The sequence below is a fragment of the Dermacentor andersoni genome, chromosome 3, assembly GCF_023375885.2.
Source record: "Dermacentor andersoni chromosome 3, qqDerAnde1_hic_scaffold, whole genome shotgun sequence".
Classification (NCBI taxonomy): domain Eukaryota; kingdom Metazoa; phylum Arthropoda; class Arachnida; order Ixodida; family Ixodidae; genus Dermacentor; species Dermacentor andersoni.
The window spans coordinates 34,870,630-35,013,902 of record NC_092816.1 but is presented as its reverse complement, the minus strand read 5'-3'; the positions used below and the strand labels follow the sequence as shown (position 1 = coordinate 35,013,902).

General features: G+C 44.5%; 7 protein-coding genes across 12 annotated transcripts in view; 4 read left to right on the top strand and 3 right to left on the bottom strand.

Annotated features, from left to right (window-relative positions):
• LOC126517936 (type-1 angiotensin II receptor-associated protein-like) overlaps positions 1 to 1,862 on the top strand; it is an 11,773-nt gene extending 9,911 nt beyond the window's left edge. Inside the window, exon 6 of the mRNA XM_050167762.3 lies at positions 1 to 1,862. This exon is cut by the window's left edge and continues 1,643 nt beyond it. The gene's annotated coding sequence lies outside the window, so the exon portion shown is untranslated.
• A 3,884-nt stretch (positions 1,863 to 5,746) lies between these two features.
• Pex5 (peroxisomal biogenesis factor 5) lies at positions 5,747 to 32,271 on the bottom strand. 3 transcript variants are annotated; one of them, XM_050167613.3, is made up of 16 exons: positions 32,100 to 32,271; positions 31,656 to 31,906; positions 31,482 to 31,523; positions 31,016 to 31,033; positions 30,604 to 30,727; positions 28,918 to 29,122; positions 26,658 to 26,754; positions 25,368 to 25,481; positions 21,662 to 21,786; positions 18,875 to 18,935; positions 18,622 to 18,765; positions 17,949 to 18,019; positions 15,449 to 15,646; positions 12,360 to 12,525; positions 9,438 to 9,595; positions 5,747 to 6,271 (listed from the first exon to the last, which is right to left on the bottom strand). In XM_050167613.3, exons 2-16 carry the CDS (start codon positions 31,749 to 31,751, stop codon positions 6,061 to 6,063), a joined length of 1,830 nt encoding a protein of 609 aa, XP_050023570.2. In that variant the 5' UTR covers positions 31,752 to 31,906; positions 32,100 to 32,271; the 3' UTR covers positions 5,747 to 6,060. The 3 variants fall into 3 exon arrangements, with proteins under 3 accessions (XP_050023570.2, XP_050023562.2, XP_050023575.2); XM_050167605.3 differs by having other exon boundaries at positions 25,368 to 25,490; positions 32,100 to 32,270; XM_050167618.3 differs by lacking the exon at positions 25,368 to 25,481 and having other exon boundaries at positions 32,100 to 32,270.
• Positions 32,272 to 32,427: 156 nt separating this feature from the next.
• Positions 32,428 to 40,466, top strand: PrBP (Prenyl-binding protein). The gene is made up of 6 exons (XM_050167787.3): positions 32,428 to 32,596; positions 32,827 to 32,889; positions 32,974 to 32,999; positions 33,145 to 33,270; positions 35,580 to 35,685; positions 36,152 to 40,466. The coding sequence occupies exons 1-6, from the start codon at positions 32,556 to 32,558 to the stop codon at positions 36,231 to 36,233; spliced, it is 444 nt and encodes a 147-aa protein (XP_050023744.1). The 5' UTR covers positions 32,428 to 32,555; the 3' UTR covers positions 36,234 to 40,466.
• Positions 40,467 to 46,637: 6,171 nt separating this feature from the next.
• Positions 46,638 to 54,878, bottom strand: ND-SGDH (NADH dehydrogenase (ubiquinone) SGDH subunit). Its single transcript, XM_050167756.3, has 4 exons — positions 54,759 to 54,878; positions 52,425 to 52,624; positions 49,321 to 49,427; positions 46,638 to 46,917 (listed from the first exon to the last, which is right to left on the bottom strand). Exons 1-4 carry the CDS (start codon positions 54,844 to 54,846, stop codon positions 46,776 to 46,778), a joined length of 537 nt encoding a protein of 178 aa, XP_050023713.2. The 5' UTR covers positions 54,847 to 54,878; the 3' UTR covers positions 46,638 to 46,775.
• A 215-nt stretch (positions 54,879 to 55,093) lies between these two features.
• LOC126517877 (sperm-associated antigen 7) lies at positions 55,094 to 61,106 on the top strand. The gene is made up of 7 exons (XM_050167693.3): positions 55,094 to 55,201; positions 55,283 to 55,350; positions 55,711 to 55,799; positions 56,078 to 56,162; positions 56,325 to 56,414; positions 56,992 to 57,148; positions 59,635 to 61,106. The coding sequence occupies exons 1-7, from the start codon at positions 55,120 to 55,122 to the stop codon at positions 59,748 to 59,750; spliced, it is 687 nt and encodes a 228-aa protein (XP_050023650.2). The 5' UTR covers positions 55,094 to 55,119; the 3' UTR covers positions 59,751 to 61,106.
• A 2,404-nt stretch (positions 61,107 to 63,510) lies between these two features.
• On the top strand, positions 63,511 to 93,201 carry LOC126520730 (protein brambleberry-like). Of its 2 annotated transcripts, XM_055064797.2 has the most exons (12): positions 63,511 to 63,878; positions 65,006 to 65,134; positions 67,106 to 67,267; positions 68,334 to 68,580; positions 70,972 to 71,088; positions 72,308 to 72,487; positions 74,223 to 74,429; positions 75,458 to 75,578; positions 77,541 to 77,635; positions 78,225 to 78,460; positions 86,268 to 86,353; positions 90,871 to 93,201. In XM_055064797.2, exons 1-12 carry the CDS (start codon positions 63,639 to 63,641, stop codon positions 90,995 to 90,997), a joined length of 1,947 nt encoding a protein of 648 aa, XP_054920772.2. In that variant the 5' UTR covers positions 63,511 to 63,638; the 3' UTR covers positions 90,998 to 93,201. The 2 variants fall into 2 exon arrangements, with proteins under 2 accessions (XP_054920772.2, XP_054920771.2); XM_055064796.2 differs by lacking the exon at positions 90,871 to 93,201 and having other exon boundaries at positions 86,268 to 87,165.
• A 1,579-nt stretch (positions 93,202 to 94,780) lies between these two features.
• On the bottom strand, positions 94,781 to 139,528 carry LOC126520732 (uncharacterized). Of its 3 annotated transcripts, none has more exons than XM_055064801.2 (10): positions 138,888 to 139,528; positions 129,916 to 130,088; positions 128,912 to 129,058; positions 127,709 to 127,871; positions 106,437 to 106,642; positions 104,206 to 104,401; positions 100,349 to 100,467; positions 98,123 to 98,355; positions 96,904 to 97,025; positions 94,781 to 95,322 (listed from the first exon to the last, which is right to left on the bottom strand). In XM_055064801.2, the coding sequence occupies exons 1-10, from the start codon at positions 139,039 to 139,041 to the stop codon at positions 95,216 to 95,218; spliced, it is 1,620 nt and encodes a 539-aa protein (XP_054920776.2). In that variant the 5' UTR covers positions 139,042 to 139,528; the 3' UTR covers positions 94,781 to 95,215. The 3 variants fall into 3 exon arrangements, with proteins under 3 accessions (XP_054920776.2, XP_050025471.3, XP_054920782.2); XM_050169514.3 differs by having other exon boundaries at positions 128,918 to 129,058; XM_055064807.2 differs by having other exon boundaries at positions 95,234 to 96,517.
• Positions 139,529 to 143,273: the final 3,745 nt, after the last annotated feature.

Sequence of the window (143,273 nt, the reverse complement as noted above, 5' to 3'; positions counted from 1 at the left end):
ATACAACTTGTTGTGCGTTCCCATAGTCCCTTTAGTTCACTAAAGCCACTTGCATCCTCTATTCCTAAAACTGTCTATTGTGGCAGCCAACTCCGAGCTGTAGAGAGCATCTCGTGATATTCACATCCATGGCACTTTTCTTAATGTACTACCGATGTGGCAATTTTAGACTTGTAATTTTTTGCATTGCGCAAAGGTCCTGGATCTCAAAACTACACAGAGTACTGACAAGCCTCAAAGTGTCTTAAATAATTTACAGTAATAGCTTTTCTTCGTAACAGTTCCTGTTTTGTCTCCCAGGAGGTGTATGTCATGTGGGAGCTGAACATCATTAAGGTTTGGCACTCACTCTGACTAGCTGTCATCTGCTATGCCAATACTTCTAACGACCAGAAAAGGAGGAAGGCCGTTTTCGTGAACAAGAAGAAGGACAGGGCAGAGAAAAAGATGAAGTATCAATCTCTACGACTGTTAGAGATGGCAGAATAAAATGAATATTATTCTACATTGGACCACACAACGAGTAGCAGCACAGCAGATGACCGAATGAGCCAAAGTGACTGCCAAAGCATGATGATGTTCTGTGCCAACGTGACCACCTTCTGCGTCATGGAACATACACACACATGACACATACAGCTCCTGGGAAATGGTACCAAAACTGGTTCATTGGTGCCAAAAAACGTGCTCTCACCAATAATAAAATAAAAATAAATAAGACGTTTTGGGCCCCGTACGGGTCCCTCGATCACAATGAAGATGTAAGCATGGGTGTGCGGCTATTTATAACGTCTTTTCTTTATTTTTATTTTATTCTTGGCAAGTGCACGTTTTTTGGCACCAATATGTTTCCCCGCCAGACAAGTTTTCGTCGAACACTTGACCAAAACTGGTTCATAGGAAACCTATTATAGTAAGTTACTTTAAACAGTCCGAGGTTTCCCAGTACCTTTGGTTTTGAAGTCGAGGGCCTTTATTTAACGCAAGAAATAAAAAGTCAAGAATGTCATGTCGGCATGGCTTTAAAAGTGAGCAGGGACTAATTTGTCTATGTGCAGCTTAATGCTTTACAATTCCAAAGCCGTTTAGTGCAGCTACGCATGCCTCAATGTCATAAGACATTTGGTGGATTGTTGACTGGTTCTTTATTTTATAGTTGCCAATTTTTAGTTTTAGGTCCTCTGCAATGAGCTTCAGCACTATTATTTGTCCGTGTGAATGAACTTGTCACCGAATTAGCAAATGCCCATTGCATTCTGAACACTGTCACTGTTTGGTGCAAGTATTTTTACACCATTCCTACTGTATTCTTGTTCTTGATACTAGTGAAAGTTGCTTGAAACCAAGGTACTTACTTTTGATGTGTCCATCTTTGTGTGTATTTCCACGATATTTTGAAGCACTTGTTCCGTATAGCTTCTTCACAGCAACTTTTCACACTTGTCTGGAGCAGAAAACATTTTGAATTGTCTTTGCTTCGTTGGTATGGTTGTTGAAAGAGGCAACAGAACATGCGGCTGAATGTGGTTTAAAGTGTGCTGCCACAGTTCGCTCCAAAGCACTGCAACAAATACATGAAATAGCTAGTTATTTAACTTCTTGGGATGTCTTCACATCCATGAGGCAGATGCTCCGGTCTAGTGCAATTGTAACAGTTATTCGAAAGATCATCCATTTATTTTAAGCACATTTTATTGTAGAGTCACTCTAAAAGAGATTTCCAGGGAGATGTTCATTTTCTATAATTTAACTTTCTTTTCTTTTGTTGTTTGTCACTTATTCTTTCCTCACACTTTTAAGGTGCTCGTGATGTGAACATTCCTTATTGTCTTTGCCTTTATGATAAACCTGTTATCTTCTCATAGGCTCTGTCATTCTTGGTGAGCACGACCACATTTGTGAATCGTCACTTACAGCGCATACATATACAAGGGTCAAAAAAGGACGACGAAGACAGCGCTTGTCTTCGTCGTCCTTTTTTGTCCCTCGTCTATGTATGCGCTGTAAGTGACGATTGATACCATGGAATACCAACTAGCCCGCACCCAAACCTTGCTTCACATTTGTGAGACAAGCTTGGCGATTTCATTAACATAAACATGCTGTGCCAGTTCGGATGTTGTTTGCTTGTGCGAGTAATGTGTGTGTGAGTGTGCTTTGGAACATGAAATGCACAGGTATATTCCAGAAAAGGCCGAGATTAGTTGTACTTGGAAAGTCTGCTTTCACTGTGAGCGGTTATCCAAATCGGTGGACATTATCTTGCATGTGGTTAAATAAAATTATGAGAAAGAAAACTAGCAGTTACTGACAATTTCACTTTTTAAGCACTTTAAATTGTTCACCTGCCATCACTGTGATCTGTGCAGAAGTGTACGAGCTATATTTATGGGATGGCTTACATTTGCAACTTTATGCAACAGTCAGGCTCCACTATTGTTTACTGCAACTGGTTCAGTCAGCACACGCTTGTGCAGTTTCCTGGGCATTCGTGTAGCTTTATAAGAGAGCATATTGCATGAAACTGTTCATTTATTCTAGCTGGTGATGCATGGTATTTGCTAGATTCGTGCACCTGTACCAACCGTAGAAATTTGTCATCTTAAAGGGACACTGACATCAAAGTCAAGCTAAAGAGACAGACTACACTCCTCTCTGCTCCATTTGCATTTCTACACCATCAGGTCATTGTGAAAAGTGCCATTCAAGACAGTACATTGCTTCTTAAGTTTAAAGAGAAACGTGCAGGGTGTGTAACGTCGCTCATGGCCTCCGAGGTTGTTGGCTCTCTATACTCGGAACTCCCGAGTCTTTGACCTTTGGCAAACTCTGAGGTCACACACTGCTTCCTCGTTGAGCTGGACATTGGCATCTAGAGGGTAATGCACACACAAACACTGCAGACAGAACACTGCGCAATGCAATGCAGGTGGCAAAGTAGCCGTTTTTCTTTCTCTATATCGCATGTTCGCGCAATTATTTCCATTCACAGACAGCTGTTGATGATCCAGTACAACTCTTGATCCTTCATTCTAAAGTTGATGGGACGACTTTTTTGCTCACATTTAATTTCCTTATAAGAACTGTGTGCTTGAAATAGCATGATTCTAACGCACTTTATCACGTTACTGTCATTTAATTTTCACTTTTAGTTTCTCAGTTTTCAGTGCCTGGCAGCAACTCATTCACACTGAAATGTATAGGATGTGGTTTCCAGCCTTGCACAAAGTTGGAGTAGCCAACCTTTAGAAGTGCTTACCCAGAAGAAAGTTTAATATTACGGCTGCCTTAGTTCTTCAATTACTTGCTGCAGCTGCCAAGTTAATTGCAAACATTGCATGGCAAGAATATGTCTTATGGTAAGCAAGCATCCATACAACTTTAGACAATTTTGCTCTCTGCAACCTACGGGCAAAACATTACCTTCTGTATGCACACTGAGAACATACATTTGTCATCCTCGTCACTTCAGTTTTTTTTATTATTTTTTTTTTTGCCTGGAGTATTCTGTTATTATATGGTTATAACATTGAGGGCATTACACTGTACCAGCATGTTGGCCGTTTTGTCTGTTGCACTCGCCTGTGTACATTTCGGGAAAGCATGCTGTCCCACCCTGCCTACCAATTGCAGGTCATTTCTGCTGAAGCAACTGTCTCATCATCATCATCATCAGCCTATTTTATGTCCACTGCAGGATGAAGGCCTCACCCTACAATCTCCGATTATGTACCCCTGTCCTGCACCATTTGTCCTAGCACATATTTAGTTGGAAGTTTGGGATATGTAGCCACTTAAGCAAGTCCGGAAAAAAAGCCAAGAATTGCCCAATAAACCTTTTATTCTCTTATTAAGTGATCTTTTTTCCCGCTTGCGAAATTTCTACATTGCAAATGTATTGCAAGCATAACTCAAATCGACAAATTCTGAGCAGCTGCTCTATAAGGAATTTGCTGAAATTTGAGTTATTGCGGAAAGGTTGATTGCAGCTTCCTGGCGATGGCGTTAGTGAAACTTTATTACACAAGCGTCAAAAGTAAATTGCTCAAGACTCGAACATGTAGCACACGGTAGAAACCACATTTGCCTGGCATTATGCTAATTACCTCTGCTATATGCAACATTGTACTTTTCATACAGTGGGTAGAAGCTGTGCCGTTTCCTTGTAGACCTCATTTTAATCTTGCTCTCATTTGCTGCACTATGCCATATGGCACAACTCCCTGAAAAAAGTGTTGATAAATTCTTTCTGTCCACTTCAGTTTTGTCCTGAAAGTGGGTGCATGTAAAAATCGAACACAGTTGGACTTCTTAAGTGGTAAAATTCGCAATTTACTTTGTTGTATCAACGTAAAGTTTTATTGAAAACTGACCTTTTATGCAAATAAGTAGTTGCCAATGGATTCTTTTTACGTGGAAGGGGCGGCAAGATTTTCCGAATTATTGGGCAAACGAAGAAACTTTAAAACATTTTTTTATTTTGTTAACCAAAGTTGGTGACCAAAGATAGTTTCATGCTGTGTCAACAATATCTTTAAATCAACAGTACAAAGCGAGGCCTGCAATGCTTTCGCACCTACTGTGCCCCAGCGGCTGATAGTGTCACCCACAGGGGAGCCGCAATAATAATCAACAGAGAATGCCACAGTGCGATTCATTGCTGCAATGTGCAACCACGCTGACAGACGGGAGGGAATGCCATGTCTACCTCTCACCTCACTGCGTCTCCAAACACTTGAGATCGCACGAGTTCCAGCACTGAACGAGTGGGAAAACAGCACACATGAAGCCACGGCCATCTCGGCTCACCTGACGTTTGCACTCGCCAAACAAGATGGGCCACGTATGCCGACAGTCCTGTGCAAACACAGCCGGGCTAGAAGAAACACACTCACCTGCCCCCCCAGACACCCCCCACCACTAGCGCATGCATGATTGATCACATTACCGCACCTTGGCCCCTGCCCCCTTTCCCCCATACTCGCATGGGAAGAAGACAGCACATCAAGCCACCATACTTCTCGGCACACCCTCACACGCACAGCATACGACCCACAATAGAATCTTGTCACACTTAGACTTTATACGGAAGTCTTGATGCCATGCTCCTCTGCTTCAGCATCCGCTCTCTTACACATAGCACACTGCATGTACATAACTCAACCATTTGACCATCTACGGTCCATGCCAGTTTCCAATTTTTGCCTCGGTGTTCCTTTGCAGTGGCTGTGGAATTCCATTGTATTGAAATCGTGTGTGAACACGCCTCCTGATACTGAAGTTCAATATACACATTCTATAGACAAGAAGTTATAAAAAGGTAAATACATTGTTACATCAAGAATTTCATTATAGTATACAGGTTTGACTGTTGCCAAATAAAGCAGCAGTGTGCTTGGTCATTTTTCATGCCTCTTCTGTTAGTTCAACCCATCGGATGTCAATGAATTCGGCCAGTCCTTCAAGGTCAAAAGAGAAGTTGACTGTACCCTTTTGTTTTCGAAGCCTGCAGCTGCATTTTCCCTCAATGATGATCACAGAAAGAAAAGGAGCCGCAATAATAATCAATAGAGAATGCCACAGTGCGATTCATTGCTGCAATGGGCACCCACGCAGGCCAGGCACATACCATACAAGTGGTCACACATGGGTGTAAGTATATCTCCGCAGCACTTGTGGCTTTACGCTATGCTAAAACAAAAAAATTCACAGCTATGATTGCGTCATGCGTTCCAAATTCCCAATGTAATCATCAGAACCATTTTTATTATCCAGATCAGTCAAAAGTCGCGATTGCATTGTATCACTACCTTGTTAGATTCGTGTACGTATGGGCCATGTCATTATGACCGATTCCATTCCAAGCTTTGAAGATGTGGAGAACTTGCCGAGTCCCGGAACCGCACAGTGGAAAGAATGCAATCGTGACAACATCGGAAGCTAAACCAACAGCTGGAATTTGTTATGCTTGATTGGTCACGAAGATGATTTCGAGTTCAGGCACGACTCCAGAAGTTCACTGTGGTAACAGCACTCGCACAGCACTTCGTCAGGGCGCAGTCAAGAGTCCACACCGAACTCTCTGTTGAGGTATGGCAAGTCTCTTCTGTCGGCCACCTTGTAGAGGTCGGGCCGATTGAGAAGGGTGAGCACCATGCGCAGGGTTGACCAGATGTTCTCCGAGACTGCGCTGTTCACAGACTGCATACCTGCTGGGCCCCTTCCGGCAGACTGCATGTTTAGTGCTGTCAAGAAGTGTTCTGCAGCTTCCCTGCAAAACACAAGCACACAATCTAGTAATTAAGGGCTCAAAGTAAGTTTCTGCCAAAATTCGCACACTGGTAAAAATACAGTATAGTCAAAGCCACTTATAACGATACCAGCTTTAATAATATATCGGTTATAACAATGAAAAGCTGCTGCACCGTCAACTTTTGTATGTTTTCTATGGGAAAATAACTCACTACAATGTCCCCATGCCGCATTATCAGTTATAGCGATGAAGTCTGGCTGCTGGGTGTCCGTGCCGAAAGGAAATGGAATGCGAAATCCTTGAAAAGCAAAATGCGAGCAGCTGTATGATCGCCTGCCACCCCAACCGCCGCCGCGTGCTTCTCTCCATGAGAGATGCGCACCGGCCTCGCACGTATCTTTCCCGTCACCCTTCCACCCCTCCAAACATGAATGGGCTGCGCCCATAGCTCTGCGCCGCACCACCCTCCAAAACATGAATGGACCGCGCCAACTGTGCTGACAGAGTGCTCGCTCGGCCCGCTCAGCCCTCGCAGTTGGGTTTATTCTCTGGCTCTCATTCTGCGCATTTCTGCTAACAGATTAAGTCCCTCGTGCTTGTCTTGGTTCGTCGCGTCTAAGTCGTTCCTCCTGGCCATGTTGTTTCGCAGCTTTGTTTGGCTTGCTGCCAAACCGAAAGATTGCTCATCTGCCCGCTGATCATCGGCAATGCACGACGTTGCCAGTGAAAAGGCGCACTGCTATAAATTTGGGAACGAAGTGCTTCTAACCGATGAGGCGATCGTCTGGAACATGCTCGCATCAGATAGTGGCAGCCACGACGGCAGCGCTGACACTGTAGGGCAGGCTGCCTCAACATTGTCCCCGCGGGAGGTCCTGTAGATGATTCAGTCTCTTGTGGGCTTGTTTTCACGAGGGACCTTCCACTTCACTACGTGGAGCACCTGTACGCCTTGTAGAAGGATGTCGGCAAGCTTCGCGTAAAGCAAGCAAGGCTGACGGACATGCGGTTCTCTCGTGCAAGCCAGTGGGAAGTACATGGCGAGATGCTTGTGGCGATCTCACTTCAACGTTTCTTCTGTGTTTCTCAAGCTGAGATGTTGTCGAGGCAACGTTCCTGCATTTTTTAATAAAGGCGCCTTTTGGGGCCACCAAAGCAATGCCTCGGCGGAGCTCGTATGTCACTTGCCACCCGTGACCCTTTTTCGCAGTTGTTATAGCAGTGCCATTTTTGAACGCCAACAGCTGCGGCTTGTTAACAACACGCGATCGGAGCGCACAGGAAGCAGAGTTAAACAGTTACACGGGTCAGCAAAATCAGAAAACGGATGGAGGAAGGTGGTGGGGAGAACTGACATCCCCGCCATTATAGTTCTTTTGGAACAGCTGTGCCATCCCCTATTTTGATTATTTTTTTTTCGTGCAACCCAGTTATAACAATTATCGGTTATAACAACGAAATTTTCGTGGCACTTGAATATCATTATAAGTGGGTTCGACTGTATAAATAAAGCGAAGAAAGCGATAGGAACATGAACTTCTAACAAAACACAGCTTGACTTAGCTATGGAGCATCGACTGCATTTTTTCCATGAGTGGGTTTCATTTAGCCCTGACAGATTGCCAAAGGGCAAAACATGAGAACCGCGATCCCTAGTATACCGTATTTACTCGAATCTAGGCCCCCTAAAGCCGACCCCCTAAAGTCCGAAGCCAACAAAAATATATGTATATATTACCTCGAATGGAGGCCGAACAAAAAAAAGCGAGGACAGCGTTGACAAAATGCAAACAGCATTCATTGAATATGAACGTGCAGAGCTCATTCAACATAGTTGTCGCTGCTAGACTCGTCGCTGTGTTCCTTGTCACTGTCACCTTCAAACAGTGCGCCTGCTTTGGTACCGTCAAGCACATTAGATATGCTGCACTTTTTAAAGGTACGCACGATCAGAGTACCTGGGATGTCATCCCACGCTGCAGCTACCCAGCCCGCCAGCTGTGATAGCGATGCACGTTTGACGCAGCCCGTTGCCCTAGCTTTCGCTTGGAGCACATCTGTTGTCACTGGAAGGGCAGCTGCTCTCTGCGTCCGAACAAAGTCGGCCAAAACTGTCTCCACTTCGTGGTGACGGCCTTTCTTCGGTCCACTAAATGCCATCCTCATTGCGGCACACGCAAAAAGCTGCTGTCGTCGTCCCCTCCAACGACGGACGTTTTTCTCGTTGACGCCGAAGTCCCGCCCGGCTTGAAGGTTCGAAGATGCCTCTGCGGCTATCACAACTTTTCGCTTGAAAGCAGCACTGTAGTGGCATCTCCTGCTTGGTGCCATTGCGATAACAGCACGCCGCACACCGATACGGCCGACACGACACAGGTCAAAATGACGACCTCGCTTGTGTACGGTTGGCTACTGGCACGGCTAGTAGCGGTTGCGATACTGACTTTTCTAGATGGCGCTAGCTATGCACCATATTTAGCAGTTTCAATGAAAAACTGGTGCGTTTTTTAAAATCCTCAAATCTAAGCCAACCCTAGAGTTTGAAATACGATTATTTGAAAAAAACTATCGGCCTAGATTAAAAAAAATACGGTACTTATTTAGCGATGTGTTTGGATGCGAACTAATAGTGAAAAAATGACAGGAACAAATAAGAGCATCAATAACATTCTTTTCCTGTGTTTGTGTCCTAAACACCACTAAAAGCATGAATCAACTAGCCCAGCAACAAGCAGTGATCACTGGTACAGTTTTTTGGGCTCAGTGAAGTAATTTACAATACAATATATAGCTGTATCTAACCCACCTGCAATACTTTGCTGGCTGGTGTGCCCCCATATCACAGTTGCATCCCCTTTTCATATGAATTTTCTGCTTTTGACGAGTTTCTTCTACAACAACCAGTGCAATAAAATCTGCAAGAATGTGTCTCTATCTTATTCTTGTTAACAATTCGGCAGCCTACATTTTTACAATGTAAACAGGCAGAACTTGTAAAAAGATCTTTGTTCATCAATATGTTCACTATTTCACACTTTTCACTCGGCCTGGAGTGGTATTTGCTCCGAATGCAAAGAGGCGGCGGCAAGCAAGCATTTCACATGCTGCAAGACACCAAATGATGACACCGCAGTCACATAATACCTGGCTGTGCGATGCAGCACAATATTGAGCAGGCATGTACCTGTATGATCCTAAGTTGATACAGCTGATGCCGAGGTTGAATCTAGATCGAATAAAACCAGGCGAAAGCTGCAGTGCCTGGCGGTAAGCGTCAACAGCCTCCTCAGACCTGCTGCCATTGGCAAGAGTGGCACCAAGCTTGTTCCACAACAGGCTGTCCTGCAAGCACAAATCAACAAGGTTAAGCTAGCAGTTTGAGAATTGCTTCGTTTAGTTCACTAGGCACCCTCGGTTTGCTAGTGTTGCGTTGTAAGGATGGTGAAGTGTTTCCAAAAGTGTTAAAATATCCAACCCCTTTTTGGGTGGACTTGTGCCCGAAAAGACGCGCAGCACACCTAAATTCATAAATCAAGATCATCCATTATTTATACATATATTACTGTACATTCCAGAGTAATTGGTGGTGTTCGCTTACATATAAGAGTGTACAACGCTATTTGCACTATGAACGTAATGTAATACCACAATATTCGTTCACTATAGGATCGGCAACAACATTTAAAAAATTTACGATACAGTAGAGACATTTTGCACTTAGCAATAACAAGATAACAGTGATGCTAATCTGCTCAAAACCAGTCACTGCCATAAACCAAATAATGTACATGTGACACTATCATAACAAATTGATGACTACATCTCGCATTCATGAAAACATAATTACTTGAAGTCTTATGGAGAAGCTATAGCTCAGGGCCAAATCTGGATTCAAGCGCAGAAATGCTCTCATAGGAAACTACTGAACTAGCTAAAAAATAGCTTGTTGTGCATGAGGAAGAAAATTAAATTATACATTATGGCAAATCGGTTTTGCAGAAGCCTAAAGGTGGAGGAAGAGTCATGAAAGGGAAAATTGTCATCTACCTGATTGTCAGACCCCCTGACTCATGCTAAATATAAGAATACACAGTTAAACCTCAATATAACGAACTTCAATATAATGAAATTCTCGATATAACAAAGTATTTAACTTTTCATAACTTCTTGTCTATAGAACAGTATTTAGAACCTCAATATAACGAAGTGTGTTTGTATGCGATCTCAGTATAACAAAATTTTACTGCCGCCGTAAAGGAATGCCGAGACAATAAATGGAAACTTCTGCGAACGCAAATGATCAAATGGTAAAATGATTCAACTACAAATGGCTGCTTGCAAACGCTCCTCACAAATCGCGCCACACGACAAAGTGACCACCACAGTAGAGCCACATCATGTTCCGTATAAAGTCCAAGTGCAATAAGATACTATCGGGCCTCGCGCACTGTGCGCTTTAGGTGCGAGTGAAAGTGTGCGAGGGTGAGACAAGAAAGATTGTGGCTTGATGAGCGCCACCTTCCCACACGAGCGAAGTCAAAGAGGGAAAGGGACGCGAGCTTGCGGTAATGTTATTAAGCGCGTGCGAGGAGGTGGGGTGCAAGTCGGCATGCGTCTCAATTTCTGGAGCATCTCCGCTGTGGCTGATCATGGCTGTAAGTGCGGCTGATCGCAAACACAGCCACACACCCTGCTTTAGAAGTAATCTGCTGCGTGCACAAAGAGTGGGCGTGCCGAGAGGGCATGGCACTTTGTCAGTTGTCTCCCATGAATTTAGTATTGGAGGTTGCATAATCCTTCGGTACGGTGACCCATTGGAGTGAGAGGCAGACGAAGCATTCGCTCCCCGCTACCAGCTCTTTTCCTGATAATGTCGTCCCAGTGCGGGCGATGCTATCAGCCGAGAGGGCGGAGTGCACGCGAAAGCGTGGCTGGCTTCGCTTAATTCGTAATGCCAATGTAAGGATATCGTCGACGTGTGTGGCATGAAACCGTACTATTCACCGCCGACTCCTTAATTTATCAAAACGAACTGTTTTCTCATTCAAATTTGCTTTTTTTCGATTGCCCGATAATTTGGAAAATTCTGCAGCCCCATTCCGTTTAAGAAACATTGATGATTATTTCCTTAAAATGTCGAATTTCAATACAACGAAATTTCGATACAACGAAGCAAATTGCCGATTTTACCGACTTCATTATATCGAGGTTTAACTGTACAAGAAAGTCAAAGCCGTTGAAAATGAAGCACTATTTTAAGAGGGCTCGGCACTTTAGAGATACCTATAAGCCAACATTATATGTACAAGTTTTACAGCGTGACATATTGCTTGTTTATCGCAGAACAGAGCTGTGCTGACTGCCACTTACTTTTGTTGGTCAACACTCGGTGCTATGTAAACCGGTTTACGATCATTGTCATCAGCCTATTTTATGCCCATTACAGGACAAAGGCCTCTCCCAGCAACCTCTAATTACCAGTGTCTTACTCTAGCCGATTTCAATTTATGCCTGTAAGTTTCCTAATTTCATCAAACCACCCAATTCTCTGCTGCTTTATATACACTCACAAATATATCCAGCAAAACACTGATGGACTCAGCAAAAAGCGTGAAATCATGGTGGGCTATGCAAAGAAAGCCTCACTTTAATAATTGTGACCCAGTGACACAATGAGACATCTTATGCACTGTCTGGAACTACCCAGACTGAAATACACCAGCATTCTTGAACTGCAAAGTTCAGTCATAACTACGAATGACTGGATTCCGCAAAAAGGGACCTTGTCCACCAAGAGCCTTCTACTATGACAGGCTGTTCTCTACCATCAATGAGCAATGCATTCGATTAGGTCGACGCTGTCCACCGAAAATTTCAGGGGTCTTGCCTTTTCTTTCGTCAACTAAACATTTTGTCATCCCTCTCTCACTAAAGAGAATATACAGACAGGTAACAACATACGTCGTTTACTCAATATATTCTAAGCGCACGTGATTAACACAGCAGATGCAAACATTGTGCTTTCCCGAGAAGAGGGCTGAAGCGCACAAGCATGAAATAAAGCATGCCCATAGCATCCCCATGACATGCTTGGAGAACTACTTGCATTTGGCCGCACAGTAAGTGCTGCTCGGAAGCAGTCGGCTGCTTTGTCGTACTCGCCAACCAGGTTGAACAGCACACCCAAGGCACACTGGACATCTGGGTCAGGGTCATTGGGGGACATCCTGGCTGCCTCAATGAACAGATCTCGTGTCTTGCTATGCTGTTCACTGCAACACCAACAAAATATATATATGCAAAGAAAAGTGACAAACAACAGTGGCTCTACAAGGGAGACCTTAGCCTAGAGTTGCACTTGTGTTCGTTGAGGTGCACCTTCCTGTTTTTTTTTTTTTTTTTTTTAAATGCCAGCTTAGTGATGCCATAACTTGGAGTCACACATAAGGCTCCACTTCCCAGCGGTTGGTCACGACTTACGGGGCATGGTTACAATCATGTCAAGTGCAGGATGAAGGCCTCTCCCAGCAATCTCCAATTACCCGTCTTCCACCAGCTGACCCCCATCTCATGCCTGCAAATTTCCTAATTTCATTGCACCACCTAACTATCTGTCGTCCTCGACTGTGCTTTACTTCTCTTGGCACCTACTCTCAAACTCTATTAGACCACTGGTTCGTTGTTCATCATGCGGAAAAAAAGAAGAGGGCATGGAGCAGTGGTAGCACCCGGCTAAAGTTGTCCATCCTCCAACAACAACATGCTTAAAAATGACTGGGAATGTAATGCTACTGCAGTGGACCAGCGGCTCCCATACATTGTGGTGTAACTGGGCAGCCATTATAGAAATACAGGAGGCTATGGTTGTGTTTACAAGTCAACTCTCCTAGTCAAAACATTGGCTTCTGTCTGAGGTTTCCCTCGTTTAGTCATTGTTAGTCACCATTGACCGGTGTCACTACTGCCACCGGTCAGCATCGACACCAGTCAGCAGACGATAAAGCTTGTCACTGGAAGGTGACAAAGACATCTGTAGTGCGACCTAGGACAGAAAGCCAAATACCTCAGGGAACAGCGCAATGCAAACGTTAGCATTCATTTGTCTGGAATAAAGGCCATTCAGAATTCCATAAGATGTGCATATTTCTGCCAGCAGCCTGCTGTCAACATGGAGTGATGGCCACATCGCCCTAACAGTCAGTGCGCTGAGCTATCCCAAGCAGACTGGCAGAGTGCAGACAGCGGTCTTTGAGACCGCTTCATTGCACTACTTGATCTTGAAGGTCATAATGTCAGTGCAGTGATATTGTTCATCACCAGATGGCACCACCTTCTTATGCTTCATAAGATTTCATTTTAGTCCTGCCATAGCCGATGGCTAGTCATGAGTTATATAAAGAAATCCAGTCAATAGCTACATATTGTGTTTATTCTCACATCACAGAAAACACAGAAACTGGCGCAAATATTTCTGCAAGTTGACAGGCACATGGTATCTTAAGCAAAACTTCGAGTTGCCTGTGGTGTTACAGGAATTATATTTGACTCAAGTGTTAACAAGAGCATTGCCTGACAACTGAACTGGGGTGAGATTACGCCAGCACCTTGCTTTCCAAACATTTGCCTACTCTCTCGTAATTCACCGGGCAACACGCTTTCATCTGCAAATGTCAGCGAGGCAGGAGCATGGCACCTTGCGAATCACGAGAGGGCAAGTGAACGTTCGAAAAGCGGGATGCTTCGCAATCTCGTCCGTGGTTTATTTACCATATTCGATGAGTGTTGCAAGGCTTGTTTAATTTTCTCAAGACTAAACTTGGCATTTTCCTCGTTTCAAACGCAAGTTTCACAGCTATTGAGACACACAAGAAGCAAGTGAGTAATGTGGCGAATCGAGCGTGTTGGTACATATTTGAACAAGTGGCAGCACAACCAAAGACACGGACGGAGACATGATGACAACAACAAGCACTCGTCATTATAGTCCTGTCCGTGTCTTTTTTTGCACTGCCGCCTTTTCAAGTAAGTGAGCCATGATCACTGCAGGATAGACAGCAACGGACATTATAAAACCCAACAAAAAAATAATCTTGTCTGCATTCTCAAAATAATTTCTTTGCCTTTGTGTTTCTTAGATGAAACATGTGAATGATTAATCAATTTCTCAAATACCCTTTCACTGCACCCGCGGTCAGTCTCATCCAAGTTACGAATTTAGAAATGTAAGAACAGAGCATACACTTGTTAGTGACGGCGTGTCACCTGATATTGCTGGCTACGAAGGCTCCAACAAGCTTTCTTCTTTCACTTTTGTTTTCGCACAACCTACACGTAATGAACTTTGGTTTAACTTCACAGGTGTTTCATTTAGGCATATCAAATTAGAGTGCATATCAATTAAATCTTGCCCACTGCTGTACTGCTTCAGCAAACTTTAGTGGCCAAGTCCAGCATCCTTCCTGTCTGTCCGCTTTCATCCACAAAGCTTTTTAACACTGGAAATAATGGTTCATTACTCATGGTGCATTCGACTGGTCATGTTTAAGTGCTCCAGAGTGCTCTGACGGTGCACGTTACACTCAGCTGATCAAAACCGAGCGCACTGAGCACATTTGACCAATTCTTTCAGAGTGCTGTACTACAGCTCAAGAGATCTCAACTTTGACCCGGAAGCGCAGCCAAGATTTGGCACAGTTCTGGCGATGTGGCGGCTGCAGCGGCAAGTCTGCGCTGTTAGCCTGTCGATGCTTGTTTATAACAAAGGAAGCGCTGACGTGTTTCTACCTCTGGCCTCCGGTATGTGGTGTTCAAATCCACATCTCAGCAACATCTTTTTATGAGCGACAAAAGCTGATCTCAAAGACCATGCTTTTGCTAACTGTAAGCACTGGAATTGATTGCGGAGCCAGACACATGTGATAGAAGCCGTATTTTGGACATCACCTATTGCTATGGCAAGCAGCTTGGCTGTGCTTGGGCATGCAGTCTATGGCTCCAATCTACAGTGGGCTCAGCTTCGTTGCAATCAGAGTCGAAGCACGGTAAGAAATGGCTGAATGTACCACCAGTAAACCAACTAGCCCACCTTTCTTCAAATAAACTTTGGCACCTGCTACAGTTTGTTGCAAATGAGTTTTATGGCTGTAAAGCTCTGTTTACATTTCACTCCAATACACTGAGCAAGTGGCTACATACGTGGTCATTATGGTAAACGCAGGGTGAGACGCCTTCCGATACGTTATGTTGGTTGACGACCGCAGAGCCTCGTATCGGGGATTGCACTTGAGCCATTCCAGCAGGGATTCACATGCCTGCATCTGCAGGGCCTCATTGGTGTAGCTCACAGCTAAGGCCATGTGAGCAGTCAGGTTCTGTGGGCTCAGCTGCAGGCATCTGCAGAGGGAATCAAGCACTGCTGAAGCGATGAAGGCTAGTGAGACTGATATTAGAAAGGCAGCAGCCAGAGAGACAAACTCTAGAGTCAGTGACAACCTCAGACTGCAGAGGCAAGTACAGCCACCATGTTATATTTCACAGAGATGTGACCACAAAATAAATGCTGACAAGTTTTCTTTTAGGAGTGACCTCTACAGATATCTTTTTTTCTTATATCATTTGCCTATCTACGGGAGAATAAATGATCTTTTGCCTGACTTCTTATTACTACTGAAAGTAATAATGGTTTTTGCTGCTCTATGGTTTGTGATTGCTGTTGAGTATTCACAGCATGTAGCCCCTGCTGTAATGCCAGAAAGGTGAAGCAGGTACCGTATAGTGCGGAATATAGGTCGAGGTTTTTTCCAAAAAATGTTACTGAAAGGTCACCCCTCGACTTATATACCGGCCCTTGGCACAACATGAATAGTCGTCTGGCAACATGTAGGAGCGCAGACCTTTCGGCATCCGCATCGTTATCGCCCCCTTGGTGTCCGACGCCGAAAGAGGCTTTCCTGCAAGATGTTGTCGTTCGCGTTAATGAAAAGGGCTATATGGACGAGGCCCTCATGCTCAATTGGATTAAGACCGTCTATAATCGGCAACCCGGCGCACTCCTGCGGTGTCCGAGCATGCTCGTCTTGGATGCCTTTCGCGGGCACTTGACCGCAGGTGTGAAGCATGCACTCCGCGACGGGAGGACGGAACTCGCCGTCATTCCGGGAGGCATGACCTCAACACTTCAGCCACTGGATGTCGTGCTCAACAAGCCCTTTAAAGACCGTGTCCGTGAACAATATAATCAGTGGATGGCCGGCGCCAACCCGACGACCCCAACCGGCCGGCTGCGCAGGCCGCCTCTCGCCACTGTGGCCACATGGGTGTCGCAGGCTTGGCGCTCGCTGCCCGACAATATGGCGATGCAGGCATTCAAGAAGTGTTGCATTAGCAACTCCTGGGACGGCACCGAGGATGACATGTTGTGGGACACAGCCAGCGAAAAGCAGTCGTCTTCGGACGAGAGTTCAGACAGCTCAGACGAATGAGCAGGTGACGAGTCTGGCGGCACCACTAAATAAAACAAAGTTTTGTGCCTTATAATTTTTATTTATTTATTTTATTTATTTATAGAATACTGTCAATCCCCCATGGGGATTTTTACAGGGGTGAGCAACAAGTCACGTCAATTAACACTACTAAAGCATTCAATAAATGAGTACATAATGATTGGAGACTATTCAAGAATAGCAGTAGTACATTCATACATAATGATACACACAACAAAACCAATGTACATCAACCAGCAGGAAAAATTTGCCTCAATATAAAAATTTGCCTCAATATAAAAAAATTTGCCTCAATATAAGGGGGTCGACCTATATTCCGCCTCGACCTATATTCCGCATTATACGGTAGCTAATAAATAAATAAGTAGACGCAGTCTAACCCCATCATAACTAGTATGTCTCGCCCAACATGAACACCCCGCCTATATTAAATATATGCTATAAGCGTACACGCCGATTTCGGCAAAAAACAAAACAAAATTGGGATCATGCCTATTCGAAGAAATGAGAGCTTTTGATGGGCCAGCAAGGGTCCCCTGTTAGCTTTGATGGCCCATTGTTGGCTTGCCATTCTGGTATGCATCCGTGTGGTCTGTTTAATCACACAGGATCGGTGCATTCAGCTTAATGGCTATGAGACAGCCAAGCCAAGTGGCTGGACCAAATAAGCATACATGTCCATAATGTGCAATTTCAATTTACTCTTGCTGAGTATGTGGCATTTTCACTACCAGAATACATACAAGCTGCAAGTGAACAGATATCCACTTGTGTAAACGATATTGTTTGGATTTTCGAATTCAAAAGCATCAAACACAACCCTTGGCTTCACCCTTCAGTGGACTTGAAGAAGGCTCGATCAACTGAATCTCATTTCAATCTTAAATGGACGTTTCAGCCCCAACACAGAAGCCTTTTTTACAATCTGATGGGTTGGTCATATGCCTTGCGAACATTGATGAAGTCAAAAGTTTAGTGAAATCTCATCTGTGGAAATAATCAGAAAAAATCATTAATATAGTGAAAAAATCTCTCATGTATAGGTCGAAACGGCAAGTTAAATCATTTCTTCATCTTGGTCTGCGTCTGTATTGTTAGTTTGCTTTCCTTTTTGAAGAAGGCATGTGATTGTGATAATTGCAATCACAATGAATAAAGCCTCGTAACCAGCATACAGAGTAAAATAAGCTTACTTTCTCAGGGCTGCAATAGCTGCTGTGTCCTGCTCATTTTCAGCTTGCGTTGTCCCCAAGTATTGCCATGCCTGCACCAACAAAGAGCCACAAGAAAGGCGAAGGTGTCAGTAAACTTATACAATGATCCCTCGTCAAGTGTCACATTGTAGAAAGACTACGCGATTGCAGCAAATGAGTGGCTTGCCATCACCACAATTACGTTAAATTGCTACATTTATCAAACAAAAATACTTTTAAAGTAAGCTTTCTTTTTAAACTAAACTAAAATTTCTATGTTGCCCAGAACTTGCCCACAACTTTCCAAAGTATTCTACCCTGTGCGTCATCGTAATGGCACAACTAACGGTAACCATCCACTACGGCACCCAAAGTGGAAAAACCTACTTTATTATTTTATATTTACATAAAATAGATGCCAAGTTTAAAAAAGTTCTGTAAAAGCTCCAGTTACAAATACTAGCACATTTTAAAGCAATTGTAGTACCTATATTTCGTCCATTTTGGGTGCCCAAACAGGTGCAGTTTATTCTTCAATTCAGTCAAGATAGGGCCAGGTGAAAGCATTTCTGCATTTCATGAGCATATGAATTGGGAAGACCAAACTTGAAGCTTTCGCTAGCTCGAATGGCACTCGCACATACTTCAAGCCAAGCAGTGCAAATTTATTTACCTCAACGTGCTGTGGGTTTTTCTGGACAGCTGCTTCAAAGAGCAGAACTGCACTGGGAATGTCGTTTTCTTGAAGCTTCTTAAGGCCTTCTTCAAAGGGATTCTCAACGTTTTCCAATGGATTCACGTCAGCGAACTTGTACTCCTAATTTAGAAAACATCAAAACATAATGGCTCCATTAGAATGAGAGATTCCTCAAAGCTGCAAGGCTGGGTATCAAATAGAAGCAGTTCAGTACTGATTGTAAACTTACACGATATGGCTCGGGAAGACTTTCGTACTCCGAGAGCCATGGATGAGAATTAGGCACCTCCCTGTAGGAGTTACAGTAAATAAAAATGTTTAGGAATTACAAAAAGACATGGCCATAAATATCATGCTTCAAATTAAAGAAATAAGCATATAAAAGTGACTAGAAAGATACCAGGTGGGTCAGGAAATATTTTAAGCGATTATGAAACACAGCACAGCATACATCATTCCTCATTGCAGATGTCAAACTCTATGTCATTATCACTAAAGAACTGATTATGCATCTGAATTCAATCGTTTTATTGGCACATTTAAAAGTGCATGTTGCAAAAGCAAAACTGAAGCCAGCCTGTACATAAGGAATGTACGTATTCTAGAAATCCTGTGCCTTGCAACGATGTCAAGAAACACGGACTTGGCTCAAAACTGCTATTCCAGTTAACAATTTTCCACATTGTATCAGAGTTGTTTGGCTGCATGCAGAAGGCATCTTACATGGTGTACGATTTAAGCACAGCAACCCAGCACAATCAATGTTATAATGAAGGACGCATTGGACACAAAAATGCCTTCATCGCATCCCGTATGCGTTATAAGTGTACAGCCTAAAATATTCACGCTATCGTATATATGTGAAAGAAATGCCATTGACAGGCCAGTTTCGATGGCCAATTTGCAGCCTGCCATATCGATGCATGGCGTGTGAGCAATGCTAAATTACAAATGAAGCCTTTGGACAAACTTTAACACACAAGCATGTAATTGGAATGATTACGCAAGATAGGTATGTTGCCTTACTGAGTGCGAGCCAGTCAAGCCAAGCCACTGCCCAAGAAACCACCCACCTCCAGAATGTGCCATTTGAAGATGATCTTGTTGCACATTTCACATTTTCTGCAGCTGTACTACCATATTTACTGGACTATAGTCCACACATGGTGTATAGTATCCAGGGGCCAATCTCGGCCTAACGTGAAAAGTCTTCTTTAGATAGTTTGCAACAGCTTCGAAGTCTGCAAAGACAGACTTACTAAAAATAGTTTCTTTAGTTTGTCTGCAACCAGTATACAGTAGGTAAGCATATGTTTTATTTTCAACCAGTAAAAGTTTGGGTCCTTTATTAGACTGCACGTGGGAGTCTATTTCAAAACCTGTAGAAATCACTCTCGTCGGGCCTAACAGAACAAAACAGGCCAAGCATGTTGAATTTGGCAAATGGTGTTACGATCCTAACTGTCCTTGTGTCTTGCGCATATATGAAACTCCGTATAAATGCGTCGTGCATTTTGTAACTATGTTTTGCGCATGTGCTCACAAATCCAAATGCTGAAAAGCAGCCACATGAAGTATATGACGAGCTGCCAGTATGAGCTAGAAATACTGCTAAAGTACCGCAATGGTTATTGCAGCGCTGGTTTTGCAATGTGATTTAAGGCAGGCAAAAATTTCAGGAGCAGTCTGGCCTCGTTTTCTTCAAGCACACTTCAGGTCTTGAAAAATATTACGTATGGCCTGCACCCATCGATAGCTCATACCCCGTGAAATTTCAACTTTTAAACTAGGGTAGTCCACGGACTATAGACCGGAAAATACAGTAAATATTTTGAGCTGCATGAGAACAAAAATCTTTCGTGTAACCGATACTGTCTAAGATCTGTATTTTCAATCTTGTGATAGCAGTAGAATAATCACTGAAATAAAGCTTGGCCCACAAGATTTTAGATTTTCTTATATGTATATGGTACTGCTTCGAATCCATGTTGATTTTATTGAGGCTCAGCTATAATCTATAAATGTTAACCCACATACAGAAAGAAATATGGCTATGATGGTTGTATTTTCTGGGTTCATGATTAGACAGTTTTAGTTTAATGTTAGCGTAATAGTGGGGTTAAGGGAAATAGCGTTACCGTTTCACAAACAAACTTTTGCAGAAAAGCGTAGTTTAAGTGTGCGATGCTATTCCATTACACTTTGAATTTCACATACATAGTGCGCCTAAGTGATTATATCTATTCGCCAAGCTTTGTGTGTGCATCCAAAAAGTGTGAAAAACAGCGCAATGGAAAGCCAGGAGTGCCTTGTATTGTACCTTCTACGTCTGCTGATCAGCAGAGAAATCAGTACAAGCAGTAAATGCTGTCAACCACAGCCTCTGAAATCTTCCTATCTCAGAGGCCATATGCCGTTGCGCCTATCTCCCGACTTTACCGATAGGTGCCTCTGTCATCTCGAAAGTTTCTCTCATTAGGCCTCGATGCGTTTGAAACAAGAAGCGATGTCATAATACTCCGTCGTCAAAGCGGCTTGAGACTAAGCAAAAGCCATGTACACAGTCACCTGCTACGGACGAAGTGACTACTACAAAAGCAATGCCAAATTCAGTTGGAAGCAGGCGGCTGGGACTGCCGTCATGTCTTACGTAAACAACATAAACCACGCAAAGACGGCAATGTTAAATCTGAGAAAGAGCGTGCGTACGCTAAATGATATGAGTTGTTTAGCATTCTGCGCATGTGCATTTCAAACCAGCTATTCCACTAAGCCGGCTATTGCGCTAAGCTAAAGCTGTCTATTATTGTACAAATAGACTACACCGTCTCAACATGTTTTCTTTTTCCTTTTTTTTATGCACACCGCTTCCCAAGCTTCCTGCAGCCCTCGTCTCGGATATAGTACAATAACAATATTTTGCAACAACAAGTTTCGTCTGTACGACAAGCAGTACCCTCATGCTTTCACAATGTTACAAAGAAAAAAAGGGAACACTAGACTGGCAATTTCCAACCTCGTCACTTGGTCCCACTCTTTCTGCAAGTTTTCCCAGAAGTCGGTGTCGTTTCCCTTTTCTTTGTCCTCTGCTGCAAATGCTTTCGCCCACTCAGTTGCCATTGCTTCAGGGGAAGTAGGGTCCTAGCAAAAAAATAATTGCACTTGTAATGCACTAGATACCATAGACAATTCAAAGGCACAAAATTGTTTTCATTTCTTAAATCTTGGCAACACCTTCAAAAGGAAAACAATATGACAATTCTGCGTAATTCGCTTTACGCTCAACTGTACAGCTCCCGATGCTTACGTCTAAATATCAGTGTGCTAGGGTAAAAGAAATCGATGTTTAGGGAAAAATAATGGGTTTCAGGCAATGTGCTTCCCAACTGCAAAAGTATTAGAGCACAGAACATGCAGAAGAAGATGAATATATTTTGTCATGATGATGCATCCTCCAGAGAAAAAAGTTTGGTGTCCTCGTGTAACCATTACACGGCACCTCTGAATTCAGTTCAGTGGCAAATACACCGAAAAATTCTATGCTCTGAAAATTTTAGCAGTCGGCTGTACATTTTTCAAGCTTTTACATACAATAGCTGCATATTGTGCTAAATTTTTTCTGTTTAAGCTTATAAACTACAGTGAAATATTGCTTTCTTTGCATCGCAGCACGCAGCATCTGAGCTCCGAAAAGTGCGCTGGGGGCCATACAGGCCAGAGCAATGTGAAAGAGAAAGCCTGAGGCCGTATCTTATAACATTTCATTTTCCTCCCTTATTACCATCCACCATGCTTAATGGCAGATCCTGGTGATGACAGCCACACTGCTTCATTCGAGCCAATCGTGAAAAGTGAATATATGAAAAATGAAATGGATTGTTTGAAAATAGAACCCGTAATTAGCATTCCAGTGCATCAAATGTCCTCGCTTTCTGCTTTGACACTTTCTTTAATGCAAGGACAACTTAGCATGCACAAGCAGGAGATGTTGTGAATTGTACATCTCCAATAATGATTTCCTTTAATATTTAAACCCCCTGTACAGCTTACTTTGGGGGTTATTGGTATCAACCTATACAGTTGACATTCTGGATGTTGACAGAGGAACTTAATTTGGACAAATCTCAAGGTACCTTGAGAAGCTGTTTGCTTAAATGAAAGTTTATTTTAGTGAAACGTCAGCACCTGGGTTTGATACCAATGTGGGGATGTTGCAATGGTTCATTTGTAACAGAATGCACAAATAGGCTACTTGGTTTACTTGCATCTTGAAACTGTAAGAGCGCGCAAAAACGAGAACGAAGAGAGAACACAGGTCGAGACGCTTACCCACAATTCAAAAATTTTATTGAAAGGAAACAATCATATGCATGCAAAAAACACCTTCGAAAGCTTGAACATGATCTTTTAGATGCATTTGCAACCTCCTACTCCGTTTTTTGCTTGCACATATTTGTTTCCTTTCAATAAAATTTTTCAGTTGTAAGTAAGCGCCTCGTTCTGTTTTTTCTCTTTGTTCTTGTCCTTGTGCACTTTCAGTTTCAGAACAGGTCATTCCACAGTGCTCAATCAAGTGATTTTTGAACAAATATAACTTGCATTTGGTTGTGGCACACGGTACAAAAACAGCTCTTTTTCTCTTCAAACCCTTGCATACTGAACAAGATAAGCAGGGTGTCAATAAGCATGTTTATTTGTCTAAGCATTCCTTCTTTTTGGCACTGTGATATTTTCATTACCCAAGTGAATGAAATGCAAATTATTCACTTTGGTTGCATACTAAATCTTTAAAAAAGCATCATGCGGCCAAAGAGAAACTAAAGCAATGTGAAACCTGAACATAGTGGAGCATACCTCCTTTAGTTGTCACTATTTCAACTCACAGCAAATGATGGATTAATAGCAAGCTTTAGCTCGAGGCCAATCTCTATTTGCCTTTCCATATATGTGTGAAATGCAAGAATGTTCTCGTTAAAAACACCCACTGGACCAATTTGAATGAAATTTGTTGCATTTGAAAGAAAATGTTATGTACTAGCGACTGTCAAGCGCAGATATTTTACTTGGTACCCTTAATGTTTTTACAATAAACTGTTGAAAACCGCCAAACTGCAAGAAGTTCGAAGTACCAAGTTTACCATGCCATAACTCCACACCGAATGCACATATGTATTGCACGTCTGTGAAAGGCACCTATTAGAGCATCCCAAACAAACACAAAACAAAAAAAACGTATGGCATAATAATTTACAATTTATGTAACATTGCTTACAAGAATTTTGTAAAAGTCCTATACACAAAGTATTGGTACATTTCGTAGCAATGAACAGTAAATGAATCTTTTTGTCTACATGAGAAACAGTTTAGAAACTGAGGTATATATGTCTTTAGGGCCCAAATACAGAACCGTGAACTTGGTGCTTCTTTTTTTCTCTTCTTGTCTTCATACAACTCCATATTGATAGTTTCAGCAAGACATTTGAAATTCCAAGTAAGCAATTTCCTTCCAGAAGTCATTAGAACATCACTTTCTTTCTTTTGAACACAACAAATTTAATTAACTCGGTTCAGTAGCTGCTAAGTGAAAGCACTTTTTCATTTTTCATGAACCAGAGTTTAAGCTTCCTCTAAAAAGACAAACCAACTCTGTTTAAACTGACGAAATATTTTTTCAGAATTTCATTTTCCTTAATTTCGCTGTAATACGTTGACATTGCCAAAATAAATGTCATAGTTTTATTTCTTTATTTTCTTGCGGAAACCCCTGAGCCAATGCGCCAGTGTGATGGCACAAATTTGAAGTAGTATTTTTTCGTATTTTGGCAGTTGTGCTTTAGCAAGAGTTCCTGGAATTTTATAAGTTAATGTTTGGCTCTTTTGTAATACAATATAGTCCATCTTTGCCAACAAAGATTTAGCTAGGCTCAAGCAGGTGCCATCAAAATGTGTGACGTCACAGCAAGTTGGTACAGGAACTTCCAGGGGAGCATCACCACCCGCATTTAGTTTCTGCACCTTCTTCGGCTTCCGAAGCCACTTGGCGTGGTAAGAGTGGATTTCTTGGTACTGCGGAAGTGCAATTAACTATTACAACTCAAGTTATTCCCTTTAGCTCTATTTAAGAGGAAGCTTCAGCTCGAGACCAACTCCAATTTCCTTATTTAGATAGGCGTGAAGTGCAGATAAGTTTTCTTTAAACAGCCCACTAAACCAATTTGAACAAAATCTATTGCAATTAAGAGGGAGGGTGAGCTGTATTGTACTGACTGTAGCAAGCAAAATTTTTATGCAGGGCCTAAACTTCTTTTTAACAAAAATTGCCAAAGAGCGGTAAATTCTGTAAAGAACAAAGCACAAGCTAATAAACAAGTCCTGTCAACTCTGTTCACCTCTGATGTCTCATTAGGCACAGTTTACAGACATGTGATATCATTCTCATTGCTGAGTTATATAGAGTTGCCAACTTGATGCTTTAGTTGCTGATGTTTTTTCTTGCAATTTTCAAAGACTTTTGGAAGAAAATTGATCTCCTAGATAAAAGGCCTGCTGCCTGTAGACAGTAGATTCTGACTTTCCCTTTTAAATGCAACAAACCACGTAAATTCAATGCAGTGGACATCGAGCAAAACAACTTCTCCGCTCCCATGCATTTAGATGGGAGCTCCGAAGACAAAGCTTCCTCTTAAGGTCCCAGTGCTTCAGCATGGCTCTGCGTCAATTACCTTCGGCCACGACTCCTGCTGCTGCAGCCGACCGTATTGTCGAGCAAAGTCTTCAGCCCAGCTCGCAGCCCGATCCCCTAAGTCTGCGTGGTCGTCTCTTAGCCTCTTCACAAACTGCATAAACTAGCGCGTGGAGCAAGCGCCAGGGACAGCTCCATATACATGACTGCAGAAAAGCTTAGCTCCTTATTTACTATTCCTTACTGAACCAAACTATTAATGGAGCCAGAAACCTTAGTCTTAAATAGTTAGAAAGTGGAAAGAGAGATAGAGTGCGGCTTCTATGAGGACAATGTCTTTGAGCCACCCCTGGGTTCAAATCAATGAAAAATTTGGTGTCTCTTAGAGCATGCTAATCTCATGCAGTAGTGTTTCTCAAAACTTTAGCGATCATGTACCCCGTGGCTGGCTTATAGGTCACTGACACACTTTCTTGCACTTAGGAGTGTCTACTCCTTTTTAAATACAAAGCATGCAGAGAAAACAGACATCACGTTAAAGCCACAATAACTACACTAAGTTTCACTCATAGCAAGCAACGCTACGAAGACTTGAAAAGATTGTTCTCACTGCTCACATAAATTCATGACCCAAAAACTATGCATCACGTGTCAAAGAATGATACTATAGGTACACCTCACGTAATTCAGCGTAACATTTATTTCACATTCTGTGTCGCAAAATGCAACATAGTTGTCATATGAAAGGCATTGCAAATGTGAACCTGTTTTCCATCTAACAAGTGGAGCAGTAGGGAGCGGCCACACAGCAACACTTGCGCTCATCACAAAAAAGCGTTATACTACATTGAATACTTCAAGCACAAGTGCGCACAAATAAATTACAATTTGACGTGACCTTACGTCAACAAGCTGTAGCTGTAAAATAAGAACTACAGCAGGTACTCCATACAAGGTGTGGAAGATCAAAAACAACTGCACTGCAAAGCACACAGAGTGAGACCTCTATGAACACTTCAATTGCATAGCTTCCACAGGACTGCCTGCTAACTATAAAACGAAGTATAAAAGGATACTATTTTACCATCTCCTAAGATTAGAGTATGTCCTCAGCATTCTTGACTATATAACGCAGAAGGCAGGGCAGAGTGCGCTGGCTTTAAACTAATGTTTTGTTGTTTATTCTTGCAGCATTTTCACATAAAATACCAAAAAGCAAAACAAGATAAGCATAAGCAAAATGATCCCATAATTGCATCAATAAAAGGAGAGAAATGTACCAAATAAGAAAGAAGGGTAACAAATAATAGGGAGAAAGAAAGTGCAGTACCTCTGTTTCCATCAATGCATCATCGTTGACACTCTTCAGGAGATCGTCAGCCACCTGAGCCATGCTTTGACTGCCTTCTGTTGCTGGACCTTGTGCACTGCACACATTTTGCGCCAATCAGTTGTGTCTCGCTGGGTGAGCAGTCTTAAAACCTCACAGAGCCTGCCACAATTCACAGAGGAACCACACCGATGACTGAAGAATCTTGTGCTACTTCTTGGAAAATGTTTAGAGTGTGTACCACTCATTTCCAGAGTACAGCCCAGTAGTACACATCCTCGGGCGACTCTTTGTACATTATAATATTAATGACCTTCAACCCTTTTCAAAGTTAAGTTGGAAGCGATTACATAAAATATTCGACTTGGATATTAATTCTAATGCACGTGGAACTATACAGAAGTGGTTTAAGCATATTGTTGCTGTTAGCTATAGTGAAAATTGACACCAATTAGCTTTAGACCACTGTGTTGTCACAGATGATATAAGGCCTAAAGGAAAAGTGTTTTTAATACCACAAATTGAGATGCAAATCCAGGATACAGCATCAACATGTCAACCCACCATTAGGGGTGTGCGAATAACGTTCAAAAATTTCAAATAATGTTGCAAACTGTTTATTTGGACCTCACGGGGACTGCGGAAATGTCCGAATAAAGAGGTGTCCGAAAAAGCAGATCAAGAAAAAAAAAGAGAAATCCTTTATTTCCATGCACTTATTCGGGCTCGGCAGTAGGCTTGAAGAAATTGTGAATGTGCCGTTGCATGCTGTTCCGTTTACGCGCAATCAGATAAACCTGAATCTCGGAGAGGGTCGTACGATCACGATAGGCAGCTGAAAGCACAGTCACTGCTTGTGCACGCTCCGCATGCGACGGCAGCGTAGCACATGGTGTGTCATCTTCCGACTGGAGTCATCGTCCGGCGGTGCAGCAGAAACCTGACGAATGTTCTCGCCGTCATCGAGTTCTGCGCATGTCAGTACAGCAATGTGAGCACCTGTGAAACTGTCAAATGAGATGGTGTCCGGAACTACTGCACAGGTCTCGGCAAGACACTTTCGGCGTCAGTAGGGTGCACATCGGAAGGCGACAAATCCTCGTGCCTCATGCGCAAGAGAAGGCAGAGAGTTTCTTCCCCGCCTTCCTCCCTCACACGCGCGATACTGAGCCACGATCGTAGGCTAACCCTCGCAAGTCAATTGTCAGCCTGTGTCGACACAGCAAAAGTATGTTTTATACACCCAACTTTGAAAAAATTGCCTCTAATTTCATTTGCTGTAGCCGATAGTCCGTTGTAGCGTGGTCCTTTAAGAGCGAACTTCGTTGCATCAGTAAAATAGGTAGAACAAACAAAGGTTGAAATATGGCCAGTTATATCCGAAAGTCTGCTGTACACGGGTCCATTGTAACGAGCGTAGGCTGTAAATATATAAGTGATTGGTAATATAAAATAGTAGAACTCGAGGAACCCTCCCTCTTCTCCTGTGTATCTCATCTACGTGTGTGTCTTTTCGTGCTACAAGTATGTTGCCTTACCAACTCACCTAACCATCGATCGTGCTGTTTATATATTAATTTGATACTAAAGTCAGTCTCTAAATGCCTGTATCACGATTTCACAACACAGGCCTAAATTTTCTGATGTTCTGCAGCAAAGAGATAGGTATGAAGACGATCACAAACATGTAAACAAGACTGTTGCATATTTTTTTCGGCTGCGCTCGTGTACAGTAGCTGCAGCAGTCACGGGAACAGAGAGAGCCAGTAGATCATGACATCATGAGGCATCCACCTCCTGGGTACCAATATCGAAACTGGTTCAAAGGTACAACTATTATAGTGGATTATTTCAGGCGCTCTGATGTTTGCCGCTATCTCTGCATGTCCGATAGTTTTGGGTCTCGACTTGCCCCCAGAAAATTGAGACGTTGAAAATCCCAAGTCTAGACTACTTTAAAGATTGAAAAGTATAATCCTGGTTATACAAGCATACTAAGTTGGGTGGATAGGTAGAGAAACATTCCAAGAAAAACGGTGCCAGTAACAGGACCAATGAAAGACAAAACAACACAGGCTCTGACCACCAACTACAGGTTTATTCATAAGAACGACTTGTATATGTACATGGTGGAAAGGCATTAAAAGATAACTAATGTCACATCTGTGTGACGACAAAGAAAAGAAAATAAAGAATGAAAGAAGGGCTGACCAGCAACGGTGGTCAAGTGCAGTTCTACTCAAACATTCCTACAACTCACCTCGCACGCTGTTCGCCTTCCAAAAGGTACTCTTCAGCCCACTTGATGGGGGCTTCCTGTGGCAGCATGGCCGCAGAAGTGCCTGCAAACTCCCGGGACCAAACGGCTGCGACTAGGCCGGGCTCTTCCTTCACCTCTGGCATGGAGGGAACAAATTCGTCGGCCCAAGCCTTGGAGACACCTGCATCAGCGATGCCCGGTCGCACTGGAACAAACAAGACAAAGAGTTTAAACATGTCTTCCGACACATTCCACTCATTTCTCGAGTAGCCTCATCCAAGCAGAAACGTTTTCGAACTTACATTTTCCACAAGTGCTCATGATAATACTCAATAAACTTTCATTTGGCAATTTCCTCATTCCTCTTACCTACAATATATGTACGGCAAAAGTTGCTATGCTCTTTGCCAATGTGTAATAGAGGCTCCAAATGTAAGCTGCAAGCTCAGAGCTTATCTTTCTTACGCAGAAATGGAAGAATGGAAGTAGATACAGATGTACAAATTCTTGTGGTTTCACGAAACAAATTCCTATGATTTTGCTCCTATAAATTTCCACAAGCAGCTTGGATAGTTGACGTAGTACCCTGTTAATTGCTTATTACAATGTGTAGTTATGCCTCTATGTTAAGAACTGTACTAGTTGGCTTCGACCAGAAGTACAGGCTCGCACTACAATTCTTTTCTACTTTATTTCAATTTTTTTTTTACTTACTGTGTCTGGTAAAAGCATGCAAGTCAGCTTTTTCCTGTTTGTTTGTGCACAGATCTGTTACTACCCACAGGCTAAAGATATAGACATTACTGTATGTATAATGAGTAAAGTAAAAAAAAACAATAAAGGCAATTATGAATCCTAAGCCACTTTAGGCTCTGCATATAAAATCGTATACCCTACCACACACACACAAAAAAAAAGCAAGCTGCCCATTGCTGACTGGCTTTAACTTCTTTTTGTGATGAGCTGTACACGCCAATATAATGGCTCAGAATCGCAAGTATAAGTAAAAATAACAATGTTTAAAACAAGTTCATGTTGTGTACATCTTTGGATACTTCTGATCAGATCTGTGCTGCAATATAGGTGAAATGTTTCATTTTGTTAGAAAAATTCATTCCGTACAATGCCTGGGTGGCTTGGTGTCATTGCCAGTTCGTAGTCATATTTTGATTCAGGTTCGATTCTTTCAATGTAATGACAGCAATAATTGACATTAGGCAAATTTATTAAAGGACTCAGTGTTTTTTGAATACTACACTGCACAATTGAAATGTCCAATCTTATTCCTGCACCTGGTATATTCCTAGTAATCGAGACAGAGGGTCCACATTTGTTGATGCACAAAGGCTCACTAAAAATTTTTAATCTTCAAGACGAATTAAATAGATACCTAAAGGGGCCATGCTGGCACCAATGGCATCATAAATGGTAAGCAGAGTGTTAGCCACATAGCCTAGGAGTCCTGGGCTTGATTCCTGGCTAAACCAGCAGTGAAGAACTTTTTCTGCTTTGTTACATTATGACAACTGACAATGGTATTGGCGTGGCTATACAAGGTCAGTGGAATTCAATACGCCAATGAGGCTCTACACTAAATACGTCACTTTGTGTAGCCTCGTTTTATGAAGGCATGCTGGTTGACGTCATCGACAAGCTTTTCGGGCTTGAAATCATAAACATGGTTACCTGACACTGGTGGCTGGTACATCTTCTCAATATCGTGCATTTCTCGGAGTAGGCCAGCCATGTGGAAAGTCTGTGGGGCCATCCTTTCTGGTCCATGCCTCTCGGCCAGAAATTCATCAACAAGCTGTTTTGGGCAAAAAGGTGTAGTCATAACAAAGGATCACTGTAGTCCTATTAGGTCTGATGTACATCTTAACCACAAACTGCAGCAGTGAACAAGCCTTTCAGTATTTTTTGTGTTCTAGAAGCTTTCGCAAACGGCTGAACATCTCTGCCATCCTCCTGTACACCAAGCACACTGAATGGCAAGTTAACAGTCACTATTCATTTCTGTCAGGCACATATCAAAGCATTAGCTTGCTATTTAAGCTAGCAACACAAATTTGCTTTCAAATATTTTTGTCATACTCACCCCTGCAGAAGTTCCGGCCTGAAAGTAAAATGGAAAGGCGCTGTTATTGGGGGTACCAATTCATTGCTAAATAGCACGTAGATAGGATTACATATTTCTGAACTTATGTATTGAGGCCTTGGTAAACAAGCAACGAGCTGTTCATGGATATTCAAAAAGTTACATCGGTATATCAAAAAGTCAAGCGTACGGACGATGATTGCATGAAACATACAATCTGTCACACAGTGAAATCATTGCACTAGCATTTACTCTAAAAGCAAGACAACTGGACAAAAGCAAACGGGGAAGACAACGCAAGGCCGTCAGCCCATCAAAAAAAAAAAAAACGTAAATGGTACATTTGTATACAATCTCGAGCTCAACAGAATGAACCACAGAAAGTCTGATTTTTTCAGATCCATTGGACGAGGAGAGTTCCATAAGGATGTCCTAAACACAATTATAAAACTAAGTTTGATCTTACTGCTCCGAGCTGTCCATGGTGTCTTTGCCTCAGAAGCCCTTCCTGTAAAAAAAAATATATGTTATAATAATAAATAAATAATAAAACCAAAAAGAAACGCACGGATGTGAGATTTACTGTAGATGATGCTAGCCAAGACTTTAAACAGAAAACTGGACTCGGGGGGAAACTTACTTGCTGTCGCGCTGCGTCCTGGATCGCATGACTTGAAAGTTTGACGAGAGGATTTGGCGCGCCGCACTCGGCTTCTACTAGGTTTCGGAGAGACATATTGCGTACAGTACACGAATGACTGAGGTACTGCTGGGCGAAATTGAGTTTCAATTTTGTAAGGTGCTAAAATATTAGCCTGTTGGTCGATGAGCCATGTCACGAGCACCACCTTTGTTCGAAAACGACGTCTTCATCTTCACTTATAAACCAAGCTGCGGAAGAAAGAAAAAAATAAGAAACAGATAAGTTCGTGAAGACAGAAAGCTTATCTGGCAGCAGCTAGAGTTGCTCAAATACATTAATCACTCAGTTACAAAGACCCGCATATGTAGAAGGAAATCGGCCAACAAAAGATCAGCAGCTGCGAGCGACGTTGTGCACAATCGTGATCAAACGACTACCAACCGTGTCGAGTCGGGTCAACGTGTCCGAATTTAGACGTTTATTTGTAAACAACGACGCTCTCCTTTTTGCTAGACTCGTGCGATCGAATCCAATAATTTTTTTATGGTGCATTTACTTCTTCAGCAAGCCTCAGCTGATTCGCTTCGCATGGTGGACTGCTTATAACCTCGAACCAGAGACTTGTGTCTTTATTTAAAATGATAGACTTATGTACAAACGTAACGTGCTTAAAACCTGTTGACTGTATACAAAACCTAAAATACTTGCGCAAAGTATACGTTATGTGACAAAAAAGTTGTATACAACGTTTACAATCACTGCGTTCGTAGCTAAGGTTGTAAACATCGGCCGAAGCACGGCAGAAGTTTCTCTGGCGCCGGTGGTGCTGTGAGGTTTTCGCTCGTCCGTGGCGTTGATTGTGAAGTGATTGGTTTCTGTGCGAAACGGTGCTCTTAAATGCCTTCGAAAGGCGAAGATATACTAAATGGATTTAAGCTGTATCCTTCTTTTTCACATCCTGCAGCGCATGTTAGGTGCACGCACGCAGCGTGCGTATGATTATGATTTCATTGATTGTTTCCATTTATGTGGCCTTGCAGTGCTTCTCTGGGCATAATGCCTTGATCATTGCTTTTTCTACTCGGATACTACTACTACTACTACTACTACTGCGTATCGCTCGTGCATTGTAGTTGTTTCATTTTCCTTAACCATTCCGCTTCCTTAGGAATTGGATGAATTTGAGAGATGCTGACACCGGCAAAATGCTTTGGCAAGGGACCGACGATCTGTAAGCGCACGCGCTAGAAACAGTTTACTTAGGTCTCAATGTATTTTTAGTGCGTTATTATAAAAACTTCTCTTTTGGTTACAGGTCTAAACCGGACGTTGAACACGAAGGTAAAACCACACTAATTCGATCCGTTCTCATTTATTTGTTTTTTTCCCCATTGCTAATGTCCTAGGTTTGGGACGCTCGGCGGTCAGATTACGATCTTTTTTGTGTGATAACCTTTTGTACTCTTTTCTTTCCCTATTTCTGCAGCTAGAGTTCCTAAGAAGATATTAAAATGCCGTGCCGTGTCCCGAGAGATCAATTTCTCCTCTGTCGAGTCGATGGAAAAATTTCGACTCGAGCAAAAGGTTCTTTTCAAAGGGCGGTGCCTGGAAGGTAGGCCGATGTCCATACTCTATTACATGTTTTTCACATTTTTTCGCAAGTTATGTTCCGGCACGATTTGTGCACTTCGTTGCTGAATCACAAATGCACATGAGTGGCTTATTTATGACTTAAGCATGACACTTCTGGCTGGTCAACTGACCTTCGTTTGAAAAATCGTGTTCTCGCCACGAGGTTTTAAAAATACACGGAGCACAGAAGTAATTCAACATCCGGCCGATTTGCATGTACTAGGCGCTATGGTGTTTAACAAAATATTACGTTTTCGAAGCCATTCATTGGGATTGCCTTATTGCTCTGTGTTTGCTTAGTGTTTCCACACGCCATGCAAAACTTAGATTTCACTTTTGTAGCCATAACGGTTTCCTTATACCGAGCAGATACAGGGACAAGGATTTGCAAGAAAGATCTATTTCTATTGTACGGGAAAACGTCCAAAAATTAAACAGTTAGGGTTGAGCAGTTCTGTATGTAAGCAATGGCTGTTGTGCAAAATGGTGCAGAACGATAAAAGTACTGAAAGGACAGTAAAATGAAGGCATGTGGCACCTTCTTTTCGAATAATACAAACAGCGTTTTCTGTAAGGGGTGACTGAAAGACCGTTGGTGTAGCAAAAAAAAAGGACATTTAGAAAATTGAAATGATGTAACATATTTCAATATAACACTTTCATTTCATTGACATTAACATTTCATTTCACGAAACACTTTTGCTATTACAATTAATATTACAATACATTCATTATTTAGTTTTGTTATTAACGTAGTATTCATGTGTCTGTATTGTTTAATCTCATTTTTTGTATGCCCTTTGAAGTCTTCTGTATCAGCTAAAAATCAAGAAATAGAATAGTTGAGCTGTGATTACATAACTTCATCTAAAAGAAAGATAACCACCCAAAACCATGAATCAATGCTCATTAGAAGCTAGTAGCACTGAGCTTTGCCTTTCACCAACCAGTTTCTGTTCACTAAATTTGACATGCTCTCACTCCTAAGAAGTTCACACGGTGTCACTCAACAAAAATCTGCTGTTTAAGGATGATGTCAACAGTTTTCTTGCTCAATTTCTTACTGTAGTTGGATGCCAGCGACAGCAGAATAAGCATCAATAATCTCCCACCTCACATAACTGGTCTTGCCTTCACGCAGGAGGGTAACATAAGGTCACCATAGCAACAGTTCACAGTGACTAGCCATAAAAACAATTAAGGCTCTCCAAAACCACAGCAAATGAATGACTACTGCTCATAACAATGACACAAAGGTTTCAGTGGGTGGGGGGAAATGGTATCATACGTTTCTTTTGTGTCTGGCTGCTTTGAAGGAGGGCATACAATGAGCAAATGTCTTTACTCTTACTATCCGAGAGGTCGCGGAGACAAAGTTCAAAAGAAGAGTTGTGGCATGTTCACCATATAGGAGGCTCCTGCTGCCTAAATAATGATGCAGCTCACACATAAATTATTCCCATGACAACAGTCCATACCAGCAGCTTTCAACATTGTTCTTTGCCCAGCCTATTTGCCATAAACCTCTTAGATAAGTTTTTCTTTAGAAGCTAAGTAGTGGCAGCCCTTGAAGCACTGCCCTCAGCCCTATTCTTCCTTGAATGTTCAGATATGTGGATATGGTCAGATATGGAATTCGATCAAGTGAATCCAAAGTTTTTAATAGCTAGCACCTGTCACATTAGACTTTCACCTCTTTACCCATTTGAGAGCTGTTGCTAGCAAATGTTTTTTGGATGGCGGTTATGTTACTGTGCCATAGAGGCACTGTTAGATTAACACTCCAAGAAGATTTCCACCAGTGAGATAAGACAGCGTCAGCATTGCTGTAGTAATTTCGTTTTCTTTGTCAAGTTTATGTATAAAAATAAAAGCATACAAGTTTTGTGCTCTGTTCGATTTTCTTAGGGCTCAGTACTCGACACACTTTACAAAACCAAGTTGAAATATGACCGGACTGAAAAAATATGAATATGACTCCATATTTCTTTTATACATTCTGTATACTGAGCACATTTTTAATAGTTATCTAATACTGTTATAGTAGTGACTGTTATAGTTAGAAGCTTCTGAACTGGCTCTTGGAACTCCTTTAGGATCATGGCCTCTTGTCTGAAGCCTGTGCGTGTTTAGAGTGCACTTAGCCGAAATTTTGTAAGAGTTGGTGCGCAAAGATGTCAGTAAGTCATTCTGTATGACAGATATTTGTATGAAAGATGACAGACATATTTTAATAAGTTCACAGAATCAATCCGTTTTTATTAATAACTTTGTGCATTCCTATTGCAGAGTGGTTTTTTGAGTTTGGCTTCGTCATCCCCAATTCCACCAATACGTGGCAGTCATTAATAGAGGCAGCGCCCGAATCTCAGATGATGCCTGCCAACGTATTGAAGTAAGTACCACGTCTAGTATGTGTCATCACAATGTTATGAATGTGCTAGTAATTGTTGAAGCATAAAAAGTAAGAGCTCATTCCCTCATTCCCAGCATTCATATACAGGATGTTGAGTGAGATGTCCTTGTATAACACTTCTCTCAAACCACTCCTGATAATCATAGCAGTAATAATCAGTGATAATTATTGCAAATATATTTTCATAGATATTATTTCCCAGAGCAAATATTATGTAGTGCTTTGCAAGAACATTTCACACGTGAGGCTGATCGATAGGGGAGAGGGCTCTGTGTTGTAGTGGACAAAAAATACAATCTTATGACAGGTGATCATAAGACAGCTGTTACCATATTTTAAAAAATGTAATGAGTGGACTGCTTTCAATGTTCACTTACATTATTGATCTTCTATGTGCCATGATATTGATTTTACTCCCTTTATTGCACTCTTATGCTTTTTGCAGTGGGAATGTTGTAATAGAGACGAAGTTTTTCGATGACAACCTTCTTGTGAGCACGTCAAAGGTCCGCCTGTATTACATCTGAGCCCCAGGCGTGATGTTTGGCATGGCACTTGGGAATCCTGCAGCGACACCTTCATCACCGCTGCCTCTCCCTGAGCTCACATCTGCGGCGTCTCGAACAAACAATAGTTTCTCTATTGCTTGCATTTTTATTCCCAGATTGCCAAACAGCTTCCGCTTTTTACGCATTCTTTCTTTTGATTTTTTTTTCCCCTCCACCCTTTATCATTTTTTCTGACCATTTCTGGAACCACTGATGAAAGTCATTTTTTATCCTAAGCTTTGTTGCATTGGCGTTCACTTTGCTACATTTTTTTTTTTCCCCATCATTTGTACATAGTATTTTGTTGATGAGCCACGAGTTGTGTGGCTGATGAGTATTTAAGATCTTGTCTGTTTCGTTTCGTCGGTTCTTGTTGTGCGAGTGTTGTTTGTTGTTGATTGTGCTGAAAGCCCATGCCAGTGCAGAGTGAGAGGTAGTAACGAGCAGCTGCAACGGGCATGTTATGTTCACCTTGTGCTATTCCAATTTATGTAGCTGCCGTTATGGAAACTTGTAGTGTCCACTTTATTTTGGGTTCCTCCACACCCTCATGTTGTGGTTTCGCAGCTGCACTAGTCCAGACAAGAGTGTAAACAAGGAAGGATGATCGTGATGCAAAAAAATGTTGCCTCCTGAAGCTTTCTCGCACATTTGTGATGCTTATTGTTCTGCTGCTTGTTTCTGCAATGCAGGAAGTAAAATGCAAGGGGTATCGTGTGGTCCTCTGGCTTCGGGGAGCAACCAGTGCAGAGTGCATTTCATGTGAAGTTTTACCAGTTCAACCTTCAAATTTTTAATATGTTCTTTCTAACCCTGTAACTCCCAGCATCATTGAAAAAGTGCACAAAAAAATGCCTAAAGTTTATTGTTTTTTATGTTCTGCCAATTCTTTTTTTTATTTTTATACCTAAGGTTCAAAAGATACCATACACATACTTCAAAAAAAAAAAAAAAGCTTTGCCATCAGCACTTGTGATGCTTCAAATACATTAATCTGAACAGATGATAAGAAAATCTATTATGTGAAGCGCCTGATATATTTCACAAGTACTGGGACTCGAGTGCAGACCCGAAACAATTTTTATACAGCTAGGTTCGTCATTGGCAAGCAAAACAAAGGACCAAGGTGAAAAGCTGCAGCCTGGTTCAGTAGTACTTGCAGTGGTATTGCTACAAACTGCTAGGAAAAGTACACTTCAGGCTTGGGAGTTCAAAAGTTTCAAAACACTTCAGTGAGTATGCTGGGTCCAAAACAGTGGTTGGCACACCGGTGTTGATGCTTTTTACCTGTAAATGTGTGGTTAGGTGTCTTTCCTTCGAAGCCTCATTGCCTGAGACATGGTGCCTCATGCGTCGTTGAAATTCTGGATTATGCATGCTGCTCAAGCATTTTCCCTCATTCTGTGTGTGTGTGGCACTTGAAATAGACCTGTATGCACTCGGCATGTTGTTTGAAGGACGCTGAAGTTGAAAGAAGATTGGTAAAGTGCATTGTATAGGGTAACAAATCAGTCCATCTTTATGGAAGCAGAGGCTCAGCAAGCTCTAAAGGATGCAAAAATTATATGACATGTGGCAACATCTCCTTCCGGTTCCTGAAACCTTAGCTGTCCTCATCTTGTGGCTGCTCATACCAGTGAATATTGCATAAATTAAGGAAAGGAAAGCTTTTCTGATGCTCCTCCTTCCTCATTATATATATATATATATATATATTAATGGCTTCGATATGTGCAAATTCCACGGCATCCTTGATGTCGTCTATGGTTTGGATGTGAAATGCGAAGTGAAATTTGACCTTCTGCATTCTGCACTGCTAAATTACTTTTATTTATTCTTTCTTTCTTCTCCCTCACGAGGAAAATGCAGTTACCGTATAGGCTCATGTAAGGGCCGTACGTCCAACTTGGCAGCCCAACATTTTGAGAAAAAAAAATTCAGTGGAGAAGCAATTGCATTCGGTAACCTGACGCCGCGCGTGCACATCTGCGAATTTTTGCTTGCTGCATACTTCCGCATGCCACCACTAGATGGCTAGAGCTGTGCGTTGACCTCTGATGCAATTGGGTACACCTGGGCATCCGGGGTGTGCACAAGCCAAGGCTGTGCCGGCACCATTTTGACGAAAAGGTTCGGTCCCATCTGAGGGCTACACCTCACCAAAATTGTGAGAAAAAAAAGTGTGGCCCTTACGCAAGTCTATACAGTAGTTATGAAAAAAACTGCCACACTATTTTAAAGTGGGTCGGTGTTTTCCTTCAGCGTCCCTTTAACACTTGCCGCTCAATTCATCACTGAGCATTGTCATCACTGTTTGAGGAGTGCATCAAAGCCATAGAGAGAATGTTTTGGAAAGGGCCCTGCCTGTTGCAAACAACATGTGAAGTTTTGTCAACCAGTTTTGAAAAGGCTTCAATTCTGTGATAACCTAAGTTTACCATGCTGATCCAGCGGCTAACAAACAGTGCCAGCTCCACGCATCGCTTGCCACATTCACGAAATAATTAAAGCTGCGTGTATAACTGGTCATTGAAAGCAAGAGGCATCATGTACATAGATATTGATCTTTGTGTTGAGTCCACTGTGTGTTCTGTAGCAATTGTAACACAGGCTGTCACTACTTTTAACGTGGTATCCGTAACCATGTTACGTCTCTCCAGAAAAAAAAAATGTATTTTCATGTTTGCAAGCAGATTGTGGTATGTACTGGGATCCACCATCTACTTAGAAGAGCACATTCCAGTTAGGCTGCACTTAGGCTTGTCTGTTTGTACTGCTCTCAATGTGTCACGAGCCTCACAGCTTTCTTTTTTGCACCATGTGCTGTCCATAGGGTTTGTTATAGCTACATAGAGGGAAAACGCGCTGATGTGCCATTGTATGCATGGGAATGCTGGAATGCAGAGGCCTCAGATTGCCGCCTTTCTCGGAAAGCCAAGACACTTTAAAGACATGTAGCTAGCACTGTTCCATAGACTCAATGGCTCCTTCTTTGCTAAACCAGCATGTAATATGTTCATTTTTCCTTATATACATAAAAAAAAGCATTCTTTGTTCTAATTAAATCATGGGAACTCGTGCTGATTGGAGCCAATGTATTGAATGCGAACAGTACGAGCGGCTGCTAAATTTGTGTAATAATTAAAATCTGTTCGTGTTTCCTAATGAATAACGAGAAGTGCATTATGGTAAAACAGACACCGTCGATTATTTGAAAAAAAGTGTTATTTCTGTAGAAATGACCTTGCTTTAAAGCCAAGCCACATTCAAGATGAGTCTCGCACACCCACTTCCGAACATTTCCATGGTGGCACAGTGGAAACTCGCACAAATGGTAGTGGCCAGATTTTCACTGGCCAGACACCTCGACATGACTCATTGAGGTCAGCGTAACAGTCTTTTCTGTGTTTGATGGCCCCAGCTGTTGTGAGAATATACATAGTTGCTTCTTTCTTTCCCCCCCCCCCCCTTTTATGAGTTATCGTGATACAAATTTCTAGTGTATTTTTGTCACAGCATTATGTCTGCTTTTAATGCTGTGTAGTGACCGCAGCCAAAGATTCCTTTCATGGAACCACCCATTTATGCAGGCACCTCATGGCACAATTTCTCGGCCATGATGATGGCATGGTTTGCTCATGGCATGAAATAGGCACACAGATGCCATGGCGAGACGTGTTCTGTTCAGTTGCCACGTGATGTTTGATCTGTAGATTCCAGTCATAAACCATGTTTCAAACAGGCTGGCTACATCTATATTAGTAAGACTAAATTTGTTCTTTCCATTCAAAAAGTTAAATAAGAGTTAACCAGCTGTCAAGCAACAGCAGTTTGCTGCTGCTTCTTTTTTTCCCTCCGTTTTCTTTAACTTTGATAAAGCTTGCAAGCATTTAGGTGCCAGGTTTTTGTAGGAAATTTCACTATGGAACGCTCTTAAAGAATTTTGGCTGCTGCTTAATGTCTGGCCAGTTTGTTTTACGTGGGCTATATTAGCTGGTATTGAAAAAAAGTAATAATGTCATCAGACAAGCTCCAACCGCTACAAAGAAAATATACAGTGGGAACATTCATGACTGTGCAGGAAAAGTCATCCCATTGGTATATTTGGGGCGAACATCTGGTTTTTGTTGCAGGTTTATATACAAGGCTTGAAAGTGTGGACCGTGACAATTGGTGCACAAAAGAGAGCAATAAATTTGGTTTTCAACAATACTGCCTTGATTTGTTTCACTGCCACACTGTATGTGGGAAGAATTTCTGATATGGTCAGGCAATAAATATAGCACAGCTTTTATGGTCAAAACTGCACAACAAATACTGACATGACGAAGTCAATCTAAAATTTGGTTGGTCATGCTTTATTTGAATAAGTATTCTGTAGCTAAAGCAAAAAATGCAAATGCGAGACAGTTTATATCTCTTGGTATTAAAAATGTTGACTACAGTAGACACATTAATTCATCTCCGGTTAATTCAATCCCAGCCAGTGCCCATGCATTTGTATGGGTGCTTTTGCTATTTCGATGCTAAAATTAGCCTTCGCCGGATACACATGCGCCTGGTCCCTGTGGTGACCCCAATAGCGACCCCTTTAGTGGCAGCAATCTGTCTTGGCAGAAGTTGGGGACAGTGTGTGCATTGAGCATACACTGTCAGGTATGAAAGTGCTGTGCCAATTGCGCCATCTTGTGCCAAATCATCGAGCTGCGCCAACCTGCACCGATACACTAATTTCAAAATAAGTTATCAAATTCAGCAAAATGTGCTTGTTCAGTGGCAACCACACAGCCATATAGACATGCATTGGTTAGCACTTAGCCTTGCAATCCAAGCCTAAGCAGTCTGTTTCAGTGTTGGGGTTTTTGGAGTGTGGGTGTATTTGGTGGCACAATTGTAAGTAGGCTACAATAAAATGAAAACTGTTTTGTGCTATAGAACGTACTACGCATGTTTTATAACAGTACTGCATGTTTGCATATATGCGGACCAGCTAAAGATGACTTGAGCTGGTGCACACTTCATGGGGGCCATCGGGAAGAGAAGCCACACTGAATGAATGAGGTCATACAGCCTGCTCAGCGTGTAGCTCATCAGTTTCGTTATACATTTCAGCACTCGATTTTGCATCATATTGGTACATCTGAGTCAATTAATCGGCCAACACAGTGCACATAAAATTATAAATCTATTTCGCACATGTACAATGTGCGGTTACCGGGTTGATAGTGCGGCACGCCTACAAACGACCTGCCTGCTTTCATGAAACTTCTTTGTCACAAACATTCAATGGCAACCACAATCTTCACTTGGACTACACGATTTTCTGCAGGGCCACGTCACACAAGATCAGGCTTTTGCCGCCACAGAAGGGAAGCTAAGTTTCATATTTAGTCAACCTTAGCAGCCAAATGGTGTTCCTTATTAAAAGTACTGCGAAAATGCAAGCCTCCTAAATTGCATTCGTGGCAACGATGCTCACGATGCATCCTACACTGACCGAGTGCAAAAATTTTAATATACCATCGTTCGGCGCATGAAATATCGGTTGCCGTTTTACACTGGCTTTATGGCGCCTGTGGCTCAACCGCCAATAAGCCCAAATAACCGATCTTATTCAAAATATTGGTCGACAACACAGACTGGAAAGCCAGTGAACATTTTTATCCATTTATTGTTTTCAAAAATACCTCGGAGCTATTTCTCCACAAGCGATTTGGAATACTGCCAAATGTGCATTGACCAGTTCGTCACTCCATATTTGTTCTGCTACCCTAACTGCAGGTCACCAAAAATTACAAATTACCAAAGGGCAACACTCGAACAGCGTTCACTGTACTTTGATCGGTGTTGGTTCATGGTGACTACTGTGAATATTTCTCGTTCGTTGTGCACTAATACATTTAATTAGCTAAATTTATAAATTTACCTAATTGAGGAGATGGCAATTAAATAGTTTTGTAAGATGGTGACAATTAAATGACCAATAACAGCATTTAAAACCACATAAGAGTTGTGAATACTTTTTTTTTTAACGAGAAATAAAGCACGTGAAATAAATAGGTAAAAATAAAGCGTTCTGACCATGACAATGTTTCTGCGCACCAAATATTATATCAATCCTTAGGGAAACTGTAAAATAGGGGCACTAGGAATAAGCGGGCGCGCTTTTTTCTTGACGTGTCGGCAGTTTTTGGCGCATGTCTTCGGTCCCTACCAAACGTGAAGTAGCGTGATCTTGCAGCTGTTCGGAAAGCGAACAGTTACAAGACAGCGCCCCAGGTTTGCATGTTCATGATATACACAGTGCACCGATGGCGACGTTTACGTCTGAGACCACTTATATTGTCACGAGCATTTTAAAAGAAATTTTGCAGGCATTGTTTTTTTTTTTTTTTCAGAAAACAGGACCACACATGACCTAAGTCTCTTTATATGCTGTTATCGGTCATTTCTCGACGTATTAAATAATAGTTGCTTATTCACATCGAAACAATTGGCTGCGGCTTAGCTCAGCTAATCCTGGATATGCAAAGTGAAAGCTTGGTTTAGCCCGGTTAAGTCTTGGTTTCACTTGGTTAACCTTTGATTTAGCTGTAATTATTATACTTAGGTATACAATCATCTTAAGAGGAAGCTTTAGCTCAGGCCCAACTTTGATGCGGCCTATTCAAATACATGTAAAATGCAAAAACGCTTTTCTGAGATAACCCTTTGACCGATTTTAATTAAACTTGTTGCATTTGAGATAGAAAGTTAAATTATAGTGACTGTTGGAACTGGAATTTCGATTTAGGGCCTGAATTTTGTTCAATGAATTTAAAAGAATTTGCAAGTTCGAAAAAGATAGACACACGAAGTTATAAATTAATAACTTCGCAGCAAGAACAGATATCGCAGTTCTGTAAACAGCATCTATTAGACCACTGAAAGTGGACAATGCGATATGTATAACTTTATATCATATGTGAATTTGTTACGTTGTGTACAGGGATTCTGCAAAAGCTGTATTTCCATATTACTGAACTTTTCTTAGATTCACGTGTAACATATCAATTTTGTCCACTTTAGATGTACTATCAGACGCAATACACAGAGTTGTGATATGATTTTTCCTTACTGAGTTAGAGTTGTAAACTTGATAGTATCGCATATTTAAAATTTTTCGATTTTTGCCAATCTTTAATCAAAAATCGACTACCTAAATCGATAATTCGAAACGAACAGTCACTAGATTAAGTTTTTCTTTTAAATGCAACAAACCTCGTCATATTTGGTGCAGTGGTTGCCGAGAAAAACGAATTCTCCTTGTATACATGTATTTACATAGGAGCACCTGAGCTAAAGCCACAGAACACCTATATCTAAAGCTTCCTCTTAAGCCAGGTACGACGGTTGTGCCTATGTTGTGCCTCGATCAGTGGCTAGACATGACTGGGATCAGGCTTGGGTAGACACGCATCGTTCGACGGTGCGACGCCTGTTGTGCCGCAGGGAAAGCGCAAGTGCTAGTCGTGCAAAGAGACGGCGCAAACATGCGCAGCGTCGAAACACAAACGGACAGGACGCCAACACGGTCACTATATTTCGGCGGACGCCTGTTGCATTCCGGATCCTCTCCAGTGAAGCAGCTCGCCGGGCGATATCCGCTGGGTGCTCGGACACCGCTTGGCGACGACGGCTCAAAGCCCCCCGCTCCCGCAAAACGCTCAGAGAAGACAGCTCAGACTCGCTCACATACATGGCCAAGCTCGCACCATAGAATACAGAACCACTCGCACTAACTACATAGAGAAAGAAATTTCTTTCTCTATGCTAACTAGGCGAGCTTGGCCATGGCGCCTGACCATCAGGCGGCGACCCAGCTGCGGAGAGCGCATGCGCCAAATCGGCGGCGAAGCTCGGCCCGGCGAGTCACGGGATGCGTTACGAAGGCTACGGCGCAGCTGCGGCTGCGGTCAAATGATGGTCAAATTGCTGCAGGCGACGGCGAAACTTGGCTCGGCGCGGTTAGTCAAGCTTTAGCTTTTAAAAAACTCGACTAGCATTAACATAAGCCTAGCTATCAACATAGAGCGGGCGCTGCTCGCAGAAAACCTTCGTTTATTTCTTTCTTGGCCACAGCTAGTACAGGCACATGCGGTACGTAATTCAATGGTGGTTTCTGAGAAACCCGTAAGAGTTTTCATTGTAGCTTCATGCTACAGTCGGTTGGATGACAATTTATCCCCGTCATGAATTTTATACTCACCATCTTTTTTCATATGCCTGTATTTCACTCATATTGACCTTTACCAAGCTGCTCCAAAACGGACAATTCATGCGTTAAACCTGCTCAAATGTGTCAAATACATGGCTCCCAAACTTCATTCACCGCTTCTATCCCTGATACGGCATCTCTCGTCGAAAACGCCTATTTTTGGCCCGCCCTTGGAAGATTTTCAGTCAATAACCGTAGCTCGCAATATCTGATTAGGCATTTACCAGATTCTGGCACGCGCCTTCTTTAAAAAGGAATGTGGGCCGAAAACTGCCTGCTTGCTTGGTGCACCGGACACAAAACCAAAACTGCCTTCGCCACGTTTGCATGCTTTGCCAAATAACTCAGATATATTGCGGTGAAGCGAACTTTATTATAAACGAACCGTGTGGCAAAACTGATGGGAAACCGGCCGCCAGTGCCATTTTTCTTGCTAAAAAATTCGGTGCGCGTTAGATTTCTACATTGTTCGGGTGCTTTGATGCAATTTCTATGCTAGTTAACTAGTTTGCACACATAGAAAGTGGGCACACGTTTTGTTCGGAGGCGTGTTAGAATCGAGTAACTACAGCCAAATGAATTGGTTAATTTGACGCTTTTCCCGCATCTTAATTCGATCCATCGGATAATTCGACCTATTTCGTCGGTTCCGTCAGGGCAAGCACATTAGTAATTAAGTGTTCTTCACATGCCACGTATCAATACAGCAAGTCGCCACTAGACCTATCGGAGGCACCATGCTTCTTTTTTGTTTTTTTAAGCGCAAAAGCACTGGATTTCACCTGTCTGTGTGAAGCCTCTTCATACGTGTGTTTTGGTGGCCCAGCCTCTTCTTTCACACATACCAAATGCGTATGTGTGAAATAAATATGGAAAATGAATCGGGATTGTTGTTGGAAATGTCAAAAGAAGAGATTCATCGTGCGAAGCGCAGTAAACGAGCCCGGTGACAGAGGCAGCGAGAGTTGACTGAGGAAGATGATGTGACCAAGCGATTGTGACTGCAGCAACAAAGACAACAATTGCATTGAAATATGCCAGCGAAACTTTTTAATTTCTTGTTGCAGTTTACCAGCTTAAAGAAACGAACCTTATAAACACCACTCCGCCTTCTTGGATTAGATTTAACAGACCAAAATGCACGACCTTTGGGTGCCCCTACAGTTGGGCATAGCGAAGGGAAAGTTAGCGCTGCCATCCACGATTTTCTTTTAGGATCAATGAGATTTAAACTCTTAATACAAAACTTAAAGCCTCATTTTCTTTCATCCAAATTCAATTTGAGCTGTCTTATTTTTTATGGTAATGGTAGAATTTTGATTTTCATAAAATCAATCAAGCTCTATGCTCTCAATCTTCCAATTTTAACTTGCCTATTATAAAATTCTGACCTTTTATTTTGCACTTTGACCTACCCGATTCTTGGCCAATCCCCCCAAGTAGGTGTGTACCAGTATATCAGAAGTATTACATCCATCAACAAACCGAAGAACAACAGAAGTAATCAGAGAATGACAGATTGCACAAGCGTGCCACGCGCGCTGCCGAAACGGATGAATAGCGACAAGCCCAACTAGTTGCAGACGTTGCATACCAGCATCGTTGAACGACAATTTGTGCTGCTTTCACTTACATAACAAGAACATTCCGCACGTATTGCGCAAAAATATTGCACCGGAGGGCAATATATTATCAGTTAATACCAGTCAGCAGGTTTTATTAGCATACGATTGCTGAAATCACCAGTAGCAAAGTGCCTCTGTGTACATTTTGATGTGTGTTGCCAATTGCCTATCCACACTAATATGATGATGGTGCTACCACCTGTAGCTCAATCTTGCAGCAAATACAGACGCTTCACAAAGGCACATAGTCATTACATCTTGCACAAGTTCACCATGCAATTTCGATCTACACCTCTGTGTTGAAATTTGCAACATAAGGGGCTTTCTTACAATCTTAGAAGCAAGAACCATCATTCACCACGTGCACACCAGATGGCGCCACAGCATAGCACAGCAGCAAACAGAGAGGCTTTGCCAAGGTGCGTAGTACCTGCGCCTTGCTAACAAGTGCTTCACTGTGCACCTGTGGCAAGCAAGAGTACGTACATCAGCGACACTGTGTGAAAATGAAACCTGAACTTGCTATTGCAAGTTCTTTGAATTGCAATTTTATGTGAAGTTCTAGTTTTATTTTTCTTTCTCTACTGTACAAGCCATGTTTTTCTCTCGGGGAGCACAATTGACAAAAAATGTTGGCAACTAAATCGTCTTGCAGTAGAAGTCCTGCTCCTGAGTTTGCTTCTGGTACCTCTTGGTGTACTTGCTGTCGTATGGCACATAGTACCATGCCTGGAAATCACCACGCTCCTTCATCAACCTCTCGACTTTCAACTCAATTTCTCTGCAGAAAGGAGAGACGTCCAACATTATTACTGCATCCCTAACCTGGTGCTAAAAGGTGGGCTGAAAGAGACTGCTTTTTTGGACTGTATGGAAGGAAATTAAAGAAGAATAAAATATTTACATGACCTATGTTTCAAACTGATAATTGCAGAGTACAAGCATATCTAAACAGAATAAAATGTGACTGCTAGGAAGAAAAAAATGCTTCAAATGTCAAGTATACACAGTGTATAAATTAACCCTTTCCATACTGCAGGAAATGAAAAATAATTTTGTCATGTTTCCCAGAAATGTGGCATGCAGGTAAGCCATACTATCAGTGAAAGCATTCAAGCACCTGAATATAGAAAGAAAAGCAACAGAAGGCCATCTACTGTCAAAAACAGCAACTACAAGTAAGTTGACAGATGTAACCATCATTTGTTCACAATGAAGGTACTTCTGCTTATGACTGTACTGGCTATGCTTGTTTGTGGTACAGAAAAGTTAAGTTTGAAGTCGTACTGACAGAACAATTATCTTCTTTTTTTAAGTTCAAGTTTGAACAGTCAAACAGCCCGAAAAAGTACTGGCCAGCATCAGAGCACACTAAATAATTTACTAAAATACTTCTTTCTTTGAACCAGTTACTGTCTTGGTAATCGCGAAGTGGGTGCTTCATGTCATTGTACACTGACTCACAGCATTCCTGTAACAGCTGCAGCTGGATGCCACAAGCATGCAAGTGCATCCAGAAGAAATGCATGCAGCACTCTTATATTTTCTGGGCAGCATCATCATACCTAGTCTTATCACTATCCAACTTCGTCAAATCTTCATTTGTGTCATGATGCCATGATAATTGCGATGACACCAGGTCATGCATTTCGAGACCGACTTTGCTTCCCAGCTTACACTTCCTAAGCTTAATCCCTTTATGTGCTAGTTAAGCAATTATTAACAAGGAAGCATTAGAAAATGACAAAATGACTTGACCTCTTAAATTTTCATGTTTTCCTGCACAATGCAGATGGAAAAAAAAGGGAGAGAAAGCGGTGAGTCAATATTGCTGCCACTAAAGTAAAAAAATTAGGAAGGAAACATTGGTCTTTGCTTCTTTTTGGTAAAATAACCTCTCCCTCATTCAAGGAATTAAATAACAGTACTCTATCACTCTAATCCAATTTTTTTTCCTCATGCACCCTTAAAGGGAGACTAAAGAACAACACTAAATTAGCTTAGTCTGGTGATGTATTTCATCAAGATTGAACTTGAAAGTTATTTGGCTGTAAAGGTTACTAGTGGAGAAATCAAGAGCCAACATTTCCCTTATGGATCTCTGCACCTCAGCTACATAGCATTCGAACATTAGTATGGTGTCACAGACTTCAAACTATTTTTGCATGCTCGGGTTGTTACTGTTAAGAAAATGTTCTCCGAACTTGCAAGGCTCAATCATTAGTTCCTACAGAATGCAATGTAGAAGACCTCCTTTACCGATAAAATGCCGCAATTAGTCCCAAACAGTTGCTGCCCAAATCTGACGTCATCACAAGGAGCTAGTGTGGGAAGCCCGCCTTTCATTTTTGCATCTTTCCTGGCATACTGAAACTTCACTCTTGGCAAGATTGACTTTTCTGGCATTGAGGAAGTTTAATTTAATAATCCCCATTTCGCCATTTCTCCCCATCACAGCAAAGCTGCTAGGGGCAGTTCTGCAACAGTTTTCGTGTGGAAGTGGAGGTCTGCATGCGATAGCATGGTCAATATCAAACATAAATGCAATGCAATCTACGTCATAGCGCTGAATTTTCTCTGACACGTAATGACAAAACGTAATTACAAAATAAAAGTTACCTTGCATATATTTCACTGGAACAGACAGCAACTTAGGCATATGTGCGGTGTTTTTAATGAGTAATACATAACTTTTGTTTCCCACGTCGCATTATGCTGACTCCACGTTGGAGGTCAGCTTGGAATTTGTATGGCTGTGACAGTGAAAGCTGACAGCATGTTGCTGCAGTGCAGCCTAAATGGAAGCCGTCACAAAGAACAGCCAACCACAAGTGCACTGGAAATTAGCCAGCAACTGCCGCTGCATTCGAGCAAGGCCTTGAGCAAGCAAACAGACCACTCGCATTTCCGAAGGATGTGAGAACTCGCTTATTCAGCTTCGCTGCCTTTGATGTATCAGTTGTCAGATTGGCATACATCTGTGAAGGACTTTTTTGCTTTTTCTCTCTCTAACAGCACTTTCTTCACACCAAGCCTGAGTCAAATGCACGAATGGGGTCACTCCAAGCAAATCAGCGCTAATATGTAACAGACACATGCACCCGCATGCGACATGTGTAAAGCCACAGTTATAATGAAAAACTGAACAAACAAAGCCTGCCGAAAGACACAACTGCTAATTTACCTCAGCTGAACCTTCTCATACTCTTGTTGCAGTATGTCCATCTTCTTCTCGTACTTCATCTGAGGATTATCCATAAACCATTTAGCAAGGAACTGCTTGATAGGGTGCTGTTCAATAAGATGAAAACAAGAAAGCACAAATTAGCAGTGCAATGCTAACAAAGGTGATCACAGGAAAGAAAATATCAACATGTTGTTTCACTTGTGGTACAGACAACAGCTTGGAACAAAGGCAATGTTAATATACATTCACTATCAGTGCGAGTAAGATGCAGACGCTATTTTCAACAAACTTTGGCAACTCTGCTTTGTTCATTTATCAATTCGTCAGCACTTCGGCTTTGAGCTTGTTTCCATTGGTGTCTTACTAGCCTTCTTCGGCATTTCGTTTTCTTTTTGTTGTGCTTGGAATGACAAAAACGTGCGGAAAAAAAAAAAGGAAGAAATCGGTAGATCCCACGCACATGCGGAAATTGGAGATAAGCAAAGCTTTCCTTGATGTCTACTAAAACGTTGTCACTTCACTTCTTATTCACTTCTGTCTACTCTGTCACTTCTGTCAATGCACGCTCTGGTCTTATTCTGTTCGTTTTACTTATTTCTCCACACTCGTCTGCTTGTGATACCAACTTCTTCACTTTTTGCCTCTTGTTCTGCTTGTCTATTTGGGCACTAACCCAGTGCAACATGCCCAGTTACCCATACCCAGTGTGCCCAGTATACACAGTGCCCAAGCTGTCATATAATCGGCAACAAGCAACACAGTAGCAGTCAGATCCGCAAAGTGGGGAGCAGATGCAGTAAAGGCTTTGCTTTAAATCAAGGCAAACACTGAAAGAGATGAAGAAATTATAAAGTAAGAACTTTGCGTATTGGCCCTTACGTAGGAGCTTTGTCCACAATATTTTATAGATAAGACTCCTGTGTGAGGGTCTAAATGTCAAGTTTTTAATAAGTTCTTCCATCTCGGTCTATGTATGTTTTGTTTTGCTTCACTATTCTTCCCAACCAGACGAGATTTTGTCAGATTCTCGATTTCATTATAAAAATGTTGCTGCTACTAGTCGTGCTGCAGAGAGTGAACATCTATGAACATACAGAAGACACTTTTTCAATATTTAGAAAACATTTCTACCATGCATAAACACACTGTTAGATTTCGAGGACGATCCCAATTGCTGTCCCCCAGATTTTTGGACCTTGCCGTTGGGTGCGGGAGTTGGCCGAGGTTGAGGAGGACTTTGAGATGAAAACTGGAGGTTTATTTACATTATTTACAGTGAGAGTACTAAGACATTAACAGTCATAAAATCATTACGGGCCGGCAGCAACTCGGACGCTGCGGCCCGTGGCAAGAACCTCGAAAGAGATGAATGAAGGAATGCTCCCTTGCTGCTCCCGGTGTCTCGAAGTCATGTCAAGTTCAGCCAATCAGCGAGCCCGCTCAGGTGGCGTCATTTCTGGCCAATCGGTGAGCCCGCTCAGGTGGCGTCATTTTCGGCCAATGGTAGGCGCCCGTGCGATTGTGTCACACCCGGCGCAAAGGGTCGCTCCTTGGGCCCCAATTGTCCGAGGGCTTACTTCTCTCTGCGGTATTGCCTTCCTGGCTTGCAACTGCCTTCACAAAGGCGGGTGGGGGGATTGCTGCCAGGACTTCATGGTGCATTACAGCCGCCTTGCCTTGGGACCCACGTTACCTGAAACCGTGCCAGGCTCCCGCTACACTTTCGGGAAGAGTCAAGCAGTGAATAGCTCCACCTGCGGCGCACGAGGTGGGGGACGTCAACTTGTTTGGATGTGCGGTGCCTTGGGAACATGGTAGATGTGCTTCTGCGCTCCTTAATTAGGTGTGATGCGATTCGATGTGGTCTGGTGAACTCGAAGTAGGCTCAGGAAAAGGTCCCGTATCTAACAACACACAACCAGACACACACGTGCATGCGCACGTTATAATAAAAAGAAGGAAAGGAAATTAAGGTGGTGCAACGACCAAAACAATAGAGCGAGATACCATAGACATCAAACACTAAGAGGTAGGAAGACTGCGGTACGTGTTAGAAAGGAAAACTGTCGGTATGGCTATTATACTAGTTGAGATTAAAAAAAAAAAAAGGAGGAAGTTCAATTGGGAAAGTCATGTAATGTATGGGACCGGTAACCAGTGTTCTATAAAAATAACAGAATGGGTGCAAAGAGAAAGGAAACACAGTCGATGCATATAGCACAATGGTATTAGGAAATTTGCAGGTCATGTAGCTGGAAATCACTGGAAGAGGCCTTCATGCTGCCATGGACTGGGAAAAACTTCCAGGGACACTAAAAAGAGAAAGGCGCAACAACAAAATACGAGTGGTGACAATGCCTTGAAGTTCCCACACCAGCTGGCTGTGACCTCACAGATTTTAACAGCATCTGCTAGAGCCTAGTCAATTCTTTTTATCTGTAAAGGAGGACTACATTGTGCTCTTAAGGAGCCAAGGACTGAACCTGGAGAATTTTGAGAAATCTCATTGTGCCTCAATGGCCCATATACAAGAAGATAATTTGTAATCCATGGTGTCACAGTAGTGTAGTGGCACTGGAGTTTCGTAGGAAACTCTAAAGAAAGAAATGGAAATGTCGCCTTTCTTTTTCTAGTAATTAACATATTGGGGTGAAATTAACAAAAAAGGGTTTTTAACACATTCACTGCAACGTGGGTCTCCGTTAAGTCATTGCAGTTATTTCACCTGTGCAAGGCTTTCTAACAGTGCGCAAGCTATCCTAGAAATCAACGGAAAGAAAAAGATACTTGTTTCTGATCTGGTAGTGCCATCTTACTGCATACTGAGGATGTTTCAAAGGAGAACAACTCCCTGGTGACTCACAGGGCTCAGAGGGAGGTCCCAACACACAAGAGCAACGTGACAAGTGACCAACCAGTGGATCACACCACACGGGAATCGAAATTACAAAAAATGATGCTACAGCAAGCAGGTTAAAGAATACTTTATCTCAACTGTTTTAGTGTTTCGTTTTAGTGTTCCTTTAATTATGATGATGAAAGAAAAAATATAACTTCCTTTTGCTCTGGTTCAATGTAAGAAATCTCATTAAATCACTCACGTCATAGTACTCCCAGTACTCTGGTTCATAGCCTTCTGGTATTTCTGCAAGTTTCGGCGGCCCAATGAAGACGTTGATGTACGTGACAAGGAGACCCAAGGGAATAGCACCCAGGAGGATATAGAAGTGCACATTATCCTTGAACTGGTTCCAAGCAAACCTTGAAGGTGTAATCACCATGTGATTGGAGGACTGCCTCACTAGAAACACAGAGCAAACATGGCAATGTTCAACTCGGGCAATGCACCTGTGACACACAAAGCAATGCAACTATGCTAAGGTTACTCTTATAGCACACACTGTGCATGTCATGCACCCAGAAACATAATTTTTGGGAACACTGACACATATTTTTGAAGTTGTAGAAACACCACCGCAAGCATACATAAAAGGATGACACTTAGCAAATATGAAGGATGGAAAGCACCTATGATACTGTAGATAAGGCGGACGAGGCAGAGACGAGAACCGAGAATCGGCGTTAAACATTAATTTTTTATTATGCCTTTGCTACCTTGCTTGTGCATATGTTCTGTACCATCCCACTTTTAATTTTAAGCCACTACGTACTCCACCACCCCTCTCCCCTAATGCCAGTTAGTAGATCAAATGCTATTAAAGGAACTATGAATATTATGCTTTGTGCCGGCTGCACTTGTAGGTTTGTCATCTTTGTCCAAGTCTCAAAGGAACCAACTTCTGCATTCTCACTGATCACATCCGGGTCACCGCTGCAGCTACGATGGGGTGAGGCAGTGACGAGAACAGACAATCAGTAGTAAATATCTCTCTCTTTACTGAACCTTGGCTATTTTGCCGTGCATGCCATTCTGCACCACCCCACTTCTTTCTCTTCATCTTCGGTTACTGCCTAGCAGTGACCACTAAAATACTTTAATTTGATACTAAAGGTTGTCTCTATATGCCAAACCCAGCATTACTGACTTTATCAAGATGCCATGACGCACAGCAGAAGGGCTGACGAAGGGTAGCTCAAAGGCAAAGTATGACGACATTGCAAATGAGTGTGTGCCAGGCATTACTTCTGGCAGCTGCAGCAATCACTGAGACGGAGAAAGACAGTGTATTGTCGTGGTGCACTCAGCCTCTGGGTGCTGCAAACCGGAAATAGTGTGTAGAAACAAGTATTATAGCAAATTATTCAGAGCAATCTGGTGCATGTAGAATGTCTCATTTCTAGGGTTTACAGTGTTTGGATCTATGTTCAACACAAAAAATTACAAGTAGAAAACATCGCGTCAGAAGTCCTTCCAGAGAGCATATGAATACTGCACTTTCTGCTCAATTTCAATTTAGCTTTTGTAACTTCAATTTCGGCGACGTCATCTGCCCAATTTTTATGTTTAGTGATGCAGAGTCTCCACCCCGACATGGGAAGGAGCTTTGCCGTCCTCGTGAGTTATTCGTCGGCATAGCCCTTTCAGGATACAGCCAGATCTGTAGCTCATGTCCTCAGAGAAGCACCAGTTATCTACTGCCGACTAAAGATAAATTTTACGTCGTTGCGAACGCAGAGGTTGCCATAATGCGTCTCAAGTACAAGTTATGAAAGTGGATATTAATTTCTAATGGATCATTTGTCATTACGTTACCACTTCAAGGAGCACGCAAGTGCATCTATAGAATGCGCAGTTTCGCTTTTACACAAATGAGCAGCCTCGTTGCCGAGCAAGAAGCCTCCGTCAATGCTGTTACGGAGTATGTGCCCCCGACCGCGAGCTTTACAGCGTCATCAGTTGTACACCTCAGTCACACAGGGCATTTTCGATCGCGATCGAACACAATCGGAACCGAATTTCTTGGTCCCGACTGGGCCGTTACGCAAACTGCAGAAGGTGAATTTGATCTCGATAGCGCTCCATCGCGATGTGTGACTTCAGTATTGAGCTAACTGCAGTGTCCCGGGTAATGACACTCGCGTAGACTACGGAAAATAAGAAAGAAAATCAGTATTAACTTCGCGGATACAAGTGAAAGGTCAGACAAAAGACGCTTCCGAAAGTTTGAGCAGTGCGGCTGCCAAGCGAGGCGATATTGAAAGCCTGCAAGCTCGGCAGCCGCCTAAATACGGCCTTTTTTGTCATCACGCCTTTCATTCTTTTCGAAAAGTGCTGCGCCTCAGACACATCGCAATATACTGAGCACTACGGCTAGCGCGAAGCGCCAAAGCCATTCATATTCTCAGCCGTGCATCATCACGCGCAGCGAAAGTTACCGGCACTGCAACATTCAGCGACGTGGCAACCTTCCGGCATGCTCGAATCACTGCAAGTTACTGAAGACATTTTCACACGTTTGCAAAAGCATAATTGCCTGAGCATAGCTGTCCTGGTTGCGGTGGCCTTCTTGCTAAAATCGGGGCAACGCTTCTCACAGCTCGTAAAACGCTCAACACTGCCATTTTTTCCAATTTTTCCCGAAGGGCGAACAGAACGCACAGAGTTACTTGCTTACTTAACTTTTGCCGACAAATTCAGAAAAACTATTAAACGCTACTTCAAGCCAGAACCACGCTAAATAATTTGCAGAAATTATTAAAGCAAACAAAATTTTTTTTTGTTCGAGCAATGTTTGTGTGAACGTGTAGGACTGTGTAAGACATTACGCTTTCGTTTTCTTCGATTTTACGTTTATGTGACTTCAGACGGCGTTGTTGTGCGAAAGAGAAATAATAATGGCGGATCTTCTGGGTTCGATTTTAAACTCTATGGACAAACCACCAACTGTTGGTGACAAACAGAAGAAACTACTACAAAGTAAGTAGCCGGGCAGCAACCGTGACATAGTCAGCGCAACTGTTTACGCGTTTTTATAGAAGCATTGCCCTTGTCACGCAGAGCAACGTGACGAACACCAGAAGCGCGAAGCGGAGGAGAAAGAGAAGTTGAGAAAGTTCAGAGATCAGGTGAGTCGTTGTGTGATGCAAACTGTGTGTCACCTCTACTGACGGTGGCGTCAGAATGAAACCCCCTTAATCATATGTTTTTTTTTCTTTTTTTCTTTTTAAGTTCACCGTGAATGTTGATGGCTGGCTTATTGCGCTGCGGCGCAGTGCCTGTGCCATCTCCTGGCGCAAGGAGTTTTTTTGTTTGAACTCATCTAGTTCTGTATTGTTTTCATCTGTTGACCGTGTAATCAGTACAATTTGTTCCTGTCGTTCCACTTGTGCCAACTGATCATTTGCGTGTGTCTGTGTGACTAATAAGAAGTAGGCCATCTTTATCACCGTAACGCTAGCTGCTGTTTCCGTCGTTATCTCTTTCAGGTTGAGGACAAAATCAACAAGTTTATCCAAGACCCCGAAAAGGAAAAATACAAGTTCGCGCCCATGGCAAAGGTCCACCGCACGATTATGTAAGTACAGCACGTGCGGGCGATAAGCAAACGCGAGGGAAAACGAGAAAAGAGAGAAAGAAAGAGATGGTGTTGTACAAACTCAGAATCTAAGTGTTTTCTTGGGCTTGCCACTAATTGGTCAGAAAATTCTTTGTTTAAGATTATCAATAAAATTAAAACGTGTTTGCTTTCGTTCTTGCAGACAGAAAAAAGAAAAAGTTTGAGAGCTATAACCTCAGTCATGCATAATTATTAACAGCAAACACCATGTGTTACATTTCTTATCCTTTTTTCAGCCATGATGTTGCAGACATTGCTGGCCTCACTGCTTTTTCCTTTGGTGAGGAGGAAGTAGATCGCTATGTCATGATCTTCAAAAAGGTAATAAATACAAAGTAATGTATGGAGCTTAACATGCTGAAATCTACACCTGGGCTGTCGATTAACTTCAATGTGCATGATAAAATAGGTGACATACCATGTGATGACAGTTGATCAATTCTCTTCATAACTATTGTTTATTTCTTCACCTGCCTCTTGAAGGAGTTTGCACCATCAGATGATGAACTGGCTGCCTACCGGAAAGGAGAGGAGTGGGATCCTGAGAAAGCCAAGGCTGCTGCTCGAGAAAGGGTAAAGTTTTTTTATCGCTTATTCATAAACATGCTGTTGCTGCCTTTTCCTGTATTTATAATTTATTACTGAAGAACTCCTCTTGAAGAGCAAACAAAACAAACCAACTTAGTGGTGTTAAAAAGTTTTACCAAGAAACAGCAGTATTGCTCTAACAGTGCAAAAAGCAGCAAAGGTGATGCAAGATTGATGTGTTGAGATGACAAGCCTTGCCCAACTTTCACTGCATAAATTGAGCCCTAGCTCTTTATATGTGATGGTAATTGCGCATTATCTTTCATTGAGATTACTTGTTCGACACGGTGCCTTTGCTAGCTGCATGTAGGAAGCAAGGGTGAGTGACGGATGAGCACTTCTCTTGAAAGTATTGTGTAAGTTGCGCACATAAGCATTTAACCAGTAGTCGAGGCCTAAGAATTGCAATTGCAGGGAGAGGTGCACGATCATTGTTATATTTCTGCTGCATTGACATGCTCAACTATGCAAATTACTTGTTGAGGTCTTTCCATGACATCATAGAATGAAGGGAGCAAGAAAGCATTTGCTCTGTTAGTACAATCTTGCTGCTTGCTTGCAGGAACTTGCTGCTGCAGCACTGGCGGAACAGGCAAAGCAGTCGAGCCAAGATAGTGCACCACAGACCGACTACCACGAGAAATACGAGAAACTGCTGGGTCGGGAAAGTGGGAAGGATGCAGCCAAGATCACCACACCCAACAAACAGTTTGGCTTTGGTACTGCACTTCAACAGATAGTTATTGCTTTGTACTGTGTCTGTGCGGTGTTGTGTCAGAGAAACAAAAAAATCAAGTTAAGAGCTCTTGCCTTTCACAGAACAAACGTAGAGCTCGTTGCCAGTAGTACACTCCATTTAAAGCTGGGAAGTGCAGATGCTCTCCTCACTAGTCGTGGGGCAAATCACAAGACTGCAGCTGCTAATTCCAGGCTGTGTAGCAAAGCTTGGGATTTTGTTTCGGGAAGTCTCTTTTCCAAAAGATTGTTATTTCATGGCCGTCTTTATTGCTTTCCTCTATTATTATTCTTGGGGCTCCATGTTGGAGTTGTTTTCAGCCTTCTCATAATCTGTCTCTCTTTTAGAAAAGTGTTGCTGACAGTATTACTAAAGGGACACTAAATAGAAAATTTAAAGGGCCCTGAAACACTTTTTGAACGTAAAAGAAAATGTTGCCAATCTGTAGACAAGGCTCCTGTGAACATGTGAGCCAAATTTTATTGGACTGCATGCACCAGGAAATTTACAATTTCTTATCAAAAACAATCAAAAATTGCTTGATCTCTCCTTTGCAATGTTGTCAGAAGCTACGTTGCAAGCAGCCAACCAACCGGTATTGGCAGATTTCGTGATCGCATGAACATTCTCAGTGATACTAATATTGCTCATTTTGAGTTGAATAAATGAAAAATATATATTTCGGTGGTCTAAAAAAAAGTATTTCATTTTGGCACTTCCGTTCTACACAGGACAGTTGTGCATTGCATGTTGATGCTCCCTTTAAGTTCCCACGCCATCTTGCCGTGACTTTATTGAATTTGATGGTATCTGCTCAGGGTTAGTTTCTCTTTTTAATTGATGAAGATGGACTACATTGTGCTTTATTAAGAGAGCCAAAGACTGAAGCAAGCAAACTTCAAGAACTTTTACTATGCCACAATGACACAAATCCAAGAAAATACTTTGAAATCCTTGACATCTCACTGTTGTATTGGCACTGGAATTTGGTGCAAAAATTTTCTTAAATGAAAGTTTAGCCTTTGCGTTCTTTCCTAGTAAGCAACCTCTTGTCGTGAAATTAACAAAAGCAAAGTTTTGAAAGATACATTATCACTTGTGTTTTGTTATTTGCTGTTTCTCTTTAGTGTCTATTTAATATTTTGGGTGTATCACAGTATCCAGGCACGCTATGCATGTTCTTTTCATGATGGAGGGTTGTGAAATATTCAGCTAGTGTAAGCAGTTGCTAAAGTAAAAAAAGCCTGAAATGGGAAGAAAATATTGTATCTGCTCAAGTGTTTTTTGTGTTCTAACACTTGGTATGACTGTAGGTTGTTTGAATGTTTGTAGGGATTTTAATTTTAATGCGATAAGCATTCCTTGCCTACTTCAAGCATTTTGAGCCTCTCTATCCATCTATCTAACCTCTTACACCGACATAGTGGCCAAAGTTGTCTACCACTTTGGGTCACTGGATTTGTGCTCGTGGTTTGCATCATTGTCATTACAGCTTTGTCATCCGACTCTTCATGTCGTCATGTTCATGCCATTGTTATAATACAGTCATTCCTTGTCACAGCATTGCCAGGATGTCGTCATGATCATTTCATTGTCGTCACTCCAGCTTAGTCATCCAGCTCATCACGCCATCGTTCTCACGCCATCATCGCTATACAGGCTTCATGATGCAGTCTTCATCATGCCATTGTCCATGCCAGTCATGCCATTGTTGTCATTGTGTCGTCTTCATGCATTCATTTTTCATACCGTTGTTGCGATGCCATAGTAGTCGTTCCACTACAGTGATTATGCCACTGTCGTCCTCCTGTTGTTGTCACACCGTCGTCATCATAGCGTTATCACCGTGATACCATTGTCTATACTGTTACTATCATACCATCATTGTCACCACTGTCATGCTGTCACTATCCTTTGTTTCACTGACGTCAATCCTTTTTCACCGTTCTAGCATGATCAAGCTGTCCGTCATTTAATCATGATTATGCTGCCGTTGTTGCCCAATCATTGTCATTGCGTCATTGTCAGACAGTCGGAATGCACCTTTTGTCATACTCTCATCATGCCGTCATGGTTGTGCCATCGTCATATGCTCATCATCATCCCATTGCCCGCAAGTCGATGTCAAGCTGTCGTCATTTTACAATTGTCATCTCATTGTCATCATGCCGTCGTCATACCGCCTTTCTCGTTCCATCAACGTCATTCCTTCTTCGTCACCCCCCCATGCTCATGGGTAACCTTGACAAGAAAATACCATAGCAAAGTGGAAAGATACTGGAGTATGTCGCATATAGCCGAAGCAATGAAAGTGCCAGAATGACCACTACAGATGTCAAATAAACATGACTTCAGAAATATGGTATGTCATTACATAGCTTGTATGCCATTTGCACTCCCATTGACAGTCATCCTGAGATGAGCACTGCCATAATTTTTTGTTCACGTCTTGTTTGTCTCTTGTTTCAGTACCCAGTCAGAACAAAAAGGACGTCCGGACGATCGAACAAGCGCTTGCCGACATTCGTGCCAAGAAGAAGCAGAAAACCGATGGCCCTAGTTCAGAAAAATCAGAGCATGACTGACATTCTGTAAACAAAAACAAAACAATGCATGCTTGTAAATCTAGGCTAGATAAGTTTGAACATCCCTGCTTTCATTGCACTGCTGAGCTCCCATGGCACACTACGTGTCCATCTAAAGGCTGTGTTTCGCACTTGTCATTACTGCGAAGAGGTGGATTGTTAAGTTTGTTCATCACATTTTCGTTTTAATAGCTGGAATTAAATGAGCTGCGTGCTGTTTGTAGTGTAGTACAGTGTTATAAAAGTGCTCAAGACTACATTGACCCCTAATTAATATATGGAAAATTAGGGCTGCACCCGCATTTTTTTTTTTTTTTCTGGCTGCAAAAGCGGTTTACCTTTTTCAGCCACTTGCATACATTTTGCAGAAAATATTTAATTTCAGATTGGTAGCCTAACACTTCAGGCTTCAGTCAGTTGCATACATGTTGCAGAACATGTCTTATTTCAGATTGTTGGCTGCATACACGCAGATCTTCTCGTTATTCGTACCGTGTTATGTTGTGCTAGTCCTGCCTCATAGTTTGGTAACTGTACGAGCTTAAATAAGGGTAAAGAAACGCAGGAAAAGTGGATGTCAAGCGTACCCGCTGGATGTACAAAGACTTATTGCCTATGACTATGAGCTTAGTTTTTACTGCATGGTCAGTTTATGAGGACCTTGTATGGGTACCGTCACCATCTGTGCGTGTGCCATCACCGTAAATTGAAATGCAAACCAAGTGGAAATCAGCTAAAACCATGCCTTTATACACTACATTTCGACGATGGCATTCATGGGATTCATTGCATCTAGCTTTGGGACTAAGCACAAAATGAAGCTGAGTGTTGAGATTTTGGCTTGTTGGTTGTTCATGGCATAAAGCAAGACAGCAGCACTGTGTCATTGTGCCTCAGCTTTGTCATATTCGTGCACTGTTTTCGCATATGGTTGGGGCTACACTGTAGTATAGAGACTGATCACTCATTCATTACGCATCGCATTCGGGAATATAATCATGTGCAAGTGGCATTCCAATTTCAAGTTTTAGTTTTTGCACATGATACGTACAGCACACTGTAAAAGTAATGCTGCTTTTACAAGCTCTACTTTTGACACACTGATAAAAACAACGCTAATTTGTTGAAATTTTTTTTAGACCTCTGTGTAGTCTGTGATGATGGAGTTCACCAAGAACTGTAAATATTCATGATCAACTGGGACATTTTCATTGGTGTTTACTTGCTTCTGTAATTTCGGCAAGCATTGCAAGTGTAGACTAAATTGTGTGATGTGCTTTTTATGGCACATTTTCTCGAAGCCAGTTGCGTAAAAATGCTTCCAAAAATGTCAATAAAATTATTTCTTTTGTTTGACTTTCCCTTTTTGCCATGCTGATTGGCCGTTCACGGTGGCATCGTTTCATGGACAATGAGACATGAGATAAAAACATTGGACCCAGAGAACTGTTTCAGAAGGTGGTCCAAGACAACAATGTGCCGTGGCCAGCTCAAGTTGCAAGTGTAGATCATGGAACATGTCATTTACTCCAATGTCACGACATTTCTAATATCCGTCAGCTACTTTCATCCCGACCAGCATGGATTCCGGAAAGGCCACTCGTGTGAAACACAATTAGCATGACATTCACTACAATCTTGACTGCAATATCCCAACCGTTGCACTGTTCCTAGACTACGAGAAAGCATTTGACAAAGTGCCCCATTTCTACCTTTTACTCAAGCTCTCTTTTAAACCTTCATTCGCATGTCCTTGGCTAGATTTGAAACTTTTCAACCGACCGCATGCAATTTGTTTCCACTAATGGCTTTTCGTCTTCGTACTTATGTTCCTTCAGGAGTACCCCAAGGCACAGTTCTTGGCCCTTTGCACTTTCTAATATAGCCTTCCATAATAACATCTACAATCCATCTCTTCGCTGATGACTGCATAATCTACCGCCCTGTAACTAACGCTGACGATTCTTCTGTCCTCCAAAATGACCTGAATAACATACAGAAATGGTGCACTACATGGCTAATGCTCCTGAATACTGCAATAACTACGAATTTCTTTTCACCGCCGCTGAATTTATACTCTACCTATTTATAAAATACCACCATTATTTCCACTAACTCCGTTAGATACCTTGGCGTTTACATCACTATTATTTATCATGGGCTTACCACATTAACCACATAATAAATTCATCTAATCGAACAATTGGGTACCTTTGCCGTAACCTGCGCATGACACCTTCTTCCTTAAAATTACTAACTTACAAAACACCTAAACATGAAAACGCTAGCGCAGTCTTTGATCCACATCAGTCTAACCATATTTCAGCTCTCGAATCAGTTCAGAATCGTAAACTACTGGGCGATACTGTAGTATATCTGCTCTAAAGATTTAGTTACAACTGCCTTCTCTCGCTTCCCGTCGCCATATTTCACGCCTCTGCTTTAATCACAAGTTTTTCCATTCACCCCGAGACAGCCAGCTCATCCAACCAGTACGTCGAACACCACGCACAGGCCATCCTAACTGCGTCATCCCGCATCGTGCCCGCACTACTACGTTACAGGTCATTTTTTGTGCACACAGCTCACGACTGGAATGACCTTCCCGGCAGCCGAGCTCTTATCTCTGATCCCGCTGATTTCAAGAATGCCATTGAAGAAGCTATGTACTCTTCATAATACTATGCAACAATCATTGTTATCCCCATTCTTGCGACGACCCGTCAGTAAAGTCCCGCCTGGGGACCCTTGAGGTTCAAATAAAAATAAAATAAAGTTGAAAATACTCTTCGAAAACTTCTTGGCTAAGAAGTAGCGTAAGTGTGCGTAAGGAAAGACCAGCTCGTAGAATAAAGACCATTTAGGGCGGTGCTAACTGGTGGCATGACGAAGACGAGCTTGTGTAGTGCTCGAGCTGTGTCGTGGCGTGCATGCAAAGCTTGTGCATGTCTACGTGAAGACGAGTGTTTTTAGTGGAAAAATTTGAAAGCGAGAAAGTTTATATTCAGTGGTGTACTGTAACTACCACAAACTCATCCACGTTGACATGTGTTGCGTGACCAACTCCTGCTGCGAGTTGTATAAAACACTGATCATGTCGTCGCACAAAATACAGTTACGCGCATATTTCGCTTAAAAAAAACCTTGCAAAATATTTTGCGCTAAGTGCGCCATATGACACTGCACACAGCAAAAGGCGCAAATGAAGGTGAATTCGAACCTTTTTTTTTCTTGACAAACCAGACAAGTAACAGTGCCAAGTGCTACACTGAACAATCTGTATTATAAAACGCGACCTTTTTGTGAAATTTTCCATGCTGTAAGCAAAAGCATGGCCTTCGAGCTTGGACTTTGTTACTCGGAGGCTGGTGCGGGGGGGGGGGGGGAGGGCGCTAGGCGTATTTTTGCTTGCAACTACATCTTACCGCACAATCAAGAATTATTTGGCAACAATTTTTTCAGGCAACTTAAGTTTTGCGATGCAAAATGCGGATGAAGCAAAAGCGGGCCATGGAAGCGTGCGCTCCTAAGGGCGCCCCGAAACAAGAACCATGCACGAGCTTACAATTTAGATTCCTAAAATGTCCTTAAAAGTGCACACCTAGTTTAAAGCACTAGCTTTCAATTTTAATTCGAGCGTAAGTGAATTGACGAAGAACAAGTTGGATAAAATTTATTTTTAAATGTTTTTTTATGAAGCACATATCATCATCAAGAAGTCAACCAATCACATGCTTCCGGGACCTTTAAAAGCTTTAAAAGCTGCTTGAAGTTTTGTTCTCATTAGAATGCTTGCTGGTACTTGACAGGAAACCCCTCGCGTAGGCACTGACACGTTAAGACCTGCTAAGCGGCGTTGCATTACCAACAAGGCCCAATTCGTACACCATGCGCCCTTCTGCGGTATTGTTTTTTTTAACGGTCTTGGCTCCTGCCAACTGCTTCTTTGGTTGGTTTGCGACCAAGCCTGTTCCTGTGACTAACTCAGAAGCCGACGCGAAGGACTTTACCAAGGACGGGACGGTCGCCGTTGTTCCTTTTGAAATGAAAACGGCTGATGAAGAATTTCTTAAGGAAGGAAAAAAGTATGGCCTTCAACTGTCGACATTGGACGTATGCCACCACAAGGTGAGTCACGTTTACAATATGTCTTTAAGTCTTAGTTTTCCATTCCGTATGACCTTTAGAGCAGTATTGAAATGTGGTGCTTTTAAATTTTGTGTCCTTATCAAAGTCATTCAGTCACGGTTAGCGGTAACCAGTCGGATTCCTCCGAAGCAGCCAGTGAAAGATAAATTCTGATCGGGATACTCTATGCTACCCTCTTGCGACTGTCTAGTTCGCTTGCATTTTCTTCACGGCGGATAAAAGTGGCGCGACGAAGAGATCAGGAAATTTCGCTGTGAGCAGCCAGCACTGAATCACCGTGCCAACAGCAGCGTCGAAATGAAGGTGAGCATGTGAAGGGAATAGTTTTCACAACCCCAAGTTGCTATTTCGTGTCGGCAAATTAACCGCTCATTTCGAGGCACATTTGTCCAGCTTCTCACTTGACTGGGCACTGGTGTGCTAAAATTTAGGAGCGCATGCGCTCCTCACAACATGTATGGCCATGGATAGAGCTTGGTTGGCACAAGTATGGTCCTATCGCCACGATCACGTGGTCGTTGGCATGATCGCGTATCTGGTTATAATGTAGTATTGACAGTAGTTTATTTGTGGACAGGGGCTCAGGAAAATATGAACAATAACGCATGCGTGTGTTTAAGACTGGACATTCAGAAACTTAACAGCACTTTGAAAAGCTGATTGTGGGAAATTTCAGTGAGCAAATGGAGGAAATTGGTGGGAAGACTGATGCCAATAGGTTTTTTTTGCATGTTTTTTCCATTGTGTGTGCGTGTGTGTGTTGTTGCTATGCTATGCTGTGCTCTCCACGCTTGGTGACCTGATCTAAAGAGGAAAGCCTAATAATCATTGTTATATTTACCCAATGTACTAGTGCCAGGAACTGACTAATGCAAACAAGCGTTATATATGTTCGTATATCACTTCGCTAATCAACACATATTATGTCCAGCACATTAACATGTACTAAGTTCTGTCTGCTTCTAGTCTGATAGGTCTGTTTGTATTGGACAAAAAAAGCTAAGGCTGATACTAAATTGCACTGTACTTATAAAAAGGTGTATTGAACAAGCAAGGATAATTGTTATTGGATCGGTACGCACTTGTTTCAATCTTGTTCATTACAGGTGCTGCTTGGTTTGACATCATCATGCTCGCAGCTCAACGAGGAGGACCTTGGGAAGCTGAGTGTAAAGCTGCTGAACTGTCAGTCAGCTGTTGAAGGGCGGCCTACGTTTCCTTGTACGGACGAAATGGTAAGAGTATTTCCTTTGGCATAATCAAATGCATTAAATAACATTGCTGTATTAGCATATAATTTTCAAGTTACAAGTATAGCTGGTTGTCTATGAATTAGCCAACTGTCCGGTGTTAGAGAATATGAAGATTCCTTGCAGCAATGAAACCTATAATGACAGAGCCACACTTTGTCAGTGTCAGGCAAATTGAAACTGGAAATTTCGTAGCTTGTGCTTTGAATCCTCCCTTGACAGGTTAAATGGAGCTGACTGCTTTTGTTGTATTGTCTACTTCCTAGCTGACAAGAGGTTTTTGAAAACAATGCATTATGGGCCTTGGTGAGTTGCGGCTATTTTTCCGTATCATGTATGTCTCTTTTTAACCTTTTTCATGGGCCTATCCTGGAGATGGTGAAGCGTAAAACCGTTCTCGTGGGCACATGCAATTAAAAAAAATGTGGGTCGATTCCAAGGATAAAAAGTAAGCAGTCTCGTACTCTTCCTACTCCCTTCATGCGAGGAGTGACTTGATAGTGCCATGTGCTGTGACTCCACCACATTCTCGCCCACGACTCGCGCAGTTGTCTTTCATCGACTACAACTAGAGGTTGAATCGCCTTCCTTTTTTTTTTATCCTTGTTTCTCTCACGATGGTCCAATTTTACAAAATATAGGCTTGTGATAGCATTTGATCTGTCGCAAAACATTGTTTTGACATTGCACCCATTCTCCTTAACTTTAATATGTTTTGTATCAGTCTGACGGTACTATTCGAATTTGTCTAACTTGCACATCCGAAAGAATCCGCTGTTCCCTAGGAAAACTTCCAATTGAGAAAGTTTATTGATGTAATCCTGTTGGATTATGAAACGATAGACCTGGTACACTGATAAAACAAATAGCCGGTATTGGTCTATGAGTGTATTGGTGTAGGTGCTGTGTACCAAAGCGATCTATTCAACAAAGGTGCATTAATTGTTCATTTTACTTTGCTGACTGTTTTCTGCTGCTGTTTTGCAAGATAGCTCACTCACAAGATGGCACTCGTATAATGGATTGTGGCCTATATATAGCGCCATCTATATTACCCCTACATATGTGCTGGCAGCCAGCTTTGTTCTCTATGAAATGATGCAGTGAAACAACAAACTGTACCTAAATATCCTCAGTGCAAGAAATATACAGCTTAGAATGCATAATTCCTTTATTAAAGTGAAGCCTTCCGTGCCTTCATTTCTCAATGTTTTGGTGCGTCTGCTCAGCTGGCTTTTTGCTGAGCAATAGAAGTTTATATCATGATCGCTACTTTATTGCATCTATTGGGACCTATAAGGCATTTTATTTGTCTTGTAGAACATTGTATTGCCCTGTATCGCAAGCTACAGAACTGGCAGAAATCTGAGACCTGTACGTCTTGCTGTTGGACCTATAATTCTTGTATATTTACAATAGAAATTTCTGTTGGAATTTTCCCTAGAGTGGCACTACCAAAGCACTATTCAACTGCTGAAGGCATAATCTAGAATTTATTCAATGCTCTTCCGTAGTATTTGTTGTGTGTGTAATTTAATAATTATAGCGTGCTCCACCGGTCCATGTCATCTTTTCACTTTTGCTTCTTTTGTAAAAATAACATAGATCTGACCTCCCACATTTAGCCTCCTTTCCCTCTTTTCTAGGCTTGTGATAGTTGTGAAAATGAGGGCGAGAACAGTAGCTCAGTTCTACGCTGCAGTTCAAGATAGCATAGCAATTTCTATGAAATAGGGCAGGGACAGCTGTGGTAATCGTGCTGTGTTCACTTGAGCTTTACGGTAGGTTCAACTCTTCGAACATGACAGCTGTTACATTTCATTCTTTGGGTACCCATCTTGCAAAAGCGACTGTTGAGGCACACCATCTATGCGCTTGCTTAGTTCTATAATGTGTTAAAACTGCTATATGCAGTCAACAAAAGTGGATTTGCAGGAGCAATGCATTCTTTTTCAGTCTTTACGGCAATGCACACAAGGCATGGATCAGCACACTTGGAACACCTACCACCTGATCAGCAACCGTGCCAGGGCAGTCTGCTACAGCACCCGGCAGCAGCAGTTTTACGCCAAGACTGAAATGACTGTCAACAAGTTGGTTTGGACCACTGACCAACAGGTATGAACTCTCGTTTCGTTAGATGGATGCTGCCATGCTGACGACTCTGGGCTGCAAGTGAAGACATTTGTAAAGCTGTTTGCACATGCTTCTGCAAAACTGTGACACCCTGGTGCAGGTTCAAACGATTTAATTTACTGTGTAAATGTGTCCAGGGTGAGTTTTTACATTGTCATAATAACTGACTGTAATGATAATAAGAGATCAGGTAACGACTAACATTGTAATCGGTAGTCCTCAACCCAAGGTTGCAGTGATTGACATTACATTGAGTGATTACTCAGGCAAGAATGTGTTTTTGGTAGTGATGCCTTGTTATTTTGATAATGCTGCATTTGCAAAAAAACGTTTGGTAGGGGTACACAAAATATTTGAATATCTTGAGTATGAATATGATACTCGTATAATAATTTAAAATATTCACAGTTTGAAGTTTCTGTTCCTGTCAGAATATAGGTGACAACAATATTTGTGGATGGAGACAACATGGATGGAGACTAATGCAATAGGGGAGCTGCAGAGTTGCTAACTTCTGCTCCATAATTCCCTTTCGTGCAATAAAAATATGGCTCCCCTTTAGGCAGCTTACAAATTTGTTGTCTAAATTCAAGTGAAGAATAGTTTTATTTGGACCTTCTCAACACATTTGGATCCCTTTAAACTGATCTGCACTGCTGTAGCATATTGCACTTTCCTTCAACAACTAAAGCACTCCAAGTGCATTTCGGTGTATGCTGCTCCAAGTGTTTCATTGTCATTGTAATGGTCTGCTGGATGCAATCGCATCTCAATTGTAATTTATAAGTTCGTCAGCTGACCAAATGTCAAGGTGTATCAAATGATGTAGGCCTTGTACTAAACAGACGCCACACGATTTCTACATTTCACTTTGCTTAGAAAATACGTAATATTCAATATTTCATTTAATATTTGAAGCTCGCTTTTCTCAAATGTTCAATTTGTTCGGGAAATTTCTTTATTCGAACGCACCAAGAGGGTGGTCACAGTGAGCAGAATGAAGGGACCTACTGCTTTTTTTTTTCTCTGCACTTTTGTTCTTCAAAAGGTGAAAGCAATGGATCAGCTGGAGCAGGAGCAGAAGAAAGTGAGTGCACTGACGAGTCAGACGCTGGAGACCATGTCCTCGGGCCAGAAAGCTCTGATGCAGCAACAGGAGAAGCTGAAGAGCTCGCAGCAGAGTGTGCAGCACTTTGTGGCAGAAAACCTGAAGGAACTGATGCTTGAGAAAGCTCTCATTGCTGCTGGCCAAAGGGAGCTTGCCCAGATGACCAACACCATTCGCAAGAAGCTCGGTGAGACAGCTTTTAACGTGACAGGGTTAAGGGCTCCGTGTCGCAGAAAATCCGATGTCGGCATCCCGCGTCGACCGTCGTTTCAGCAAAAATCGGTGTACCAAGCAATCCCACCCACACGTACCCAACCACGTAGGCTGTCCATGTAGCACAAGGAAGTTACTGAACTAATACAATTTCTCAAAGCAAAATACATCTGAAAAATCGTAAAGTACGACTTATGCACAACCTACAGACATGATAGCATCGGATTGTAATTTGAATATGCGGGAAAATGTAATTCTGTTGCACAGAAACTCAAACCCCTTACCAGCGTTTGTACCATTCATAGACCGGGCACAATGTTCGTGATTTGTGTGCGCCGGATCTTCGAGGCCACGGAGCAGCATGCCCAGTTCCTTGCAAAACCTCCGGATGGTACTCGCCTCCACCGCATTGCGGCCCACGGAAAAGGCTGCATTTCTACGAGAAAGCTCTCCTTCGTGCATAGTGTTTGGTGCCATCGTTTCCCGGTAAAAATTACGGTTACATGAGCTGCAGTTGGCGGGGAGCGTGAGAAACGCTCGGGGAACTTAGTATGCTGTTGCGTTCCACTCTTAAAGGCAAAGCTTAAGTGTCCTGCAAAATTTCATTCTAACACTATTGTCATAGCACTGTGGTTCCTATCCATGAGTTCTATGTATACTTCATACCCAGTGTTGAACCAAAACGTTCTGTTTTGGTTCAGCAAAAATGGTTCATTTCTGGTTCAACTCTGGAGCAAAAAAAATTAGTTTGAACCAGTTCGTTTTGAAAACTTATGACTAATTACAGGAAAACAGCACAAATTTATTCTAGACTTGATGGTGCTCCTGAGCTGCATGGAAAGACAAATAATGCTTGCTGTTCTTCATGCCTCAAGCACTTGGAAAAAAAATGAAGTCATTGTGTAACTGCATGTCAGAAGGACTGTTTTAAAAAGCAATTTGTTTCCCTTAATGAATTTCATTTCTATCACTACCACTTCAGTTGTAACAGTGTGACCAAATGTAACTGCTTAGCTAGGAAGCACATATTCATATTGTCCATTATGTAGACCTCCCACTCCTGAAGAACTATTTGACGTTCATTCATTTCAAAGACTTACTAGTGTATTATACCACTAACAATCCTGGCTCCCAGAGGTCCTCATTGAAAACTATAAGTGCTGCCTACATGTATGCCTACATGTATATTTGCAAATTAGGCAGCCTTGTTGAGTGCAAGCAGTGCAAGTGCACAAGTGCAAGCAGTGCATAGATGAAATATTCTAGAGAAGATAGCCAACCTAAAATGGAAACTATTTCGCTTTTTGCTTTTGTTTCCAAATGAAAAATTCTTATGTTCCAGTTCATGCAAAGTAATGTTTTAGTTCAGTTTTGGTTTGACATCTTGCTACATGTGTTCGAGCTTAAAGGGACACTAAAGTGAAAAATGATTTCTTCTGCATCAGTAAATTACTATTCTACAACATCAAAAACACCCCTCTTACAACAATGAGCTGTTTGGTAAGCCAGAAAAAGTGCAAGAACGAAATACGGGTGGCGATGCCTACTTAAGTTCCGTCACCTGGGGGCTGTGATGTCTTGGATTTTGATGGCATCTTCTAGGGTCTACTAATTATATATAGCGGTACACATTGACTACATTGTGTTCTAAAGAAACTAGATATTAAACATGGCAAGTTTCGGGAACCTTTATTCAGCCAACGCGGCCCAAATGCGAAAACATCCTTTGGAATCCCTGACATCTCGCTGACGTACCGGCGCCGTGGTTTCGGCGCGAAATTCAAATACTGATACTTGGACCTTCATTTTCTCATCTAATAATCAAACTCTTTTTTTAAATGACTGCCTGCAGGGTTCTCAAACAATGCTTCATTAGTCTAAACTGATTTATTGTTTCGCTTTAGTGTCCCTTTAACTCCGCATCACACTGCATTTATCAACTACAAGCAAAACAAACATCGCTCAGTTATTTTTGGTCTGAACAACTACTGCAGAACGTCAAGTGTAACAGAAATGAACTTTTAAAACTTAATGTCTCTCTCACCTTGCTCAAAACATTCTTGTCTGAACCTGTTTCACAAGATATCGCCATAATCCTGCACTACACTCGTCGAGGATTCGTGCTGCCACCTTTCATGTCCCCTATTCTCTACCACTATCATAAAGCTAGCATTTTACTCTGTAACATTCCTTCCTGCATTCATATTTCCCTCAAGCAATCTACTATTGTCCTGTGCTTAATTTTATGTAGTTAAAATATTATATTTTAACTTTTCAACTTCAGATACAAAATAAAGCCTACAGCAGATGCTTCTTTACTTTTCATATTTCTGACATGCCTTTCTTACATTGAATTTTGAAATAGATGTTGCTAGCACTATGATGCTCTCCAATGAACAGCAGCGGCAAGTGAATCATCGAGAACTGCTGAAAGACTTATCAGCTGTCCAGAATTATGCGAAGTTCTTGCAAGAAAGACTAGGTATGTATTACTTTACTACCGCTAGTATATTTTTGTGAGCCGAATTCAGTGATGCATGCAACAACCTAACCTTATGAAATTGCTTCGTTTTCATGGATTGAGATCTTCATTTGGTGTTACTTGCTCTGTCATGGTACAGCATGTCCTGTAAAAGATGTCAACAAGTATTGCCAGCACAATAGTGTGCATTGAAAGGGGCCATGCCTGTTTATTTAAATTTTCTGTGGTGGCCCCATGGATATGACATTGTGCAATTGAGCACAAGGTCATGGGAACTATTTCCAGCTGTGGCATTCGCATTTCATGGGGTGCCAAATGCAAATATGCTCAGTTATTCTGCCTGTTATTCTGCAGACCTGCACTGCAAGATTTTAACGCGACAGCATTAAGGAGCTCGTGTCGCAGAAAAGCCGGTGTCGTCGGCGTCAGCGGCGTTGGCCGTGAGCGACAAATCCCAGAAGGCACTTCATAAATAAAAAACATCTTGCAAGATGGGCTGGTGGGAATCGAACCAAGGTCTCCAGAGTGTGAGACGGAGACACTACCACTCAGCCACGAGTTCGTTCCTTCAAAACAGGACAAAATCGCCTCTAGTGAATGCGGTGTTGCCTTAGAAACGTGCCGTAGAAAGTTGTACTGCAGTGTATATCGGTAATTATGACCACGTAACTTACAGAAGTCGCAGTTTCACGAGTAGCGAAGTACGTTTTCGCTACATTTCTTCGGCGCTCTGCGCACACGCAGAGCCATCTTGCGGCAAACACAGAAGACCCCCTCCTCGCAACGTACGGCGCTGCCCCGACACGTGGCGCGCCAGTCGCCCCATGATCGCGTCTGCCTTTATGGCGCGTTGGGGCCTGGCTATCTGTGCCGATCGTGACGTTTGGCTGGCGTAGCGCGTTTGAGTAGGCGGTGCGAACGGGGTGCGATAACGCTATCGCGTTCCACTCTTGAAGGGAAAGCTTAAGCGTTCTCCAATTTTTCGTTAGCCTGTGCGTTTTGCTTTGTAATGTTAAGCCGCATGAATCAATCTTTTTTTTTTTTTCTTCTGAATGGAGGGCTTGAAGAAGAGCAGCTTCAGACTCCTAATGCTAGCATGTTTGTGCAGCTCGCTTCAGCAATTTGTGGAACATATTGTTGCCTTTTTGCCAGTGCAATACATTTACATTCTGCCGGTATTGTACCAGCGTCATGTAGCCAGCTTTTTTGTGCATTTCAGAACAAACAGCTCAAGTGGTGCTTAGTCGACAAGAAACTGCCGCTGTGCGCTTTGAGGAGACTCTGAGCAATCTTGGCAAGATCAACGCCAGCATTGGTTATGTCCAGGAAGTGATAGACACGATGCGAAAAGATGTCGACAGCAAGTTTGGTTGGTTGGTGCGGCTCCTGCACAGCACAGGTTGGCATTTTCATTTCCTTCCCATTGTTCTTTACTTTTGGATACGGGTTGAGTCTAGGTGCTCTGACAATAAAACATGAGTTTGTTGTACTTACATTTGGACCACACTGGAGGACCACATATCTTTGAAATTGAGAGCCTTCCACGACAGTGTCCCTCATAATCCACTGGGTGGTTTTGGGACATTAAACCCAAAAGTTCAATCGTAGATAAGTTCACATATTTTTTTTTTTTTTTTTTTTTTTTTTTTTTTTTTTTTTTTTTAGCAATAAAGCAGTTAAATGCATTTGCTCAGCCGGTCTTGTATTGACCAGTTTGATGCGATTCTCCTGAAGTTTTCTGTTGATGTTGGTGGAGATGCTTTGGACTGTGCAGACCTGAAATCTGATAACCTTGAACAAACAGATGTCTAGCAATGCAGTGCGTTCGCTTTTTAACAGGCAGATGAGCATTATCGGCAAGATTATGTGCTGGGAGCAGTGTGGCTCGTCCCACGTTGCATCTAAATTTCGAAGAAATGTGCTGCCTGACCAGTGCTGTTTTCTATATAAAATAAAGTTTTCAATATAGCTACTTGGCAAACATTATTTTTCGGTAGGGCAAGCGGTCAAGAACAGCAGTAGAAGTGTAAATGTAGTCTTCTGCTCTTTCTTCCAGTACTTATGCCTACTTCTTTACAAACGTTAAGCTTGTCTATAGTTTTAGCACGTTAGCATTCATTGTAAATGCCCACTTTAGTAGAGTAGTTTGCTGGGCCAGTTGGTGCATGGTGAACGTATAATGGTTTCCAGCAAGTACGGACGTGAGCACAAGAAGTAGAAACAGACAGGACAACGCTGGACTTAGAACTGTTGTAAGTCCAGCGTTGTCCTGTCTGTTTCTAATTCTTGTGCTCGTGTCTGTACTTGCTGGAAACCATTATACGTAACTGCCCACACTGCAAATTTCGTGCTTTATTAATGCAAAGCTTTCTTTGTAGTGTCCAACCTATCTGAATGGTGTGGTCAGTGGTATGGGTTGAATTGTGGAGAACTTTTCAGCAGGAACATTATACAAGTATTGAAGGGATGCCACATGACCTGTCTTTTCATCCTTGTATAATTTTCACGCTGAAAAGTTAAACATGAATACATTCGAGCTCGCTCAGTTTACCCTATTTCTAACGCAGAGAGTGATTACCCTTACAAGATATTGTAAATTATTGGCAGAATGTCGTTACTGTAACTGGCTTGTGGTGTCTGTGTGTTTACCTCAACGAGGCGTTATATGTGCATACAACTTGTATTATGTGTATACATGTGTATGTGTTATTTTCAGTTGCATTCGGTAGTAAAGCGTGCTTGTATCCTCACATTTATCAGATTTAGTGCTGCACTCCGTGTGAGGTGACCAGGTTGTCGTCAAGCTGCCTAGTCTTTCTTGCAACTTTTTGTCACAAAATAAATGACACTTCTGTTCAATAAGGGTGTGGGCTTTGAGGAGGTGGAGGGGGGGGGGTCAGGAGGGGAAGCTGTAGCACTGAGAGAAGCAAGGAGAGGTACTGGCTGCACGTGCCAGTTGGTTTGCATATGCAATGACGTAATCGGCCCATGGGTAGTGGAGGGGAGACATCGAAGTTGATGGGATGCAGCAACGCTCAGTTGGCTACAGTGGTGCAGTGTGTGGAAAGGTTCTGCTTACACCACTCCTATTGTTTGTGGGATCTGCGCGATGTTTCATTTTTCCTTCTCTATAGGTGACCAGCTGAGTGCCATCTACTGCTGCGTCCTGCATTGTGGCTACCTTCTGGTGGCCATGTTCGTCGCTGCGTTCCTCCAGTTCCCGATGGCGTCGCGAGTGTTCCTACTCTTCAGCGTGCCTGTCAACGCGGTTGCCAGCATTCGGGAAAGTTGTGGCCTAGGCTTCGGGCCTCTCACTGTCTTGCTGGCCATCTTCCTCGCAGGTGCGTGCATTGCACCGTGCTCTTCTGTTTTGTTTATGTGCCGACACCTTGTGAACTTTGGCTGGACCAGTATGGCTAATAACATCCCCAATTAAGAGACACCAAGCTGAGTTAGCTGCCTGCCATTGTGGCTCAGTCACTGTGGCAATTGGGCTGCCGAGTATGAGCTTGGACCTGCAGCTGTGGCGATCACATGCCAATGGGGGTGGAACGAAATATTTCTTGAGCATAGTGCTTTGCAAGGAACGTCGAAGCAAACACCCAGTTGTTAAAATAATTCATAGCCACCCACTAAGGCATCCCAAATAGCAGCGCCTGGCAAAATGAAGACTGCTATGCACTTTTGGAACATTAAACCCCATAATGAATATATAAGTCGAGCTGAGTTAGTAATCGTGCCTAGGAACATCTAATACTATATAGTAATAGCGGAGTTCCTTTATGACTGAATCTGCTAACATGGGCATCTCTCATTAGCTGAAGAGCCTGGAGACCTTTGCTTACGGCGTACATTGGTGGTTGTTTGAGAGAGTGCTCTGGCAATGCTATGAAGGTCATGGAAAATGGCTAAAGCTGTATTTAAAGGTGTACTTAAAGCTGGGAGCAAAAGTGTGCATGTGCTGGACTCAGGTTAAAGAACTCTGGGTGCTATTTAAAATAATGCAGAGCCCTTCACTACAATATCTTTTGGCTCTTTTGATGCTTTGTAACATTAAACATTGTAGATCATTCTATAAACTGAAATATATTATGTGCCCCTGTCGCATAGGCACTTTCATGCACATTTCAGCTTATGTGGATTGAGCGCATTTAACATGTTCAGCTGCGTTAGTGTTTATGGTTGTCGTAGCTGCAGAATTATTTCACTTAACGTTTATGTTGTACATTGTCACGTGATAATGAAAAAGAGAAAAGGCAACAACAGGTATTCCATTAAAAAAGAAAGAGACCCTACCTGGTGTTTGTTGCAGAGCAGTGTCAATATACACTGAATTCTGGAGGCTCCACCTAATTTATACGTTGACCAGGGGACATGGCATGCCATGCCATTCGAGGGTTCTGTCGGCACCGCTCCTCTCGGCTTCCTGCTCTGGATGCAAGGCCTGATGAGAAGTTGTCCAGGACTGCAAATGGCTTTACCATGTCCAGGCAAGACTTTTTCTACAGTATACCATCTTGCCTCTATCTGTTGTTCTTTTTTGCAAAGCTGATATTTATGGGTATCGATGCCATTCTCACTGTTGTGTAGTGTTATACGTTAACTTCGGAGTACTGACCGTATTTTGTGCGTATAACCTGCTACAAAATTTCAAGAAACTTGACGCTAAAGTTGCGGTGCAGATTATATGCGAATTTCACCAGGAAGTGTGTCTTCACGGCATTGTGGCGTGCGCTGCCATGAAGACACACCTCAAGGCAAGGTTCTTCGCCATACAAAGTTCCATTATCTCCTAGGGAACCCCACCTCTTCCCCACCCCTGCGTGTTGAAGCTCCCCTCTCACCTCTTTCACGTTTGCCCATTCTCCTCCCCTTTACAAGTCACCATTTTGCGTAAAGTAGTTGGTGAATATAGCGTATGCCACGCCGGCAAACTCGTACGTCACCCGTTCCCGCAGCGCTCCCTCAGTCTGCGCGAAGTGCTTCGCGATACAGTAGTGAGCCAGATCACCATTCGGATTTTCGGCTCGGTTGCATTTGCTCCCGGGCCGACGTGAGTGCTTCACCGTCCACGCTGTCATCCGCTGTCGTTTGAGTGCTAGCTGCGAAGTGATCAGATTCACATCGGATATTATGTGACTGATAACGACCGCGATAACGTCGGACATATGAATCCAGCTTTGCCAGCATCGCCGAAGGCGCAACTGAGTCGCTGGACGAAGGTACGACGTAGACGAGTCGTGCATCTGGGGATAGAGACTATTCTTGGCAAGATTTGATCAATGTTGTATGCAGTTACTTCCGCGTATTATAAGTGGGAATATGTTTTTTATTCTTTCCGAGCTGTTGTAATTAGGAGTGCGGATTATAAATGCGAAAATACGGTATGTGACATTTGTTTGCTGCTTGTAATTTTTTAAAGTTAAGGTTGAAGGCCTCTACACCCTAGAATATACTGGTAAGTGTCGGAGCATCTTGCATAATGCAGATCACTAGTGCCCTCTCTATCTTGGTTTGTACTTTGAATAAGCAAGCCTACATTTGACTGGTAGGTGCATAGTTAGTATAACCAACTCGCAGGTAAAGCCCATGCATGGATTTGGCAACTGCGCGAGTGTCACCGTGACACATCAATGTGGTGCACATCAGGTGCTCGGACTTCCATTTAACTCTAGTTCAATCTAAAAAGCAGTTACAGTGTACAACTTATTGTCCCATTCTCATCTTGACCTTCCGCCTTATCAGTATCTTGATATCATGCCACTGGAACGCTGCAAGTCTCTTCTTTCCTACAATTCCGGTTGGTGGATGCAAGTGAACAGAGACATTGCAGAAAAGCAGAGGCTTGCAGGGCTCTGGCGGCATGGAATGTAACAAAAGGTGAGCCAAAATAAAGATGAGATTGGGACACAAAGTCGTGCACACCGTAAGTCAACTGCAGATGTGCAGAGCTTATAGTGGCTGTGATTACATGGTGCAAGATGTACAGACAGCCTCACTGTCTCTGTTCATGTTTCACTTCATCATGAATATACACCCTCTCCCATCATCTTCTCAGGTAGATGCTTTTATTGCAAAATGTCAAGATTCACTTGACTTTACCGATGCAAGAGATGGGGCTTTGATTTGTGGATTTTTCATTTGTACAGTTGAACTTCATTAAAACAAAGTTGAGTTTGACACAAAAATGCATTCATTATATCTGATATTCTTTATAAGTATATGCTTGCTGCACACTGATATCGGGTAGAAATATTTATTTACTTTATATTTGATAATTCATTATATTGGGGTTCCAGTACAAGACACTCTGTAAAGTGCGAAGTTTCAATGTATTCATGCAAACTGTGTCCTGTGTGCTTGTGACGAAGACTTTACACGTGACTGCTACATTTCTGTGCAGCATTCAGATTATGCATTCTGCAACCTGTCACCTTCTTTCTTGCTTTTAGAAGTGAGGCAATGTATACCAAGGACAGTACAAGGCACGAAGACAGGTGCCGCGTGTCAGGTGCCGCGACACCACTGAATGATGGTGTGCAGAGAAGTAAGTCTATTTGCTGTAACTGACAATTGTTGATAAACTTCACATTGCTTGCAATTATGCATATGGCAGATGAGAAATAGTTTAGCTTTCTCAATGTAACAAGGTGTTCAACAGCTCATCCTGATATGGCACAGGAGTTGGTTTGAATATAGTTAGGAAATGGTCACCATGTCTTGCTAGATATGTGAAAGAAGTTAGTCATAACTATAAATGATTGTCTAATAGCATGCGATTAGCTAAAAAAAAAAGTGAGTTTTGCTTCAAATATCTATTGAAGCCATTTCACATTTTTGTTTAAATATGAAAACAATCTACATCTGAAACTCGGACCTCTCGTCAAAAAATTATAAATTGTAATTAAGGTATCACTATCCTTGGCATGAATTTTGACTGTTGTACAGCACAGTTTGCTTGTAGAGATGTTAAGTGAAATGTTTAGTCATTAGAATTGTATATTGGTGTATTAGACTTTTACTACCTATACTGTGCACTACATAAAGGCTACTCTCGTAGCTAACTCATATGCATATCTTGATTCAGAATCCAGACAGCACTAGTTGTAATCTTCTCTCATTCAACCCTTCAACAGGTTCCTCAAGACATTGCAGCCGAGTGTCTGCTACAGGGTCGCGAAGCAGCACGCCTCTGCTCGAAGAACGGCAGTCGACGCCTCCTGTCAGCGACACTGAGGAAGACAGCAGCAGTGCCAATGTGTCACGCTGGCTGCTGAGAAATGCTGAGGCTGGTACTATGCCAGACATAGTTCCAGCCACTTCAACTCCCGTGGCCAGCCCAGTAGACCCCTTGTTGCAGACATCCAGAAAGGCGAGTTTTATGCCTTCATCAGTACGCTTGATCACTCAGCTGATTTGTCTTTCATTAAAGAAGTACAACACATATTTTTAATGTTATATACATGTATTGTGACGTCACAGTTAAGGGACTACCTTTATTGAGCCTGAGACGCAGCAAAGGACCCTCGGCCCAGTCCACTATGATGATGTGACTACCCGCACGATGAAGAAGAGGAGCACACACATGCTGATAATGTACAGATTGTGAAGTGCACAATAAATGCCCACACTAATTTCCCCCATGCGAGAGCGGCCATCCTGGCCTCAGCCTGGAGGTACGGGGAACTGTGCGTGAAGGACTTCATACGAGAAACGTGGACCACTTCGGTAGAGCGGCAATGGCGGTCAGTTGAGGGAACAACAGGGGTCGCACAATAATTAACGGGAGAAGTGATTTCCAGGACCGTGTATGGGCTAATAAAACGGGAATGAAACCTCTCGCACAACCCAGGAGTGCGAACTGGTGTACATAGCAGAAATTCATCGCCGGGCTGGTAGAAAACTATGCGGTGGGATGCGCCGTAATGAGCCTTGCGATTCTGTTGTCTGGCTTCGGTGTTGAAGCGGGCATGCTGGCATCAATGGTCAAGGCGGGAAACATATTCTTCTCAGGAAGATGGAGATGGACTGACAGGGGCAATAAAAAGAGAAAGGAACTGGGCGAACGGTCATAAACAAGGTAGAATGGCGAGTACCTGGTTGAGGGTTGAACGGTGGTGTTATACGTGAAGGTGACGAATGGCAAAATTGCGTCCCAGTTTCTGCGATCTGGTTGAATATAAGCGACTATCATGTCGGACAGCGTTTGATGAAACCGCTCAGTTAGGTCGTTGGTTTGAGGATGGTAACCTAAAGTAGTTTTGCGAGTTGTGCCAGAGGCTCTGACCACTTCGCCTGCTAGTTCTGTAAGAAATGTCTTTCTGCGGTCGCTCAGAAGGACACAAGGGGCACCGTGACGCAGGATTGTGGCTTGAAGAATGAAGGCAGCAACTTCGGAAGCAGATGCAGAACTGACAAAAGCTGTTTCGGCATAGCACATGAGGTGGTCGACGGCTGTAACTATCCATCGACTACCGGCTGGAGTCATGGGAAGTGGCCCATAGAGATCAATGCCAACACCCTTGCCAATGCCAAACCTCGAACGGTTCCGCAGCAGATGAGACCGGTAGTAGCAGCCCAGCAGGAGCTTATGTTAGCCGCTTTTGATGCTGACAAATGATGCAGGAAGAGTCATATCTCTCCACACTGGTAGACAGGCCATGCCAGTAGAAGCGGCTTCTTATGCAGTCGTAAGTTTTCTGGATGCCATGGTGGCCAGCAGTCAAATCTTCATGAAAGGCCTGAAGGACACGAGCACGAAGGCAGCGAGGCAGTGCGGGCACCCAGTGTTGTCCGTCAGGATGATGGATATGGCGGTACAGCACGAAGTTTTGTAGCTTGAATTGTGTCAGCTGTCGACGGAGCCTGGCGTTAGGTGGGCGCAAAGCTCCACGAAGGTGGTCTATAATACGCCGACAGTACGAATCGGTGAGTTGTTGAGACGAAAATGATTCATGGTCGTCCGAAGTGAGATGGTCAAGTGTGGCGAAGTACAAAATCAGCGTTGAAGAGACGTCGAGGATTGCGTCCCTGGAAGTGGTTGCGGAGTCATTGATGAGTGCGGCTGTAGGAAGCGGGCAGCGAGAAAGAGCGTCTGCGTCTTGGTGCTTTTTACCAGACTTGTAGGTGATCTCAAAGTCATATTCTGGCAGACGAAGAATCCAGTGACCAAGACGTCCTGACAAGTTCTTGAGTGTTGAAAGCCAACGTAATGCGTGATGGTCCGTAACGATATTAAAATGCCGGCCGTGGAGATAAGGGCGAAACTTCTGGACGGACCAAACGACAGCTAAGCATTCCTGCTTGGTGATGGTGTAGTTCTTCTCGGCAGGTGTGAGCATGCGGCTTGCATACGCAACGACTCTCTCGCGCAAAGAGGTGTCTCGCTGGAAGAGAACAGCATCAATTCCATGGCCGCTAGCGTCCGTGTGCAAGATTGTGGGTGCAGTCTCATCAAAATGACACAGGACAGGTTCAGATGTGAGGGCGCCCTTCAGCTGATCAAAGGCAGATTCACGTTCCGGTGACCACACGAAGGGTGCACCAGAACGAAGTAGGTTGTGTAAAGGAGCAACTACAGAGGCAAAGTCGCGTATAAATCGGTGAAAATAGAAGGCGATGCCAAGGAAACTGCGTAGTTCTTTTGTCGTTTCTGGTCGAGGAAAGCAAAGCACCGCCGAAATTTCGTCGGGATCAGGTCGAATACCATACTTGCTCACAATGTGACCTAACACCTTGATTTTCTTGCTTGCAAAATGGCACTTTTTGGTATTGAGCTGAAGACCAGCATTACGGAGGCATGCGAGAACCTCCTCCAGACGTTGCAGGTGCTGGTGCAAATTTCAATGAGAAAATAACGATATCGTCCAGAAAGCACAAGCATGTTTTCCACTTCAGGCCGCGCAGAACAGTTTCAATCATGCGCTCAAAAGTTGTGGGAGCATTGCAGAGGCCGAAGGGCATGACGAACTCGTAAAGGTCATCTGGGGTTGCAAATGCTGTCTTTTCTTTGTCGTCTTCGTGTATCGGAATTTGCCAGTAACCTGAACGCAGATCAAGGCTGGAGAAGTACTCGGCATCTTGCAGAGAATCGAGGTCATCGTCAATGCGAGGCATAGGGTATACATCCTTGCACGTAATCTCGTTGAGCGCTCGGTAATCAACACAAAATCGCACGGAGTCATCTTTCTTTTTGACTAAAACGATGGGAGACGACCAAGAGCACAGGGGCGGATTATCTCGCATTGTAGCACGTCGGCAACGTTTTCCTCAATAATCTTGTGCTCGGCTAGAGACGCCTGATACGGCCGGCGACATACGATGGATCTGCCGTCTGTCTGAATGCGATGCATTGTGGCGAACGTCTGGCCCAATGTCGAAGAATGGGTGTCGAATGAAGTTGCATGACTCTTCAACAAACTAACTGTTGCGTCTGCGAAGGGGTCAAGTCGGGGCTGTTTACGGCTGCAAGAAAGGAGGTAGAGGGAGAATGTCCAGCATAAGGAATCTCAGGGGTAGCCGCCTTAAGGGGAACGACACAGAGAGGCTTGGAATCAACAACGCAAGACAAAGTGGCGTCTTTAGGAAGGAGAATTTTCATGGGTGTTGTGTTTCTTGCGGCAAGAAGTGCAGAACCATTGTTAAATCTAACTAGGCCTGATACAATGGCTATCCCGATTGTGAAACAACGCGCAGAAGGTAATACTAACGCATCTCCATGATCGATGACGTCGGGCGTGATGGTCAGAATTTGCTGAGAGCCTGGAGGGCGCTCGGTATCTTCTGCAGCGAGCAGACGAAGTGGCTGGTACAGCTCATCGCCAAGCGAATAATCGGTGTCGGTCATATGTACGACACATTACTCATAACATATAGCAGCAGAAGCAGAGGCAAGGAAATCCCATCCTAAAATTAGCTGGTGGAAGCATGGCGACAGCACAGCAAACTGTATGTGGTGGACAATGCCGTCGATAATTACACGCACAGTACAAAACGCGGAAGGGTGGATAGTCTCCTTGAGCTACAACCAGCAGTGGTCCGTCATAAGGCGTTGCAACTTTTCGGAGACTGTTACACAGATAAAGTGGCACCAATGTCTACCAAAGCTTCAACTTGCACACCCTCAACGTACACAGACATCATATTACAACGGCACACTGAAGGAATTGTAGTACTGTCGGTAAATGCAGTTTTTCCTCCGAAAACTGCGTCTAGTTTTCCAGGCGACGATCAGAGGTGAAAGTGGCAGGTCGGAGTGGTGACGAGGAGCGGCAGAATGGCGAAGGTGAGCGGCGTCTGGTGCTGCGGTAACCATTTGGTGTCTCGGTTGTTGCGGGCGGAGATGTGGAACAGCGTGGAGGGGACGCGTAATGCTGGTTTTGAGAAGGTACCCCAGCAGAATACGCATTGTGTTCACTCGTGTCGTACCCGCGATGCTCATCTTGTTAGCACTTGCAGCAAAAACGTGATATGTGGCCGCGATAACCACAGTAATAGCATATAGGGCGAAAAGGTTGCCAAGACGGGTAGTAGGGGCCGCTTGATACGCTGGGAGATAGTGCGGTCAGATGGTGCGATGAAGGCTCAAGTGGTATTGAGGGGACATTGGCCGGAAGAGCGACACCAACCGGCACGTATGTGGTAGAGACAATGTTGAACGGATGCCGGTTGGAGGCGCGGTAGCAACCTGGGTGTATGTTGGTAGGGGGCGAGGAGCTGGAGGGTCAACATGCGCAGAGCAAGTCATGGCTCCTCCTTGATGACATCGCGTAACACTGCACCAGAAGGCTGAGGAGGAAGGACCAACAGAGATGAAAGGCCAAGGGATTGAAGTTCCTCACGGACAATCGCCCAAATCATTACACGTAGGTCAGGGTCAGCCGTAGAACGGTGTTCGCAGTCGGGCTGCAAGTGTACGGACTCCAGCTCGTCAAGGTACTGGCACGTCAAGACGATCTCAGTGACTGTAGCCAGGTTCCTCACAGCTAGCACATTGAAGGGCACAGTCCCAATGCTTTTAAGAATGACGCACCCTGTCAGACTCAGCCATAGCATCATTGACACGGCGACAGAGTGCAAGCACATCCTCGATGTATGATGTGTAAGACTCACTAGAGTATTGTTTGCGAGCATCCAGAGTTTTCTTCGCAAGGGCAGAGCGAACCGCCGGCGTTCCAAATATTTGTCGTAGCTGCCGCTTGAAGGTGGTCCAATCGGAGAAAGCAATCTCATGGTTGAAAAACCAGGTCTTCACCACACTCGTCAGATAGAACGAGACATGGTGGAGCTTGAGTAGGTCATCCCACCGATTAGCAGAGCTTACGCACTCGTAATCGTCCAGCCATTCCTCAACATCTTAACCGCGAAGACCAGCGAACAGATGGGGATCCCGCTGGCGGCCACTGATGATCAGAGAAGGTGCGGCTTGTGGTGTCGAGATGGTTACAGTAGAAGCTGCTGCTGCGCAGGCTGCTCGTCCTGCGACACGCTGGCGGACATTCGGCACAAGCGGCAACCTGAGCGAAGCTCCAGGGAGTATGCCAGGTGTGCAGAGGACGGGGGACCAAGAAGCTCCTCCACTAATTGTGGCGTCGCAGTTAAGGGCAGACTTTTATTGAGCCTGAGAGACGCAGCGAAGGACCCTCGGCCCAGTCCACTATGATGATGATGCGAATACCTGCACGATGAAGAGGAGCACACACATGATGATGATAATGTACAGATTATGAAGTGCACAATAAATGCCCACAGTATCAACTGTCAATGGTGGGAGGTGCGCTTGCAAGATATTTCGAGACTGGCTTCAGTATCCAATTGAAATATTGGACTTGGCTTTAAGATTATCAACCTGTGACAACAAAACTTGCCAATGTCTTGTAGCTACAAGACTAGTTAAGATTTTGGTAATAAAAAAATTATTTTGATATAGTTACTCATGAGCACTCATGCTCATTACAAACTCATTGCACAGGCTTGAGATGGAGTGTTAGTGAGAGACTAAAGATATGAATGGGACGCGAGTGTGAACAGGAATGAGTGTTGGTTAATGTAAGTATGAAAGAAAGTCATTATACTACTAATAATAATAAAGCATTATACTAATCCACAAAAAGGGAGACATTAAAGAATTAAAAAATTATAGGCCCATTAGCTTCCAATATTATATAAAATATTAATCAAGATAATCTCCAACAGAATAAGGGCAACACTGGACTTAAGTCAACAAAGGGAATAGGCTGGCTTCAGGAAGGGATACACTACAATGGATCACATCCATGTCATCAATCAGGTTAACGAGAAATCTGCAGATTACAATAAGCCTCTCTATATGGCTTTCATAGATTACGAAAAGGCATTCGACACTGTAGAGATACCAGCAGTCATAGAGTCATCATGTAATCAAGGAGTACAAAATGCTTACGTAAAGACCTTGGAAAATATCTAGAGGTTCTGCAGCTACCTTAATTCTACACTAGAAAAGCAGGAAGATACCTATAAAGAAAGGGGTCAGACAGGGAAACACAATCTCTCCAATAATGCTATTTACTGCATGCTTCGAAGTATTCAAGCTATTAAACTGGGAAGGCTTAGGAGTAAAGAGCGACGGCGAATATCTCTGCAACCTTCGGTTCGCCGATGGCATTGTTCTATTCAGCAACACTGGGGACGAGTTACAACAAATGATGGAGGACCTTAACAGAGAGAGTGTAAGAGTGGGGTTGAAGAATAATATGCAGAAGACAAAGATAATGGTCAATAGCCGGGTAAGGAAAGAAGAGTTCAGGATCACCAGTCAGCCTCTAGAGTCTGTGAAGGAGTGTTTACCTATGTCTCAATTACTCACAGGGGACTCTGATCATGAGAAGAAAATTTACAGAAGAATAAAAATGAGTTGGAGCGCATTCAGTAGATTGTCAGCTCCTGACTGGAAGCTTACCATTATCATTAAAAAGAAAGGTGTACAATCAATGCATTCTACCGGTGCTGACATATGGGGCAGAAATTTGTCGACTGACAAAGACGCTCAAAAACAAGTTAAGGACTGGCAAAGAGCGATGGAAAGAAGAATGTTAGGCATAACTTTAAGAGACAGGCAGAGAGCAGTGGGGATCAGAGAGAAAACAGGGATAGCCGAAATTCAATTGACATTAAGAGAAAGAAATGTAGCTGGGCATGTCATGTAATGCATAGGTTAGATAACCGGTGGTCCATTAGGGTTAGAGAATGGGTGCCAAGAGAAGGGAAGCGCAGTTGAGAACGGCAAAAGACTAGGTGGGGTGATGAACTTAGGAAATTCGCGGGCGCTAGTTGGAATCGGTTGGTGCAGGACAGGGGTAATTGGAGAACACAGGGAGAGGCCTTCGTCCTGCAGTGGACATAAAATAGGCTGCTGATGATGATGAGGAAAGTCTGCGACCGTGATTTTGAGTGGAGATGAGTGACTGTTGGTGAGTGTGAGTGGTGTATGTATGTATGTGAGCGAGTACACAGCCTGCAAAAATATTGGTGACTACAAGTAAGTATCTGCTTTTTCTGCCAACCTATGCAAAGAACAATTGAAGACTGTGTGTTTCTTCTGGCTGCTCTGGTGCATGGCAATTGCAGGTGCGGAGCAAGCCAATGTGTCATGATGCATCTACCTTCTGGGTACCAAATATTTTAATTGGTTTATAGAAAGTATTCAATACTAAATTATCTAGGTCATTCTAACCCTTGGCCATCATTCTTTTTGGGGTATAGAGGGGTTGAGTGACGAAAATGTGATATCCATATTTCTTTAATGCTGTATAAATAATGCGCGTATAGCTCTTCGCTTGCTGCATTAGCTGTGTGCTCTCTATATTTAGCAACGACAGCAGCAGGTGCATCCTACTTGAGCTTAAATGTTTGAGCTTGTTTTTAGTACCGCATAATTCACTGTACAGTGCAGGAGGTAGAGGACAAAGGCAGAAAGGACAATGCGTAACATTGTGCGTTGTTCCATCTGCCTCAACATTGTTCTTTCTGCATTTAGCAGTAAGTTATGCATCGTACCAGCTGCTGAAATTTCTTGCAACCAGCGACAGAGTGCTGTTACCATTGTTGCTGCATCCTCAAGTTCGATTTTATTGATTTTGGTAAGAAATTGTACCGGTTTGATCAATGTTGGCATCTTTTGTTTTGTTTTTTACTTGTTCCAGGAGAATGGACACTTGGCAAAGCAACATCTGTTCTCCAGCTTTGATAAGGTGTCTCGTGCCAGCTTTCGTGATTCACCAGACAGAAGGCGAGTTGCAGTACGAGTTGCAGCTCGGGTCTTTTTTTTTTTGTATAGTTTTGACATATTTGATATATGCTACTCTGATTTGGTTGGAAGCGCTGTGGTAGACTGTAATCAAAGGGGGTCACGTATGAGACGTTCAAGAGATGCAGAACAGACATTTTTGTAGTGGGGCTTGTCACTAGAAGTGAGCGGTTCTGAAGTAAGTGGCTGAACGGGAACTGTCATGGCGATCTTAGTAAAGTGTCTAATACAAAAATTAATAGCCCATTCATTTATTAACACTTGTATTGGAGTATCATTATCAGGCTAGGAGGGTCAGGCTAGACCAATACAGCATGTAGTATTGGTCAGGTAGGCATATTAGTGCTGGCATTTTTAGGCGTATTAGGCTGCATTCGTCAGCATGTAGGTGTTGGGCAATCCGCCTTTTTCATGGTGCAGTAGTGCATGTACCCTGTTCTAACAGATTAGTCGCGAAACTTTTTGGAAGGGTCGTGCGCACCAGAAATTCCCCCGAAATTTTTTTAAAAAATAAGCGCTCGGGTGCACGCTGCAGCAAACTCTCGTGCCATGTACTGTGTTGGAACTTCACCGGTAGCTCGACGTCATTGTGGTGCTGAAAACGTGACACTTGGGTGACGCTTGCTCACTTGGTGATGGTGACAGCGCGTGGCTGACTTCACGTATTCATTTAAGACACGATAACACTCGGTCGATACGAGACCAACAAGACAAGCGTCGAAGGTTGACAGACTATTCCATAAAGTGTCATTGAAAGCATTTTATCATACCAGGCCGACAACGACGCAACCGACTAGCGCGAGTTTTGCACTGCAACAGGCTTTCTTGTCGACGTCACCGACAAAATCGGCGCGCTCGGCCATCAAACTGACAACGCGATAGCGACAGTGCCTTCGCTTGTATATATAATTAATCTCGCTAACAGTGAGTCAAAACATGCCTACAAAGTTGAAGGGCATAAGCTTCAATCCTATCAAGCTGTGCACATGAAGTTTGAGCCAATGTTGATCCTGTTCAGCGAAGGTTAAGCCTGGCACCACCGTGTTCGTGCACCCGCTACCTGTGGACCTGAACTTAAACATAAGCAGTTAGAACGAAGGAAACTGTTTTGATAGTTCAGTTCTGTCTTTAATGAATCAAAATCAACTACACTTAACTTCGCACGGTGCCTACACAATAAGTGGCAAGTGGCGACACGGCGTTGTGCCAAAATCTGTACGTCACCAGACCCAGCTGCCGGTCGCATTCGCTACATAGATGGGTGGATCTACACGTGTTGATATGCTAACACATTTCTCAATTCCAGAGATGTACTGTTTACCTCTGCGTCAAACAGGAAACAATAGACGGTGCATTCGGTATACAGCAGCATAAACAACGGTCTCGCTCAGTTATAACTGTGTCGGTGATGGTACCCACAATTTCACGAAAGAACAACACTGCCTAAAAATTAGCGAGCAAAAGTTATGCAAGCACAGTTTTCTCTAATGTTTTATGGCGCATACAAACTGTATGATGGAGTTAAAGAAATGCGAGAATCGGAAGTAAATAGCCCGTAATATGTTATCTGGATCAGTTTCCATTCTTTGAGTGGTTCGGCCGCTCGTACTGATTCATCTCGGGGTGGATCAATGCGGCACATATGCATAGGTATGTGTGCTTTGCTACGTTTTGACATTTGATATCAGCGATGCACCTTTTCCACAATATTTGACGCTAACGACGATCTGTGTTTGTAGATGTCGATGCTTCGATAAACCCGGCACGGGAGGCTGCACTCAGACTTCTTAAATATGCAAAATCTCCAAATAATATTTTATTGCTTAAAAAGAACACAAAAAGCGAGCTCCAAGTGCAGAAATTGGCGACAACAAACTCCAAGGCATCCGTGCCAGCAAAAGGTACTCGACATGCCTTCATTGGCCGCACTGTTTGCACAACAGTGCACTCGGGCCTGCTCAACCAGTAGTTATTGAATGGCTTCCAGCAGCGACATTCTGCCCCGGGGAAGCCATTAATGTGCCGCGATCCACGAAACTGAAAACGGACGCGCACTCAACGTGGGCGCAGGTACACAAATCAACTGGTGAAAGCCCCAGGACCCTTCCAAAACGTTTTCTCGGCAGAGGGCAGCACAGGAAAATGAAGAGGCAGATTGTACTATTTCGCCAACTGTGTGCAGTGCAACTAAGACTAGATGGCGACAACAAATGAGAAAAAAATTTACGCTCCTGCATTTCGATGAAGGCGAAACGCAGAAATGCCTGTTTATTGTGCATTGTGTTCAAGTTAAAGATCCCCAGCTGGTAAAAATTAATCTGGAGTCCCCCACTATGGCGTGTCTCGTAATCACATCGTGGTTTTGGCACATAAAACCCGATAATATATAGAATATATATATAAAAATTTTTGCTCTTTTATTCCTGGGCTACAGAAACGGTCTGCGAGGCATACAAGGCGGGTGAAGGAAGGGCTTAAATCTCCACAATAATGGCACATACAGCTCTGAATAGCTTCCAGCACAGTTATATTAGATATTTTGGCACCCATACTGTGACCGAAGACTGACTGTGTGCATGTGTGTGATTAAGGAATGCATACTAGATACTGATACAGTGCACGAGGCGTGCAAGGCACGTGAAGGAACGACTCAAATCACCACAATAACGTTAGAAACAGCTCTGAATGGCTGCCACTACAGTTATTAGAACTCTCGGTGCTCATACAGTGACTGGAGGCAACACACGCACGCATGTGTAATTAAGAAACACTTGCTTTGTGTCCTACGACAGTGGGCCTCTTTCTACGCTTAATGTTTCAATGCATGACACAGCTGTAATGCAGCAAAGCTTACTTAAGGGAACTGGCCATTATGCGTCGCGTATTTTACCTTTGCCTCACGTGTACTCTTCGATGCATGTCTGAATTAGGCCTACAGTGCCTGCACAGAAATGGTTGATTTAAATCTGACTTCGGCTAGCCACCTAGTGCTTAATTGCAATTATGATGCAGATGTGCTACACGACATATATTCTTTTTTTCACAGTGGGGTTGGGGCAGTTTCTCAGATTTATTGCCATGTTCATATAATTGAAAGGATAGGATGAAATTGGGGGGGTCTCTTGGACAAATCGGGTGAGTTGGCAGGTACGTCCATCAATTCAGTACAAAACATGCACTTTTCACTCATTTGTCATTCTAAAAAGGTTGACATGCCATTTGGTAGTGCTTGCACTATGTCGTTGTTAGTACACAAGTCTGAGTCAAGCTGGTTGAATAGAGGCGTGGTAAAGGTTGGCAAACTAACACACAACCTGGTATGTTAGTTGTTCTTCGGCAAATGTATTTGCCCAAAGTTGTTCTGTGGATCACGTCAGCACATTTGCACAATAATGTATTTCATGTATTTCTGTTCAGCTATTTCCCTAGCTGCTTGTGTATATTGTTTTACTTGGCCTGGAGCACTTGTGCATGTTATGGCTAATCAGTGAAGTCACTAAATAAGCAGATTGCAATGTTTTGTTAAATGTCCTTCACTATGACATCCACATTTCGATGGACGCAAATGCACAAATGCTTGTGTGCTTATTTATACGCACACTAAAGATCCCCAGGGGGTCAGAATTTTTTGTTGAAATGCTTTCACAACTATACCATAGACACCATAGATACTGTATCAACATAACTTGCACAAGCAATAGAGATGTAATTAAGATGTAATTAAGATGTAGTTATTTGACAACTAAACTGCAATTGATCAAGGGTTGAATGGTAAACCTAAAGTGACATATTTTAGGACACTTTCTTGCTGCATGCACTTTTTTAAATATTGTAATGCGTAAAAGGATATCGTGTTGTACAATTCAGCCCTCAGCCACTACTGGCAAGCAGTCGACAGTATTTGTGTGCAGGCAGACCGATAGGATTCAGTCAGCTTTCTTATTTTTTTTTTACTACTGTTTGCCAAACTGCACTGCTGGTTTCGTTAGGTAATACTTTGCATCAAACAGCCATAAGTCTTGATGCTGCCGGAACCTTTGTACTTTGACTTACAATAGCACGGGACTTGTTTGCATTCATTCAGTGCTTCTACAGCTAGGAAAGCTTGCACATTCATTTTCTTTGGCTTGCCATGTTTTAACAAACGCACCAAGCTATGCTATCAGCCAGCGGCACAAATACTGTGTGCATCCGCTGCTCACACTGCATTTTGGCCTCGCCCAAGGCCATCAATCGATGCATATAAGAAGCCGACTGACACCATACGGTTTCAGCGGCATGAACTGCTCGCAGCAAAGTATCTCCACGGTACATTGTTGTTCAACCAACCCCCTGCCTCGAACACCCTATAACTGTTCACTTCAAGCAAGATGGTGGTCTCCGCCATGAGGGAATGGTGCTGTAGTAAATGAGTTCATTCGAAGGAATGGCTGAAGTATTGTTTTCTTTTATAACTTGACTTGCCTACGCATAGCTAACAATGTCTTATTCCCTTCCAGCTTTGCTTCGAATACATCAGTGTTATCCAATGGGTCTCGTCGCCGTTGTAGCGGTTTCAACAAATCCGGTGTGCCCTGTAAAGGGACTTGCCTCAAGGGACAAGATTACTGTCATCACCACTGCTAGTCATCTGTATGGCCTATATTTACCATACGAGCATTCGTCGTGTTATTCAGCTTTGCTGTACATGTCACTTCTTTTCCTGTCGCTGACTGGCATTGGCCCTAAAACCATTGATAGGATGGTAGCACTCTATGGTTTTCCATTTACAATATTGCTTGGTCACAGTTTATGCTATTTCTCTTAAAATGACCATTGTTCTTTTATCACTGCGCATGTACGAAAATGCCGTCGGGTGGATATTTAAACAAGTGTATTGTATCCATGCATCTGTGTAACTGTGCATGGATGCATCTGTGCATCCATGCACAGATGCATTCAATACACTTGTTTGCCGACATGCAAACAAGTGTATTGTATCCATGTATCCAAGCCGTCCATGCAGGCGCATTTTTCTATTGCTATTGCAAGTGAATTTTTACTGTATCATGAATGGGCATTGTTTTGGGTCCCTTCAGATAATTATTTTGCCCAATTTTATGTCCTTCACACAAAGCACTGTTGTGCTGCTGCTTTTAGAATGAACTACAGCTAAACCTCAATACAATAAACTTGAATATAACGAAATTCTCGCTATAACAAAATATTCAACTTTTCATGACCTCTTGTCCGTAGAACCCTATGCATGTAAAACGTCAATATAACGAAGTGTGCTTATATGCCATTTCAATATAACGAAATTTCACTGCCGCCTCAAAGGAATGCCGAGGCAATAAATGGAAACTTCCGCGGACGAAGATGGTCAAATTATTGAATTACAAGTGGCTGTTTGCAAACACACCACTGAAACCGCGCGACAAGAGCAACCGCCGAAGTGGAGCCGCATAATGTTCCATATGAGGTCCAAGTGCGATAAGATCCTATCGCGGTCGCGCACTATGTGCTTTAGGTGCGAGTGAAAGGGTGCGAGGGTTAGAGAAGATGGGGGGGAGGGGGATCGTGAGTGCCACGTTCCTGCGCGAGCAATGGGAAAAGCTGTAGGGGAGCGAAATCGCGGTAACACGATCAGGCGGGCGCGAAAGGGCGGGGGGCAAGTCTTGGCTGTGGCTGCGCATGGCTGCAAGCGCAGTTGAGTGCATACGCAGCCGCTAGTGTTGTCTAGTACATTCTAGCAGCTGCGCGCCCTGCTTTAGAGGGAATCTGTCGCGTATGCAAAGAGTGGGCGTGTAGAGATGGCGTGCGACCATGTAAGCTGTCTTATCGCACGTTTACTATTGGTTATCGCGTGATCTCCAGTTTCGGTGACCTGCTGGATCGAGATGCATACGTGGCATTAGCTCGCCGCTGCTGGCACTTTTCCCGATAGCGTCGTCTCGTTGCGGGCGACGCTATCAGCTGCGGGGGTGGAGTGCGTGTGAAAGCGTGGCTGGCTTCACTTAATGCGTGCAGCCAAGAATGTATTATCGACGTATGTGGCATGAAACCTGATCATTCGTCGCCGACTCCCAAGTTTGTCAAAATGAATTTTCTCACTCAAATTCGGTTTTTTCGATTTCCCGATAATTTGGAAAATTCTGCGGCCCCTTTCTGTGTAGCAAAAATCGATCAGCGACTGCACTTATTTGCATAATAAAAGGTCGAAATTCAACAGAACGAAATTTTGATATAATGAAGCAAATTGCCAATTTTACCGACTTTGTTGTATTGAAGTTTAACTGTCTTTGTATTTGGCCACAGCTTTTTGCAAACGAAGGCATATTGTTATTTCTTATGCATTTTTTTTTCACATTCCATGTAAATGCTTTGAGTGATTCTGGTCTCATTTGGGTACTGTTGTTCTACATGACACAAGCAAAAGCTAGGGACAGACATACACAAGTATCGTGTTAGCAAGCATATGATGTGCGATCGTTTCATGAATTCACCAGTTTGAGGATGAAAATGGCATTATTTAGAATTACCCGTGGAATACAATGGAAGAGTTAAGTTTTTTTTTAAAGCACCTGTTCGCATATTGCATTCTGTGCTAGAAAATTACAAGTTTATGCTTATGATTGGATTACACATGCTTTAGTTTGTGCTGCAACCATGACATTTTCTGGCCTGTAGGAGGTCCCCCTCGCATCATATTCATGCTTAGAGTGCAGTGATGTCAAGAACCTATGCCTTTTGTGTTTTTTCAAAGGGTCACTTTAGCACTTGCTGGTCATGTAGTATTTGTAATTTTGTTGAGCCTTTATTTTTAGTTCATAAATTGTTATTGCCATTTACCAGCACTGCTCTTCCAGTGCAACTGACTGTTCTTTCTTTACCCACGGTGGTTGCTTAGTGGCTGTGGTGTTGGGCTGCTGAGCACGAGGTCGTGGGATCAAATCCCAGCCACGGCGGCCGCATTTCGATGGGGGCGAAATGCTAAAACACCTATGGTACTTAGATTTAGGTGCATGTTCAAGGACCCCAAGTGGTCCAAATTTCCATAGTCCCCCACTACGACGTACCTCATAATGAGATCGTTGTTTTGGCATGCAAAACACCATAATTTAACTTTTCTTTATCTGTTCTTTCTTCAGAAGTTCAGTTTATAGAATGGAATAAATGACTGTATATATATTAATCTACTCAAGTGTGGTACATTAGCCTGCGTGGCATTCAAGCATGCTGGGGAAAGGGGGTCGTCATTTACAAGTCAAATTAGTAGCAACACTCAAAACGTGCATGCAAATGCAAGCAGGGCCTGCAACAAAGTGGTACATAGACAAGCTTGTTACAGACCTTGTTATAGAGACGTGTCATTTGACACAAATATCTTCATTATATATGATATTTGTTATGTAAATATTGTGCTATCAAGAGAAAGCTCTTTATGTATTGAAGTGCAGAGAATTCTGCCTGTGGATACATAGTACCTACTTGCTACTGTGCATGGGGAAGGGGATCAGGGACAGAAAGGCCCTAGGGGGATGACTGCAGGAAAAAATGAATCATGATAAGCACAGGTGAGACAAAGGTGATGTTTTTCTTCAAGGATAATATAAAAAATTTTAAAGCTTGCCTGATGTGCATTACAAATGGTGGTAATACATTTTGTTGGAATGTGCAGGCTGCAGATACCAGTGATCTTATTTCGGTAGAATGGGCTTCGGTTCCCAAAAAGCACTATATTTACGAAGAATACTAGGCCTTATTGCCTTCTCAGCAGACTAGTTTCTAACACACCACAGTTTTCACAATATGGGTTGGTGGTCAGTCCTAGGCAGTAGAGGTAGTTATTGGCGAGGGCAGGGTTCAGATGAAATCAATGATATATGTATCGTCACCTTGTGACCGGGAAGCTGATGTGGAAATTTTGATATTAGGACAGGGTCTATTGAGTGGAGAAGGGAGGTTGAAATTTAGATGACACATGCGATTCCTTTCCCTGTAGGCATGTTTCTTTGCCATTGCCAATGCATCGAACTTAAGATATATACAAGTGCCTACAATACTATCGAGTTTCAGCGCTGCATTTGTGCAGGTCAAGTGTAGTCTTGTGGAATCCAACCTGGTGACCTTGTGGTCCCCAGATCATAGTGGGGCTAGCCAGGGCTATTCATTCGAATAGTTGTAATATGTGCAGTAAAATTTACTTGGTTTAGGTACCAGGCACATATGACTGATTACAATCAATTAGTAGCAATGTTACGTCTGAGCAGATTGAGCAGCAGGGGTAGTGTCCTGTAGGAGTCAATTCTAATGGCATTCAAAATAATCTCTCCAGGGCTCCGATTGAGAAGTGATTCTACAAAGCACCATTGTGTGCTTGTTCAGTGTACACTATTGTTGCTGTTTCTACAAGTAAACAAACATGGAAAAGTTGCAAGTTTATCTTTTATTTTCATGTCATCCACTTGCACGTAATGGTATTTATTTAACAAAGAAGTGCTGTACATGTTAATGAATGAATACAGCAGATGACATACACATATGAGCAAAACAGGAAGTTAAAATAATATGTGAAGCTTTTGTAAAACTATTTGGCACATATGTTCTTGACAATATTGCCCAGTGACCAAGCAAGTTTATTTACCACATTTAAAAATCGTTGCATGGCCTCTTTACAAGATTGTCTTTTCATGCAACAGTCATACATAAAGACTGAGTTCACTGTACTATTTGGAGGATGAAGAAAAGTACAAACATGCACAACAAACAAATGAGTTTTTTGATGTAGATGTGTGGAAATGTATGTCTTTGTACAGGAGTGACGTTTGTGTTCCTGAATGAGCAGAGCTGAAGCACATAGCTTTAGAAAAGTCCTAGTGCAACGGCATGCTCCCGAGACCTCTGTCGCAGACTTGCTAGAGCCGTGGCTGGCATGTCAAATTCCTTGCACATCTGATTGGCACTTGCTCCTGCAGAAGAGAGGGGACAAACAAAACAAAACCTCTTTTTATTATAAAAAGAACTATTAAAATATCAACTAAGATTACAGCGCAAGGCTGCATCGTAAACTGCTCACAAAGCATTCAAAGGGCCTCTAAACACTAATATTAAATTTGTTTATATTGCTGAAGTATTCTTTCAAAACCCTGTTTTCGCTCATTTGGTGTAAAAAGATTGATCACCCGAGCTCAAGTATGTTGGTGTGACATCAAATTTTAAAATGTCTTGTCATCTGACTGTTTTGACGTATAAAAATTTCTTAAAACTAGTTTGTTTGAACGTTTAGTTCCTTTAGAACACGATGTGGTCCTTTGCTGATAAAAAGCCCCTCGCCAAATTTGGGCATTGCAAACAGACAAGCATGTCACTCTGATCATGTGGCGGCAAATGCATGTCTGCAAAGAATAAAGTGGCTGCGTGGAATGAAAACGGCTGAAATTTCAAACAGAAACCCACCCACTCTTAATTATGTGGCTGAAAACGGGGCTTCCTCGAGATTAAGGTCACATTCACAAATGCCTCTACATAGAACACACTGCCTGCAATGTCGCAGATTCCGGCACATGACCTCATTCAATAATTCAATGAATATTGCCATGCAAAAAAGAAGAGGTGCGGTGCATGATGTAAATTTGATGTGGTTGCTCAGATCTGGTATGGGAGAAGGCAGGGGAGAAATGTCGCTTGTAGATGCGACTCGAGGCAGGAGGAGTGTATCTGCCTTAGTAATTAACCAATGTGAAAAATTTTAGTAAAATGCTCCCTACACGATGCTTTACAACTTGTAGTGTATAACCAAAATTTGCAGTGGCATCTAATGAGGGGGGCCCTTTAACAATACACCAGTAAAAATCCATGACATCGCAGGGAGCTGGTGTGAGCTTCACTGCAGTGCCCACTAGTCTTTTGTTATGTCGTTTCTGGGTAATCAAGCCTCAATTTGCAGTAAAAGTGTCAGTTTATGCTTCTGTGATAGCAAATTTGGTAAAGCTGATTCACTTTTGCTTTAAAGGATTGCAACTATAGGAGCAGCGCCACGTTACGTCATCACCGTCAGTCAAGAGGGAAAAATCAGATAGCTTCCCTCTCTCTTTTGCTGTTCCCTCAGCAGGTGTCACTCCCGTCTGGCAACTCGCGGCTTTTCGTCACCCTTCACGAGATAACCTGCGAATTCATTTTGATTGCCTTATCAGCTATTGCACAGAGGCGTCATTGTTAGCCAATGTATGCATGGGGCAGGGACGCGCACACATTATTGCCATGAAACGGTAACAAACAAAAATGTGTCGAGTTAATCTTGGGGGTGACGGTTGCAGCCTGTACGAGCGTAAAAGGGGAAGAAGGCAGCGCAATTTTTATCTTCGCAGTTCCGAAATCGGCCGCTATGCTGCTTGGAAGGCTCGCCGGTCGCAGCTCGAGCGATCACCTTCAAATTGATCGCGACTGTACATGCTTTGCGCAATAGTTTGTTTCCGCATTCAGTTTGTAAGGAAGTCAAGGCCTATGCAATAATGTTTTCAATGCTAAGATCTTTTATTTTACCGACTTACCAGCAGCAAACTGACTTCCGTATGGAAATGTTGCCTTCACATCCATTCCCATTGCGCTGTGAGAGCTGTTCAGGTTGTTGAATGTGCTCGAAATAAACCCTTCTGTGTTTCCAATCATCCCACTGCAAGGAAAATCAATACACATATTAATTTCTTTTTTCATAACTGTTTGCTGACAAACATTGAACTGCTAGCTAGCTACTTACTGCATGTGAAATTGAGCTCAGAAATGACTTAAACGCCAATCCATTTCGTCACTGACTTTGGGAACACTTATCTCAAAACTGGTGTCATTCTCGGAATTTGTTCCAAGTGGATATCACTTTCAAGGTCACCAGCTACAATTCGTGAATTGCAATCTGTGCTGTGGAGTAATTCGCTCAAATAATTAGTGAAGCTTAATTAGGCGAATTTATTTTGATTTCTAATGAAAAATAATTTCCACCTGTGGGAATAATCCAGCTCAAGATTCTGCTGCATGCCATGTGCTATTCGATCACATTTGTTTAACGATTAAAAAAAATGTATACATGTTTCTGTTGACCCTTCATTCCCTTCAATATAAGCGATGCAGCATGATTGAAATGAGGACACCTAGAAAAACACGCACCACAAGAGAAACGCTGGCCCTCACCACTGCGAGACATTTCCAGTGCTTCAGAAGAAAAAAAAAATACCATAGAAAAACGACAGGCCAGGAAGGGCAGTAGGCATCTTTTGTTCTTTTACGTGCCTTTCATTTTCCCTTGAAGCACTGGAAATGTCTTGGATGTGTAAGCTCAAACTACCTCGGCTGTCTGCATTTAGTACGAATAACCCTCACCAAGATGTCATTACTATAAATTTATGCTAGCGGCTAAGTAGCTCATGTCCGTCATTGAAGTATTTCTGTGCCCTCTGGTTAAACTTGGCGACACAAGATGGCGCTACCAATAGTGCTACTCACGCTTACATCGTCGTTTCATGGTTTCTTTTTTTATTTGTGAGACCCTCAAGGGAAGTAATAGTACATTGCAGAGGGGAAGGGCAAGACTACAGTGCAAGAGTAAAAATATATGTATATAGAAAAGCCAACTCTCTTATCCGCGGGCTGGCCGCAACCTTTAGGACCTGGAAAATTTTGCGACAGACATTACGTGTCGCCGAGAATTAAAAAGAGAAAGAAAGAAAAGCCCCATACTACGCCGTCGTTGGGTTCGTATATTGCCGTGGTACATACCCGAAGTTGTCCGACGCGGCCGCAGCTCCGAACGCCCCGTGGTGTCCGAAGACGCTGGTGGCGGCCGGCGCGTCGGCCCTGGCCGACAGCGCTGCTGTCGAGCTGACGAGACTGGGCGACCAGGCGGCCATGTCGTTGGCCGCACTCAGAGCCGGTATGTGGAAATCCGGCACGCTCAGCGAGGACGGGCCTCCCGCGGTTCCGCTTCCGTTGCCGGCGAGCAAGCCATACACCTGCGGACAAAGCGATCGAAGGGGCTTAGCAATTAATAGCTACTGGTTGTCAAAGAAAAAAAATCTGTCGACTGTGCCGTGTATGTACCAGGCTGGCACGTGGCTGTCGGTCAGCAGCATGGAGAGGGAGGGTGAAGACGGCAGAGAAGGTGTAAAGAGAGCTATAAAAATAGCGAACGCAAGTGACTTAGACCGTGTATCATGAAAAGCCAACAAACAGACACCAAGGAAAACACAGGGGAAGTTACCTGTACTTACTAATTGAATTCAAGAAATGATAATGGCAATGAAAGTGGATGAAAAAACAACTTGCCGCAGGTGGGGAACGATCCCACATCTTCGCATTACGCGTGCCATGCTCTACCATTTGTAAACCCTTTGGGCGCCCTGTTTCACATGCTGCAATTAGAGCGAAAGATCGAAACAGTCGCAGATTGTGCGAGATGGGCGCGGACGCGAGTTAAATCTACATTTTCCTTTCGTCGATCGCCGAGCGCCATTAAAGATGTCAAATGTTCCGCCGGGCTGCAGAGTAGCCAACTTCACGGACGCGACGCCGTTTCGTTACCTTAATGCCATCACGCGTAATATATGAATGACGTGACATGAATGGCATAAACTTGATGTGAGATAAATGACATGAAATGTAATAACATCACATGACACGCGTGACCCTGCGCGCATGACATCTGGTCATAACATGAAGTAATGACATGTCAAAACATGCATGCATGACATGGATTACATATATTATGCAACAAATTAAGTACATGCGCGCTTGGAAACATATGCAGGACGTTAATGGCACGTCATGAATTATATGTATGACGTGTAGCGTGACTTAAAATAAATAACATCTAATGACATGTTCGACCACGAGCACATACAGTAGCTACCCAATCTAACAAATCATGACACATTATAATGAAGTGACATAAATAACATGATAAAAGGCATGTAATGCCATTCATGTCGTCGTTCATGCTTGTCATGTCATACTATACATGCTATGCCGTACATCTGTGCATCGCAACATTTCATGCGTCATTCTTGTCACGTCATATATTCTGCATGTCATACATAACCCGATATGATACACTTAAATGACCACGATGGCAGGAACACTAGATCATGACATTAATGTAATGAATATCATGTCGTGCCATGCAGTGGTCATGTCATGCATATCAAGACCAAATCCAGTTAAAGGCCATTTAGTCAAAGAGACGACCACTCCGGTATTACGACGACGTAAGAGGACAGACAGACTCAACGTGCCTAAAGTAGGCAAAAAATGCTTCGCATTAATCTAGCATAGCGGCAGAAGCGTACAGACGCTGTTCAAAGTTCGGCTCTTGCGCCCGTGGTGAGTGGATTTATCGCATAGCGCAGCAACAAAATGGCGGAAGTATGTGCAACTCTTCTCCCTTCGGGAGCATATACACAGCCACTGATTCGGCGAAAACGTCAGCACCACCACATTCGAACACCGGAGAGCTAGCTTTTCTCGCCAGGCTCGCTTCCGAATCGTGTGCGTCATCAACGCCATCGCACTCGCACACCTCCGCAGTGTTACGGACTCGCCGAACCACAGGGACGGTGACCCGTCTCCTTACCTCGTAACTGCATGGCACAGTAAAAACACACCCGGCTCAAGCGACATCCGTATACATCAGAGATATTTCGCTTCTGCTTCCGGTGCGGGCGGAATGCGAAAGCGCTTGTGTACTGTGATTCTGTTGCGCGATAAAGAACGCTAGGCGATCGAAATTAATCCGGAGACCGCCTCACTAATGAATAACCATAGTCTATGCGTAGTTTTACGACGTTAAGTACTGAAATTTAAGGTGAAACATGGCAATACACTCGATTCCCGGCAAGTCGAATGGACAATAGCTTCACTCGATTGCTGGTTCTGAAGACCTATGTATGACTATAAGCTACATATGGAACAGACCAAGTGGAGCAACGATCTCGCGTACTAGTATCTTACCTGTTGAGGCAAAGGGTCTCCGTTGATGCAGGACTCGGTCGCGTATGAGCCGTACCCTGGCTGCAACACAGTGTTCGACGATGCCAGAGACTGATGCGAGCGGTGCCATGCTGCGGTGTCTGCGATCAGTTAAAATAAATATGCCAGTTTATAACGCTGACGTCCCCAGTTTTCAATATAACTGGCATATCATTCTCTAAAATAAATAAATAAACAAGCAAACAGACAAGTAAAACAAACAAACAAATAAATAAAGTCAACATTTCCTTATTTCTTTCGTTTAAACGTAAGAAAATGCAACTATCCTAAGCCTTTGAAGCAACAAGGTTAAAATATAGGGGACGCCGGAATTTAAAGTTGTGTGGCACCACTGCCTAATTATCTATATCGCAAAAATTTATATAACACCCTCAAACCAAGAAGGCAGAAAAGAGAGGCTGTTGCTAACTGCTTTTATGAAAGCGGTTCAACATTTTCCAGCTCCTCTCGCGGATATGTTTGCCATCCTTTTTTCTGTGTCATGCGTTGGAATGATTTTTTTTTTTTTTAAAGGAAACATGCTAGGTGGGCCGTATGGCTGATACTGTGGCGACGAAGAGGTCAGTGCACTAGAGAGGGCGAGAAAATGGAAAATGAAAGATTTTGTGAATGAAAAAACAAAAAGGTCACAGTTTCGCCCCAAAGTCGAAGCATTGATAGTGATAGCAATGTATTAAACAACTACACGATGTAAGGTTCTTAGTTTTATCGGCTGTTTAAATTGCAGTAAGCGTTCGCTTACTAAATAAATTAACAAGCACAATGTAAGATGCGCACGAGCAAACATGGAACAGATCTCGCTCGATGAATGCGAACATTCGCCGTCACAATGCTGGCGTGATGAGAAACGCTGGCCTCGGGGAGCGATCGCTTCGCGCTGCCTCTCGCTTCAACGCATGTCTGACACTTTCGCGATTCGGAACTACACTGCTTCTAAAAACAGCGATTCGCGTTCTCTCACTATTGGATAAAGGCAAGGTTCTACTTTCCTTATCACGGAGAGACATGCTAGTCTTCAGTCGAGCGTATGCCTGTAAATGTAGCTTTGCTGCACAGAGCGTGTTAGTGCTGAAAAGCCAAATAATTCGGTGCAGATTTCGATTTTAGTGGCGAACGGCACACTATATGCAATGCCTGAAAATTTCAATGCGTACCATGTAGAAATGTAAGGTCGTCTGTTTTTGTTTGTAAAATCGAATGTACAACAAGACTGCGCAAACTCGTTTGATTTTTCGCTTCCGACGCTATAGGAAAGAGTATGAGACGCCCACTGGGACTCTTAATGGGCCCACTCTTAATGGCCCGAATTGAAGACGCACGGCATCTTTCTGACCAATAAAATAACCTCCGATACGAAGGTTTCTTTCTTCTCGTTGTGCCTTTAACACGCGCAAAAATGCGCTGTGCAGAAGCTACAATGAGCCCTGAATCAGCCATGTGATCCCTGCGTCGGTGAAAAGTCGATACCTTTGATCACGAACACCAAACACTAAGGATCAAAGCAAAATATCTCAATAATATGTTTAACTCGTAGTGCGAAAGCTTATCAGCGCCATTTTACTCTAAGATTTCAGCCCATGATGGGCAAATCGATCTTTTAAGATACCAGTTCAGAAGTGCATCACAGAAAAGTTAATATACGTTTACTAACGTGCTTTAACTTTTCTGCGATGTCCAGCTAACACGAAGAGGGAGACAACCGTAGCATTAAGGCTTAGCAGGATTTATTTTCCAACTTCCAATCACCGGTTGTCACCACCAACAAATTTAAGTACAACGCAGGACGAATGCCTCTGCAGACACCTTTCATAACTCCTCACACGTGTCCGTAGATCGCCCGGGCCCGCGAATACCCTAATCTGCTTACTCCATCTACTTTACACCCGCCGCACTCGAGCATGATTCTCTTTCCACGTCATTTATTCCGTTGCTCTATTAGAGGGCCGAGTTACCGATAGTACGCTTTTCATATGTGACTTACCTAACACCACTTATTTCTCTTAATATCAACCATAATATCAACTAAGCTCTTTCAGCCTTGCAACTGATAGTGCCGTCTCTCTGCTTGTTAAAGGGTCGCTAAAGAGAAACTTTAGATCAGTTTACACAAATAAAGTTCGCGGGGGTACGCTCTGTGCGAGGCTAAGGGAGCGTAAATGAAGCTTAAATGTTGACATTTTGAATGCCAGAATCCAGCTCCATAGACAGGATACGGTCCTCGGAATCCCTGGCATGGCGAAGCACAAGGCCGCTAAAATGCGACATCAAAATTATGGCCGGACTTCGGCAGCCCGACTCGCCATAACTCCAGAAAGACCTGGTACGAACATTCCTATCAAAGTGGCTGATCTGACCTAGTTTGCGAACATAAGTTCCTTGGAGTACTAAAATATATCCCTTATTTGAACTAGCAATGTTGACAGCCCCTGTCCACGTTGAAGCTCGAGACAAACCTCTACAGTTGAAAGTTGCTATACTAAGAGAAATTGTGCCGGAATAGAAAAGAAACTGGAAGGGAAAAAGACCGTTGTAAGCGCTACTATCGAGCAATACCAGCCAGAAAGAAAACAAGCGACGATTGCCTATGATGAAATTTCTGAATCTGAAAACCCCTCGGTCGTGGAACAGTACAAATTATCTGACATTTTGGAGCAGTCGCATCTAAAAGCCTTACAATAATTGGCAAGGAGACGTCTCCTCACCTTTCGAACGATTGTCAGTGTAAGATTCTGATGCCACGTTAGACACCGCCACAGCAATGCGCTTGAGATCAGAGAGACCAGCCTCTAAGATATAGGAGCTACCGTCCGAGCCCGAGGACGCCCGCCGAGCGGCCACATCCCTGGTAGCCGATTCAAACCGCTTGCCACGCTGTATACTTGCCCGGCCATTGCAGCGGGCGCCGCAATTGCCGCGAGGACAACAGCGATAGCCGCAGCATCCTCCTCGCCACTTTCACCCTCGCGTGCCACCGCGTCAGGCAAGGGAGAGGACGCGTTGGAATGCGTGGAATCTCCATCGCCTCTGGCTTCATGGAGGACACCTCGCTGTCCAGGTACTCTACAGCTACAGTGTATACTCTACTATAGGGGTCTGCTGCTGCCCACTGTCGATCCTAGCCGGCCCTATATGGGATGCCACCTTCCCCCTCTAATCTTTACCTCATTCTTCCAACCCTCTTTCCTCCCACAGACACTGAGGCGCAGGTACCTGCTTCTCTGGGCGCACGGGTACCGACGAATGGGTGTGGACAGTGCATGCCAAGACCGCATGATCTCCGCCACATCGCATGCACACTGCTTCGCAGGCCACGTGTCCGAACTGCTCACAGCGCACGCACTTCGGCGTGTCAAATGCGGCCGCGTGGTGACCTTCCAAGTTGCGTCTGCGACACACACGCACAACTCCTTCATACTCGCAATGCAGTATACCATCTCGCCTACGCGAAGAAGGTTAGGCACAGTCCGCGTCATCACCATGCGGATGCACCGGTTGCCTGAACCAATGTCAGGAAGCCCTGGCATGTGCTCGTCCGAGATCCCCCAGACCTTACCAAAGGCCTGCAGCTCGTTGACATGAGCCTCGTCCGGAAGGTCCAGAGGGTAAATACCTTGACAAACTTCGAACGAACACTACGATATTCGACGCCAACTTCCACATCACGAACCTTGAAAGCGTGATCAGCTAAGAAACGATCAAACGCGGCCTTATTCTTGAACGTAATCTCGAAGCGACCCGCTCCGAAATCCTATAGTATAAGCTAGACATCTGCAACTGTTGATGTCAAATAAAACTTTATTTTATTTGACTTTGCTCACCGTGGTGCTGGAGCCCCGCGGAGGCCATGCCGGAGTCCAGGTGCGGGTGATGGTGCGTCGTCGCTGCTGCGCTGACAACTGGAGCAGCGGCTGCCGCCTGGGCGTAGCCCTGTAGCAGCTGGCTGCTGAACGCGGCGCCTGCGGGTTGGCTTCCCAGCTGTTTGCGCCAGCGGGCGCGTCGGTTGCTGAACCATACCTGCAGTGCGCGCAGCGTCGAGTGAACTGTTAGATAAGAATGCAATAAGCTCTCGTTATAACGAAGTCATCGGGACAATAAATTGTTTTCGTTATAAGCGGTGTTTCGTTAAAGGCGGATTGTCTGGTAGAGAGTCGTGGCAATGCGAGAGCTCTTATAAAACGTACCCTAAAACGGAGCTCGATACGTGGCTATACATGACAGTTGCGAAATTCTGCTGAGGCCCGTAAACAGTGCCCTGTTTTGTCGGTTATCATCATGTGATGCAATTAGTGGGAAGAAGCTGCAGCGGCATGGTGGAGTGGCTTTTCGCAGCGTTTTATTTTTTGCTTCAGCAGGTTGGCGCGAAGAAATGCAAATGTATGCGGTACCGAGTGGTCCCGTGCTGATAAACCGCTTCGTACTTCATATTAACGGTATTTGATGCTACCTCACTTCAAATAATCTGCAATAAAATGCATGTACTGAGGTCGGGACTACGCGAGACTTCGAATAAAGAGCTATTTCGAATAAATCAGTTACGAATTATTCTTGTTTTACTGTTTTTACACACAAAACAGCAGGTTTTCTCCAACTGGCAAAATGGGAGAACCATACTTTGAAATCGGTGACGTCACCGTGACGTATACCGGTGCTGAAGTTTCGGTGCTAAATTTACATCCAACAAAGACACCCGCCGCCGTAGCACAGTGCCCATGGCGTTGCGCTGCCAAGCTCGAGGTCGTGGTGTCGATCCCGGCCGCGGCGGCCGCATTCCGATGGGGGCGAAATGCCAAAAATCCTCGGGTACTCATGGTTCAGGTGCACGTTCAAAAGCCACAAGTGGTCGAAATTAATCAGGAGACCTTCACTATACGGCGTGCTTCATAATCAGATCGTGGTTACGTCACATACCGTTACGACTGGCGTTTAGTACTGTTGTTCCCGGCGGTCTTCTCGACAAAGAGTGCTTCACCGGCAAACCTGCAGCTATGGATCCTGTTGTACCTGTCGAGCCTTCTTGAAAAAGGATGCACACCAGTGAGCGTGCAGCTATGAAAGGCCATTCACGTTGCATCGTCTTTTCAGCGCCAAAGAGCTGGTTCGAAGAAATCTGCGTCACGTCAAGATGACTGACAAGCGATTATGTGTCGCGTGTTCGTCTGGTCAAAGATCTGGAGCTGATGACCGAGACGAGTCGTGGGACCCTAAACCGTGAAGTGGTCATCGACCTTGTGCAACATGCCAATTGCTGCGAAGAGCGTAGGCTGACTACTTAGAGTTCGTTAGAACAGCGTCGACCCAGGCTAGCCATGAAATTGTATCTGCATTGCATCGAGGGGGGCTTGGGCGCCAGCGGCGAAGCAAGATCCACCATGGGTGAGATATTGCAGTCTGTGAGACAGTTTCGATTGGCCGAGACGACGGACAATGACCCTCGATGAGAGATGGCGGGTATTGAAGTGCTTAAAAAGCGGAGCTTGAGTGTTGAAAACTGTGCTCGTATACATGTAAATCATCATCATCACGTAAATAAACCCTTTTTCTCATCTCTTGGACGTCGTCCCGGACCTCTCGATCGCCCGGCACCTGGCACATCACCAGCCACGGAACCTTAATGGCCGCTCGGACCCCGACATCGCAACAATACCCAGAACTTATTTTAATTTTTGAAAGACCATCTTTATTTCTATCTGTCATATTTTCATCTCCTTCTAAAGGAGTGTATCACTCCAAGACATACATATCCATCCATACAATTTGCATAAGGTAACTCAATCCTCTCAGCGAAACTAATTTGGCAACAGACACCCCTGAGTCGCAATAAATTGAAACAAACCGAAGCGAGCAGTGCGACATTCGCGATCGCATGATGGTCACGCTGAGAGTCGGACAAATTGGAAAAATTTGGCGTCCACTAACAATTTTCCGCGAAGTGAGGGGACACAGAGGTTTGAATGATACGCTTTACATACTATAAGCTGGCTTACACTTGCTCGTTACGTTTATTTAACGCGCGAAAAAAAAAGGGGGGGGAGGACGAGGAGGTGCTTGCCTGAACTCTGTTCTCCGTGAGCTTGGTCGTCTGCGCGAGCTCCTCGCGTGTGTACACGTCCGGGTACTGGGTGCGTTCGAAGGCCCGCTCCAGGGCGTCCAGCTGTTCGGAGGTGAAGGTGGTGCGCGAGCGCCGCGTCTTGCGCTTGAGCAGCAGGCCCGGCTCAGAGTCGCAGTCGGAGTCGTTGTCCAGACCGCTGAGCCGGCCTGCGTGCACCGAACAAGAAGAAAGGGGCTTTACGTATAATAGTTCTGCGGAAACCCGCAAGGTGGAGAGAAGTAATTAATCGAGAGAAAATCAGACATCCCACCCGATCGTGGCGATTGCTACAAAGGAAACCCAAACGGGTTCCTCGAAAGAAAAGCCTCGCAGTTGAAGAAAAATTCGTCCCGGTCCGGGACTCGAACCCGGGACCACCGCCTTTCCGGGGCAGCCGCTCGCTACCATCTGAACTATAACCAGGTGGCTAGCAGATGGCGGGGCGAAGTGGAATTTGTCGACAACACGAAGCAAAGGGAAGAGTTTGACGTAATAGTTGTGCGGAAACCCGCAAGGTGGAGAGAAGTAATTAATCGAGGGAAAATCGGACATCCACCCGATCGTGTGGATGTCTGATTCTTCCCTTGATTAAGAAAGGCTTTAGAAGAAAAGTAATTTGTGAGGAATGCGGAACAATTATTTATTGTATCACGTTTCGTCTGCTTGCATATCATCATAGCTGCCAACTCACCCCAATTTCTCGTAATGCTTACGAATTTTCGCGTGTCCTTCGATGCGTGTACACGGCGGAGAAGGTTGATTTAAACCGTGTTCGCTTATGTAGGGCCAGGTGCTTAGATTCCATATAATGAAAACAACAAGGGCGCAGACGACACCATGGATGTGCTGACTAATAAAAAGGCTTTATTCTGCGCATGGCAAAATACTGCGCGAGTTGATTTCCTTTTTGTGTGTGCGTTAGTTTCTTTCTGTAGGCCTCGTTGTATTACTGTACTGCTGTAGTTTGTCACAGGCGTGTTTTAAAATTGCGAGTGTCCTCTTGGCTGCGTGCACTTGCGTATAACGAAAGCTCAGTATGTGGTGCCATTCAGTGGTTGTGTCATTCAGCCCGCATAAAAGCGGTGATGGTTGCGCGGGCTGGTACTTTCGCTATACAGGCTGGTGCACGCAATTGAGCGTAATTTTTTTTCCCCCTTTGTCTTCGTTCATCCAGGACGAACGCGCTGCCCAGTCCCGCGCTAAAGCATTGGTGCTTGAGCCGGGCGGATGTTGCATTTTGTAAATATGTGTAAAATACGATGTGAATAAATGAATGAAGAAATAAATTTCACCGTATCGATCACTCGCTCTCACTGTGTGGCTTTGTTGTCACGTTGAGATCGTCACGTGATAACGCGCTCGCGACATCAGGTATTCCTCGTGGATCACTCTCGCGAGATATCTAGTGATTGGGCACACGAGGTAATGCATGATTGTGGCGCGTTGTAACACACACGCACGAGCACACGCACACGCACGCGCACACGCACACGCACACGCACACGCACACGCACGCAGGGACAGTTATCTTTGTCAATGCCTCTGCCCCGTTGTCAGACTAAACGCCACATACAACAGCCGCGTCACATCAGGGAGGAGCTTAGCGCCGATCCTAACTCTTCCATGCGCACTCATGCGAACGGCAATTAAAGTTCTGTCTGTGCTCCGGCCCGGAGCACAGACACGCTAGAAGAATTCTTCCTCGTGATACTGTATATAAACACAACTGCCTCTAAATTTTCGATACAAACATGCCCACTTACTGCAGTCAACAAAATTTCACCTCGTAGCTCGCAATCTGAACAGTGAACATTAAACCTACAAAATTCAAGTGGAAAATAAGTGAGAAGAATCAAGGGAACAAGGGGCTCGATTTCTTGGAGGTGGTGGGTTCGGCACCCGCCGGAGGCAAGTTCTCTTTTGTTCGAGTTTAATCTTGCTCTATTACTCATTATTTCTACATTTAACTTTTAAAAAAGACACTCAGTTAATTTACCTTATGCTTTCGTTGACTCCATTGCCTGCCTGTTAGCTTCACATGGTCGAAGTAGAAAAGTTTTTATGCACTGTATATATCTGGCGCCCAAAAGAATTCTGACGCACCGATTTAAAAGGAAGAGAAGCTTAGGAAATACTTATCACTGGAGTTTTTTTTTTTTTGATACTTTGAAAATCCACCCCCATCTCGTCATTTAACAAAAAGAAAAGATAAAAGCAATGATAAAACGATCAGTAAGAGTTCGTACAATTACGACAATCGGTTTCTTAAGTCAAGCAAAACTCAGAAGACAAGGTCCTGTCATGAACACCTGTGAATTGTATTACCATTCAAGTGACAGCTTTATAGCGCTTAACAACAATAACAAAATGCGACGACGACACTGAAAAAAGGCTGCCGCACATATATACGGAAACGCTCATTTTGCTTGCTATGCGAAAAGACGGAGCGCGTTCCATCCCAATGGACGCTGTCGCGCGCGCGCTCACACGCGTCCGTTTCCGCGTATAATGTCGCTATATGGGACGTCCCACAATGGGAAAGGAGGGAGTGAGGCGAGCCCGAGTCCGAACTCGGCGGGGCGTTCCGGGCGACCGACCAATGAGCGTGTTTCCTGTTTACGCCCTGGTTTCCTCGCATTGTGCGAGCTTCCCGTCGCCGGGATTATCGCGTGTGTAGTTGGCCTCCCCTCCCCCGTGATTTGTTCCTTCCTCCCTTTCCCTGTTGGCGGCGTCAAAACGCAGGCATTATGCGCTTCGGGACAGGTTGAGTGATGAGCCCCTTTTCAATAAGGGTTGGGGAGGAAACCATGGCCTGGCTCGAGATCGGCTTTTGTGTTTACTTTTGTTAGTTTTTTTTTTCCTGTAAGGGCAATTTGAATACTATACTTTATAGAACTGCACTCTTTTTCTTCTTCGCACCGGTTAGACCCGCGGTTCACAGCGATATGGCATTGTCATAGGCTCAGCTCGAGCCATTTGGTCAATCTCGCAGCGTTCACTAACCTGCTAAGCTTTAAGTTACTTCACGCATATCTTTTATGAACGCCAGAAAACTCCGTCATGATTATAAATGACGAGGGTTCACTGCCGACTGGAATGTTTTTATAGCTTTAAAACTTTAGATCACCTGTGGTTCGTGCGAAGAAGATGGCTGAGTTGCTACAGTGGTTCATTCCGACGTAATTCACAGCGCACGAATTGCCAAGGGACAGAGACAGAGTGAAAGAACGGTGCTTCACTCTGTCGCTTATTTCTTAAGCAATCGGAAGAGCATTGGTGTCTTTGCGGGATCGGGTGTACCAGAAAGTCTGGGAAGTTAAAGAACGAGCATTTAAAAAAATGAAAAAAAAAAAACATTAGATTCTAGGGTTTTACGTGCCAAAACCACGACCCGATTATGAAGTCGTGGTGAGGGACTCCGGAAATTTTGACCACATGGGCGTCTAACGTGAACACAATGCACAGCACACGGGCGTTCTGACATTTAGTCCCCATCGACATGCGCCGCCGTGGCCGGGATTCGATCCCTCGACCTAGCAGCGCAAAAATGACGACCATATTGGATTCAATGGCAAAGCTTCATTCCCTATAGTAGCCTACACACGTGTTCTTGGAAGAATGCCTACTTACCAAAAAGCCATACCGTTCCTCGACACGGGAAGAGCCATATTTCTCCAAGCTCGTTGTTTACTCTGGCATTTGAGCGTCCATCCGCATGAACTAAATCTTTCAATTTCGTTGTTGACGGGTCGCAGCTCTCGAGAAGTTCGGAGAGCCCGACAGGAGTCTATACATATGTGCTTTCAATCAGCAAATTCTCCACGCCGTTCGCGTACGCAGCGTCCAGTTTTTGGGAGAGCAGAATTGACGCGTGTTGAGAGCCCAGACATCTGCAGGGTGGTCAGAGAAGTGGACGACGCGTTGTCGGCGGGGCACAGCCGCCGTGTCGCAAAGACCTCACGCGACGACTCCGGCGAGGAATTGCTCACCCCCTGCTGACGTCAGTGACCACTAAGTGACTCCCGCCGCGGAGCGCTCCGCACGGGGTCCTTGTTGCCGTTGAAAAGGAAACGACTTCCAGTGTGCTTAGACAAAGCCCGTCGGCCGGAGACGCGCGATGAGGAAGTCGAAGTTCGTTAGGCGCGGAGTTCGGAGAAAGCCGGAAGGGAGGGCGCTTCTGCAGCAGTCGGGGGGAGTCCTGACCGATTCGTCTCACCTATCGCGTAGGAATGGCCGCCGTACATTAAGAAATGGGGTTGTCTCTTAGCTCTAGCGGTTTGGTTAAAGGCCTTAACGTGTTCTTCAGAATGCTTGATGGCATGAACCGCGACTTTCTTGTTTTCCTTTGTGCATTTCCGCGCGTGTGGTGTGCAATTCTTAATTAAATTAAATTATGGGGTTTAACGTGCCATAACCACTTTCTGATTATGAGGCACGCCGTAGTGGAGGGCTCCGGAAATTTTGGCCACCTGGGGTTCTTTAACGTGCACCTAAATCTAAGTACACGGGTGCTTTCGCATTTCGCCCCCACCGAAATGCGGCCGCCGTGGCCGGGATTCGATCCCGCGACCTCGCGCTCAGCAGCCCAACACCATAGCCACTGAGCAACCACGGCGGGTTGTGTGCAATCCTTACACACGGTACATACTATACTAACTGCCATGAATGTTAGTCAGGCGTCGTGTGCCAAATCGCTGGTGTTGAAGACACCAGCGGCTTCTGAAATCAATGATCAAGTGAATGTGCTTCCAGAGGTAGTGAAATAGATGCGCAAATACGGCGACCGAAACGTGGGAATCATTCCAACTTTCGCTTCGTTCAGAATCAAAGGTTCGAGGCTGTTCACGCAACGACTACTAAATGCGCAACCACACACACAAATTGTTAGCGGCAGTACCTCCGTATTCAGATGCAAACGGATCGAACTTGCACAGTAATCCTTCTTGTGGAACTCAAATAATTTCACTCGAAATATAAAAATAAAAAAATAAGGCGCGAGCTCGTCCCGGTGACACGAGTCATAATTGCCGTTTACGAGCCACAAGTAGCAAGTGTATTGTATTTTTTTTTCCCGTATTGTTCCGTAAGTACCGTAACATATATTGCCCTGTCATGACGCGTAAAGGTGTAAGTATACAAAGAAGCGAGAAATATCTGGTATATATGCTGAAAGTAAAACAGTCAGGCTCTATAGAGAGAGCTTCATTGACCTCCTGTGGGCTCTTGGCGGCCGGCGTGTATGCGTTAGAGTCGTTCAACCAAATTGGGTGAGGAGAATTAACAGCGCGAAACGTCGCTTAAGTTCGCAAAAAAAGAGCACGCTGAACAAGAACTTCGCGGCGTTGTAATGCGCGAAGCTTAACTTCAGTTCCCCCCGCCACTTTGAAGAAAGGAAACAACCGGTCGAAGTCGAGCTCGCGCGGCAAAGTGGTGTTGCTCGGCCCATTTTTCACGGGGATCAACACCACGGCACCTTAAACGCGACCACGGCGGGGCGGCGCACCGTGCAGAGACCGCACCGGGTGCAGAAAAACGAGCGGAACCCGCGAAGAAAAGCGGCAACGGAACACGGTGATTAGCGGTCCCATTACGGCTTACCCGCGGTCGTCTTTCTCAAAGGTGGGGGAGGTGCAGGTACACGCAGACTCGCCCCCTTTGAAACTTGCCGCCGAACACACTCGCCCGAGCATATGCTTCAGCTGTGGCCTGGCTGCAGCCTTTATCCACCGCGGCAACGCGCCGCGTGTACCTCCCCCTTCGCTGGGCCGAAAGGAATTCCCAGCACACTGATCGGGAGGAGTGTGACGGTCGCACGTCGCCCCGCTCTCGAGACTGCATGTGTTCCGAGTGAGTGTGGTGCTCCTACACGCAGGAGCAAGCCTCGCTGGGTGTAGCCGTTATCGATGCTCCTAAACGCTGGATATGTTGCGCGTTATGTGGTCATTTATGAAACTACGAAGTCCACCGCAATGTCCGACAGATTGCGTAACATGCTCCACAGGTCCTCGCTTGTCTCGATCGTTATGAGTAAAACACTATAGACATGCCAGAATTCTCACGGGTTAATCCTTGAATGCACACATGCTGTACGCTGTACAGGATCGTTTTGAGCAGTGAGACGTTCGGACGGCATATGCGTGATCACGTGTTCTGTTCTGTTGCAGTGCAAGCTGAACGACAGGGACAACAGAAAGGCACAGCTTACGCTACAACAAAATATACAAAATCTCGTATGGCTACTCTCATTGATCACGAGTGAATGCGCCGGCTCACTCACATGTAGAATGTAGGAATGAAAAGCGAGCTAGATGTGTTAAGCGACAAAAACCTCGCACTCGTTTTGTATCTGCGGAAGGAAGGTTCGCGTTCGCAGCCTCAGTGATTATCGCCCACATATTAAAACAGCGAAGATGACCGGGCAACATCAAGAAGTTGGCGTCGAGCTGTTCGTCAGAGGCCGGCCACCGCCGCTAACAACTTTGCTATCGCCGACTGTCTTGTGAATGCGGGCACGGAGCTATCCGTCGGCGTGCCTCGTTCTGTTTAGTCTTCACTTCCTCAGCACAGTTCGCGTTTCTTCTCTCTCTCTCTCTCCTCCCAATCTTTCATCCACCCCATCCCGCTCCCATGTGTAGGGTAGCAATCCGGTTGAGCTAAACTGGTTAACCTCCCTGCCTTTCCTTCTCTACTTTTTCCTTCGTTCCTTTGTGTTGCTTACTGGCTCCTCTTGCGAGTAAACTTGTAGCGGATAGCGAGAAATGTTCCCGCCTTTCATATTACACTTTCGCCCAGCCTCAGCTGTAACTAGCTGTCGTTCATGGCTGTAAACACACTCGTGCAATTGCCACTCACAGACCACTCACTATACGGATAACGCAATAAGCTGCAGTGCACATAAATGCGCAACGAATCTACTATCGAGCAGGACTGAAAGGCTAGCGGCATGCAAAAAGAGATACCCAAATAGATACATTAAATTATTATTGAGTTTTATAAAGCTAAAAGAAACCGAACGTAACAGCGCAAACAACTAAGACGAGCCATAAAAAGAAAGACAGGACACACACTGGCGCTGGCAGCGCCAGTGTGTGTCCTGTCTTTCTTTTTGTGGCTCGTCTTAGTTGTTTGCGCTGTTACGTTTAGTTCAAAAGTATGTACCAACTAGGCCCAAAAGAAGTGTTATTAAAGGAAACCGAGTTTCAGTCATCAAGGAGACTTATCAATATGATCTCAATATAACTCGCGTTGAATCAACATCATACGAATTGACTGGAGTTAATAGAATTTAAATGAGCTACTATCGAAAGATCAGAGTCGAAGCCACCTTCAGGTGAGCATAAGGTAAAGTGAAAATTATGTCATGAATTCTGTGATTAAAATTAGTTTTTTTTTTTTTTTGGCATCCTCAAGTAATAATTGTGTGCAGCTTCACCGCCTACGTATATGGGTAGCAGACATGTTGCATATGCGAAATCCAATTAGTCTTAATTTCTGAGAGAGAGAGAGAGAGAGAGAACAAGGGTAGGAAAGGCAAGGAAGTCAACCAGAACAGCATCCGGTTTGCTACCCTACACTGGGGTTGGGGGAAAGGAGACTTGAAAGAGGAAGGGAGAGAGTAAGCACTGAGTACATGTGGGAGGGACACCATACACACGGACACTATAATCGGTCTCTTAAGCCCGTGCACTTCCAAGTACTGCACTAGTGCACGAATATCTTTTCGAGCCAGTGACGGGAAAGAACAAAAACAATGCAGCTGCTGACTGTTCAGTGTTACTCAGAGCATTAGCCCAGAAAGCAGTTCGAGCTCTTTTTCGCTACCTCAGGGCAACAGACTTGAGTGCCCGACTATAGACATCCTACACCTAAGTTTTCTCTCTCTCTTCCCATTCCCCTCCCCACGTGTAGGGTAGCAAACTGGACTCACTCTGGTTAACCTCCCTGCCTTTCAGTCTTCCCTTCTCTCTCTCTCTCTCTCTCTCTCTCTCTCTCTCCTCAGAGCATGACTATATATACTGATATAAAGTCGATGGTTGGATCTGTCGCGTAGTGTCTGATACTGTATTGCATTTGATATGTTCTATGTAGCATGGGCACATATTTTTTTTTTCATCCTTAAAGGCCTGAGTGCATTACATAAGGAGGGGCTACATTTCGTGTAGAACAATGCATAATATAAATACAAGCACAATCAACAGAAACACTGCAAACGTAGAGGGCTAAACAGAATAAAGATAAACAAGGGATTAGTAGGAGAATGGCAATATACAGAAAACAATGCACGTGCGACAATGTGAACAGATCAAAAGTCAGGTATGATACACGCTGAAGTCGGCGAAATATTTACGCGTCCTGAATATGAGTGGCGAGTTTTGCGCGAAATGATTTCTGATCACTGCAAAAAACTATGACGTTTGGTAGGGCATTCCAGAGGATAATTGCGTCGGGGAAAAATGAACTGCTCATTGCCCGAGTACGGCTTTTGATACTTGTGCTTAATAAATGAAATAAAAAAACGATAAATTAATTGAAATGAAAGTGGATGAAAAACAACTTCCCGCAGGTGGGGAACGATCCCACAACATGCGACGGTTGTGGGATCGTTCCCCACCTGCGACAAGTTGTTTCTTCATCCACTTTCATTTCAATTAATTTATAGTTTCTTTATTTCATTTATTAAACACAAGTAAGTTCCCCTATGTTGTCCTTGGAGTCAATGTTTGTTGGCTTCTTATGATATGACCAATAAAAATGGGGCTCCTCGGTTAACCCCCTTTCTTCTCGTTTATACCATAATTGAGTGAATGATGCGACAATTGTTTTCTGTAAAATGATGGAAGAGATCATAAACAGAAAGAGAAACTACAGTGAAAATGAGGAACAATACAGAAGAAAACATAAATGTTCTCACCAAAAATGCCTTACTCTTTCCGTCTCTTTCTCAACTTTTGTGTGTGTGGTCTAAGAGGCACCTCAGTAAACCGAAATAGGACATACCGAGTCTACTCATAAGAGTTCTATTGGAAAGCTAATTACGAGTTTTAATATAAATTATGTGGCCAATTCGCTATAAAAATTCAAAAGAAATGCTTAAAGAACACTGAATTGCTCTGTGTGCTCCATGTTTCATTTATGGCACCGAAAATATGGACAGCTGCCGTCGCATGTTCATGTCGTCAATAAATGCGAACTTTACAGGAATTTAATCGGGCCTATACACAAGCTGTGCTCTTATAAATCACCTGTGTTGAGAAACGCTGGGCCGATAATTAATTATTCCTAGTATTCCACTACACTTGGAATTACGTCGACGATGTCGTTCGCTGGTTTGAAAACAGCAGCGGAGACATGTTCAGTACCTTCATTGCTGTACTAAATCCGAAATCGGTCCCTCCTTGCCACTCCACACGTTTCATCTCAGCATCCTCACTTCGGTCACGGGCTTCTTTTCAACGTTATAGTCTTCTTCACTAGGACGCGAAAACTGGCGCGAGAATTTCTGCGCGGTAAGACCACCTCTCAGATTTTTTTTTTTGGTGTGAAATTGACGTCGCTTTTCGTCAGCGCTAAGATGACCGTTGCAATCCAAAAGGCGCTGAGCCAGCTTACGTTCCAAGCGTGCCGAAACCCACATACTTTCACACCGATGTTCCATTTCAGCCCAACGCCGGGCTTCGAATCCTCCAGAGGCTACGAAGACCACGGCCTTTCGCGAGCATCTACAAGCAAGGCGCGTGTTTGTTGTTCGCGGGCGATTCGACGGTGCGTGCATTGCGCCAAAAGAGAAAAGGGGCGATCGGATTTTTAGCGTGCCTTCGGCGGCGTGTGTGTGTCTGCTCGCGCGCGCGGTGGTGGTGTGTGTGCTCATGTGTCGGGCATTGTCGCGGCCGCCACTTCAAAGGAAGCCGCTGCAAACAGGAGCCTCGGGCCACCCGGACACCCGAGAGGGACCTCCCAAAGAGGTCGGTGACGCCCCCTCCACCTCTCGGTGCCAACGCCGCCGAGGCGACATTGTGCGTCCTTCGCCGGTCAGCGGCGACGGCGACTGACTGACCAACGCTTTGAGAGTGCCGGCGGCGAACATCAGAGGCGAGCCCGTGACAATGGCTGCCACGAGTGCGCGGTGAAGGGAGCCCGTTTTGTTGGCCCGGCTTGGCCGCCGCCAGCGTAGCACCTAAGAAAAAGGAGAGAGAGACGCACACACCCCTCTCCCCCGTTTTGACTTCTTCGCGCCTTCGTGCCTGTCGTTGATTCCTCTGTGCCTCGAGGTAGTCCGTGTGCGTGCGTGAGCGCGTGAGTGCTTTTATGGCTTATAAGCAGGGGCGCGCTGATCATGTTTCTTTTTGTTCACTCCCACCCCTCTCCCCCACTTTTTTTTTTTTTTTGCTCGGCGCACTGCGGTTCGAGAAGCGCTTCTGGTTTCTTCGCGATTCTCGTCTCCTTCGCGTCCGTCGTTCGCACCTCTTTTGTGAGTTAACTGAGGGCGTATTTCGCACTTTCTCAAAGGTAGGGAAAACGATTGCCGCCGCTGAGGAAGGGCACTGGAGGTGGTGGAAAGGAAGAAAAAAAACGGCACAGGGAGGGGAGGGGTGACTTCTTCTAATGACTCCATGCACGTGGCTGCCGGCTGCCTTCTTTATTTTTTTTTCTTCTCTCGGCCGTTCTCTGTAGTGCGCTGCGGAGAAGGCACCGCTGACGAATACTGCCACGACATGACGTCCCCCTGAAGGTGGCTCGTCCCCCTGGAACTGCGCGTGCGAGGCTCTCTGTATACGAGAAGATTATACGAGCAGTTAGACAAAAACTGCGTGTCGTTAAGTGCGTCGTTGGCGCCCTTACGCGACTTTACGCATCCATTTGCGTGAATGCGACTGTGGCGTGTTTGACTACGATTCCGGAAGGAAACGTCGCGGTTCTTTGACGCGAGCGCTTTCGCATCGGCGCGTAAAAGCGGGCGACGTCACCCACGTGTGAGCGAGAAATGTTTGGGTGCCCGGCCGTCACTGTCTCCGGCGCATAGCGGTCGTAAAAACGACTGGGTGCTCCGTTCCGAGAAGTTTGGGCACCCCCTCCCTAAGCCGCAGTTTGCACCTTCGAGTAAGGTGCCTGGGAGGTATTTTTAGTTTGCGGCGTTGGGGGAAGGACAGGAGAAGCAGTAAAATTTGAACTGTTTTCCTTCGCGGTTACATGGTTCGCTCGGACACAACGGAAAGAGGATACCTTTCGTTTCACCATGCATGGCTTGGGCGGCACGGTGTTGCCCTATAGGTAAAAAGCTGTTATACGGGCTTACAGCTTGCACGCCTGTCAAGCGAGGCGGTCGATTTTATTTGACTGTTCGCTGAACGCCGCGCCAATTGTGCGGGCGTTCGTGCGGCTTCGCGAGAAGTTTTACGCCGTACTGAAGTCATTATCTTGAACAGGAGTGTGAACGGTGTGAAAAGTGATATAAACACAAAAATACGACCAAACGTGCATTCAGGAGCACCGCGAGAGCAAGTGCGGTGCTTTCCTTGCCCTTGTCATCGAACTTGCGCTGTTTGCGCAATACTTTTTAAAGCCTTATCCGGTTGAAGCGGCGAAAGACCTGATCAAGTAGTTTATTCTAGCTTAATTTTCTTCTTGCGTGTGGTATATATCTGGATGACCATCTACAACTGGTTTCTAAAGAAAGCGTAGGTTCACTTAATTGCTCGGCTTCGTCACGATTTGGAGCGGCGATTAATTATTTAGTACGAAGGGAAATTTGCCTTGTTGAAACAGGCCGCGTTTCAGCTGCCTCGGGTCTTCTTGTCTCCATGCAAGTAGACCGTGCTTTGAGCGTGAACGTGTCGGGCCTCCACCTGGTATCATTCAGCAGTGCAGGGTTATTATAACTTTGGCTACATCAGGACAAAGCGCGCAAGAAAGACGTCGCTGTTATCTGACAATGGTAGCGATCTCTTCAAAACGCTGGGCTCGCTCATAACGTTGTCCCCCGAGGCTCGCGCATATTTCAAGGTGTAGACCAGGCAAATACTATATAGCTGCAAGCAGAAAAATTATAAAGGAGCCTCATAAAAGAATCAAAGAAACCGAAAAGCATCCCTCTCTTCCGATTATAGAGCGATGGAATATATGTGTTGCTTTGTTACCCCATTTTACTTCTTTTAAATACTTCTAGAATTTATAACCCACACTAACCATGCCACGCTGCAGGCGGTGTGCTTGCATTTCAATAGGCAGAGCAAGGCTACTTTGCTGGCTATCTGCTGTCGCCGTACCAAGACAAAATGAGCCAAAGAGGAATGAAGTGCGCAAAGCCGCAGACCGCGTTGCTGAATACGTACGGCTCCTCAAACGATTGTATAACAGTCGTGTGACGTGAACATGCGGATTCCAACGGCAAACAGCACGATATAATAAATAAAAAAAAGACACCTCGCAGCCTAACTGCTTCCTTTCACTTCGATCTGCTGATCCCGACGAACGACTTCGCAAACGATCGCCACGGATTACGGACCCGCCAAGGCGACACGGCATGCAGTCATTTCGGCACGGCCCCCGCAACCGCGAAGAGTGCGCACAAAAGTCGCGTAAATGCGTCCGCGGCAAACCTCACGCTCGTCCGAGCCAAGTCGACCGTAAAGGGAAAAAAAAAAAAAAAAAAGCTCGCGAAATCCGCAGGGATGACTTCCAGGTGGCGACCGACATGTGTGTGCGAATACATACGAGCGAAGAGACGACGGAAATGTGGATTCGCCTCCCTGCCGTAGTGCCCGTCACAGAAGGGGACATTACTGTTTACGTTGAGGTCGCGGAGTCCAGGCACGCCGCCGCGTTATGTACATTATCCGACGCCGGCGTGGTGCTTCGATGGCCGGGGCAAGCATACGTGAATGGGCGAGGAAGCGGCAGACCGCAGAATTAATCCTGCCAGCTGATGCAGCAGCTATAGCGGCATCGTATAACGCGGGATTAGCGTTTTCTAAGGAAACGAACAGGATAACATTGTCGGCGACATTGTGTTCGCGCCGGCATGGACGGCGTTGTGTTAAAGAGGCGAGAACGTTGTAAAACACGACTTTATACGGAGCTGCCGCAGGTTCAGAGGCTTACGGATGGCCGTCCTTTATATAACGTGGTTTCTTCACGTGTGCACGTTCACTTGGGCGCGTTTGGGGGACCAACCTCGTATAACACGAGCCCGCGCTTCGCGTTACAAGTTGTTTCGTCGGGAACACACACTCCCGTGTACGTTGCTCGGCGGCAGAGCGCACCTGCTGTTGTCACATGTGTACATGCATGTGTTCTTGTGGGACCGTCGAAGGCTTTGGCTCTCACGTCGAAAAGGGAGGCGTCAGGGCCAAACCAAATTCAAAAGGAGTCCTCGCAACACGAATGTGACATTCATTAAATATTCCGGGCCACACAAAGACGCTGCTTGCACTTATAGATATCACTCGAGCATGGTTTAGATGCCAGCACAACAGCAGTTTTGCTTGCGCCTTTTATCTTTTTGATACTTGCAGACCTTTGTATACACGCATGCTAACCGGCGTCTGTGTGCGCGTGTGCCAGCTTCCCGTTTTCCTCATCGTCAGTTCCAGACCCGGCACTTGTCTGTCTCGAATTTCTTGCAGACTTTTATGGTGATAAATTATATCGAAACTCGATAAGGGTAAGAAGGCTTCCATGAGGTGCACACAGCTAGCGCGTTTGGCTGCAAAAACGACGAAGCTAAGTGGACGCGCACCGTCACGCTGCACTGACAACCGTCTCTGTCAGAGCCAAGGCAGCGTGGGTCACGTGTGTCTTGTGGATCTTTCTTCGGCATGGTGCCCTTGCGCTATACGTTATGTATTTAAGCAAGCATGCACCAACTCGACCAATAACATGCCCTCCTGCTGAGGAGCATGCTCTGTGCATACCATTTTGTAAATTACAATATGTGCCATAAGATAATTAGTAAAGCTGTATTAGTGAATGCGTTAATTAGTCGATTATGCATTTCACTTTGTTGCGCAAGTAATGTTCGCCTTTTCGAGTAGACCAGCTCATGGACTAGAATTGTGCTATCTGCCACAGGTAATTTCAAGAAAATTTTTTTAATGTGTTCGCTGACACCCGGTAGATATAGGGTGTCCCGGCTAACATTAGCCAAGCTCTTCAGATAGAGATAGAGAGGGAGGGGGGAGGGAGAGAAAAGGGGGATTAAAAAAAAAACATGGTCCCAGATACGATTGTAAGACCTATACACGGTGTTTGGTCGCCAGGGGACTGACGAAAGAACACCGTATCTCGCAGCGTATCTTGCACCATGGTTTTCAAACTTTTTTTCTTGAACAGCTTGTCTAATGTTAGCTGGGACGCACTGTATAGTATAGTTACACTGTATACCTTAACAGTATTCTACAAACCCTGAAGCAACTGTTTCCTTCATTTCATAAAGGTCTTCTTGAAGTTCCATCTGGTCAACTCAGATCGGATACCACACTATGAGCCGGCGTTGTAATTAATCACGTATACTCGAGATGCCGAAAAAAATATACAAATGTGGAAGGTATGTATGGTACTTTACTATCATACCTCTACTTGCCGTTATGGGTAGTGAAGCATCCGAACGCCAGAATTTCGCAACAAAACGACGGTAAAACGAGCCACAAAAGTGCTCGCTATTAACAATTAACGTGTGCAAAGGTATAACAAAATGTCACCGAGCGCGATAAGATTAAATGGACTATCGCGTTAACATAGATGCTCGTTGGAATGTAATCTAGGCGAGCTTTTTCTTCTTTTTCTAATTTTTGTTATTACTATGCATCGCCTCAGATCCAGCTAGCACACTTGCCACCTTTACATCTTTACCGGGGTGTTGCTAGCGGAGAAAGCAACCACGGAGTTTCTAAAGTACTTCAAGTTCGACAGGTCTGCGACCCTTTATAGACGTAACTGGTGTGCATCTTCAAGTATGCGCGCAACTAGTGATCTCTCTCTCCCCATTTCTCTCTTTTCGCCATTTTACCCTCTTCCCCTGTGGAGAGTAGCAAACTCGACGTGCACCTGGTTAACGTTCCTGCCTTTCCTTGCTTCTTTATCTTTCCTAATTGGAATGGACAACCGTGCGGCGTGCAACTCGTGCGGGTGCGACAAGACTCTAAGCTTTTTCTCTGTCACGGCCCATCGATCTTTTGACGCTGAACGACGTACCCTACAAGCTAAACTTAGCCTATTAGACAACAGAATGCTCTGGGAGGAAAAGATCCTGGGACCATGGTCTATGCATTCTTGCATGCGAAAGGCCACAAAAGCCTTTCTGCAATTCTTGAAGGCTATATACTGGACTGTACGAACGCTTGTGACAATAGACATTCCTCCGCGACGGACACGGCGAACGACCGACTTATGTTTTCTCTCTCTCCTTATCTTTTCTTCCCATTTTCCCCTACCAAAGAGTACGGTAGCCAACAAGCCACCTCCTTGGTTAACCTTTCTCTTTTCGTTTCTCTTCCTATCGTTATATCTGGGGAAGTTCTATTGAATTCTATATCACGATACTCTTGTTGAAAGCGCAGACCAGCAAGTTCGGAAGTGCGTTGGCTGGAGCTGTCAATTGGTCAGTCCCAGTAGGTGGTCCCGAGGGGTCGTTTCCAAGTCGACCCATCCTAACGCGATGGACTTTCCGCAACTTTTGTAAATATTGTAAGTATTGAAATTATCCCACTTTTTACTTTTCTTCTCCTGGCTATTCTGTTCCTCGGTATACTTTCCCCTATTCGGCCTCACTATTTTTTTAACTAACAAATGCTCTTGCCCTTACTGGCCGATGTTCAGCCATCGGAGCCAGCTACCGTCTGCTGGTGTAATAGAAATTTCCATCTGCCTCCTTCTATCAACCACAAACAAATAAGATAACGCTATGGGTTAGGCAACCCGCCTCGTAAGTCGTTGACTCTCGGGCTCGTATGGCATCCCGGCCTCAGCCACCACCACTACCACCGCCATCCTAACGCAACCATATAGTGAGGAGGACGCTCCACGAACACGTGCAAAAGAAGCGACGTCACGACGCAGGCGAGAAAGAGGCCCGTATACAGATGCGTACATTACGGCCTTCAGGTCGTTCCGTACACATACGGGACGGCAACAGAGTAGCGTGGCCCGGCGCCGCGAGATTCTTTTATACGATCCACTCGGCCATCCCCGCAGCGCGCGCGTTTTGCGCAGTCAGTCAGTCAACCAGTCCGTTCGTTCGTTCCCTTGGGCAACGTAACAGAGGGTCCTCCTTCCTCCCCGAGCGGTTACCGTGGCGGACTCGCGCCATAATCCCATATCGCGCGCAGGGGTGCAGATATTTTACGAGCCGCAGCCGAGCGCGACGGCTTCACCTGGTGGCGGCGCGGGCTCTCGGCGAATCCCTTTGATGCCGTTGCGCCCTGACGTACGGCCCATTACCGGCACGCACGCGAGAGTATATATACGTTGCGCCCAGCGTGAATTCTATCTGCTTCGTGCCGTAAACAACGCCTCGCGACAACCGGCGATGCTCGAACCGGCACCGGGCGATCCGCGCTTCCTCGGGCGCGAATTAACGCGCGAATTGCTGTCACCGCGTGTTTTACCATTCGGGACTCCCGCGTGTCGAAGCTTTTGCAGTGGCGAGGTAGGTGCTGAAGGTGAGAATTCTTTTTGTTTCGAGCACGTCGCCGCGGCGTTAAAGAGGCACCTAGGCCACTGAAGCTTATTTGACTGCGATCGAGAGGCGCTTGACCGGGGAGAAGCAGCTGGGCTGGTATAAGATGCAGGGATTCTTTTCTCTCGATTTTATACCTTTGTTATCAACTAACTATACCGTTCACGACCGGCCGCTCTCGGTGATATATTGCCGGTCGGACCAGTGTAGAAGCGCTAAAAGGAGTAGCCACTGGAATGAGAGAGAGAGAGAGATAGCAAGAGAGGAAAGTCAGGGAGTTCGATTGCATTATATGAGGGCCCTGCTTTCGGAAATCCAGTTTCGGTATACGTCGGCCTGAGGCCCAATGCGTGGGAACGAATGGCGTGCTTGATAAGGAATCGAGGAGCCGCGTCAACCACTAATGCCGGTTGGATATGACATTGCAGTGAAAAGCGAAAAAAAAAAAAAAAAAGGATGCGGGGGGGGGGGGGGGGGGCTGTTGAACAACCTACGATACAGCCGAACCTTTCCCAGACGCAGCTCCATCAGGCCGTAGGGTCGTTACAGACGCCGCCCAAATTCAGTCATCTTCCCTTTCCTCGTTACGCGCGGGTGGCTTGTCCCTCAAAGGGGATCGAGCAAAGGAAACAAAGCGGTGGCGTGGATAACCGGCGCTGTGGGATCGTTTGGCCATGCGGCTCACGGTGGACTGGCTCCGCGGCTTTGCACGCTTCGTCAGCCTCGCGCGCGGGCTCGGCCGCACTTGGACGTGCTGGTAGGATGAGCGTAACACCAGGGGCCTGTGCCGTTGCCGTCAATACTCGCCAGCGTGGCCTTTCTTCTCAGCGAAGGTGTGGGGGGTCCGCCAACATCGTGAAAACGTGTCGTGTAACAAAAAATGGCGCTCGCGCCGACAGATCGCAGAGGTGTGGCGTCGTCTGCTCTGGGGTGGCCGTGGCTGCTGCCGTGTGCAACGCGCTCAATGTTCCAAGCAGAAGGCTGCCCTATGCGCTATAGCGTTTATTTTTGGTGTTGGCAGGGGGGGTGGGGGTCCTCGTTCCTTTGATTCGGACGTCTGCTGAGCGTGGCTAGACGTCGGCTCCACGGTCTACGCCGCCGCCGTTGCCACCGCGGTAACACTGGGCTCCCTTCGCGCTCATAATCAGGCGGAACAACCCTCCCTAGCCGCCGCTCTTATTTCGCGCGTGCCCTCTCCTCTTTCCTTCTTCCACCTTCTACCCTTCTTTCCCTCGATTCCCCACGATTTCGCCGGGACTCGCAGGGATATCCCATGCCCTCTCCATTCTTCTTTCCTCTCTCTCTCTCGCTATACCGAGCCAACGAACGCTGTTATTCACGCGATTCGCAGGGGGAGCGCGCGATTCGCTATAGCCGATTGCGCTCCGGGCGCCCCCTCTCTGAATTCAGTGGAGATGGTGTGTGCCGAATTTCGCAGATGTGCCCGCACGGCCGGCCATGTACGATCGCGTAGTCTTGTCTCTTGCCCTCTTTCTAGCCACCCCTTCGCTCCCTCTCTCCCTCGTGTACATCCACGGCTTGACTCCATGGCTCGACTTCACGCTGCCATAGGGCTACACGCAGAGTCACCACTGACTGCTGCATGGCTTTTTTTTTTCGTTCTTTCTCTTTTACTTTATTTATCGTTTTCCATCACGTCCATCGTTAACGCTTCCTTCTTCTCCCCTCTTCATTTTGCTCCTTATAACACGAAGCCTCGTGTAGGGTGTACCTCTGTATACGCGCCATCCGCACCGGGGGTGCGTACTGCAGCATCTGTTCGGCCGTGCCCGAACGCTGTGTCTGATATGAGACATTCAAGCGCTTCCTGCACGGACGACGCTCGGCCTCTCTGCAGTTCTTTTGTTGTTAGATCACGACTGGTGCGGCCTTTGCCACGCGGCTTTTTGTTCCGTTCGGTTACAGCTAGCGTCCCGGCCTTTTTTGGCGCGCCATTTAGGCGCGTCCAATCTTCTATTTACGGCCGATCTCTCCGCGAAGCATCTTTCTATGCTTTCTAGCTCCCTATATACGCTCCCGTATAGCCGAGCCAAGCCAAGCCGACAGGCCGAGCACAACCGTAGCAGAGACGATCCCTTTTTTTCTGCGCTCCCATCGTTTCCAACGTATTGTCTCCTCGCGTTAAGCACCTAGTTCCCCAGCGTTGTTGCCATGTGACATGCCTAGTTCTCTCTCTTTCTCTCTCTCTCTCTGTCTCTCTAAGGCTGCTTGGTTGTCCTTTCGTTTTCTTTATAGCTTATTTTGCTCCTTTGAAGGCTCTCCCTTTGTAAAGGTCGGGACCGTATAGGCTTTGGAACATTATGCTCGCCGTATCTGCATATACAGAGAATGATTCCTTTCCTCCTCGCCCGACCGGCGCGAGCGCGAATGTGGGAGATGCGGCGAGACCTACAAATCCGTTTGGAGACGCTTCAAGCGCGATTCAGACACGGCAGCACGTTCGAGGCGCAACTGTGGCATGCCCAACTGGATTTCTTCGCTCCGGAGTTTCCGGTGTTCGCGGCGTGATTTTAGAGTCGTTCGGCGCGCATTCGAGATCCCGACGAAGAAGGACTCTTTCTTTCCGGTTGATTTGGTGACTCGCGTCGTGTGTCGTCGTCCCCGGGCGTGCGTGCATAGAGCGCATCAGCGCTGGTTCCTTGTCATGGTCCTTGCGATTACGTGCAGCGCGGGGTGGTTCACATAGGAAACAAGCGCGAAGACGATGGGAGTGCACGATACCGCCTCCATCCCCCACCCCCCTTTCTTTTTTCACGAGTCGTTATCCTCGTGATTAGATACGTTCAACGCTTCCTTCTGTACGCCCGTCATGCTTTGAGAAAGAAAGGGGGAGAGTGATGTCAGGCGCCTTCGTGTTTGGCTTTTGAGCGACGTTATAATCTCCGATTATTACGCGATCGGAGTCGATCTGAAGACGCGGGCGATTTTTACGGCGTGAAGAGGCGAGGGGACTGTGACGATTGATTAAAGTATAGCCGCCGTGAGATGCGCAGTTTATTAGGGTAAGATTACATACGCATTTGTGCTTTGAAAATAGAAGCCGCACCCAACTTTGGGTACGCAAGAAATATGAGTGGCCCAGCGCGTGCAACGACCCAGAGCTGCGTTTCGCCCGCTTCGGTTCTTTTGTTTTGCACGGCTGATAACGTCCGATAACGTCACGTTCGATGTTTATAAGCATCTGCACGTTGCAGGCAATGTTATACCATCGGTCTTCTTCTTGTACAAATACGTCGAAGTATCATTTAAATCTTGCAAGAACTTGAATAATAATAATGCCAATGAGACAGCTGTTATAACCGTATAGTATTCGTTTTTCGAATGAGTATATATATAGTCGATAATTCTACATAGTATACTTGGAGAAAAAAAATGTACTACATGAAAATAGACCTGTGAGGAGACGCACTTCATTTCTCAGGAAGCGAGTACTTGGGTATAAGATATTGTTGGAAAAATTTGGAAGAAAATGTTACAGCAGCATCGACGAATTCATTCCCGATTTGATATCTCACTTGGAAATGTAATGAAAAGCTTTCTCTAAGCTCTTGACGAGAACCGCCAAAAGAGAATTTTATTTTTTGTTTCACGACTTAAACAGCAGTTATACGGGCACCAGGGTGCATACGTAAAATGGGAACATGAAGACGACAGTATTAGCCGAATAAGTGATCGATACTGCATTCAATCGGCACCCATTATGTAAAGCGGTCTGTTTGCGCTCTTTAAGTGCTTCGCTTATTTTGTTTTGTAACGTCCCACACCAAGCGACTATAGTGAATGAACATGAAAACTATATTATTATTATCGTTATTATTATGTCGTATAACATAATACATACATTGGACTGAGAGGGAAATAACGGAGCAGGCTAGCAACTGAGAGGAGCACAATGCCTGCCTATTCTTTAGGAAAGAGGGTACAGAAACACAAGCTTAAGATAAGAAGGCAGCAAGCAAAGAGGAAAGAAACAAGATTACAGATCGCAGCGACGAAAGTAAATCAACGACGAAGAATACAGTGCGACAGCAGTAACAAAAGAAAGGGGGGGGGGGGGGGGGCGGTCGCATTATAACCACAAAAGAAGAAAAAAAGACGGGAAAGTCTTGTCATTCACTCTTGCGGTTTCTGCGAGACTGTTATCACACTTAATGCTACTGCATTCAACGGGCACGCGTACGCTTTCTGCAAAGCGTTCTGAGAGATGAGATTATGGGGTTTTACGTGCCAAAACCACTTTCTGATTATGAGGCACGCCGTAGTGGAGGACTCCGGAAATTTCGACCACCTGGGGTTCTTTAACGTGCACATAAATCTAGTACACGGGTGTTTTCGCATTTCGCCCCCATCGAAATGCGGCCGCCGCGGCCGGGATTCGATCCCGCGACCTCGTGCTCAGTAGCCTAACACCATAGCCACTGAGCAACCACGGCGGGTTGTGTTCTGAGAACTCACGCAAGTGGTTTTACACTCTCGCTATGTCGCGTGACCAAATAACTATATACATAGCGAATTCACGGAGCATGGACGGTGCACTGACCTCCGAGGATGCCGTCGATGCTGTGGTCGGCCTTCTTGGCGCATTCGCCGTCACTGCCGCCACGTTGCGGCGAGTCGTCGGGGCTGCCGGTGTACCGGCTTCCCCGCAGCACACGGCTGATGGAGCTCACGCTCGGCGCTGAAGTCTTGTCGCACACGCCGTCCTGCGGTGGCGACCACGCTAAGCTGTTACGCACGAACGCAAGCTTGCGTGGGGGTAGAATTGTCGCGGTGTACATAGAATCATTCTGTATACACTCGCGTTTGCATTTCCAGTTACGCCTTGATTCATTTATTCGTAGGGTAATTCGCTCTTTCACTCAATGACTGATATGCATATTTATTCGCTCGTTCATCGACTGAACGATAAATAGTGAGCTCTGCATACAGAAGTGTAAAAGCCCATGTCATCATCATCATCAGCCTGGTTAAGCCCACTTCAGGGCAAAGGCCTCTCCCATACTTCTCCAACTACCCCGGTCATGTACAAATTGTGGCCATGTCGTCCCTGCAAACTTCTTAATCTCATCCGCCGACCTAACTTTCTGCCGCCCCCTGCTACGCTTCCCTTGGAATCCAGTCCGTAACCCTTAATGACCATTGGTTATCTTCCCTCCTCATTACATGTCCTGCCCATACCCATTTATTTTTCTTGATTTCAACTAAGATGTCATTAACTCGCGTTTGTAAGCCCATGTATCTGGTAAGCCCATGTATCGCTGTCCTGCGTGTTGCTTTCATAAAAAAGAAGTATGCAAGCGTGACGTCGGTTATCTTAACTACAGAGCACAAGGCGTTTTCTTCTTTTTCTCGTTAACCAGATTCAGCACCATCGATATTTCCTTCGTATCTTCCTTTCCCTTGCTTTTTAGGTGCCGCGTCAACTTTGGTTATATCGACAAATCACGCAGCACTTTTTACGCATGATCATTTTTTTTTGTTTCGAACGAAAACAGCTGGATGTTAGTGCTCTGTACCTGTTTGTCATTTCTCGCCTTCTAGTCCCTTCGCCCTGTGTGTCGCAAGACAGTAAGAGTCCGTGCTCCCGATAAGCAAATTATTGTCGAATCAGGTCAGTATAATAAACTTTGCTGTGGCTACAATAACTTGCAATCGAGCGTCGAGGTGGAACGGCATGACTGAAGGTTGGCGATAACGCGACAGGTATATAGACGAGACGCGTATAGCAACTTGCTGTACTCACGCGTACCTTGATGAGCTTGTGGCGGATCTCCCACGAGAAGATGCTCGGGTTTTCCTTTTTGTACTGCTCGATCCTCTGCTCGACGTCGGGGGTCGCCACACGGGGCTTGCTGCCGCCTATCACCCCGGGACGGATGCTGCCCGTTTCCTGCGGTACACAGGCGACACGTGGGTAATATATAGCATATGACGACGGACTTGGCATGTTACTCCAGGCGTAATAGAGAGATGAAAGAAAGGAAGAAAGAAAGAAAGAAAGAAAGGAAGACGAGAAAGCACGCATACAAACACACGTATGCGAGACGCACTATAGCACAATGGGAGTTCGAGTTGTACAATTTCCGATTCGAATCGCGAACATTCGAATATTCGAGAAACACGACCTCCGAATATCGTATCGAATCGAATATTTACTTATTTCTAATCGAAGTAAAAAGAAAGAAATACTGCGTGCGTGGAGTCGACTGGTGAATGGGAGAGGGGTATTAATATTATTGATTACATGCTTGTAATGTAAGAAACAACGACACCTTCCTTGGTGCCATTGTTTGTTGGCTTCTTAGGATATGAATAAAAATCGGGCCCTTTAGTTTCCTTTGTTCTCATTAATTACATAGCGAGGGCCTAGAATATGCGGCAGCTTTGATGCTTTCACGTAGCATGTGGGGTTTGGTGGACCAGTTGCCTCCACCCAAAGAGTTCACGTAGACGTGAAGCCTGCAGCAGAAAGGTTGTTCCACATCCGCCGCCAAGGCCATGAGTGGTGGCGCTGGCTAACACTGCCAGGGTTAGTTGTATATAAACATAGTATACCTCGGGAAGTGGATGGGAAAATGGCGCCGCGGTATCTCCATTGGTAAGAGATTGGCATATACACGCTCTTCTAAGCTCTCGCGTCCCCTTTCTACCTATACCACGTGACTGGCTTCCCACCCCTCACACACATACAGTATTTCCCCGCTTTGACATTCCCAATGCTTACTCAATAAAAGCGGTTTTACTCACCTGGTAACGGTTGAGTATCTTGGAGACGCACCCGTGTGACACCCTGAGTTGCCTGGAGATTATGCAAGGCCTAACCCCGGCAGCGGCCATTTCGACGATCTTGAGTCGAATGTGGTTTGGCAGCGGCCGGCCGTTGATGAACACGCCACCCAGCTGGTTCACGCGTCCCTGACCTGTACCAATGCGAGCGGAAAAAAGAAAAGAAAGGAAAGGAAAGGCGTTTGAATGTCTAAGGTCATTTTCATGGCTTGGCTTAAGTCTTCGCTGTTGATGTCGATACTGATATTTTACAGTGTAATCAAGAGCATTTTCAACAAAAGTATGACCTACTACTCATGCACGCACGCGTGCTCATGTGGTTCGTGAAAGCGTCAGCTGTTAAACAAGGACAGTGGGGCTGCTTTCCAGCGAGCGCCACGGCGGCCGAGAAAAACGTGTGGAGGTGAAACTTTGCGGCATGAAGCAAGGGAATCTTGTGTACACAGTGGCGAGACTCCCAAAGAGTCATGTTAAATCCATAACGCCTGCGACTATACCAATGTTGTGATAAACGAAGAGCGGGCGGGCGCAGTGTCAGCCAGCGAAGAGCTCTTTTCAAAGTTTATGCAAGTTTCGTGTAAGCTTCTGTATAGACTTGAGTGATCTCTGCGAAGGCTCCGGGGTGGGCGAAAGACTGCATACGGCAATGGCTGCGGGTCTTTAGGATCCATACTTAGCTAATGGTGTTCTCTTTGTTGCCTAATAAGAGTTGGCGAAGATCTGCTAAATCTTTTTCGATTGTACAGTTCAACAATCTTTTTTTTTTTTTAATCCTGCTTTCGGTTTTGAGACGTCCAACGAGCCCACGAAATGGCGACAATGGATTGTATAGACCTTGGCATAGACTGAGTGCAGGAGCGCTTCACGCGCCCTCACGGGTCAGACGCAAGCACCATCCGCCACGAGACTCGTGCGCGGTCGCTGAACCGGTCCCTGGGTCGCGCGCGTGCGTGCGTGCGTGCGGGCGCCTCGCGCTGACATCGTGGCGGTATTTATCAAGCGGCAGCGTTCGCTTTCTCGATATCATCAATCTACGGCGAGCTTCCACGGCCTGGCTGGCTGTTTGGTGCCTTGCTCGCGTCCATGTACACAGTAGATTCGCGCGAGCGGGACTGTGACAATAACCGGAGGACAGACACAACAGAGATGGGTGCGACTGGCATGTTTGGCCCCCTTTCAAATGGTTCCGAAATTCTCTCTCGGGTTGCCCTGTGGGACGTCGCCGGTATTTCTCCTTTCGCACAGCGGCGAGGTTTTCGTGCAGCGGTGGTCTGGTAGGTGTTACGAGACGTGCTTGCGTTCGCTTTGTTTGTTCGTTTGAAGCTGCCATTGAGCTCCTTGAGTCGGCGCATTTATCACGACGCAACCCTTACGGCGGCGCTGCGTTTTATTTGCGACTACCCCGGCAGTGCTATGGATGCTTTTAAATTGCCGTGTTTTTTTTTTTTTTTTATCTCGTCGTCAATACGAAGTGCGTCTTCCGGCGGCGCTGACTTCCTGGTTTTCCTCTTTAGTCCCCCACCTAGTCGGGGACGAGAGCAACGTTACCAAGTAATTTCAGTCCCGAGGCCTGTATACTGTTTGTCTTTCTATTCGTATCTGCTAACGCGTATACGTCCCTGCTTTCCTACGTGATACCTGTACCATGACCTCAGAGATATTCTCGCGCGTGCCACCCAATCTCGGAGACCATGCTTGTAGTAGTCGGATTTGAAAAAGCAGCACATGGGCGCCTGCCACGTGTATTTAGTCAGAGGTTTCCACTTCTGGGGCCTTGCAATGCCTCCTGACGTTCCATCTCAAAGGCTTCACTGCTTTGCGACACGTCGGAGCCAACAAAAGTGACGCGGCAAGCCACGTGACCCTGCCAGTGGCCGACCTAAAATAGAGCGCTGGAGGGGCAGATCGTGCTGTTCCACATTTTGTTTGTATATATCCACCTCCACATCGCACAGGGTTGTGTGTTCCGATATGCCTTCCACCACAGAGGGCTACAAACCCTCCATCGCTGCCGCGCCGATTGCCTATAATTATACACTTAACCGCGTAACGCCCTCCATCGTCACGTGCTATAGTTGCAAGGTCCTGCATGCTTGAGATATGTGGCGCATTCTCTATTGCGTGCATTCCCGTCCATGCGATAAGGATGAGCGTCATACATTGGCATGCAATATGGTAAGGGGGAACACGTCGTTGCACTGTATTTGAACTGCATGGTGTTCCTTCGTGGTTCTAGATTGGACATGCGTGTAGTGAAACGTGCACTTAAATTTACTATTACGCCGTTTTGTTTATTTGTGAGTGGCAAGAGTCACAGGAGGGAAATACGAAACTTAGACGCTGCGAACTTGTTTTCTACAGCAGACTGACCGACAAAGCTGTGCAAGCAAATCTTAATCCTTTGTCTTACCTTTATTTTCCTTCATAAAGCCTCTTTCATATATTATATATATATATATATATAGTGATTTCCTCATAAGAGCAGATGCGATTTCACCATCAGGGACCCCCACTACATTAACGAAGTATTCAAGTACGCATGCATCCCTACGACAATGCGCATCACAAGAAAGTCTAACATGATTGTCAAGATTGGATCGAACGAGGGACAGTATACGTTTCCTAAGGCTTGTGCTCCTCCTCTTTTTAAGTTATAGATTACATTATTCTTTCCCCCCCCCCTTGACCGTCTCATTAACGCTCGCCGATATTGGGTTGCATCGGGCGGTCAAAGGAAGGCCACTTCATAACGCCAACGAAAGATGACTGAAATGAGCTTTATTCGTCCTGATGAAAGGCAGCTTGCTGCCGTGAGCAAATAAAATGCAGATTGAGGTAATGATTGAAGCCGGATGTTCGCCTGTGGGCGCATATAGGTTAGGCCTAACAGCTTCCCTGCTGGGCATTGGCCTTGACCAGACAGTCAACCACACGCAGTCCTCGCCGCGTACGATGTGAGAGTAGATTGAAAGAAAAAAAAGCAACATATATCGCAGTGGTTCACTGCACCACCATGTCTAGCACTTTTACGACGATTTCCACCGCTACCTGACCTTAATTGCTTACTTTGTTTACTCGTGTCTATGAGCCGTTCATCGTTTAACTCTCAAGACCGCGGCAACTTCACAGCAGAACTCCGCAGCGGCCTGCCGACATGTGGGAGAAAGTGGAAGTAAGGAGAAAGACGGGATCGGTGCGCGAAGTCATCCTTCACTTTTGAAAAGCGGAAATCCGCGCGTGGAAAACACTCTTCCGCGCAGAGTTTTGGCACTCGTCGAGAAAAAAAAAAACAGAACTGTCACGGAACTATCCATAACACCATCTCCGCTATGCCATTCCGTGTCTTCGCGCGCGCTCTTCTGCAAGCTCTTCGTCTTTGGAGCACCTTACAGGAGACTGCGGGGTTCATCGCTCGGCAGCGGCGGTGGCGCACCGTGAAATATGGCGGCACGCGCGCAAGAGAGAGAGAGAGAGAGAGAGAGAGAGAGAGAGAGAGAGAGAAGCGGCCAGGCTTATGCAGCTGCAGCAAGGGGCTGCGAGGGTGTGAGCGCGCGCGCGCGCGTCTCTCCGGGAGCTCCACGCGCCTCAAGGGGTCAACCGGGCGTCGATTCTCGCACCAACCGCTGTCGGCGGCGGCGGCTGCGGCAGCAAGGGTCGGTCAGCTCTCTCCGCACGCCGTTGAGTTCGCCTACAATGAACCTCCGTCGTTGCTTCGAGACAGGAGGCACGCTATCCATTCTTTTTTGCCGGAACCCCCACTGCGGGGCTCGACAGGCGCAAAGGCTAGCTTGTTTCCCCTTCCGAAGGAACTCGGCGCGGATGAGTGCCGTCGTATCCCTTCCTTCTGTTCGCGAATGTAGCCATTTCGTCAACTGTACGTTTCGGGGCGAATTTGGGCGAAAAACTATGGACGGACCAAATGGGTCCCAATCAATTCCATGCGCTTACGATACGATAAGAACATTACTAACTATATAGCAGTGGGTGTTCTTCGAAAACTTGAGTGTCTTCTGCATGGTGAAAAGAATGCTGGATCTCCCGTAATCGAGAGTAGATGTGAGCATGAAATGACTACCGACAAAGCAGATTGGTTGGAGCAATTAAGACGATTACTCGCAACCATCACAACCATCTCCGGTGCATTGGACTCTACCGGCCTGGAAACGCAGCGTGGTGCCATCTATCGAAGGAGGCGACGCAAAACCCGCGCCGCGGAACTCACGGGCCATTGGCGTTGAAAAGAGAACAGGCAACCCTGTCTCAGCGCCAAAAGATGACATTTAAGTGTGTCCATGGTGCCCTATATCTACCGTTTGAACGTCGCTATTGGAAATTACAAACTACAGTGCACTAGAAGTTACAGCTTCAGCGATATTGTGAACAAACATTAGAAACAACTCGGAAGCAACATTTTTTTAACTTGTTTACATGGGCAGTAACTAGCATTTGCAATGCGGTCCTGTACAAATGGTTGGGCGCCAGAGACCGCATTTTCTGAAGTTTTGACTGGTTGCCCGGACGTTCTCGTTTGAGTGCCCGGATAACGGCTCTGGCTTTTGGCTCAAGGTCACTTGAAGATCGCCGACAACGGGAGCTAAAAGCATTTCAAGCTTAAAAATGTTGACCATTAGCGGCTAAGATAGCTAAGATAACCAAGCCAAGAAGCAATTCATTTCTTATACACAGTGCACGTGACCGGCGGATCCTAGTGATAACGTAGCCGGAGTGGTGTTACGGCTACGTTACAAGTACGCTATATATAAGGTACATCGTTGTGTGTCTTCCAGTGCTTGAGTCTAAGTATATATACAAGTACGAACTTATTTAGTGCGACATGGCAAGAAAGCTTGCCGACTTCGTTTATAGAAAGCTCGCAAACACTTGGTGCGTGCGCGTGCTGTGCAGATTTGCAGGTACCCGCGTTTTCGTTATAATTTTAAAGACCTAGCACCTTACAACTGCTCTATCTTCACCTAGAGTTTGCACCAAGCGATAAATTTTCGGTCCGCATCGCTCAGGACAACACTTGGAATCGTTATCTGCCTGGTACGAACTCGACTGACGGCGAAACGCCGCGTCCCCGCAGAAGCTCGCTTCCGCGATGGCAAGGTGAGCTTACAGCGGCGCTTTTTTTTTTTTCAATTTTCTTTATGCGTCGGACAGGCACATATGTCGAGTGCTTTATTGAATGATGCTGACTTGAAAAACTCAATATTACTGCGGAACTTGATCAAACACAAGACAGCGGTGTGCGCCAAGTAATCCTTTAAATTTCCTGGAGTAGAAACGAACATCACAGTATATTTTAATGCAACTTTTTTACCAGTGAAACAGCTTAATGACACAGCCATGTTGTAGTGACACGTAGAAAGAAGTTCATAGGGAAAAATTTTCTTATTTGTCAGCCGTTGCCCCGTTTCAGGAGACCTTCTCGACAAGGAAATCCAACAACGACTGCGGTTAGCGAAAGCGTGCAGCCGGTGCGATCAAAGGTCTCCAAACACGATGGCAGCTCATTACCCGGTGAGAACTCGCGCATGCGACTGGGACCTGCCGACACAGACACACACACAAACTCCGAGTTGTACTGAAATTAATCTCAAGTTTCGAAGGTGGGGATAGTGAAGAACGAATTCAAGTGCACCCGTTGGCCTTTTAAAATACGAGCAAGCGCCGGAAGATGGGGTATTCAGTATGCACTCTAGCCGGAAGCGATGGTGACAATATGCCATGCGTGTAGTGGACACCCACCTACTTTTTTTTCTTCAAATCCTTGTTCTAGGGAAGACTCGCGATTTCCCTTGCAATATGGTAGCGGATGTTAGTACCGGAAGTATATAGTGCAGCCAAGCACGTGCCTTTTTCTTCAGTTCACACACGCGCACGCAGTACACTCCAGCAGCTGGATGCAGCAGTGTTCAATTTGTCCGGCGTCGTCCGGGTGGGATTGGAAAGGAAGTGACGTCCAGAGCCCTGCCACCGCCGAGGTGGTGGGAGCGGCACTTCCTCGCAACTCGTTCGTCACGCCGTGCACGGAAGGAGCTGTTTGCACTTAGCGACGGGGTCTGCGGTTCCCGCGGTTAAGAGTTTTCCACCGAACCGAATTTTTTCACAGCCTTCTCGAATCGACGGGAAAAGGCGCCTGCAGGATCGGCGCGACGCGTCATCTCTCGCTTGAAGTCTTGCATTTCTATCGAGCACTTTCGAATATCGATGACCGCGTAACTAAACCATTAATCAAGTAAATTAAGCGACTATTAAACAAATTGTTATAACGGTAATAAAATCCCAGTGCCCTCTCTTTACGAGTGATCCGCATAAAAGGAGTTTTGTGAACTTTTATACACATCTGCCAACGCTCGCACCAAGGAACAATACGCTGAAAATCCAAGGACACCGCCTAGTCCGATTGACTGTTCACCTCCGTGAGCAGAACACAGTCGTCTGCGCAAACTTTTACTTTAACACATGTACTTTACGATATAATTTGTACATATGAGAAAAATAAACGGCCCGCGAACCGAGTCCTGCGGGACGCCTGATTTCACTGATAGTTGGTCCGCGATTGTTGGCTTTTTAATTGAACAAAGAGGTGGCGATTATTAGTTAACGATGTGGGAATTTCTAAGCCAAGTATTTGTTTATATGTTAGTTTACTGTGTGGCACTTTGTCGAGAGCTTTTGAAAACACAAAAATCGCATCAATTCGTTTTACTTTATTTATGGATATGGCAGACTCGATATGGTTTCGAGGCTTAGACGAATCAAACTTTTGTTGGCGATTTAGTGAAACGTAACCCGATTTTATTTTTTAACCTCTTTATTGGCGTTTACATACCAGGAAATAGAGGGGTTATTGTTATTTTTTTTTCTTAACAATAGTTGATACAAACTGCTCAACGCTCTCATGAACAACAAATACACCTGAAACCGCTCCCACATAGTTCATGCACGTCTACGGTACTTTCTGGAAATAAATCGAAAGTATGTCTACAATCGAGAAGTCCTCGGCACGGGAGTAGTTGAAAAAACGAATTGCATCACAGTTATCTTTCGAATTTGCATCATTTATTAACAATACAGGAGTGAGTTGATGCGCGGGAAGTACGTCACACCTGGTTCGACTAGTATTGCCCCACTTACAAAGAAGTGGTACAGGATTGTTTTAGAGTAACCCTGAATTCTAACATACACATTAAAAAAATTAAGTTATGGGGTTTGACGTGCAAAAACCACTTTCTGATTATCATGAGGTGGTTATCGTATGGTGGTAGACTCCGGAAATTTGGACCACCTGGGGTTCCTTAACGTGCACTTAAATCTAATACACAGGTGCTTCGCATTTCGTCCCCATCGAAATGCGGCCGTCGTGGCCGGGATTCAATCCCGCGACCTCGTGCAACATACGTATGCACTAAGTGCAATAAATAAATGAAATGATAATGTTTAGCATGATCTTGTCTAAAATATTATGGTCACTTTCGAGCGACTCGGGTTGCAATCAAAAGTTGGTGAATTAAAATATCTTGAAAGGATAATGCGGCCATAGGGTTTCATATGCTCCCTCATGTATACTGTTTAAAATCGTCCAAAACATCAACACGACTACTATGAGGTCTGCAGAGAGCAACTAAAGTATATCCGACGTCTTCATGGTGGACCTGTCTTTTCTAAATACGTGCACTGTGGTCAATTGGAATGAATTCACTATCACATATTTCGTCACTTGGCCATGTCGGGGTTAAAACAACAATGGCTCGATTATACGATAGGAGAATTCCCTCCAAATAAGTACGCTAGTGAATGGCACTCACACAATCCATATTACGTATTCCTAAAGTTCCAGGCTTGCGCTGACGTTGTCAATGTTGAAAACTTGATTTATTGAGCTTATCATGGCATTTTTTTTATCAGCTTACCCGCCATACAAAGGCCCGCCAATGCTCAGGTTGTCTTAAACCGTCTTTATACTTTCACACCCTTCTGAAGCCTCTCTTCTACACTGAACTCTCTCTCACAAAAGCTTCCGTCGCAATGTACGCCTTGAAAAGTCTTCAGAGAGTGAAAATTCACTACAGTTTAGTTTATGTGACGCTTTGAACAAGAAGTTTGTTTGATGTTTTTTTTTCCTGCGGCGGTCTAGGAACTTTGGGATCACCACACGGGTTTTATTTTCATTTTTTTTCCTTCCCAGTCTGTGACACCTGTCGATGCCACTTACGTTAATGCCTATAGTTTCTTTCTTAAACTCCTCGTCTTTTCATTTTTGTTCTAAATTAAAATTTATTAAAATTAAACTATCGGGTCTTACGTGTGAAAACCACGATTTGATCATGATGCACGCCGTAGTGGGGGGCTCCGGAATAATTTGGACCACCTGGGGTTCTTTAACGTGCACCTAAATCTAAGTAAACGGGCGTTTTCACATTTCGCCCCCATCGAAATGGGGCCGCCGTGGGTGGGATTCGATCCCGCGACGTCGCGCACTTTTTCTTCTATATTTCTTAAGTCTGAACTTTAGGCACACGTAAACCATAAATTATTGTGTTGTTTTTCCTGCTTCGGTTTTTTGTAGTTTGTTATTGCTTCGATAACCGTCTACATTAAAGGTCAGCATGTTTAGATTACCCAACCGCCGCTCAATGCCATCAGTTATTTCTGTCAACTTGGACAGATCATTCTGCATTTCATTTTTGTGCCAACTGCATGTTCCATATAGTTGATAGAAGTTTGCTTTGTCCATTTGACAGTTGTAACAGAAGTTCTTTCTCGGAGGGACCTGGGTTTGCCTCCACACTCCGCAAACGAGAATATTTCTAACGAATGGGCTAATACTACTCTAAATACAATTAACACACAGTGGACAGGGCAGCAACAGCAAAAACTGACTATCAGATCGATAACCACGCACGAGTTGACATATGTCTACTAACCTGTATGCGTGAACCAAAAGTGACTGTCACTGCGCACCGGTAAAGCCGGGCTCGTTGGGTGTCTTACTACAGCTGTCCGAACAGGCACGTTACTGGACGTCGCTGACGTCCAGGAACCTGGACGAATGACGGATGGAAGGTGCGGTCGGTCCATGACGTCGCATTCACCACGTGCCAATGGATGCACGCCAAGTGCGTAGATCACGTGGGCAGTCGTTCTAGTGCATGCGGTAGTTCAAATCCGTACTGAATAGGATGGCCGTGAACTGTAGTATGAGGCAAAAAAAAAAGGGGGACTGCTGAGCATGCATGTCGCAAGGGTGGCTGCTGCCATGCCCACTGGTGAAGCAGTACTCGTCAGGTGTCTTTATAGGTGTCTTAAAAGTCACGTGACAATGTCACTGATGTCGAGGCGATATCTGGACCCGCGACGCGTGGAAAGACCGGGCGGTCCTTGATCCGTGATGCCGCACTCATCACGTGTCGATAAATGCGCGCCAACTTCGTATAGCTCGCATCCACCGTCGTTGTCGATGTAGCGCAGGTTATATAGTTGAAGCTTGGTTTCCGAGAAGAAAGCGCTTTACTTGTAGCATGATGCAAAACGGACAGCTCAGCATGTTGCCGGGATTGCTGCTGCCACGCCCACTCTGTGTTGTATACCGTACCAGCTATGTATGAAAAGTGGCTCGTGAATATATGAGGGCTGTAAGTCAACCAGCCAATATGGTGATAAGCCGCAATTTGCCTATGGTGAATGATCATCCAAAAATAAACTAAACCTTTCTTTTTTTCTCTTTCTTTTTTGTTCCACTGTTCCTCAAAATGTTTCTTTTTCTTGGACGCTAAGAAGAATTAGTATTCGGCATTAGATTCGACATTCGAAACCCGTGTGCATTTCGAATATTCGAATGCGGCCCGGAACTATCGCTATATTCGAGTGACCTTATATACTAACAACGGCGATGAAGGAGTCCTCGAAGCTTGTACATCGTCCATATAGTTTGAGGGTATGTCTAATGCCACGAAATTACATACGAAATTGCGTTATTGCTGAAAAAAATTATGGGGTTTTATGTGCGAAAACTGCGATCTGATTACGAGGCACGCTGTAGTGGGGGACTCCGGAAATTTGGACCAGCTATAGGGTTCTTTAAGGTGTACCTAAATCTAAGTACACGGGTGTGTTCGCATATCGCCGCCATCGAAATGCAGCCGCCGTGGCCGTGATTAGGTTCCGTTATCGCTACTAGCTGGCAGTGAATGCATGCGGCATGACACATGTTTGTTATTACCAAGGCGCGTTGAAGTATACCTTGTAGTTATCTACAAGTTTTTAAAAAAGTGCAATTTATTCTTATGGCCTTATTTTTAAAGTTGACATAATATAGTTTCGTGATGAACTAAGCAGATTGATGGTATTTTCTTTCTTTCCTTTATTTTTTTTAGCTGTTGGCAACTCATTTGTTCAGACTTCTGAAAGCACGTAACAACCACGCTGATTGATTTTAAACGCACACTGGTTTTAAATGGCGAACCTTGCAACACGATTCATGTAATGCGCGCCACACCAATTCAGTGTCTATATAGCTTGCAGGAGCCTACTGCGTTGGTTTGCATTACTGAATTTTATGTAATTTTCTGTCGTCGCTTACTTGTTCAACGCATGTCATATGTGCCATAATCAATCTTCATGCAGCTGCGATCTTCATGCGAAAACACCCGTGTACTTAGATTTTAGGCGAACGTTAGAGGACATCAGGTGGTCCAAATTTCCAGAGTCCCCAACTACGGCGTGCCTCCATAATCAAATCGCAGTTCTCGCACGTAAAACCACTGAATTTAATTTAATTTAGAAAAACACTTAGGAATTGTTGCAGGTTGACACGTTCTTTATAAGCGATAAGTAGACAACGTGTCTTTATGCAACATCTCAGGTGTCGAAAAAATAGTTATTTTCCATTTGACAGGCTACAACTGTAGCGCTCTTGTTTCATTTCAAAATAGCGCTAATTTAGGCTGGTTGATACATGTCACAGCTAAATGGAGTAACAGCGCGCACATATATCTATAGGCCTGCTTTAACGTCACCAGTGTCGTCACGATAAGCAGCGCCAGTTAAATTGTAGTTCCGACGTTGGGCATAAAATTATTTCTGCATCTTTGTGCAAACCGAATTGCGTAACGTGTGACAGAAAGTGCACAAAAAACTACTATCTTCCATCTTCGCTTTAATCTTGTAACCAAAAGGCCGAGAGGCATTCATTCCAACCGGCTACCAGATTTGCTCAACTGCGCTCGTAAACCACATTTATGCTCATTTTGGAAATTCTTTCTTTAATTCTTTTTTATTACTTTTTTTGAGACAGGGCTTTACAACTATGCGTAGCAAATTTATGATGTCGAAAAACAAAAACTAACATAAAGGAATCGCCAGAGTAGCCTTTCAAGGGGATGGAGAGGATCGCACGCGTGACCTTATGCACTCGTCTCGGTGAAGAATCCGCATGTTCAAGTTTGCGGCTGTCAATTTACACGTGCACGCCGCAACAATATATCACGTGCAGAAAATTTATTTGACTGCCGTCGCTAACGCCGCGTATAAAAATTGTGAGCCTGAAGAGACCTGGCTAAGAAATACAGCCAATTGTGCACTCCATCACGTCAATTGTTCGATAACAGTATTAAATCAAACGGCGAGAATGTTAAAAATTTTGCTCGTGCGCAAGGAGGTGCTGCTGACGGCCTGTTTTGCCGGCTTAGTTTTACCTGGTACCGCCTATAGCAATGGAACGTTCGAATTTCTTTACAACCTATCTCTGTTTCAAGCTTACTGCGTGGTTATTACGCAAAGAGGTGAGCGAGACTACCGCAGGAAAAAAAAAATATGGGGTGGAGGGATAGGGAACTGAACTTGTTCCTTGGACGAAATGAGGTTACTTCTTTTCTTCTATGAACATCTTCCGCAGGAAGAAGAAGTATTTTAATGATTGGAAATGTAGAGAGGTCGGCCGGATAATGGAGCATCTGGCCTGCTACTCTACGTAAGGGAAGGGGAAGAAAAAGGGTCACAATGGGGGATGATAATGGGAGGAACGAGGTGAATGACACATTACACAACTGGTATCACAGGCGTGAGTCCAGGCCCGTGTCACCTAGGAAACGTGAAAGTGCACGCATTGTCTCTGTCGTCTGCCAACTCTGTGGCCACGCGCCTAGCAAGAGGTCCTCCGACAGTGGTCCCATCTTCCGCAGATTAACACGGACGTTCTATACGTTTGTATAACACCTTACATACAAAGTGTTAACCTTTTAGCACACTGTAGGTGCCGCGAAGAAGCTCGAGAGCAAGTTAAGGACCGCGCAAAGAGCAATGGAACGAAGAATGTTAGGCGTAACGTTAAGAGACAGGACGAGAGTGGTGTGGATCAGAGAGCAAATAGGGATAGCCGATATTCTAATTGACATTAAGAGAAAAAACAAGTGGAGCTGGGCAGGCCATGTAATGCGTAGGATAGATAACCGGTGGACCATTAGAGTTACAGAATGAGTGCCAAGAGATGGAAGCGCAGTCGAGGACGCGGCAGAAAACTAGGTGGGCTGATGAAACTGAGAAATTCGTAGGCGCTATAGTTGGAATCGGTTGGCGCAGGACAGGGGTAATTGGAGGTCGCAGGGATAGGCCTTCGTCCTGCAGAGGACATACAATAGGCTGATGATGATCATGATGAGGTGCCGCAGAAGTCAAACACGAAAGTAATTATAAGGTGTCACTAAAATTTGCGCTTTCTTCAATGTAACCAGCTCCATGTATGTATGAGAAGGAGCTTTGAAGGATGCAGAATACGGACGACGTGTATAGCGAGGTGCTGAGCGAACTGGAAGGCTCTGGTCGATATACCGGAAGTCTCGACGTTCTCTCTGCCCCGACGGTCTCCCGACTTTTACGCGTGGTGCCGCGTTGAGGCTGAGCAGAAACCTTGAACTGACGCCCTCGGTGAGGAAAACTTAGATCAACGTTTATTTACGTGTTAAAGAGACACTAAGGAACAATACTGACTCACTTCGGACAGGTGTATGCTCCTCTTCCAAAACTCTAATTTAATTAACTTGACGGAAAGGAAGAGATTACTTCGGCTGTGTTCCAATATACCTGCCGTAAACGGCAAAACAGACAGCAAAGCAGATAGAGGTACCGCTTCAATTCTGACGGAGCAAGCAAAGAAGACACTGTAGTTTAACCGACACAGCATCGAAGTCAAGGACACGTGAAGAACGGTGCAGGCTGTAGACGAGATGGCGGCTCAAAGGTTGGCGGAAAGTTCGCTTGTACATAAGAAAGCGTAGTCATACTATGTATTTCCCTTAACGTAGGCCACTTTGCAT

Bases quoted from the DNA above. Each gene is read 5' to 3' on its own strand.
- LOC126520730 (XM_055064796.2), top strand. From the start codon at position 63,639: ATGCGCCCTTCTGCGGTATTGTTTTTTTTAACGGTCTTGGCTCCTGCC. The intron at 67,268-68,333 runs GTATGAACTCTC...GTTCTTCAAAAG, and splicing joins TTTGGACCACTGACCAACAG to GTGAAAGCAATGGATCAGCT. The intron at 77,636-78,224 runs GTAAGTCTATTT...ACCCTTCAACAG, and splicing joins GAATGATGGTGTGCAGAGAA to GTTCCTCAAGACATTGCAGC.
- LOC126520732 (XM_055064801.2), bottom strand. From the start codon at position 139,041: ATGGACCGACCGCACCTTCCATCCGTCATTCGTCCAGGTTCCTGGACG. The intron at 130,089-138,887 runs GTTAGTAGACAT...GCATTGGTACAG, and splicing joins CTTTTGGTTCACGCATACAG to GTCAGGGACGCGTGAACCAG. The intron at 95,323-96,903 runs GTAAGTCGGTAA...TCTCTTCTGCAG, and splicing joins CGGAAGTCAGTTTGCTGCTG to GAGCAAGTGCCAATCAGATG.
- LOC126517877 (XM_050167693.3), top strand. From the start codon at position 55,120: ATGGCGGATCTTCTGGGTTCGATTTTAAACTCTATGGACAAACCACCA. The intron at 55,202-55,282 runs GTAAGTAGCCGG...CTTGTCACGCAG, and splicing joins ACAGAAGAAACTACTACAAA to AGCAACGTGACGAACACCAG. The intron at 55,351-55,710 runs GTGAGTCGTTGT...TATCTCTTTCAG, and splicing joins TGAGAAAGTTCAGAGATCAG to GTTGAGGACAAAATCAACAA.
- ND-SGDH (XM_050167756.3), bottom strand. From the start codon at position 54,846: ATGGCAGTGTTGAGCGTTTTACGAGCTGTGAGAAGCGTTGCCCCGATT. The intron at 49,428-52,424 runs GTGAGTGATTTA...CTTATTGAACAG, and splicing joins AGTACTGGGAGTACTATGAC to CACCCTATCAAGCAGTTCCT. The intron at 46,918-49,320 runs GTAAATTAGCAG...TCCTTTCTGCAG, and splicing joins TATGAGAAGGTTCAGCTGAG to AGAAATTGAGTTGAAAGTCG.
- PrBP (XM_050167787.3), top strand. From the start codon at position 32,556: ATGCCTTCGAAAGGCGAAGATATACTAAATGGATTTAAGCT. The intron at 32,597-32,826 runs GTATCCTTCTTT...CCGCTTCCTTAG, and splicing joins ATACTAAATGGATTTAAGCT to GAATTGGATGAATTTGAGAG. The intron at 33,271-35,579 runs GTAGGCCGATGT...TTCCTATTGCAG, and splicing joins CAAAGGGCGGTGCCTGGAAG to AGTGGTTTTTTGAGTTTGGC.
- Pex5 (XM_050167605.3), bottom strand. From the start codon at position 31,751: ATGTCTCTCCGAAACCTAGTAGAAGCCGAGTGCGGCGCGCCAAATCCT. The intron at 26,755-28,917 runs GTGAGTTGTAGG...AAATGTGTGCAG, and splicing joins GAAGGCGAACAGCGTGCGAG to TGCACAAGGTCCAGCAACAG. The intron at 18,936-21,661 runs GTTGGAAATTGC...TAACTCCTACAG, and splicing joins GAGTGGGACCAAGTGACGAG to GGAGGTGCCTAATTCTCATC.